At 42.8% G+C, this 137,975-nt stretch overlaps 18 protein-coding genes and 3 long non-coding RNA genes across 30 annotated transcripts; 11 read left to right on the plus strand and 10 right to left on the minus strand.

Annotated features, from left to right (window-relative positions):
* Window positions 1–25,952: 25,952 nt before the first annotated feature.
* LOC4347603 (uncharacterized) lies at window positions 25,953–28,598 on the plus strand. Of its 2 annotated transcripts, none has more exons than XR_010735106.1 (3): window positions 25,953–26,405; window positions 26,534–26,770; window positions 27,933–28,598. It is a non-coding gene; the product is annotated as an uncharacterized lncRNA (long non-coding RNA). The 2 variants fall into 2 exon arrangements; XR_010735107.1 differs by lacking the exon at window positions 27,933–28,598 and adding an exon at window positions 26,903–27,232.
* Window positions 28,599–33,698: 5,100 nt separating this feature from the next.
* On the minus strand, window positions 33,699–35,845 carry LOC4347604 (uncharacterized). Of its 2 annotated transcripts, none has more exons than NM_001422848.1 (3): window positions 35,645–35,845; window positions 34,364–34,571; window positions 33,699–34,279 (listed from the first exon to the last, which is right to left on the minus strand). In NM_001422848.1, exons 2-3 carry the CDS (start codon window positions 34,536–34,538, stop codon window positions 34,059–34,061), a joined length of 396 nt encoding a protein of 131 aa, NP_001409777.1. In that variant the 5' UTR covers window positions 34,539–34,571; window positions 35,645–35,845; the 3' UTR covers window positions 33,699–34,058. The 2 variants fall into 2 exon arrangements, with proteins under 2 accessions (NP_001409777.1, NP_001409778.1); NM_001422849.1 differs by having other exon boundaries at window positions 34,364–34,579.
* Window positions 35,846–37,022: 1,177 nt separating this feature from the next.
* Window positions 37,023–41,363, plus strand: LOC4347605 (probable 1-acylglycerol-3-phosphate O-acyltransferase). Of its 2 annotated transcripts, none has more exons than XM_066303890.1 (9): window positions 37,023–37,327; window positions 38,302–38,538; window positions 39,204–39,250; window positions 39,551–39,669; window positions 39,747–39,907; window positions 39,998–40,107; window positions 40,190–40,289; window positions 40,779–40,906; window positions 40,998–41,363. In XM_066303890.1, the coding sequence occupies exons 1-9, from the start codon at window positions 37,110–37,112 to the stop codon at window positions 41,120–41,122; spliced, it is 1,245 nt and encodes a 414-aa protein (XP_066159987.1). In that variant the 5' UTR covers window positions 37,023–37,109; the 3' UTR covers window positions 41,123–41,363. The 2 variants fall into 2 exon arrangements, with proteins under 2 accessions (XP_066159987.1, NP_001409776.1); NM_001422847.1 differs by having other exon boundaries at window positions 37,041–37,327; window positions 40,779–40,902; window positions 40,994–41,363.
* A 557-nt stretch (window positions 41,364–41,920) lies between these two features.
* LOC4347606 (pentatricopeptide repeat-containing protein At2g36980, mitochondrial) lies at window positions 41,921–44,095 on the plus strand. The gene has a single exon (XM_015755555.3). The coding sequence runs from the start codon at window positions 42,013–42,015 to the stop codon at window positions 44,047–44,049; it is 2,037 nt and encodes a 678-aa protein (XP_015611041.2). The 5' UTR covers window positions 41,921–42,012; the 3' UTR covers window positions 44,050–44,095.
* A 2,462-nt stretch (window positions 44,096–46,557) lies between these two features.
* LOC9270412 (uncharacterized) lies at window positions 46,558–50,441 on the plus strand. Of its 2 annotated transcripts, none has more exons than XM_015755856.3 (5): window positions 46,558–47,301; window positions 47,549–47,928; window positions 48,265–48,397; window positions 48,477–48,561; window positions 50,018–50,441. In XM_015755856.3, the coding sequence occupies exons 1-5, from the start codon at window positions 46,732–46,734 to the stop codon at window positions 50,176–50,178; spliced, it is 1,329 nt and encodes a 442-aa protein (XP_015611342.1). In that variant the 5' UTR covers window positions 46,558–46,731; the 3' UTR covers window positions 50,179–50,441. The 2 variants fall into 2 exon arrangements, with proteins under 2 accessions (XP_015611342.1, XP_015611341.1); XM_015755855.3 differs by having other exon boundaries at window positions 46,560–47,301; window positions 47,537–47,928.
* A 565-nt stretch (window positions 50,442–51,006) lies between these two features.
* Window positions 51,007–56,716, minus strand: LOC4347608 (homeobox-leucine zipper protein HOX10-like). Of its 5 annotated transcripts, none has more exons than XM_066304067.1 (7): window positions 56,321–56,716; window positions 55,361–55,439; window positions 54,905–54,973; window positions 53,519–54,515; window positions 53,209–53,271; window positions 52,216–52,284; window positions 51,007–51,514 (listed from the first exon to the last, which is right to left on the minus strand). In XM_066304067.1, exons 4-7 carry the CDS (start codon window positions 53,722–53,724, stop codon window positions 51,292–51,294), a joined length of 561 nt encoding a protein of 186 aa, XP_066160164.1. In that variant the 5' UTR covers window positions 53,725–54,515; window positions 54,905–54,973; window positions 55,361–55,439; window positions 56,321–56,716; the 3' UTR covers window positions 51,007–51,291. The 5 variants fall into 5 exon arrangements, with proteins under 5 accessions (XP_066160164.1, XP_015612299.1, XP_015612296.1 ...); XM_015756813.3 differs by lacking the exon at window positions 56,321–56,716 and having other exon boundaries at window positions 53,519–53,652; window positions 53,842–54,515; window positions 55,361–55,588; XM_015756810.3 differs by lacking the exon at window positions 56,321–56,716 and having other exon boundaries at window positions 53,519–53,752; window positions 53,842–54,515; window positions 55,361–55,588.
* LOC136351767 (uncharacterized) lies at window positions 55,960–57,591 on the plus strand. The gene is made up of 2 exons (XR_010734906.1): window positions 55,960–56,110; window positions 56,280–57,591. It is a non-coding gene; the product is annotated as an uncharacterized lncRNA (long non-coding RNA).
* LOC4347609 (probable sodium/metabolite cotransporter BASS5, chloroplastic) lies at window positions 57,309–60,636 on the minus strand. Of its 2 annotated transcripts, none has more exons than XM_066303891.1 (8): window positions 60,427–60,636; window positions 59,997–60,100; window positions 59,741–59,871; window positions 59,066–59,259; window positions 58,722–58,974; window positions 58,309–58,562; window positions 58,144–58,226; window positions 57,309–57,778 (listed from the first exon to the last, which is right to left on the minus strand). In XM_066303891.1, the coding sequence occupies exons 4-8, from the start codon at window positions 59,229–59,231 to the stop codon at window positions 57,713–57,715; spliced, it is 822 nt and encodes a 273-aa protein (XP_066159988.1). In that variant the 5' UTR covers window positions 59,232–59,259; window positions 59,741–59,871; window positions 59,997–60,100; window positions 60,427–60,636; the 3' UTR covers window positions 57,309–57,712. The 2 variants fall into 2 exon arrangements, with proteins under 2 accessions (XP_066159988.1, NP_001409779.1); NM_001422850.1 differs by having other exon boundaries at window positions 57,312–57,778; window positions 60,431–60,631.
* Window positions 60,637–62,913: 2,277 nt separating this feature from the next.
* Window positions 62,914–67,310, plus strand: LOC4347610 (DEAD-box ATP-dependent RNA helicase 7-like). The gene is made up of 14 exons (NM_001422851.1): window positions 62,914–63,464; window positions 63,942–64,076; window positions 64,158–64,298; window positions 64,390–64,501; window positions 64,703–64,773; window positions 64,870–65,024; window positions 65,103–65,214; window positions 65,551–65,652; window positions 65,735–65,795; window positions 65,870–66,041; window positions 66,131–66,227; window positions 66,311–66,405; window positions 66,500–66,633; window positions 66,827–67,310. Exons 1-14 carry the CDS (start codon window positions 62,976–62,978, stop codon window positions 67,039–67,041), a joined length of 2,091 nt encoding a protein of 696 aa, NP_001409780.1. The 5' UTR covers window positions 62,914–62,975; the 3' UTR covers window positions 67,042–67,310.
* A 1,972-nt stretch (window positions 67,311–69,282) lies between these two features.
* LOC4347611 (putative alpha-L-fucosidase 1) lies at window positions 69,283–71,049 on the minus strand. Its single transcript, XM_015755411.3, has 3 exons — window positions 70,451–71,049; window positions 70,123–70,362; window positions 69,283–70,042 (listed from the first exon to the last, which is right to left on the minus strand). Exons 1-3 carry the CDS (start codon window positions 71,005–71,007, stop codon window positions 69,355–69,357), a joined length of 1,485 nt encoding a protein of 494 aa, XP_015610897.1. The 5' UTR covers window positions 71,008–71,049; the 3' UTR covers window positions 69,283–69,354.
* Window positions 71,050–77,390: 6,341 nt separating this feature from the next.
* LOC9271565 (3-ketoacyl-CoA synthase 4) lies at window positions 77,391–79,210 on the plus strand. The gene has a single exon (XM_015756005.3). The coding sequence runs from the start codon at window positions 77,575–77,577 to the stop codon at window positions 79,036–79,038; it is 1,464 nt and encodes a 487-aa protein (XP_015611491.1). The 5' UTR covers window positions 77,391–77,574; the 3' UTR covers window positions 79,039–79,210.
* A 4,620-nt stretch (window positions 79,211–83,830) lies between these two features.
* Window positions 83,831–85,605, minus strand: LOC107276766 (transcription factor PCF2). Its single transcript, XM_015757148.3, has one exon. The coding sequence runs from the start codon at window positions 85,218–85,220 to the stop codon at window positions 84,075–84,077; it is 1,146 nt and encodes a 381-aa protein (XP_015612634.1). The 5' UTR covers window positions 85,221–85,605; the 3' UTR covers window positions 83,831–84,074.
* Window positions 85,606–87,443: 1,838 nt separating this feature from the next.
* Window positions 87,444–91,218, plus strand: LOC4347614 (hydroxymethylglutaryl-CoA synthase). The gene is made up of 12 exons (XM_015757147.2): window positions 87,444–87,802; window positions 88,204–88,310; window positions 88,524–88,656; window positions 88,782–88,925; window positions 89,034–89,192; window positions 89,329–89,402; window positions 89,526–89,601; window positions 89,719–89,774; window positions 89,965–90,052; window positions 90,127–90,267; window positions 90,356–90,505; window positions 90,784–91,218. Exons 1-12 carry the CDS (start codon window positions 87,734–87,736, stop codon window positions 91,015–91,017), a joined length of 1,431 nt encoding a protein of 476 aa, XP_015612633.1. The 5' UTR covers window positions 87,444–87,733; the 3' UTR covers window positions 91,018–91,218.
* A 677-nt stretch (window positions 91,219–91,895) lies between these two features.
* On the minus strand, window positions 91,896–95,330 carry LOC4347615 (ATPase ASNA1 homolog). Its single transcript, NM_001425678.1, has 7 exons — window positions 94,906–95,330; window positions 93,976–94,097; window positions 93,708–93,858; window positions 93,498–93,608; window positions 92,796–92,934; window positions 92,398–92,513; window positions 91,896–92,309 (listed from the first exon to the last, which is right to left on the minus strand). Exons 1-7 carry the CDS (start codon window positions 95,173–95,175, stop codon window positions 92,133–92,135), a joined length of 1,086 nt encoding a protein of 361 aa, NP_001412607.1. The 5' UTR covers window positions 95,176–95,330; the 3' UTR covers window positions 91,896–92,132.
* Window positions 95,331–96,602: 1,272 nt separating this feature from the next.
* Window positions 96,603–108,565, minus strand: LOC107275888 (SPX domain-containing membrane protein Os09g0521800). Its single transcript, XM_066303991.1, has 8 exons — window positions 108,555–108,565; window positions 106,927–107,440; window positions 106,716–106,823; window positions 106,298–106,409; window positions 105,784–106,132; window positions 104,988–105,295; window positions 104,265–104,637; window positions 96,603–97,333 (listed from the first exon to the last, which is right to left on the minus strand). Exons 1-8 carry the CDS (start codon window positions 108,563–108,565, stop codon window positions 96,955–96,957), a joined length of 2,154 nt encoding a protein of 717 aa, XP_066160088.1. The 3' UTR covers window positions 96,603–96,954.
* LOC112936474 (uncharacterized) lies at window positions 97,748–104,136 on the plus strand. Its single transcript, XR_003238750.2, has 2 exons — window positions 97,748–99,700; window positions 103,616–104,136. It is a non-coding gene; the product is annotated as an uncharacterized lncRNA (long non-coding RNA).
* A 1,480-nt stretch (window positions 108,566–110,045) lies between the features above and the next one.
* Window positions 110,046–114,267, plus strand: LOC4347617 (flap endonuclease GEN-like 1). Its single transcript, NM_001422856.1, has 8 exons — window positions 110,046–110,368; window positions 110,692–110,883; window positions 111,264–111,434; window positions 111,535–111,716; window positions 111,809–112,055; window positions 112,396–112,528; window positions 112,690–113,219; window positions 113,560–114,267. Exons 1-8 carry the CDS (start codon window positions 110,165–110,167, stop codon window positions 113,788–113,790), a joined length of 1,890 nt encoding a protein of 629 aa, NP_001409785.1. The 5' UTR covers window positions 110,046–110,164; the 3' UTR covers window positions 113,791–114,267.
* Window positions 114,268–115,350: 1,083 nt separating this feature from the next.
* On the minus strand, window positions 115,351–116,334 carry LOC4347618 (dehydration-responsive element-binding protein 1B-like). Its single transcript, NM_001422855.1, has one exon. It carries the CDS (start codon window positions 116,285–116,287, stop codon window positions 115,631–115,633), a length of 657 nt encoding a protein of 218 aa, NP_001409784.1. The 5' UTR covers window positions 116,288–116,334; the 3' UTR covers window positions 115,351–115,630.
* Window positions 116,335–119,438: 3,104 nt separating this feature from the next.
* On the minus strand, window positions 119,439–120,509 carry LOC4347619 (dehydration-responsive element-binding protein 1H). Its single transcript, NM_001422858.1, has one exon. It carries the CDS (start codon window positions 120,443–120,445, stop codon window positions 119,585–119,587), a length of 861 nt encoding a protein of 286 aa, NP_001409787.1. The 5' UTR covers window positions 120,446–120,509; the 3' UTR covers window positions 119,439–119,584.
* A 2,766-nt stretch (window positions 120,510–123,275) lies between these two features.
* LOC4347620 (dehydration-responsive element-binding protein 1A-like) lies at window positions 123,276–124,459 on the minus strand. The gene has a single exon (NM_001422859.1). The coding sequence runs from the start codon at window positions 124,378–124,380 to the stop codon at window positions 123,664–123,666; it is 717 nt and encodes a 238-aa protein (NP_001409788.1). The 5' UTR covers window positions 124,381–124,459; the 3' UTR covers window positions 123,276–123,663.
* An 8,699-nt stretch (window positions 124,460–133,158) lies between these two features.
* Window positions 133,159–133,839, plus strand: LOC136351724 (ethylene-responsive transcription factor ERN1-like). The gene has a single exon (XM_066303992.1). The coding sequence runs from the start codon at window positions 133,159–133,161 to the stop codon at window positions 133,837–133,839; it is 681 nt and encodes a 226-aa protein (XP_066160089.1).
* Window positions 133,840–137,975: the final 4,136 nt, after the last annotated feature.

The following is a 137,975-nucleotide window of genomic DNA, read 5'->3' on the forward strand; positions in this document are numbered from 1 at the left end:
TCTGTGTAGTAGTGGAGAAATAGTTTCCAACCACACCTAACAAACACAGCCTGCGTAAAGATGCAAATGAACAAGTTCACACATAACAAATGAACATGATCACGCATAAAAGTTTCCACCCCTACGTCTTATCTAATTAAGGCATCAATATGTGTTTAACGCAGTCATTGTTTTGCCTATGTTAATTATAAACCGTAATGATTTATTAAAAATATATTTTGGAAATACGTGTTCTTAAGTAATTTAAAGGTAAACGTTAAAAAATAGACTAAAAATGCCTAAAATGAATTTAAAATTTGTGTTATAATATTTAAATTTTAGCTGTGTCACTACTAGAAAAAACATTTTTGCAGGCTGACAAAACTAATTTTCGCAGGCGGGAGAGAGGTCCGCCTGCACCATAACAACTGCGAAAATCATCCATCTTCGCAGTTGGGGCAACGGCCCGCCTGCGAAAATAGAAGAAACGAACAAAAAAAAAAAACGCCGGCCCGCACCAGAAGCCGCCGCCGCCGACCTCCCCTCTCCCTCCTCCGGCCAGATCTGGGAGGGAGGGGGGAAGGGGAGCCGCCGCCGCCGCCTAGCACGCGCCGTCGCCGCTCCACGCCGCCGGCCTCCTCCCTCCCTCCTCCGGTCAGATCTGGGAGGGAGCGGGGGAGGGGAGCCGCCGCCGCCGCCCGGCCCGCGCCATCGTTGCCGCTGCCCGGTCCGCGCCGCCGCCGCCGGCCTCCCCCCTCCCTCCTCCGGCCAGTTCTGGGAGGGAGGGGGGAGGGGAGCCGCCGCCGCCGCCTAGCCCGCGCCGTCGCCGCTCCACGCCGTCGGCGCCGCCGCCTCGCCTCCCTCCTCCGTCGCCCTCCTCGGCTGCGCTGCCTCGCCTCCTCGCCGCTGCCGCCCTTCGCCGCCACCGCCCGCCACCGCCGCCGGGAGCCGCCGCCGGGGAGAGTAGAAGTGAGGGGAGGGGAGAGGAGGAGAGGGGAGGGGAGGGGCCGGTGGTGAGGGGAGGACTGAGGACTTAGAAAAAATTGCCGCCCGCGTGTATTTATATTAAGTCTATTTTCGTAGACGGACATCAAATTTTATCCCGATTTATATTTTCGTAGGCGGTTATTTGGCTCTAAGTGTCATGTCCGCCTGCGAAAATGAGACTCCTACGTCGAGAAAAATACTTTTTCTAATAGTGCGTCCTGCGCGGCTTATAAACACGGGTCAGTCGCACGTACGAATTAATGTACGATATGATATGTCCTGCGCGGCTTATAAACACGGGTCAGTCGCACGTACGAATTAATGTACGATATGATATTGAGAATTGAGATATTAATTGCTGGATGGCTGCTGTTGTTGGTCCGAATCAGATGGAACAGATGTGCATAGTGTTGTTGTTCTAGACTTCTAGAACGTACTTACTCCGTAAAAAAAAAAGTTTGAATTTTATCTTAAAAAAATCAACTTAAAATCAACTTCCACCACTCTACATACTAACGAGAAGTTTTATCTCTCGTTTTATCCTTAAATACCATTTACTTACCTATCATTATTTTTTTAATGAGAGGTATTTTGGTCATTTTTACTCTTGACTAGTTTTTGCTTGGGTTTCTAAGGATGAACATTTTGTAGAATAGAGGGAGTAGACTAGCTAGGGGTGTGTTTAGTTATTTGAGTGTAAAGTTTTTGAAGTATATGGACACACATATGAAGTATTAAGCGTAAACTAATAACAAAACAAATTATAGATTCTACCTGTAAACTGCGAGACGAATTTATTAAGCCTAATTAATCCGTCATTAGAAAATGTTTACTGTAGCATCACATTGTCAAATTATGACGTAATTAGGCTCAAAAGATTCGTCTCGTAATTTAGATGCAAACCGTCTTGCATATGCCAAAACTTTTGATGTGACGTTTTTAGCCAAAAATTTTTAGATCTAAACAAGGCCTACCTAACTAACTGATATTCTACCTCTGTCGTTCCATTTTGTGTGGCTTGGTTGGTTTAATAAACCAAAGAAAAAAAATAAAATTTTAAATTTCAAACTTAATTTTAAAGTTAATTTTAATACACTTTCAACATATATTTTTTATATTTGTTTTTCAATCGCTAAGAATTTATATCTACAAAATTTTTACTTATAAATTTAGTTTTTTTCTAGAAAATTGGGTAACTGAGAGGCTGGTCGATGTATTCTGCAGCCACCACCCACATACACGTACGTATGCGTGCGTAGTTCGGCTTTAATTACTGACTTAATTAACGAAATATCGTCCTTGTCATGTCATCCTACTGTATCGTATTACCTCCATCTCAAAATAATCAAAATAATTAAGTGTAGCAGTGGATATACGTATCTAACGTGATCGTACGTCTTATTTGAAAAATTTATAAATAAAAAATAAAAAAATTAGTCACACATAAAATACTATTCATATTTTATCATCTAATAACAACAAAAATACTAATCATAAAAAATTTTCAAATAAGACTAACGGTTAAAACTTAACACATAAACATATCAAAAATATATTTATTTCAGGACGGAGAGAGTACGTGAGGATCTACAACAATCAGCACTATATAACTACAGCAATTAGCCAGTCCCATATGGTTTTCTTTTTTGGCACCATATTATTTTTCTATTTTAGTAAATTTATGCACCTAAAGTTTGTACACCTAAAGTTTAAACATCTAAAGTTTAGAGACCCAAAGTTTATAAATCAAAAGTTTATATATCCGATTTAAATTTGAATTTGAATTCAAATATCTTTTATATATAGTATTTCTATACATCTAAAGTTTATACACCTAAAGTTTATGGACCCAAAGTTTATAAGTCAAATTTGAATTATATCCGATTCAAATTTGAATTTGAATTCAAATATTTTTATATATAGTATCTCTATACATCTAAAGTTTATACACCTAAAATTTACAGATCCAAAGTTTATAAGTCAAAATTTTACATAGCCGATTCAAATTCGAATTTGAATTCAAATATTAGTTTATAGACCTAAAGTTTATAAATCAAAAGTTCACATACCCGTTTTAAATTTGAATTTGAATTCAAATTTTTTATATAGTATTTCTATACATGAATTTTTTTCAACTTTGTGTTTTTTACTTTTTAAAAATTTATGGTGTAGTTGGAAGAGAAGAAGGAGAATATGAAGGAAGAAAGTAGTGTATAGGAGGATGTGGGTGATTTCTCCAGGCGATCACCCGTCCATTAAACGCCCCCTGTACTGTACTACAACCCAAGGTTACGTTCAGAACTATGAGTTCGATCCTATCCTACTAGCTACTCCGATCGCTTATTTTTTCATTAGCATTCTTTCCTAACTGTTAGTAAATGGTACGTACTGCCTCTGTCCTAATTTAGAGGGCGCCAAAAAATTTTCACCAATACCAAGGTCTCGCATGCAAATTACTTTCTTTCTAAACTACCCCTAATTAAACGGGATGCGAATGGTTAGTTACGGCTGCGTGCATGTACAAGTTATCTTATTCAAATATACATTTTTATTTAATATTTTACATTTATATATATATATGTATGGAAATGATTTGTAAAAATATACCTCTCCCGTATGATGGGAACGCGGGAGTGTTACAAACACGCGACATAAGTCGGATGCGCGAAATAGGGTCGATCGCGCTGCCCTGTCACGCGGGAGCGTGGTGGAGAACGCGGTCCCGCGGAACCATGGCGCAGCACCGGCTGCCAAGCATTGAACGATCCAGCCGCGTGCGGTCCCGCGTTACCGAAGAGGTATATTTTAAAAAATTATTCCCATGCATGTATATAAATGCAAAATATTAAAAAAAATATATTCTCAATTTTTTTTCAAGTTAATCCTCCTGGTCCCATGCATGCGAAGGGGTACTTTCGAAAGAACATTAGCAGAAAAACAACCACACACTTCAAAATAGGACATCACAAAAAAAAAAAAAACCACGCCCTCTAAACTGGGACGGATCGGGAGTATGACCTTTAAAAAAATAAGTGAAATACATTACCGGTCCTTAAACTTGTGTGGTTGTATCACTTATGTCTGTGAATTTAAAAATTACACGTTTGGGTCTGTGAACTTGGTTTAATGTACCATCCCGGTCTAAATGTCCTTTGACCGTGTTTGACTGCCAACGTGGCATGCCACGTAAGCAACACATTTGCTCTTAGCGCCCTCCACATCACAACATGTCGTATATATCTCCTTGTAGCTATATAGTGACACCAGAATCCCAAAAAAAAGATACTCAAATCGTTCTTCCCTCTCATTTTTCTCCTTGCATGTATAGAAAATATCCTAAGAACATGTGTAATATTTGATCAGCAGCTGGTAGCAATAACATCCAATGCAAAAGCCTACTTGCAAACCAACCATTCTCGCGTGCTCCTCTGATCCTCACATGTAAATTACTCCCTTCGTTTCAGGTTATAAGATGTTTTAACTTTGGTCAAAATCAATCTGCTTTAAGTTTGACTAAATTTATAGACAAACATAGTAATATTGACATTACCAAATTAGTTTTATTAACTTAATAATTAAATATATTTTTATAATAAATTTATCTTGGATAAAAAATATTACTATTTTTTTAAAAACTTGGTCAAATTTGAAGCAGTTTGATTTTGATCAAAGTTAAAAACATCTTATAACCTAAAACAGAGGGAGTAAATCATAAATCCCAGTGGCTGCCTCTATTTTGAACATGGATTAGCCACTGTAATATAATATCCACGATCAGCATCAAACCCTTATCTTGTAGTAACACCGCTTTGTACTCAAGGCCAAAATATGGAGTTATCTCAGCACGCTTTTTTTTAAAAAAAATTATCATTACAAATCATGTACTACTTATAGGAATTCCTTTCTTACTTCCTTTTCCAAAATTTGAATTCGAACATTTTTTTCAGACTCTACTACCGGTAACCCTTATTATAATCCCACGGTAAGTGTGGTTTGGGAAACCCATGTCATGATGCCAATGGCCATGTTGTTAACTTATTATTTGTATATATTGGCTTTTACATGTCACTAAATTAGAGTGATATTGGAATCGATCCATGGGGATCTATTGTTTCAAAATGGGGCGGGTTTGAACCCAAAACAAAATCAATTTGAAAATAAGAAAAAAAAACCGCGGTTTAAAATTGAGCGTTCGATGTCTAGATCAAATATTACACATTATAAAAAGACAGACAGGAGTGGCAAAATGTATACACAGACGTCTAAATAAACCTCTATTTAAAATTTGTATTGGCATGCAGATATAGATTGGAGGCTTTTATGGGTAGTCTAATATTTAGTTCAAATTTTATATTCTTAATGCCCACACACACACACATATATACAAGTGTACAACAAATTTAGCGTAATATTGTGCTTCCATGATTTCCATATCATCAGTCCACTTTACTCCTAATTCTGATCGAGACTAGACATTGGCTTCTGAATTTTTTTTATTAATCAAGATGAAATTAGGCACATTTCTTTGGCAAACGAAATGCACGGTGACACGTGAGGAGCTGGCTAATGGTTGTTGGCAGATAGCCGGCCTGCTTACTTAATTAATTAATTTCCATATATCAGGTATATACAATTCTAGGCTCAATTAACTTATTCTATTCTTATTTAGGCATGTATACGCGGTCTTAAAAATAAACAAATAACTACTTTCTCTAGTCATAAGTATTTCAAGTTTAAAACATGATTCGGTAAAACTTTTAAAATTTTGAATATGAATAACTTCTCAAATTAAATGCTTAGTTACAGAAACATATGCATAGATTTGCCTTAAAAATATTATCATGATATTGTATTTTTTAATAGAAAATTAATGACCAAAGTTTTAAAAATATTAATTGTCTGCTTTTTGGCCTATCATTCGTAACCAAAATTTGATTTTGAAACTTAATTGTAGAGTTGATTCCTTTTTCTTCATGTAGTCTATTTTCGCCTTGTCTTTTAAACTGGTACTAATAACACATGTACATATAAAAATTTTATCCACAAATTATTTTTTTGCATTGTTTATTTTTCTACAGCTTATGTCATAGCTCAACTGATCAAAGCACATAGTAGTTCAATCAAGGTATACGAGCGAGAAAACATAAAAAATGCATGTGCTTGGACAAAGAAATGGATTCTAATTAATCCCTTGATGGGATGTCCCATCGTGTATTTTTTTTCTTCCAAATTTTGATCAAATAGTTGTAAAAAGTTTTTTTTTACAAAAAAGTACAATGCAGAGTACAATTATATATATCACTCCAAAAAAAAGTTCCAATTCGAGCTACACATTTAGAAAAAAATACAAATTCGTGTACGGATAATATTGTTAGTACTATTCATACGCGGAATGTACAGAGTTGAGTTTGGATCTAAGATTTTGTAAAGTAGTGTACATATTTTGTATGAATGTTGTCAATTTCTTTTGAGAATTTTTATAACTGTTTGGATAGTGCAAACGAGGGGACATCCTCTCACGTCTTGGATAATAAGAACTGAAGCTGTCATGAACAGTAGAATGAAAGTACAGGAATAAAGCTATAGCAAGTGATTACTAGTTGATTAGAAAGATCGATGCTGGCCACGGCCCTTTGTACAGCATGGTGGGTCGTTCAACCCAAAGAGCCTAATAGCCAAGGATATAGGGCACAAAAAACTGATAGATAGGTATAATACATGCAGAAAATGACATGTTCTATTCCGCGATAAATGAACTCTAAATGCACATCAATATGATATTTGTAGCTCGATCGATTGAGAAAGAACAGAGTAAAAGCTATAGATTGATAGGGTGCCCTTTACTACGGTTCTGTTACGCACTAATAAAAAATGTGGAGAATCTTAATAACATACGAAAGAACAATAACTTAATTAAGTTTCGTTAAGGGTATACTACAACTTGCAAGTCAATTGACAGGTTAATTAAGCGCCATTCAGTAAATGAAAATGCTTTTTTTCTTGGCTTGTGATGCATTTGCCATGGGTTTACTGTGGCATATCGAGTTCATGTACTTCCCTTGGTGGAATTGGGCTCATTTTGATGCAAGGTATATATGTGTTAATTATTCGTTGTCAGCAGGGAAACGGCTAGACCAGGGAATTAATTACTGATCGATGTCCCATGTATTATACTAAGTGATCATCATGTATAAACACCATACTCGTATATATATGAACACTAGCTAATTTGTAGTGGAAATCATAGAACGTCCATGGTGTCTGTGACACCGGTGCACCAGACTGAAATATATCGCCTCACTGAAGAAAAAGAACTCCCAAATACAATTTCTGTTATAAAGTATGAGCATCTTATTGCTTGTAGATCGAATATTCATCTACTTCTAACATGTGCGTACTCAACCCTTGAGCGGCCCCATGCATGCTCTAGGATGATTAACTTTTTGAACCATGAATATGCATATGGTTCTGCGCGCCAAAATTATTTGAATGAATTTGAATAAACTTTGACCAAATTCAAAAATTTAGAAAAACGAAAATTTCAGGTAAAATATGTGCTTGCTAGTGGGAAGGGGGGGGATTACCAAAATTTCAGAAATTGAATAAACTTTGACTGAATTTAAAAAAAAAAAGGAAAAAAATGAGTAAGATATGTGTTTGTCGGTGGGGGGAGAAATTACCGAAATTTCGTTCCGAAATTACAATCACTGTTACCCTCTCTGCCCTGGTTTGACATGACCTCAATGCCTCATTGACTCTGAAGCTTTTAATCATTAGCAAGTTGGGCATCGTTAAGGCCCCATTTGGTATAGCTCCAGCTCCCAACTTCAACTTATCTAGAGCCGGAGTTGTGCTAAACAGTCCATATTCTCCGTTTTTGGGAGTGGAGTTAGTAGAGCTACTCCTAAAAAATAAACTACAGGGGTGGAGCTGGGTTTTTGCTGCTCCACAGCTCCACTCCAACCTAAAAGACCCACTACCCTTTAATTTTTTAACATATTTACACAAAAATGCCACTGAACTACCCTAAATTCACCTCTCACCCCTCTCCCCCTCTCGTAATCTTCACCTCTCCCATGGCTGGCGCACAGGCGATGCGTGGGGGGACGGCGCGCACGGTGGCGGTGGGCGGCAGACAGTGCGCAGCCAACGGCGGGCGACGGCGCGCGCGGCCGGCGGCGCACGAGCAGTCTAGGGTTTGGGGATTTTTTTTTCAATTTCAAATCTGGAGTTGAATGCTAGCCAAACACTTTTCAGCTTGTCCCCAACTCCCACTGGAGGCAGCTTCCACTGGAGTGGGAGTTTGGAGCTAGAAGTTAGAGTTTGGAGCCTTATCAAATGGAGCATAAGTCTAGAACACAGACGAGAAGAGATGTTTGGTTGGACGTCTTAAGTTGTCGAGTACGTCAAATGTTAGACATGCCACACTTTTGTGGTCAGTGAAAATTGGGGCTTTGCGTAGGCGGATTTCACAACCCCGGTGGACCCACTCATAAAATGAATTTTCAATTGTTGTTTATTTCTTTAGCCACAAGAAAATAACCCAATATATGAACTTTTCAGTTTCATATTTTGTATGCATTTATACACAGTCACAAGTCACATGATTTTACGCGTGACGCTATTTAGGATATTCAAATTAAGGAGCTCTCACTCTGCACGTAATCTCCTTATCATCTCACCTACAAAATACTTCATAAGTGTGGGCTGAAGGCTTTTTTTTTTACTTCCCTACTCAAAACTTTTAACATTTGTACTCTAAAATCTAAATGGTATCAAATGGAAGAGCCATCAAATATCTTGTAGACCATATATATTGAGCTCTGCACAAATCTTGTAGTGCATTTCTCCATCCGATCTCATTTAAAAATGCGAAAACTTTTTTTTTAAAAAAAGGTAGATCTGAGTGTTTGTAATCAAACTTTGAGCACCTAAACTATCTGAAAAGGAAAATCATTTTTTCCTTCTCTGTTCACATGTAAAAGGAAAAAAAAATCTAACATTACGTAAGATATGATTAGCATTTTGCTAACCACGTCTTTGCGGCAAGCTACTACACACAAGGCGAGGGTGGGCCAAGCTAGGTTTCAAACTCAAGCAAGTGTCCTCTTGCAAGAACACCAAAGTCATGAATCGAGTGTTCGTTAATTTCAAGAGGACCCCATGGTGAGCGAAACATGTAGGAGTACTATAACAAGCGATGCGTTCTTTGTGACCACTAACCAGGGCGATGAAACAATTGACCACATCCTCGTCGGCTATCCCGAATCCCGCCAACTTTGGTGGTTCATCCTCAAGGTCATTAGAAGACCAGACATGCTCCTGACTGTGCAGGGATCATTCGTCACTTGGTGGTGCCACAATATATAGAAAGAAGATCAACAAAAAGAACCGCGCATGGGGTTCGATACGATCGTCACCCTCACCGCTTGAAGCATTTGGAAGGAACGGAACCACCGAGTCCTCAACAACGAGACTAGATCCTAGGCCGAGGTGGCAAGGGGATTCGGATCAGTAGTAGTTCATGTCATTGGATGCAAATCGGATGGTCCAGATTACATGCTGTACTGCACACTGTACTGTAGCAAAAATAATATAGCCATTACTACTGTAGTGTTCGATCTGAACCGTTGATCGTAAAAATGGATGGCCAAAATTGTGTGCAGTTTTATCTTGCAGTTACAAGTGCAACTGCACCCGATCTCAATTCGTGGCAAGGCTGGAAGGGGAGGAGGCGACCCTTTAGCAGGAGGCCGGGTTACTCCGCTAGTTCTTGGCTCAATCATAGGTCGCACTATCAGTAGTGCGAGATATATATCTAGCTATTGTCTTCTCTTGTTTGTTTTTTTTTTCTTTTCCTTCGTTTCCTTATTTGGCTCGCCTGTAATTGTCTTGAGGATTTTTCCCTTTCTCAATACAACGATACGCGAGCCTTATGCATATTCTCGAAAAATAGCAATCGAGCGTCATCCTAGGACCACCAACAAGATCGGCCGACTAGATCTTGTGCACCAGAGACAGCAGAGTACAGCCATTTTAGCAGCAATCACATATGGTTCATCTCGTTCTTCTACTACTACTACTTGTGGCGTTGCGTTATGGCTAGCTTCAGTACCCAAAAACTTGACAACTTGACTAAAAAGCAGGAGACAGAGATCTAGTATGCACCCCATCGGTTATAACGTTCAAAGTTTACCTAGTATACAGCTAGTTCTCTTCAATTTATTCCTCCTCAACTAATCAGTAATCACAATATTATATGACTCATTTAATTTATCCAGTATCACTAGGGGTGCAAGTGAGTTTACCCGCGGAACCCGCTTATAGGCAAAAATAGTGCGTAACCCGCCGGTTTGACTAGCGGATTAACTATGAATTTGACTTATAAATGGGTTTATAGATCGATCCACTTGTATATTTAGATGCGGCAAGCCGGACCACGACGTGAAAACTTATAAATTATTATTTATTTAAACTCGCGGGTCGGCCCGCTTGCACCCCTAAGTATCACTAGAGCAGTTCTGGCCTTTGTCCCTTTGAATCATAGGAATGGAAAAACGGAGGAATAGAAAAAATATAGGATTCTGACAGGAATGTAAGTGTAAAACATAGGATTGCAAAACACAGGAAAAACGTAGAAATGATCGTTTGATTGGACCATAGGAAAAACACAGAAATTTGAGGAGAGATAAAGACTCAAAAGATTTTTTTTCCATGAGGTTCTACCTCTTGTTAAAATTCCTCCAAAACTTGTATGGGAAGAGGCATTCTATAGGAATTTCATAGGATTTCATAGGGTTCATTCATTTGATTCAAAGGACTTTGTAGAAAAAATTCCTATAGAAATGAAATTCTCTAAAATTTCTATGAATTTCCTTTGAATCAAAGAGGCCTTGACAAGGCATTTTCATCGAGGAGTACTGAAATCCCGTCACTTGCACTACAAATAGAACCGGCTCGCCCTGTGGGTTCATGAGCACCATGTTTATCAATTTTAATTTTACGATGAATCTTTTTGTCACCATATGGTAGCCCAACTGCTTACGAACAAATCCCTAGTATTCGTGACGAGTCCGATTGTTGCCATGAACATATATTATAATTAAGATCTCCGGTCATCGTTAGGATCGGCCGAGGGCGAAGTTTACGATGAGTTTTTGACGAATTTGTCATAGATCAATGACGGTTCTTTCTTCGTCAGATGGAATCCATCAAGGAAGCTATGTAAGGAAGCTATGTTGCTATTTTCTTATCTAAAACCAATCACGACCATTTTTCATTTAATTTCACATTCTCTACATTAATCCTCGTGAAAAACTCTATAAATAAATACTTATATATTTAAAGACCAAGACTAGTTGGTCTTGTGCACCAGAGACAACATTATTCATCCACCTTAGCAGCAACCACATACTGTGGCGTCATTGCTATCTAGTTTTAGATTTTCACTCAAATTACGAGCTTGATTTAACAGCATGAGACAATGCACTCTCTTCTTCTTAAAATATAACTACTTTGTAGCGTTTAAAGGTTGTTCAAAATTAAATATGTAGCTATTTCTCCACCTATTTTCATTAAATTTTTCCACATCTACTTTCTTATCTCAACCAATCACACAATTATCTCTAACTTAATTATTTCACATCTTTAATTTTCTCAATATCCTCGTGACTGTTTTATATTTTAAGACCAAGACTAGACCTCGTGTACAAGAGACAACATAATACTGCTATTTTAGCAGAAACCACACATATGGTCTACAACTATACTACTTGTGACGTTACAGCTAATTTCAGATTTTCGTTCACATATACGACCAACTTGACTTGAATAATTTATATAGGACGAACTATGGGTCTCACATAATTTTCTGTTCCTTTGAAGTAGTAATTAAGTTTCAGCATCTAGTTATAACTAAATGGACCATGAATAGCGTGGACTTGACTTGAATAATTTGGCGTCTGCGAAATTAAACCGTCTCGATCGATCAGGTCGAAAAAAAATTGCAGAGCCGTCGGCATCGATCGGAGATCGGTCCATATATATGTATCTGCAGGAGGCAACACCATCGCCTCACAGGCTCACACACGACCATGTATGAGATGCACCAGTGGTTACAGAGGTGTGGTTTTTAACTCTGAGATCCCGAGATCCCGTGTTTAATATATCCTTAACACTTACACGCTCATAATTTTTTCTTTAAAGACATTTGGAGGTATAGAGGGAGTCTCTTCCTCCAAATCTCTTCTTTTACACGTACGTTGGGTATATCCCAAGGAGATCAGCTAGCATGGATTTTTTAAAAATTATTTTTGAAACGTTTTTGATTTTAGAAATAAACCCTCATAAAACCTATTTTCAATTCTGACGTGACGATATTGTGTGCCATAAGGAATGTTTTTCACGCCGTAAGGCATAGTATCATTATCCCTCAACACTAGTTGGGCCCTTTTGGATCGCAGAATTAAAATTACGATTTTGCTATATCTCACTCGAAAGATTTTTTCTTATCTCTCACTCGATTTTCTTACTCAAATTTACAATGTATTTTCTTGTAAGTTACAGTGTAATTTATGAAACTTACACTGTAACTTTTGTAAGTTACACTGTAATTTTTAAATCTTCACATGTAAATTTTAAATTTTGTATTTGATTTGGTCTTTTTCTTGAGGATATGGTAATTTAATATTCATTATGGTGTTTCTTAATTGCTTTTTTCTTTTTATTATATCTATCGGATTTTAATACAAAGATTAAAAATCTGTGTGATACGATTATAAAAATCTTTCGAAAGATGTATAGGTACTCCCTTTGCCTAGCGATTTTGCTATATCTCACTCGAAAGATTTTTTCTTATCTCTCACTCGATTTTCTTACTCAAATTTACAGTGTATTTTCTTGTAAGTTACAGTGTAATTTATGAAACTTACACTGTAACTTTTGTAAGTTACACTGTAATTTTTGAATCTTCACATGTAAATTTTAAATTTTATATTTGATTTGGTCTTTTTCTTGAGGACATGGTAATTTAATGTTCATTATGGTGTTTCTTAATTGCTTTTTTCTTTTTATTATATCTATCGGATTTTAATACAAAGATTAAAAATCTGTGTGATACGATTATAAAAATCTTTCGAAAGAAAGACGAATAGATAAAAACAAAGGATTATGACATGAATGTATGTGTAAAATAGATAATTGTAAAATATAGGAAAAACACAGGAATAATCTATGATTGAACCATAGGAAAAAGTAGGAATCGAACGAAAGAGATAGATTGAAAAGAATTTTTCCAATAGGTTGGTTGGACATCTTGCTAACTTTTCTCCAAACTCTTTATATGATTATCCATTACATAGGAATTTTAATGCATAGGATACAATTCAATTATTTGTTTCAAAGGCTCTCTCGTAGGATTTTTTTTCATAGGATTAAAATCCTTCAAAATTTCTACATTTTTCCTACAAATCAAAGGAACCCTTAGATATTAGCAGCCAAAGATCTAGCTAGTTGAATGGGAGAGGATCAATTGGATCGTTAAAGATTGCCTGCTGATTTTGGAGCTATAATTTAATTTTATAAATCACTGTCATTCGCGTTAATGGGTTCAGTACCTTCGGGGGATCGAATGATCCAAACTTCTCTTGGGAGGTAGTTGAGTTGGTTCTTGGAATAAATCCGTGTAAGATTGAAGAAGTGTTTCAATTTGAGGACTTACTAGGTCTTGACTACCTATTTCAAAGGAATCACACCATTGCAGCATTAAAACTACCTCCTCTGCCTCCAAATCTCACGTCCCGCTGGGAGATGGGACCTCCACGGCCTCTCGGCTGTTGTGTACCGCCACCTCTCGCCACTTTCGTCATCGATTTCCAATTGCTTGGAAATTCTCAGCTATATGGGAGACTTTGATGGTGAGCAAAAGGAATTGATCAAGAAATTGGTAAACTTTCGCATGATCGGTGGTAAAAGAACGAGAGTTCGTACTATTGCTTATAAAACTTTTCACCGCCTAGCTCGAACTGAACGCGATGTAATCAAATTTATGGTTGACGTCGTAGATAATATAAAGCCAATATGCGAAGTGGTCAAAGTAGGAGTCGTAGGTACTATTTATGATGTTTCTGGGATTGTAGCCAGGGATCGTCAACACATAACTGCCCAAGATATTATCTTACCGCCTTCCATAGAAATCGTTGATATGACACAACCTATAGCTAACTTGACATAACCCACGGATTTCCATATTGAGTTACGGATGGAGAGAGCTCACGGATATCACACGGAAGTCAGAAAGACACTCACGATGGAAGTTATCCTATAGATGTTGTATCCATGCATGTTCGAAATGTGAATTATAGTTTTTTTTTCTTGTAAGAATGGAGGTTTAATCATAGCCACCTGTTTTTGGAGTGTGTTAGCATCTAGGTTTTTTCGGAGAAGGAACCCTGGTATAATCATTGGGTTGATTAGCATTGGATGAAGTTTTAGCCACCTGTGAGGAAGAGGGTGGCTCGGGCCGCAGGAACTTATGCTAAAATAATTAAGGAGCCAGCCCCACAATGTCTTGTGCGGCTACCATCGGGTGTTGAAAAACTCATAGATTCCCGATGCCGAGCTACTATTGGTATAGTTTCCAATCCCAACCATGGTGCACGTAAGCTTAGAAAAGCAGGACAAAGCCGGTGGTCAGGCAGACGCCCCATTGTTCGTGGTGTTGCAATGAATCTAGTCCTACAACCTATATATTATCGAGGAGCGCTATACCCGTAGACGTACTGCAGACGTTATTGTACGTACGGCCGGCGGCCGGGGTATATATATCGTACTGTTGGCCGGAGTCAGCAACAACGACGACGAGATGATCAGTGTCATAAAAATCGACGACAAGGCGCGCATAGTACTACGACCCACATGATGGGACGGATAGACAAACACCATGCGGACGCCCGCGACTAGATATTACTGGTAGCATAATATTTCGGTAGAGGAGTACATCGTTTATATACAAACCTGCCGAGATCTGCGGCTCCTGGAGATTTTTGAGCTGGCGTGGCCACCTGCGCGTGCCGACGCGTCAGCGAGGTGCTGGATGGCGGGTGGTTTTCGTGAGCTCTCGCACGCCCGTGTCGTCATTGGTGATTTTGCAAAAACACCCTTCATTTACTTGATAATTATAGATCCCTGGTCCTTAGTTCTAACGTTGTGCGTTCTTACTTAGAGGATCTCTTAAGAAAACAATATTCTATATGAAGAAGCGAAAAAACGGAAAATTGAACCGCGCTCTGAAAACTAGAAGTTTAGTGGTGTTTTTGCAAAACAAAAACAACCCTCACCCCTTTCCCCAAACCCTAGCCGCCACCATTCCTCTGCCTCCTCTCCTCTCGCTCCGCTCTCTCTCCTGCCCAAGCGACGGCCGCCGCCGCCGCCGCGTGCCGTCCCCTCATCCTCTTCTTCCCGCAGTTGGCGACCTCCCCCGTGCACTCCCTACTGCGAGCTGTTGCTGTCGCCGCGCCGTCGTCCTGCCATCGCCATCCTCTCGCTCCCGCGCCGCATCCGCCATCGAGGAGGCCGGGACTGTCGGATCCGGTGACTCCGGCCTCCTCGCCGGCAGATCCGGCCGCCCTGAAGCGAGGGGAAGCCAGGAGCCGCCTTCTACTCTTCTACCTCTATGCCCGGCACTGCCCCTCTCTCCCTCTCCCTCTCCCTCTCCCTCTCCATCCTGTTCATTTCCGGATCAGCGGATGCCTGCGATTAGGCGGCCACGGACGTGCGTGTGGGACGTCGAGGAGACGGGGAATCACTGGATCCAGGAGGTCGGTGAACCGATTTGGAGAGGGAGCTGCATGATCTGTGGCATTGGTGTCCCGTTCCGGACAGCGGCTGACGGAGCGTGGGGCTCCTCACCGGGAGACCGCGCGGGCCCCCCTTTGCCGGTTCGGCCGGGGACGCTGGGTGAGGTTCTAAGCCCTTGATCTGTGGAATGGTTCGCGAGAGAGCAAATGCGCAAGACACGGGCGATGTAGACAGGTTCGGGCCGCTGAGAAGCGTAATACCCTACTCCTGTGTTCTGGTGGATCTGTGTATGAAGGAGTTACAAAGAGCTGGAGAGCAAGAGAGTTCAAACTCTAGAGACCCTCTCCCTCCTCCTTTCTCCAGTCTACGAGCTCAGGTCCCCTCCTTTCTTTCCGTTCTTTTTTTCCGTCCACTCTACGAGCTCAGGTCTCCTCCAGTCCCCTCTTTTCTCCAGTCTTTTTTTTCAGTCCCCTCTCTTGGTAGGCATGGTCCTCCTTTTATATCTCAAGGGGATACCACATACACCATTTCTACCTACCCTTCTTTTGGGTGGGGACCCATCCTACTTTGACCAAAACTTGGCTCGTACCTTCGCCTGACACCGGGATAACCCTGTCCTCCCTCATTAATGGGCGGAGATTTGCAATGGCTGCTGTCCGAATGACCCTCCGATGGGATGGGTCATACCAACCTCCACTCCGCCGGAAGCAGGTGCAACGTGGAAGCGCGGTTGTTTGCTGATGACGTGACCGGCGTCAGACCAGTCACAAACCGGTCATTCTTGTCTACCACGTGTCAGTTTAGCATGCCACACGTCAGCCCTTCTTCATAAAATGACTTCCTTGTAATGGTTGCGATGAAGCCTGGTATGAATATAGCCGGGACCGACGTGCTAACTCCAGGAGTTCCCACGCCGGCTCCGTCTAGGGACGAGTGCCTAGAGGCTCTCATCATTCCGACGGGACGGGGCGAGGCGTGCGAAAGGCCGCCTGTTGCCACCTAACCCGCGATCTGACCGGTCTGTGACCAGTCACACACTGTGACCTGTCACGGACCGAACGAGTGTGCCGCGCTGCATTAAATGCGGCGTGGGGCGCTCGTCCAACCCGCAATAAACGCGGTTAGCTGAGCGCCGCTGTGCTCACCTAACCCACACACGTGGCGCCAAACCCTCAGGGGGTCGGGGCGCCCCAGCCCTCGGGGACGAAACGGGAGCGGCCCGACCCCTCGGGGAGATAGAGGGAGGGGCGGCCTCATCACCCTCGGGCCCGACCCCCCCGAGGGGGTCAGGCCACGTGGGTGACCGCGGCTGCCCCAAACCTCTAGTCAAGATATCCCCGGTCCCATGTCACCGACAGCGGCGGTCTCCAGTACGGCGGGTGCTGCTGGATCTGCCGCATGGAGGGCTCCTCGTCAGCTCCATCCTACCTCTTCTTCTGCCTTTTTGGAAGGAGGTGAGGAGAGGAAAGTTTCCTCTGGAATTTCATACTGCATGTTATATCTTTGCCAAGTTGGTGGTCTTAGTGTGATACTGTGATTAATTTGGACCGATGAAGATATGTGTATTGAATTTTTCTTTGCAAGTTTAAATCAGTGTAACACTATGAATGTGAGCGTGTGAATGCAGCTTGTAGTGAAGCTTTGTTGAGCTTACGCAAAGCAGTGAAGGGCATCGGTGCGGGGTTCCTAGAGGATGCTGCCACCTCCATCCCCTTGCGTCACGGCCGTGCTGCCCTGCTGGTCCTCTGGCACAGCATCTAAGGTCATCTGCCACCACAACCAGGTTGCATCTCCACCGAATGTGGCCCCACTTTGATGGCGGCGAGCTTTGCTTTGGTAGTGTTGCTGTCAATTTGGTTGTGCATTTCTTTAAGGGGTTCATCTACGATCCATTGTAGCATGCTGATGACTTTAAATTACAAATTAGTTAATGCATAAGATTCTTTGTTTCCAAGTACAAGAAATTGATATATCTTTTGTTGAAGTACGAGTATGCTGATTTGTTCCAGCAAAATATAGCAATGTACAATATTTTTTGTGGATAATTTGATAATGCTCCATCCAAACGTAGTCATGCATCTTCATCAAAATAGATTGTGGCTTTGCATTTTTAGTTTGTTCATTACTAATTATGCCCCTTGAAGGTAGTGACTTCTATAAAATTAATTTATAACGAGCATGTTTGTAACTTGACATTAGATGACCTTTTACATGCAGAATCTGAGACTAAACTTATACACTAATCACACTAATCACTACTGCTGCTGCTATATATTACTGTTGTACCAAAAATATACAATTGCATTTGATAAAGGTTATACAGGTCTGGATCAGAACTGTATATTACTGTTGCACCAAAAATAAATTAATGAACTGTAATTTTCTCTGTATTATTTTTGGATGTGATTACTAAAGCTCGCTATGTGTCTGCTCTTTTTGCACTATAGAAAATCAATTTATCTCAATTTGTTGCACAATCCATCTATAGCTTCAATTCTATTCTAAGCTATCTAATCTTCCCAACGCCAATCAGCTGCTGCATTACAATGGATTACATTATTGCTTTGCGAATAATATTAGAAGAACCAAAGAAAACATGATGGATCGTTGTTTGTTGCCTACCTTGAGTTCACCGTTTAAATTATATTTGACATGTTCTTTACGGAAGTGAAAATTTAGTTGATTATTTGTTTACCAAATAGGCATATATTAGTTCTATAATTTGGTTGTTTGTGAACAAGAATTCTGTTGCAAGTTATAGCTGAAGATTGGTAACTCTATAAAAAAAATAATTATCATGACATAATAGACATTAACTCTGAACATATTAAATTATCATGACATCCCCACGATGTGCAACAGAATTTAACTTGATATAAAAAATATATGATGTTACATTGTTTTCTAATCTGCATTCAGTAATGCCTATGATATTTTACAAATGTAACTGACTTGTCCTTCAGATGCTTCTCATGTTCTACATTGGATGCATCCAGTTTTTATTGCAGCTCACTTTGAATCTTCTACCTAATGCTTCTAATATTTATGCCCTTTTTTATTTAATATGTGATGATTAGGTAATGCTTAGACTAGCATATAAAAGATTGGCTTGATTAGGGTTCTAAAATTGAAGTTTTCTTTGAAACGACTAATGTTATTATTTGCTCTTACCATAGAAGTGGTTTTTCAGGACTCTTGATAATATAACTATTGGTTTGGGATGATAAAGCTTCAGTTTAGGACGATGAGCGCTGCCCTGTAGGTTAAAATCCCATTTTAACTAAGTTATGTATTATTTGACTAGCTTGCACTTTCACCGTCTTCCTTTAAACATACTGATAGTATCTGCTCATAAAATTATTGTGCTTGCTATGATTTAGGTATTAAAATCACATACCTTTTATAATCTATGTAAAAGATGTACAACCAGAAACCAATAGGTTAACTTGACATATTGACCTTTACAATCCTACAATACCGTCCATTCCAACTTTCTTTGTTGAATAAATATGCTGTTGTGTGCATTATTTGGTTCACATACCTGATTATTAGAAAATTACTGAAAACAGTTTGGATTGTTTACCTGTTTGTTTTTTTAGTATGGATAAATCATTACTTTGCTTTTGCTTGGTACCTTTTTGTGCCACTTCCATTTGCACATCAACAAAAGGGCCCCTGTGTGAATTCGGTGAAGGCATCCAAACCATATTAGTAGAATTTAGCCATGTGTAATATAGTTTTATAGTCCTATACTCCTATGTGCTCATCTAGGAGAACTGTTTCAATGCTACCACTATAAAACTACTATGTACTGTCTATCCTGCCATCGAACATGTGGCACATTTTGCTATTTAGGACTGTCCACAATCTGCATATATGTTGTGATTAGCTTTTAGCCTCTATGACAACTATCAATATAAATGCTCACGTCACAGAACTTCATTTTTTGCACTACACTAAACCTAAATCTCACACCATGTCGTTAGCTTATACTTGACCTTCACAGACCTTGCAAATAGCATTTGTTTCAGTTACCTACCAAAACCAACAGATGTAATCAATGATTTCCCTCTCCTGGCACCACTGGTGCAGCGCGTTCACCTCTAGTACATATTCAACTTTCCAAAAAAAAAAGATGTATCCATAACCTCTTCCAAATGCAACTTATAATTAATATAATTATAGTATAATTGTATTGCGATTATAGATTTCTGATGTATATGTAACTTTTGCATATAACCTGTGTTGGCTAGCAGTGCTCGCACTTGCCCACCGAGATCGGCGGTTTGAATCTCAACTATCGATCGTGATATAGTAACACCGTTTCGGTCGGTAGATGGTAAAAAAAAAAATCTACTAGCTAGGGACCTAGCTGGATAAAATCATTCTCGTCTTAGGCATATCGATCGATCAACACAAGCCAATTAATTAATCCCTAAATGTACATTTTAGCACCTGTGGATTGATATCAATTTGATGTGTTTGGTTTCCATGGAATGATCGATGGATCACACACGTCCTCAAGCGGAGCGCACATCACAGCCACAGATCGATACCCATATGTATACTTCCTCCGTTTCATAATGTAAGTCATTGTAGGATTGCCTATATTCATATAAATGTTAATTAATATAGACATATCGTAGGCAATGCTATAATGACTTATTTCCTCCGTTTTATAATGTAAGTCTTTCTAGCATTGTCTATATCATATAGATGTTAATGAATCTAAATATATTTGTGTGTCTAGATTTATTAACATCTATATAAATATGAGTAATACTAGAAAATCTTACATTATGAAACGGAGGAAGTACATTATAAAACGGAGAGAGTACGTACAGCTACGCCGGTGGTCGTCGTCGAGACATCGACGCCTTAATAATTAGCAATGCGTACGTAATAAGGATGTAGCCTGATATATACTCCATATTCACTAGTTGGCTACTTGCCAAGTTGTAAATCACGTATTCCCTCTGTTTCTAAATATTTCACACCATTGACTTTTTAAAATATGGTTGATCGTTCGTCTTATTCAAAAAAATTAAATAATTATTATTTTTTTCTATCATTTGATTTATTGTTAAATATACTTATATGTATACATATAGTTTTACATATTTCACAAAAGTTTTTGAATAAGATGAACGATCAACGGTATCAAATATTTAGAAATGGAGGAAGTATATATAGTTATGTTATTCTCCTAATCACATATTTAGAAATAGAGGGAGTATATAGCGAAAACGTGCCCATCTCGATCACAAACGATGCATGTGCCCATCTCGATCGGTCCATATATATGTACATCTACAGGACGTACCGTCGCTTCACACACGGCCGTGTATACGAGGAGATCAGCTAGCATATGCATGGGTTTTTAAAATTATTTTTGAACCGTTTTAATTTATAAAAATGAACTCTCTTAAAACCTATTTCCAATTCTGATGTGACAACTGACAACAATGTCTACCACACGAAATGATTTTCAGGCCGTAAGGCGTAGCACCATTGTCCCTCAACACTAGTTGGGTCGTCCTAATTTGAATTGCATGAACGAGAAAAACTAATGAATAGGATAAAAAGGAGGGGGATTTTTTAAGAGGATTTTAAGTGTAAAACAGAGGTTTGTAAAATATAGGAAAACACAGGAATAATCTTTTGGTTAAACCACACGAAAAAGTAGAAATCGGATGAGAGATAGATTCAAAAGAATTTTTTCAAGATATTGGACCTCTTGCTAACTTTTCTCCAAAATCTTTATAGGATCGATTATCAATTATTTGTTTCAATGGCTCTCATCGAATTATTTTTCCACTGAATTAAAATCCTTCGAAATTCCTATAGTTTTCAAACAATTCAAAAAGGCCCTTACATATTGGCAACCAAGGATCTAGCTACTTGAATGGGAGTGGATCAATATTGGATCGATAAAGATTGTCTGCTGATTTTGGAGCTATAATTTTATAATTCACAATCATTTGCCATACAGTAAATTAACTATACCCACAGACGTCGTTGTACGGCCGGCGGCCAGGGTCTCGATGCCGTACTACTGGAGCCAGCAACGACGACGATGACGGGATGATCGTGGTGTCATGAAAATCGACGGAATATATAGTACTACGACAGAACAGATAGACAAACGGTACGTGTCACCACGCGGGAGAGAGAAGACATGTTAACAGATCACTGTCAATATGGTACAATTTTGATAATCTTGATATATATACTCCCTCGATCCGTCCCTTGAACGGCGTTGATTTTTTTAAAATATTTGGCTGTTCGTTTTATTCAAAAAATTTAAGTAATTATTAATTTGAGTATTTATCTATCATTTGATTCATTATTAAATATACTTTTATGTGTACATATAGTTTTACATATTTCACAAGAGTTTTTGAATAAGACGAATATGTTTAAAAAAGTTAACGGCGTCAAATATTTAGAGACGGAGGGAGTATATAAGCGCAAGTGAACAAACACGCGACAATAATCAATAGCAACTGCTTCAGCCGCTCACTAGGGCATCGCCGTCAAGGCAATGACCGGCGAGGCATAGTGTCTCCCAGTGTACAGAGCCAAGATGGCCGGCAAACCGCATGTTCGGTTAGCAAACAAATGAAGGAGCTTGCAACCACACAGACCTCATCTATCGACTGTACTGTCCTAGCTCCCTATCGCCAGGATATATCGATATAATCGACGGATTTTTCATACAAGATATCATAAGATCGCATATCAATAATCCCCTCTAATTCAGTTTGTAGCAGAGGCAAAAGTAGGAAAAAAGAAAAAATAATAAATAAACGTAGCCTAAATACCTGGTTACCTATGTGATACTCTTGAAAACACAAAAATGATACCTTTTATTATTAAGAATAGTTTAAATTATTATATTTTAAGACGAAACGACTAACGGGTAAGTGTCGCTGAAAGCCTAGACATGCATGCCATCGACAAAAAGAGATACTATGCGAAGCTAATCACGTATTGGATGAGAACATGCGGACACAGTAACAATTAATGAAAGATCGCCCGATAGTTAGGTACTTCAATTTTCACAGTAACCATCATTTTTTTTTCATGCTCCAATTTTGAAGAATCAAGTACTATATGCTCTTTTCAAGGCTAAGGTGTACTATGTACTGTACTAACAAACTGTTTTCACGGACCACAATAATTAAGAGCAGTTGTCTGATTTCTACCGACAAAACTAACTGCATTATTCATCTCCTATAACTTTATTGGCTGTTTTGTTTCCTTGCACCAATCACAAGCTGTTACGTTATCATTTTGACAAACACTGGATGTAAAAGGGGAAAGTCAATATTAATCTTTCCTCAAAAGAAGCGTCCCCTCACTGCTGGAAAACCCATCTCCGCTCCCGGTTCATAACCCCCTTAATCTCGGGTACATAACCGGGACCGAAAATTCAAGACTAAAAATATCCATCTTTAGTCCCGATTGAAATAATCGGGACTAAAGATCCATTCCCGGTTGGTGTTGATGGTAGCACCACGTGGCACGAGCTATCATCTTTAGTCTTTTTTTTTCGTTGTTTTTTTTTGTTGTTTGCATATTGATTTCTTACCAAACTCCACAATAGAGTCATCAACATTCACATAAACATCACAAAATCATCCACAGTCATAAAAATCATCCACATTCATAGTCACATTCACATCACAAATTTACAAATTCAAAACATCACAAATCAACAAATTCATAGATAAATCAACCAAATCTAACACTTAAATCAACCGGGACCCCATCTTCTCGCGCCACCTCCCTCCACCGCCGCGTCGTCGTGGGGCTGCCGCCACCGCCGCTCGCTCGCTCCCTCTGCTGTTGCGAGAAAAAGTGAAGGAGAGGATAAGAGAGGAAAGAGAGTGGAGAGAGGAGGAAAGGGAGGAGGGAGTGTTTGCTATCGAGGAAGAGAGAGAATAAGTGCGATGAATTATATACGAAGTGTTGAATTTTAGTCCTGGTTGATAATACCAACCGGGACTAAAAATAGTAATAGGACATACGCTTTTTGAACCGGGACTAAAAATGATCTTAACACCGATTGGGATTAAAGATCATAAAAGTGGCGTTGGCTTTATAACCAGGAAAAAAAATGTTTAGTCCCAGTTCTAATGTTGTTTTTGGCCAATCCAGTAAAGATGGTTTTTAGTGTCTCGATCACTTTGCGTTTCTGTGCCCTGGATGGATTAATTAATATAATTGATTAATCTCAGCTATAGCTGCTTCATAGAGTGAGATAGACGTCGTACTGTACGTCTGAACCGGGCCAAAAACGGCATCCAGTAGTTCTGATCGCCTTCATACTCTGCAGTGGAAAGTACTTGCATATTGTCATTTTTAGATGGAGCCATCAGCTATACATGCATTCATGGCCTCTTGCTAATTATGCTACTTTGGACTAGATAGCGATCGATCGATGTTACTACTCCAGTCACCAGACTCCAGAGGTCGTACATGCGGCCAATAATTAATGTAGCTAACAAATACTGTACTAAGCAAATATAGGACCAGAGAGTGAGAGGTTTGAAATTCAAGTGTGTGACCAAGGAGACGCGCCAAATTAATTAGCTCCGATCGAGTGACTACTGACTACCCCATCATAAGCAAAATTTTGTATTTTAAGTTTTTCTCTGTTTACTTTAAAATCGCTAAAACTATGTATATAAAAGTTCTACATATAAATTATTTCCTAATCATTAATAAGCCTCTTCGTTAATTCCGACATGATCCCATGATGATCTACACTAGTAGAGAGAAGGTTTTTCCGGATGGCCGAAAGGCATTTTCGCGTACAGTTGGGTGGCCCATCTATCTAAAAGATCACCATTTTTCACGTACGTGCACGAATCAATATTTGCGTGCGGTTTGTGAACTGGTCTTCGGGAGATCGGTTTTTTCAGACGTGATCACTTATGGTCTGTCTGAAATCTAGTGGTTTGTTTGTTTAGAAAAATCATTTATTTAGTATTGTGAATTGGAACATATATATAGATAAGCATATCGATCGTCATCCTAGGACCACCAATTAATAGGATCAACCGCGACTAGATCTTTGTGCACCAGAGACAGTAGAGTACAGCCATTTTAGTTACAACCGCATATGTTCTTCTGCTACCATACCTACGGGCCTTGCGTTTTGGCTAGCAGATTTTGCACTCATATACTATATTTTATAGGTACATTAATACTAAGAAAAGCTAATAAATCTCTCATATTATATTTACTCTAGCAACAAACTCGATGCATGCACCATCTCCACTATTTCTTAGCCAATAACAAATTAAGATATTGCATGTGGGTTATAAATACTTGTGTGATGCATGCATCAATGTCCATTTACTCCAATGCACAAATAGCGAATAAACTTAATGAATGAACACAAATATGTAGATCATTTAGAAATAACCTAAAAAAATTATATGTAAATTAATTTAGAATGGAGGGAGTATATATACGACAAACCTGTGTTATGGCGATATATTGGTTAACCTCAGGAGACACATGTAGTACTCCATCCATATTAAAATATACTAGCTATTTTTATTGATTACATATTGTCTCAAAACATATATGGCAACATCTGACATATACCCCTTCTCTCAACCAATCACAATCATATATATATCTCATTTAATTTCTTCACCTATTTTCTCATCTCAACCAATTACACCTATTATTTCAATTACGCCAACAGAATACATCCATTTTAACTACCACTAGTTGTGGCGTTATGCTAGTTCCAGATTTTCGTTACGAAGAACTTAATTACTTATAACAGGAGCTGTTAAACTTAAAGTTATCAAGTACAAGTACTATGTATATCGGAGTAATTAAAAGTGAGGGCGATCTGCTCTCCCCACTGCGCTCCGCCCGTTTTTGGCACGGCGTGTTCGTTTCCGCGGCTATCCACGTCATCCGAATCTGGTCCTAGCAATTTTGCAAAAAAGTACTCGCTTAACATGATAATATTTATGAGGTCCCTCAATGTAAGTTTACTGTCTTATGTATTCTTACGTAAAGGCCCTCTGTGTCTTAGTATATTCTACGTGAAGGAGACGATATTCCGAATATAGGGACTGCGCTTTGAAAGAAGGAAAATAAGGGGGTTTTCTGCGAAAGGAGAAAATCTCTATCCCCCTCCTTTCCCCGAAACCCTAGCCAACACTGTTCCCCCAACCCTCTCTTCCTCTCTCGCTCTCTCCCCTGCCCTTGCGACGGCGCCGCCCTGTGTTCTCCTCGCCGCCAACGGCCTCACCGCCGCCGCCGCCGCCTTTGTTCCCTTCCCTGCTTCTCCTTGCCGACGACGGCCTCCCCCTCCCCAATCTGGTGCTAGCTAGGGATGGGATCGAGGAGGGAGGCGGCAGGGAACGTAGCAGCGAGAGGCGTCAGTGGGCCGCGAGGCTTGCGCCGCGAGCCCCCATAGCCGGGGGAGAGAAGGGCGCTAGGAAGGGGAGCAGGCGGCAGGGAGAGCGAGGGAGGAGGAAGGGTGGCGTGGGAGCAGTCCTTTCAAGGCACTCAAGACAGCGCCAGCTATGTCCGGTGACGGTGTGCTCTGTCTCGACGGCCGGGGCTCGAGGTCGGTGGCGAGGCAGTCCGATGGATTTGCATCTCAGGTAAACAATGCCACTTCCCCTGCTCTCTTTGTTTTCTCCTGTTTCTTACAGGGTTTGTGGAGAGTAGTCGATCTAGAAGAAATCTTATCCCGCCGTTGCATCTTGTGCTGACAAATGGATCATGACAGGGGTCAGGATGGATGGATTTATTGCAGAACGGATCCATCAATATATTTGCCGTCACCTTCATGCATTCCTCTGTGATTAGGAATGGAGATCTGAGAGTTGATACTATTTGTTGCGTACTAAGCTCTATATGGGGAAATTTTGCAAATTTTTTGGTGCAGAAAACATGAGCAGAAGGAGATATTGGATGACTGACGAACTCACTTCGTTGCCGAAGTAACATTATTTGATCTCTTCAGGTTCTCTCCCCTCTATCATTCTACCATTTATTCTTTGCTATTTTGTTAGGCTATCTAGCAGTAAAAATTTGTGCCCTTTTATAATTTCCTCAAAATGCTGGAAACTCCTATTCTGATTCTCTGCTGTTTCAGTGGCAATAATAGATCTGGGTTTGGCAAAGTTCCATTTTCTACTATTTGTTGGTGAAAAAATGAGGCTACCATTCTCCTCCTGCAAAATAAATCAGGGTAGCGATGCAGTCTATATATAAATAAGTGTATGCTTCCCATATTCCAATCCTTGTGACCTAGATAATGCCAAACAAATTCATCGTCATTTTCTCATGCAATATATTGCCATCACCTCCGTGCAGCATGTCGATTTCTATACAAAGGCATGACACGAGACATTATTTAGTGGCCTCTGTAAATTCAAATGATGTTAATTTCTGAGTTCAGTAAAACATGTAGCAGTTCATCTCTTATGCTGAAGAAAGATACCAGTTTTACTATGTCAGCTGTTGGTTTGTTTAGGTGGGTTTGCACGCGGTGTACTCAATCCTGAATGTTTAGGTTACTGATGAGATGCCATGTATATTGGTAATTTTGTGTCACAATTTCAGATTTCAGAACCGTGTCAGTACAAAAATCAGCTAAAAATGGTGAGTACCATATTAGTGAAACAATTCACTGTCAGTTCTTTGTGTTAAGCAAATCAAATACCGTTATTGCCAGAATGCAAATTACAACAGTTCTAGCTTCCATCTCAAAATATGGGTGCTTGCAGAGTTGTTTCATTGGTTTACCCTTAGTACTATTATCTTGGTGCTCATATCTTCTATGCAACAAAAAATTGTTCTAAACTCTATGTAATTGTAGATGTGATATATAATCATTTTCATGTATTTTTTTAAAATTACGTAGTTTCTTAATTTATCAAATGATAGGGCTCCACGAAGCACAAAAAAGGTAAATACTGAAAGATAAGTTCTGTGCACTTTGAGTTTTATTTTCTTTCTTGGAACTCAGGACTTCTGATGATGATAGATTGATAGCTCTATTTTATTCATTCATGCATATTTGCTTCATATTGTTCTTGATTCAGTAGCTAGGCTGGTTGAGAGGGATAATTGATAAATTGTATTTCCTATCTTCTGAGATTTCTTCTAACCGTGCATGTCAGCTAAAACTATGGCATAAAATCCATATTGCAAGTATGGAGCTGGTGAGGTGCTTGACTGATGGGGAGACATTGTGAGGTGCTCGGCGCTGTCGGCAAGCCTTTGCTGGTCATTAGGCCAACAAGGTGTATTGCAGTGGCAGAGCAAGCCAGCCTGAAAATTGCCTCCAGATTTGCTGCAGCGGCAGAGCAAGCCTGAAAATTGCCTCCAAATTTGCTCTTTACATGGTGATAAAATTAGGCTATAATGGTTGTATTTTTTAGGTTGAACTGCAAACATATCATTGTTGGTATGACTGCATGGATAATTTTGTTAACGGATGTGCTATGGTTCACACGTGCAGATGTCTGTGGCCCTTCTTCCTCGGACATTATTTTTATTATCATCATCTAGGTTAGGATAGAGGGCTTTTAAAAGAAAATACTCTCTTATTTGGTACGCAAAATCCTACAGATCTGAATGCTCTTTTATTTCATATGTAGTGCTTCCTGAATCGTTTGTATAATTGTATTTCCATAGAGCTAGACCCTTTCGTCTCAATTATTTGTTTCTTTTCATGTATGAACATTCTTTTTTTCGATTGCCAAACCAGGTTGTTTGCCTGATAAATGATAATGTAACAATGGTAACAGTAAGTTAAAAAAAAGGATGATGATCAGTTTGATGCATTGCTATGTATTATCCAGAAAATCGGAAGCTATTGATCGCATTGGAGGGCAACATGCCCTATATAAGATATTTGGACTGTGTTATTTTGACATAGGCATTGTTAGCATATAGCAAGACTGTTAGATTTTCTGTGTACATACTGTCATATTTTGTCTATACTTGTGTTGTTTGTACTACTCTATTAGTCAGCTACTCTACAATAGTGCAATTAATGTGACAGTTCAATTTTTGGTTGGGATAAATTTTAAAGACAATGAAGTAGGACATCCATATCTACTCAAGTAGCATGTTTGGTTAGTTCTTACTATTTCAATATATGTATCGCTTTTGATTTTTTTAGTGTTAATGAGGTTCTTGCTTGACAGGTATTTTTCCTTGAAAAATTTTTAGTGTTAATGAGGTTCTTGCTTGACTGGTATTTTTCCTTGAAAATTATCCTGGTCGATCAATTGAACGGTTTGTTGCCAAACCTAGAAACGATTTAGTTCATCACAAATGGTTTCAGATACGGTAAGTGACAAAAGGGTTCCACTTACCTGGCATTTTTCTTTGAAGAATATCTTAGCTGATCAATTGACCCTTACTGCTACCTAATCCAGAAATAATTTAGTTTAATAGAGATGTTTTAGGAAAGTCTATTCGGTTAATGCCTTTGTGGTGATCAATTGACCTTTTGAGCTTTGTTATAGACAATGAACAGGTGCCCTCTATAATGCCATTAGTGTGCCGTGAAACGTGCCAAATATATGTCCCCCTTTCTTTTGCTGACAACCCTTGAAACACTACCAGAAACATGTTGGTTCCTATAACGTTTGATCTTGCTTTACATGCTTTCACGTTTACTCATATAAGTTCCAATTTTACATTGTCCAAAACAAACGGTAGGGCGCCGCGAAGCGGGGTACCCCTAATGGGCGATCGATCGCCGTGGGGATGGGGTAGCGATCAGATTCGCTCCCCACCTCCCCCCTCTCTTCCTTCACCTGGTTTTCTTTTTTGGCATCGCATTACTTTCCTATTTTAGTAAATTTATGCACCTAAAGTTTATACACCTTAAGTTTACACATCTAAAGTTTAGAGACTAAAAGGTTATAAGTCAAAAGTTTATATATCCGATTCAAATTTGAATTTGAATTCAAATATTTTTTATATATAGTATTTCTATACATCTAAAGTTTATAGATCTAAAGTTTATAGACCTAAAGTTTATATATCCGATTTCAATTTTGAATTTGAATTATATCTGATTCAAATTTGAATTTGAATTCAAATATTCGATTCAAATTTGAATTTGAATTCAAATATTTTTCATATATAGTATTTCTATACATCTAAAGTTTATACACCTAAAGTTTATAGACCTAAAGTTTATATATCCGATTTAAAATTTGAATTTAAATTATATCTTATTTAAATTTGAATTTGAATTCAAATATCCGATTCAAATTTGAATTTGAATATATATGTAGGACGAGCTATGGGCCTCACATTCTCCGTTCCTTGATCCGAAGTAACGTACGTTTTAACCCCTAGTTAACTTGGGGACCATGAATGAATAGTGTGGACTTGACTTGAATAATTTGGCGTATGCGAGACCGTCTCGATCACAGACGATCAGGTAGATCGAAAAAGTTGGAGAGCCGTCGGAATCGATCCATCGGTTGATCATATCGGTCCTTACCAAAAAGATATCAAAACTTTTAATATAAATTTACTACTTTTGGTTACGAGACATCAAATTTACGCTAAAAAAATCAGTACAAAACTTACCAGAAGCTCTAAAATCCCTACTATTATAAAAATTGAAGATGTTTTTATCGGTACTTTGATAAGTCATCCGTGTATGAATCGGTTTTTAAGTTCGATCGTTTTTATAAATACATATCCGTATTTGAGATGGTTTTTAAGTTCGTTCATTTTTGTAAATATAGAAAGAGTTGTATAAGAATTCCCTTTATAAAAAGCTCGCATGCTAACTTAAAACGATCGGACTTGTAATTGCAACTCATGATTTTCTAAAAATTAAAAAATATATATATATCCAAGTGAATTCCCACAGTGAATTTTATCTTAACTAGACCGTATAACAACAATAAAATTAGGGGGCTGCTATATAATGGAATCCCGTTTTCGAACGGGATGATCCCGAGTAGGTATCAGGTGTGATACCTATCAGGTATCAGACGATTCTACACAACAGGATGATCCCGAGTAGGTATCAGCTGTGATACCTATCAGGTATCAGACGATTCTACACACGTTTCAGGTGATACTTGCAAGTATCATGTGATACTTATCAGGTATCATGCGATTTCTATCACGTATCGCGTGATACTCGCGAGGTATCATGTGAAACCTGTCAGGTATCAGACGATTTCAACCACGTATCGCGTGATACTCACGAAGTATCATGCGATACCTGTTATGTATCAGACGATTTCTACCACGTATCGCGTGATACTCACAAGGTATCATGTGATACTTGTCAGGTATCAGACGATTTCTACCATGTATCGCGTGATACTTGTGAGGTATCAGGTGATTCCTACTAGATATAGCTGAGCATCCTGTTGGGGGAGGAGCATCCCGACACACGCGGTCGGTCCCCTGCAGCCGTCCCTTGTAGACGAGGATGGCGACGGCGGCGGCGGGGGACGGGCGCGGCGGCGGCGGGGGGCAATGACGGCGGCGGTGGGGGATAGGCGCGGTGGCAGCGGGGGGACAACAACGGCGGCGGTGGGGGATAGGCGCGGCGGCGGACGGGCGCGGTTGCGGCGGCGGCGGAGGCGACAGGGGACGAAGCGGCAGCAGCGGGGGTGGCGACGGCGGCGAGTGAGCAGGCCTGGTGCGTGTATGGATAAGAATCGCGTTGTGGAGGAGGAGCTATCCCATCCCCTAGTATTTCCGTAAAATTAAAATAGCCTTCACCCGTTACAATGCATCGTGCACGGGCATTTTTCCTAGTAACTCATATAGATGTATCTGAAGGAGACAACACCGTGGTCGCTTCACACACGGCTGTGTATATGCATGTTCCGATGAGCTAGGAGATCGATCGATCGGCTAGCTGGTAGCTCTAGCTAGCTAGCAATCGTCGTCTCGTCATGGCGTACGACCAACCTTGCGTCTCGATCGATCGCCGTCGCCGTCGCCGTACGTACGTCACTGTTGCAACGGGTGGACACGGTTGGTCTGCAGCCCTTCCGGCCGCGGCCAACCGGTGGTCCGGGGCCGTGCACACCGATCGATCGACGACGTCGTTGGACGGCTCGGCGGCGGACTCTCGGTCGACCTCGTGCTGCTAGCTGGAGTACTGGAGCCGGCGACGACGACGACGCAATTAGTGAACGGTCATGAAAACCGGCGGCCGCACGGCATGTAGGACGACTCCGACGTCGGCGGCGGCGGCCGCCGGCGGATGGGGCTAAGCGCGCGAGCACCACAAACGATGTCGTTCTTGACCAGTGTTTACTACTACTTTGGTGCGCACGCATAAATATACCTATTCGGACAAAGTAAACGTAGCTTAATTGGTTAGCTTTCTTATGATGTAATGTGTGTGCTTATCTTGAAGATCCATGCAAGATCCATGCAATGAAGCCTATCCACTCAAGTTTCCTGAGGTGGAACATACTCGCATCCCATTTAGCGGCTCGGGTTGAAGTCTATGTAACGAAGCCTATCCACTCAAGCTTGTTGAGGTGGAACATATAAGCTCGCATTTAGCGTTAATTATTCTTTCAGTAACTGATGACGTACCCGTTAATGGTGGATCCCTCCGTTGGACAGGGGTGAGTCGACCAACCCAACTAAAAGCTCCATGCTACCATACACCCTAGACCTACCTAATCCTTCTAGGTCTAGCCCATTGCTTGAGCCAGTCGACAGGGCTTCTCTGTCAAGCCATTGATCGGCGAGGCGTAGTGTCTTCCTGCATAGGAAGCCTAGCTAAACTGCCGCATTCAACTTGCAATCCATAGACCTCGTCACCACCGGTCGTACTACAAGTCTACAACTCCCTAGCTATCGCTATGATCGTCATGATGGCCAGGTTAACGTTGTTCATACAAGATGTTAACACATTTATTAATAATTCTCCATTATTTGGTTATATGTCAACAATTGAGGTCGAAAATGTAAACCGTTTTGTTTATTAAAAAAGATCAACAATTAATCATCCATGCCTCAGGAGAAAAGACAGTACTTTGAGGCGTGGTATCTTCCAGCATAAGAGCCTAGCAAACCCTGAAAATGCACGGCTGCATCTCTGAATATGAAACCATGGAAAGCTTACAAAAAAAACAAGCATTCGAGTTAACAAGTGGCTGAGAGCACAAGCTTTGATATATTACTAATCCGCGATTTTTCTATCCTTTGCGTGGAATATACGGATTTTCTAAAGGCCTCCACGTAAAATATCATCTCACAGAGTCACAGGTACTGTTCACGTGGGACTTAGATCGAATTCCGCAAAAACCAGAGGGCACAGCGCCGTTGGTCGCCTGAGGCGCCGGCCTTGAAGAGTAAATGAGCACAAGCCATTGTAGAAGCTTATCATTGTGGCCGAGATTAGTTCCAAACTTTTTCTTTAAACTTTAAACTTTTCCATCACATCAAATTTTTTCTACACATACAAACTTTTAACTTTTCCGTCACATCGTTCCAATTTCAACCAAATTTTTAATTTTGGCGTAAACTAAACACTCCCTGTGTTGACAAGTGGCTGAGAGATTAGCTTGACGCAATTGACGATAACAGATACAGGACGCAGCTATTCAAGTTTTGAAATAAAGCACAAAAAAAGCACAGGCAAACACAGTGACCATGAAAGATCGCCTAACAGTTGGGTGCTTCGTTTTTTTGCATGCTCCAACCAAGCAAGCATCCACGATATGATGAATCAAGTACCATATGCTCCTTTCAAGGCTAATGTACACTGACAAATTTTCTTCAGAGACCACAGTGATTAATAGCAGTAGTCTGGTTTCTTCCTAGATACTCCCTCTATTGTGTTTCACAATGTAAGTCATTCTAGCATTTCCCACATTCATATCGATGTTAATGAATCTAGATAGATTACATTGTGAAACGGGGGAAGTAACTTAATTGGCTATTTCCATATTTCCTTTTTCTCGCATCAATCACCAGCAGTTACATTATCCTTTTGGCAAACATTGGATTTGGGGCAAACTGGAGATACACTGCCAGCTCATTCTCCTTATTTTTACTAGTAACAGCTTAGGATTAAGAACAAACTGAAGAAACACTGCAGTATTGTCAGAAAACGTAGCAGAAACAAAGGATTGCGACAACACAAGGTCATTGACTGAGCCCAAAGCCCTCGACTAAGAAGAAATACAGGGATTCATCCATCAGTTGGGGTGGGGTTTGAAGGGCTAGGCATAGCGAGTAGCTATGAACAGTGCAGGATTTACAGTAGTACAGACTATTTGTTTGTTCTAGACTTTGCCCTCCCAGAGGCACTCAAGGGAGGGACCATTGTTATTGTGATTGCCTGCATGAGTATTGTTCAGTAAGAGATCCCTGAGATGAGGTGGTGGGTGAAGACCCATGGCAGAAGCACGTTCCCAACGCTGAAGACGAGTAACGCCAATGCAAGGGCCAAACTTCATGTCCATATCAAACAGTCGCAACTGCTCCTCTTGCTCACTGAAATCATCTGCATGGACCATCATGATGAAAAAAAAAACTTGGGATCTCTAAAAACTTGGTTATTCTGAATTATGAATACCACAGTAAGTACCTTTAAGATCTAGGTTACCATGAGAAATTAGTGCTGATGTCTGAGCAGTGTCTGAGGCCCCAACAGAGGCCCCTCCAGTGTAATGCTGTGTTTTCTTCTTGGAAGATGACGATGCTTTGGTGGGACCTCCTTTCTTCTTCTGCCGGTAAAAGTCCTTCATGCCACCAGAAGCCATATCTGTCTATTCTTCAGTTCTACCAATGTTTTCCTGGAAGTCTTTCCAAGAGAAATTTCAACTTTGACTTATGGATTTGGTTTACATACTTTCAAATATGTTCAAAACAATAGCATAAATGAACTATAGTAAGTATACAATACAAAACATGGGAACATCAGAAGTGAGAAACCTATAGGTTCATACTCCAATTCATGACCACTCAACTGCAGTTCTTAACAAAAGGAAACCCCAATCAACACTCCTCATAAACTCAAGGACAAAGCAGCAAAAACATGGTAAGCAACACATATTGCAAGATCCAGCAACACAAGAATCAATCTGTGCAGCCCATTTATATGCAAGTATGAGACTCTGTTCTCATGGGCTTTCAGCTTAAAAAGCTGCACCGATCTGTTGATCGATCTTTGATCCAAACAAAAAAAATGCCAAAAGGCTGCAATACATCTACCCAGCCATTTTCCCCGTGAAAAAAACAACTGCAAGGCTCATTGCAAATAGTCAGCTTACCCACAATCAGACAAGCAGATGTCAACTGATCAAACCATCATACATTATTGGAACATAATAATAACAACAAAATAGGAATCCGCCTGATGGAAATATGCAATGCACACAACACTGTAGACGTGGGAGCTCCCCGCAAGCGCGCATTGTCAATACTCAATAGTAAACAAACCAAGCAGAAAATTGGAACCCAACTATGTCCACAGAATGAATTCAATCCCAAATTGGTTTGTAGAACCTCACTGCCCGCCGAGTCAACCATTGTGAACATCACTACAGAAACTACTGTGCCAGAACAAATTGGCTCGCTGTTTCAGTGATCGAGACTACACCATCCTTGCAGACCAGTATGAAACATGTTCCACATTGAAATTCAGAGCAGACTAACAGCAATGGACCAAGACTCGACCATGGGCCGTGTCCATGATCCCAATCACGCCAGTACACAAGACAGATGTATCCATCGGATCGGATTAGCACGCGAAGATGCAGCAGCGAACATTTCCACTTAGGTATACTAAGCACCCCCAACATTCCAGGCCATAGCAGCCGCAAGAACAGAAATGGGGATTAGTGATTACAGTTGGTTACTCGTATACCTTCGTGCCGCTCCGCGTCTCGCTGGCTGCCGCTGCGGGGAGACGCGAACTCACCGGCACTCTCCCCGGCGTCCGGCCGGCCGGCCGCTCGCGCCCTCGGTGGCGCTGCTCGTGAGCCGCCGCCTCGCGCGCCCGGCGGTGTCGCTCGCCGGCTAGGGTTTGGGAGCTTTCGGGATAGGAATGGGAATGGAATGGAACCTTCTCTGCCCTTTTGAGTTGGGTCCTTACTTGAGCTTCCGTACTAATCAGGCCTCTTATGGATGGGGCTAAAATTCTGGCCCACATGGGTGGATGGGCCGTCACTTTTCGTCTAATCCAAACTAGGCCCACTAGGCTGGCCCATCTGCACTATTGGGCCGGAAGTGATACGGGATAGCACTTAACAAGAAAGGAAAAGGTATACTGAATATCCCTCAGTTTATCCTCCCTGGTGCCTAGACTGCCCGCATCTCCAACGTTGTCGACCATGTTGGCTGGTCAAAGGCAGCGCCTAGATCAAGCGGTTGCCGTCAAATCGTCTCATCTTCCTCAGGGTTCACAATTCCGATGAAAATCGGTCAAATTCCACAAAATTTAGATGTTTCGACACGGCTCGGAATTAAGTTTCCATTGGAATTTTGAAGGTTAAACAGTAGATTTGGTTGAAATTCACTCAAAATTTATCGAAAACCGATCAAAATTTATCGAAAACCGTGATACCGATGGGGCTCGAAATTTAGTAGTCAACCAAAATTGTAAACTGGAATTGTAATCCCTGAACTTCCTCCGCGCCATCGCTGAAGAGGCGGAGGGGTTGGGATCGAGGTAATTGGGGCTCCGGCAAGGATTTGGCAGCAACGAGACCGTGACTCGATTTTACGCTCGTTTTACTTACAAATTAAAAAGGATATACTATATCTCGTTTTTGTGCAGTTTAAAGGCACGAATAGAACTCGACCTATATTAGTTAAAAAGGGACCAAAACTGAACGTTTTTCGTAACAGAAACAGATTGGTACGACTACGACGCCCTGTACCGAATTGCTGCTTGTCTGTATGGGCCGTGCACGCGGCCTGCTGGGCCAAACCACCGCCACGTTGCCATCGCTGATTCGCCGAGCCGAGACGAGGCGACCACGCCTTCGCCGCAGTCTCGCAGAAGCCGCGCCGCTCTGGTCAGGTCAGGTGAGTTGTGAGGTCAAAAGCCTCCTCGGCCGCCGCGTCGTGGCGTTGCTTGCGCCCCAACCATCTCTCGCTCTCGCGCGCACGCAAACGCAAGCCATTACGTAACCACGGCTCGGCTCGGCTCGGCTCGGCTCGGCTCGCCGGCTCGGAGCCGCGTGCTTTTTTTTTTCCTTTTTTTTTTCCCATAAAAACTCGCCCGCGGCTGGCTCGATTCCGCCGCCGGCAAAGCCACCAAGAACTCCGCCGAGAAGAAGAGGCGACGAGAGTGACAGGCCGAGGAGGGAGGGGGATTCGAGGATCGCATGCGCCGTGCCGCCGCCGCCGCCGTGACGGTGACGACGACGACGAGGATGGCGGCGGAGGGGATGTCCACGGCCGCCGCGGCAGCGGAGGCGACGGCGACGGCGGCGCCCGCGGCGGGGTCGAGGTGGGGGAGGGCGTGGCCGTCCGCGCTGCGCTGGATCCCGACCTCCACCGACCGCATCATCGCCGCCGAGAAGCGGCTCCTCTCCATAGTCAAGTATCGCTCTCCCTTCGCCCCCAATTTTGGTTCCCCTTTCCTCCGATTAATTCAATTTCATGGACTGTCGACAAGTCCGTGCCCGCTCGTAAAGCCGAGATGCTGACCACCAGGACAGCGAATTGCTTAATCGTGGTGTTACTTTGGGATTGGGATTGGGTTTTGGGTAGGCACTGGATTTGTAATGAGATGTTCGCATTGCAGTCTAGCTCAAAGGAGGGGTATTGGGACTGTACAACGGCTGTTCACCCCCCACCCCCCCCCCCCCCCTCTCGATATGAGTTTTACTGCACACTGGTCGAGCTGTGTGGCAGCTCTGCCTGTTTGTGTCATAATTAAATTAAGCACGTATTGTTAGCTACTGTTTCATTCTCGAGCTGTTTATCTGAATTGTACTACTTGTTAAGCGTAAGTTGTGATGGGAAACAGAATGTTTATTACTTCGCCGCATCACAAAAGGGTGGAGTTTGTTTAGTGGATTTAGATGTATTGAAGAGACTGTTTTAGCTGGTGGCAATCTGCTCCCTCTTTGAGCTCACACACAGTAGCAGTGTAGCACAATGTTAAAGATTTTTCTTTTTCGTACCAATGAACAAATTCACAGGAAAACAAGCGGGTCGTCATATTTGATATACATTGATCTTTCTACATTCTGTAATATTTAAGAATCCATTTTTGTTCTCAACTACACGGGAGTGCCAATATATTTTTCTGTTTCTGCTCATGTAAGGAGGCATTTATAAACTTGTGACATCCACTCCTGAACAACCTAATGGTCTAATGGTTTGTGTTAGTTACAAGATACAACCTCCTAAGGTTGTATTAATTGTTGGTGTGGTGTTTCTTCCTGGTTTTATGCTCTCAGCTATATTGTTAACAAATATACTTCAGTTCTTTCTTCATTTTGCTCTAGATATATCTGAGGCTCTTTGCAATTTTCTAATTGGTGGTGCACTTTTTATATCTCTTTACAGAACTGGCTATGTCCAAGAACAAGTTAACATTGGCTCCTCTCCACCCGGATCAAAAGTTAGATGGTTTAGATCATCAAGTGATGAGCCAAGATTCATCAATACTGTAACATTTGATAGCGAAGAAAATGCTCCCACCCTTGTCATGGTCCATGGGTATGGTGCTTCACAGGGTTTCTTCTTTCGAAACTTTGATGCCCTTGCAAGCCGTTTCAGGGTGATTGCCATTGATCAGCTTGGGTAAGTTTTGAGGGAAATAAAGGGACTCTTTGTCTTGTATTCCTCTATATTGTCACTCAGTATCTCGATTACTTTGCTCATTGTTTCTCAATTATCAAAATAGTCCTATGAACAGCTTGTTGAACTAAAAGGATACATAGATTTTTTTTGTGCACAAAGTATTTGTGTACCTATACTGACATTAGAGAAAGGAAAAGTGGTGCACGCATTGATCTAAGGGTTCAGTTATATATATATATATATATATATATATATATATATATATATATATATATATATATATATAGATATATATATATATGTCCGAAACATTTCATCACAAGTTGTGGTATTGTTATACGGGAATCGGTTGCCTCTATTTTCTCATCTTCGTTTCATCTATTTTGTGAGAGCTAAATGCAGTACTTCATTCACAGGAAAAATCCTTATTCCTCATCTCCAAGTTAGTAAAAATTAGTGTGATGATACCTAGAAGTGCTTGTCTGATGTATATTGTTGCAAAAAATGTTGTACTCATGTTCAATAATGCTCTATACTGCTTTTCTTAGTTATTTCACATTGTGTGATGTTGCATAAAATTGATTTTTTTTGCTTCCTTTGCTTTTCTTAGTTATTTCACATTGTGTGATGCTGCATAAAATTGAATTTTTTTGCTTCCTTTGCAGTTGGGGTGGATCAAGTAGACCTGACTTCACTTGTAAAAGTACTGAAGGTTAGATTCAGATAATCTATTTGTTGTGCATCTTTGAACAATTTTGTCAGAACACTCTTATGTTTCTGATAACCCTTTGTGGCCATTTGCTTTCATTTCCATTTGGTGAGCATGGCATGGGCCCTAGTTTATGGTGAAAAATATTAGGGCACCATTTTCTGTAAAACTGTAGTTGGCTTTGTAACAAGTACTAAAACAAAACCACATGCATGTTCAGTAATTCTGTTCGGCACATGCTTATATTAAACAGTGAAGTAACCTGTTCCCTTTTTCCTTTCTGTTGGTTCATTTTGTGAGCAGAAACTGAGGCATGGTTCATAGATTCCTTTGAGGAATGGCGCAAAGCAAAGAATCTCAGTAATTTTATATTGCTCGGTCACTCTTTTGGAGGATATGTTGCGGCAAAGTACGCTTTACAGGTATGTTCATAAAAAAATACAGAATTAGCTTCTTCATTGGTGCTCATGATAGTACTGAAACTGAAATCCTATTTCAGCATCCTGAGCACGTCCAACACTTGATCTTGGTCGGCCCTGCTGGCTTTTCATCAGAAACAGAGCATAGCTCTGAGTGGTTAACCAAGTTCCGAGCTACATGGAAAGGCATGCTAGTGAATCATCTATGGGAGTCCAATTTTACTCCTCAAAGAATAGTGAGGTAAAGCAACTTCTTGCACTTCATTACTCATATTTCCAAGTTACTCTGTAATTTTATCCTGATATATACTGTATTTGCTTTGCTGAACAGAGGATTGGGTCCTTGGGGACCAGGCTTAGTTCAGAGATATACCAGTGCCAGATTTGGCTCACATTCAACAGGTGAATTACTAACAGAACAGGAATCCACATTACTGACAGGTAATTTTGTTACGCCAATCTAGTACATTCAATGTGTCAAATTACCCATGCAACAGAACCTTACCGTTGCTTTGTTTTGAAGATTACATTTACCATACTTTGGCTGCCAAAGCTAGTGGAGAGTTGTGCTTAAAACATATATTTTCCTTTGGGGCATTCGTGAGGAAACCTCTTCTGCAAAGGTCAGTTTTCTTCGTATTAACTAAATGTAGGAGTTATGAGCACCCTGGTGATCTTGAGAGCATATGCACAATAGTTAGTTGTGTTCACACACTAATTGTGTGATGACCTCCTTGATACTTATTGACACAGTAGTTCAGATAACATTTTTTTTGATTTTATTCTGAGATTTTGGTCCTCCTTCCTTTAAGGGTAATCTACAATTCTACAGTTCATACTTTCTCCATGTAGTGACCTCCTTTGTTGATACTTTATTACCTTGAACATACAAGCATGGCTTCGCAAAAAGAAAAGGGAACATCACATTCTCGCATCTGTTCAGTTAGCTTCTTTTTCCCCCCTTTTTATGCCAGGATATACGATTATTTTTTTTGACGCAACGGATATACGATTATTAGCTGACTCATTTTCCTTTTGTGATTTTTCATGGTGCTCTTGTTTTTAGTCATACCATGCTTCTCACTGTCTCACTGCCCTAAAACTTGTAACAGTGCATCCGATTGGAAAGTGCCAACTACTTTCATATATGGCCAACAAGATTGGATGAATTACCAAGGTGCACAGCAAGCACGGAAAGAAATGAAAGTCCCCTGTGAGATCATCAGAGTTCCACAGGCAAGTTTTTTTTTTCACTGACAATACATATATAACAGAGCTTATACAATAACATTGCTGACATTTGTGAACTCGATGGTTTATTATGCAGGGAGGACATTTTGTGTTCATAGATAATCCTTCGGGGTTCCACTCCGCGGTCTTCCACGCATGCCGCAAGTTTCTATCTGGAGATGGAGAGGAAGGCCTCTCTCTTCCTGAAGGCCTAACATCGGCCTGAGATGGCGTCTCGTACGACAATCTCATCATAGCAACCCAGCACGATTGATGGAAAATACTGTGACCGTTGTCGCCGTCTTGTTTGTGTTTACACGAGTTGCGTCAACATGTATCATGTAGATATATATACACATGTGTACAATTGTACAAGTAGTGAGAAACACACGCATTGCTATGAAATACGAAAGTCAATTTCCATGTTACATTAGTGCAAATTATATATACGAAGGTCGATTTGTGCTTGCTGTTGTGATGGAATGCTTCAATGATTTATGTATCATTACTATGCATTGATCTGCTGTGCTTGTTTTATGTCAAATCATTGAACATAAATTATCTATTTTCCGGTCATAAATATTTGAGATTTAGCACAACATTTGGTCAAACTTGAATGGTTAATTTATAAACAGAAAAAAAAACTTCTCAAATGCTAGTTTACAAACAGAAAAATAAACACTTTAAGCATGAAATTGTCTTGAAAAGTACTCTCATAATATCATAAGCTTAGTAAATTTTAGAAACTTGTTCTAATATTAAGTTGGAATTTTAAAAATTTAACTAAATGTTATTCCAAACCTCATTACTCAATAGTGGAGAGAGTACCATGTAGTAATACTCCTCTCTTTTTAAAATAAACAAACCAAAAGTACTACGAATTTAGATAAAGTACTATAAATTTAGATGAGCAATAATACTAGGATATGTCATAGTAAAGAGAGTACCATGTAGTATAGTCCTCTCGTCTTAAAATAAACAAAAGCAAGACTACTATGAATTAAGATAAGCAACAGTATTAGGAAATGCCATGTCACATATTATTTTCATTTATATTTTGGAACAGTGGGAGTAAAGCTTGATTGATTTATGTAAGTACGACTTGTTTGTAAAAGCATGGGTGGCTCGCCGAAGTCCTCGCCGCCGGCGAAGTCCGCAATTGATGGCAATTTGAGGGGAAAATCCACGGACCTGCACCCAGCAGCACACACTTGGATCGTCTTAGCCATCAGTGCACCGGTGTCTCTCACACTCGCGCTTACTTCGATGAGCGCCGCCGCCGCAGCAAGGGATGGGGGCCTCGCCGCGGCCACCTCCCGGATCGCCTCCCACGGCCGGGCCGGCGACGCCGCCGCGGCGCGGGCCGTGTTCGACGCGATGCCCCGCCGCGACGCCGTCGCGTGGAACGCCATGCTCACCGCCTACGCACGCGCCGCGCGGCCGCGGGCCGCGCTCGCGCTCTTCGCCCGCATGCGCGCGCCGGACGCGTTCTCGCTCACCGCCGCGCTCGCCGCGGCCGCCGCGCTCCGGTCGCCGGCCGCCGGCGCGCAGCTCCACGGCCGCCTCCTCCGCCTCGGACTGCGCGCCCCGCTCCCCGTCGGCAACGCGCTCGTCTCCATGTATGCCAAGTGCGCCCGCGCCGCCGACGCCGCTCGCGCCTTCCGGGAGATGCCGGAGCGCAATGCGCTGTCCTGGTGCTCGCTCCTGCATGCCTTTGTGGTCTCAGGCCACATGGAGCTTGCCCACGAGTTGTTCGACGAAATGCCCAGCAAAAGCAATGTCGCATGGAACACGCTGCTCATGGGGCATTCTCGCAGCGGCAATGCCAAACAATGCCTTGCTCTGTTCAACCAGATGTGGATGTCAGGACTGACTTGCGATGATGCGACGCTCTGCATTCTTGTTGATGCTTGTGCGGAGCTGCCCGACCCGTCTACTGGCTTTGCAATCCACAAGGTTGTAGTGCAAAGTGGCTGGAATGGCATCCCCGAGGTCAATAACTCACTCATTTCCTTCTACACTAAGTTCAGCTTGCTAGATTGTGCTGTGCAGATCTTCGAGTCCATGAAGACTCGAACCACTGCTTCGTGGAATTCACTGATTGATGCGCACGCAAGGTTTGGCTACATTGAGCAAGCTGCTTTACTCTTTGAAAGTGCACCCGAGACCAACATCATCTCATGGACTGCAATGATCGGAGGTTTTGCGAGGAACAGTTTAACAAGTGAGGCCCTTGCGCACTTTGTGAAGATGTTGACGCAGGAGTATATCCAACCTGATGACTTCACATTTGGGGCTGTGCTTCATGCTTGCGCATCTGCGCCATGTCTGGCCAGTGGAAGGATGGTTCACAGTTGTGCATTCCAAGGTGGATTTGCATCCTACTTGTATGTGGCCAACAACTTGGTGGACATGTATGCCAAGTGTGGAGACGTCGAGGGTGCAAACAATGTATTTGATGCCATCCATCAGAAGGACTTGGTCTCATGGAACACCATGCTGTTCGGATTCGCTATAAACGGGTTGCCAAAGGAAGCATTGGAAGTGTATGAAATCATGACATACCACAATGTTTCCCCAGATGAGGTTACATTCACCGGCTTGCTCACTGCTTGCAGCCATTCTGGTCTTCTGGAGCAAGGGAGAGCCTTCTTTGAGTCAATGATGTCTGTCCATGGAGTTCAACCAAAACCAGAGCATCTATCTTGTGTCCTTGACATGTATGCAAGATCAGGTAACATTGCAAAGGCCATTGAGATGATGGAGCAATACCCAGAAATTGTCAAGTCTCCTGGCAGCGGCCTATCTGAGGCTTTGCTTAGCTTCTGTTCATCAGAGAACCTGGATTTCTGGGTTGGAAGGAAGGTAGGAGACGATGTGGTGGCGAGGGCGCCTGCGAGAGACACGGGCTATGTCATGCTCTCCAACTTGCTCTGTGCGAGTGGGCGATGGGATGAGGCTGAGAGGGTGAGGAGAGCCATGGCTGAGCAAGGTATCAAGAAGTCTCCTGGTTGTAGTTGGATCGAAGTGAAAGGAAAAGTTAAGGTATTTGTATCAAGTGAGCAAGCAATTGATCTAACAGATACTGTGTATGGTTTAATTTACTTATTGGATTATGAAATGAGAAATAGCATGCTGCTGTGTGATGTCTAATCTTGTCTCCTTCCATCCATTTATATAGCGTTTATTTATTAATTTATTTATTTGCTATTGGAAACCTTTGCAAATCATTTTTAGGACATAAGAGAATTCCCATTATGCAGATGAATTTAAGTAACTAATTAAGTACGAAATCTGGAAAAAAAAATTGAGCTCTAACAGCAGACTCACCCTCTACCTGCGGCGAACACAGGACAAATTTTTGGTGAGTGCTAATAGAATGAAGGTGGCAAACATAACATAAGAAGACTAAATATAATACGTGTAAATATATATGAGTATCTATTTGTAAAAAAGAGGAAAAACTAATCATCTTTCAATTATCTATCAATTTTCTTCTATGTAGCAATTTTTTTTCTCTAAGCTGAAAAATATATGGAAGGGTTTGGCCAACTTGAGGGGGGTACTCAGGCCCACCCTACTTGGCTGGCCTTCCCCTCCCTCTTTCCCCCTTTGTTGGGATCGCCTCTGCTTGCGTGTAAGCATTTATAAATTCTTTCGATAGCCTCTTGGAAGAGAAGAGCAGACAAAGGACATCCTGTTGGTTTTATTGAGTACGCGCATTTCCTTTTGTGCGTCGCCCATGCCTCACAAGCAAAACAGGATCCTCTGATATGTAGAGATGTCTATTCGAGAAAAAAGAAGAAGATATATAGAGATGTCAACGGAGAATTCGACCATACATCCCCATCCCCGTTCCTGCCAGCTTTAATGGTGGGAACATTTTTTCCTTCTTTGCTCTCCCAGTGGGGAATTAATCCCCCACAAAGCCCCGTCCCTACTTAAAACAATATCTACATCTCAAATCATATATGTGATGCAATGGGAAGTACTTGGCCAATGATTTGAGCAAAATCTACTCAAAAGGAAGTACTTAGCTAATCGAACAATCACTCAAGTGTAAAAGCGGCTTGGGGATTCACATTTTTAGGCCGGGCTCATGAAGGTTAAGGACTTTTGCAACTAGGATCTATGGTAGCTGCAAACGGAGAACAATGAGATTTTGGGAGGATTACTGGGTGGGTGACAACTCCTTTGATAAGTTGTATCCCTCGCTCTATTTACTTACAAGAAACAAGCATGTGAGAGTAAGCGATGTATTCCTCTAAATGTGTCCTTCAGAAGGGCTTTGGTGGGGGATAACTTGAATGCGTGGTACAAGTTGGTATCCAAGGTGGCCTTGTTTAACTTATCTAATAGTCTAATATTTTTAGATGGGAAGCCAATGGAAAGGGAGTCTTTCTCGGTGAGTTCTATGTACAAAGGCTCTTATGTACCGAAATATGGTACCAAGGAAATCGATAATCTAGAAGCTCAGAATTCCACTTAGGATTAAGATTTTTCTTTGGTATATCAAAGAAGGAGTACTCTTAACAAAGAACAATTTGGTCAAAAGGAGATGGAAAGGAAGTACTAAGTGTTGCTTCTATAGCTCTAAAGAATCAATTCAACATCTCTTTTTTGATTGTCATGCTACACAATCGGTTTGGAATGTTCTTTTCATGGTTCTGGGAATACAAGTGCCTACTTCTATTGCTAATCTTCTAGGTAGTTGGTCAAGGGACTTAGTACCTAAGCTTAGGGCCGCTTAGGGATCAACTTTTCGTGGGAGTTGCGGCTATGTGTTGAGCACTTTGGCTTGCTAGGAATAATGTAGTCTTTAATGGCCACTCTAATCTTGCAGGTTTTTTTCAGGAGTATGCATTGGGTTTGCCAGTGGTCTTTGCTTCTTAAAGAGGGTGATGAGGAAGCTATGAAGATTGGGTGCCAAAAATTGGAAGTTACAGTTATGGAATTCTTCTCAAAATCTAGGTGGAATTGGAGAGGAAGATTGAATTTTTAGTCTAGTTAAAAACTTTTGTTGAGAGACTTGTTCTGGATGTCTTTGTCATCCATTTAATTTGCCTCCTATGATGGCATTTGCTTTGAACTTGTTTGTAAGCCTAAGTGCTTGATTATGTAATGTTATGGTTGTGTACATCCTTCGGATGTAGAGGCTAGATTTTATTTAATCAATTATCTAAAAAATATATGTGATGCAAGACATATCATCCACACCTTTTATATCATTATATTAGCATATATCCACCAATTTAGATGACAAGAATACAACATTATTGTCATTCATCCACTAATCATGGGCCAGTTGGACCTTCGTGCGTACATAATTTGCATTGAACTTGGACCCCCTATGCCAACTAATCGAGTCTCCGAGGGGATTGGGACAGCCAAAACCAATGGAGAATTGTTTCCCCCATTTGGTTGCCCCCAGGGAACAAGTTGCAACCATCCTCATCCCCTAATGAAAGAACTCCCTGAGGGGAAACTGTGGCCCATTGACATCTTTGTTGTGAGTCAAGAGGAGAATGTGGCTCATATGCCAATGATAGCAACTAAAAAGGATCAACATACCACACAAACAAATGCTTCCTCTTTTGGCTCAATGCCTCCTTTGCCCGCATTCTCACTTTCTCACCCAAAGCCTCCTTTTCTCGCATTCCCACCCAAATTCTTCTTTACTCACATTCATACCCAAATTCTCCTTTGCTCGCATTCCCACCTAACGGGCAGTAACTCGTCACTGCTGACATCCGCCTCCTTGCGCTAGTTATAGGCCTTCTTCGAACCCTAGCCGCCGCCTCCTCCTCCTCCTCTCCTAGTCCTTGCACCCCTAACATGGAGGATGATCCTACACGCCGCCTCTCGTTGTTAGGCGGAAGCAGCGGCGAGCACCAGCCTCCCATGGTGTCGCCATGCATCTCCGCCCTTGTAGATCTAGCCTCCCACCGCCGCTCTCTCCCTTCCTCGGTCCTCTTGCCCCCGTTCCATCCTATGCCTATTTGTTTCTGCTCTTCAAGGGGCCCGGGCTTCTTCCACTATCACATGCCCCCGACACTGACTCCCACGGTAGGAGGAGTCGGCGACGGGTCCCATCACATTTACCCGTTCTCCGATTTCCCTTTCTTTTCCATGGACTCCATCGCTCTACCCACAAACGCCCATTTGGCTGGGTCAACGGTAATACCACTCACCTCATCTTTGATAGGATTCAATGAAGGGCTGCCCGGCCAGCCACCGCTTTGGGAAGGGTATAGGCGGTTGCAAAGTGACCTCAATGTAGGGTTTCCACAGCCAAACCTGCAAATGCTACCTTTAGCACCGGTTAAGCTGGAGCCCGTGACCGAGGAGCATCAATCAAGGGGCAAAAGTGTCATCATCGCCGACAACCTCGTCGACTCGAACATGGTACAGTATTTTAATGATACCTATCTTTTTTCCCGTAACTTTTTTTATTTATTATCGCTATCACTGCTTCCCCTCCAGTAGATATGATATCATTGATGGTATTCGTGAGCTTGTTTATGGTTCTTTACTTTACAAGAACAAAATTTTCTCTAGTGCCATTATTTCTACTCCTATAGCTATTAACTTGCAGTTATATTCAAGTTTGAAAGCTGCATTTGTTGATGAATCATTATAGACTTTTTACCAGGGCTCAAACATGCTGCTCGGCTCCTCCAGCAATGCCAACCAAGATCAGATTCACCAGCTAGGCAGCCAAGATCGCATCCTACAAGAACATCGCCGTATCGAGACCACCGAGAACGAAGCTAACGACAGCATGTGTGGCAGCAGCAGCATGCCCCACCGTCGCCGCAACTCGTCAGTGGGCAGCAGCCGCATGACGAGGAACCTCGATCCCGGAGCCGGCAGCTCGTCGTCGCACGGTGGAAATGGACCCGTTGTTGGTGACACTGCTGCTGCTGCTGCCAACCTCGGCGATGGGGAGTTCAGTGAGGCTGACAAGAAGACGATCATGGCGAGTGAGTACCTCTCGCAGCTCGTGTTGAGTGATCCGAAGAAGGTCAAGAGGTGAGAACTTCTTTCGAATCTAAAAGAGTTCATGTGGAGGGATTGAGGCTCCCATCGGATGGCCTAATCAGCCAAAGAAAAAGCTAAATTTTAAATTTTCAAACTTAATTTTAAGATTGATTTTGAGATATTTTCAACGTAGATTCTTTTACAACATTGGCTTTTAAATCACCAAGAACACATTTATAAAAGTTTCACCTACAAATTCATTTTTATTTCATAATAAGCCGTTTTGGCTTATTAGGAAATAAGCCAAACGATGGGACCTGATGGTGTCTGTTGTGTGTTCTATAATTAGTTACTGAAATTGCACATATTGCTGAATAAATTTTTCAGGGTTCTATGCAATAGGAGATCTGCTGCGAGGTCCAAGGAGCGCAGGTTGAACTATAAGCTTGAGCTTGAAAGTAAGGTGCTGGTGTTGAAGATAGAGATTGAGAAGTTGTCTGAAAAATTGGCGACGGCTCAGGTTTGTTTTTTTAAGATTGTGGTCATTCTGATTTGGAGTTTTGATCATTTTAAATTACTGATGTAGTATTGTTTTGCAGAGGACATTTAATGAGCTTTTAGCTCAAAACAATGAGCTGAAAATCAAGATACAAGAAACGGGTAGGGAACGCCAGATGAAAGAAGGTAAGCTCCCTTCCCTTGTTTAATAACATTTATTTGTTCATTTTCCTCAAATGGTGATTGAAATATATGGTAGCTTGCAATGGAAACATGATGCAGATGTCATATATGTTGGATACCAAATGCCCAATGCAAGATTGCCAAATAGGCATATGTATGCTTGCATCATTTTTAAGGAAGTATGTAGCTTGCGTGAATAGCTAGGTTACTGCACTCTTTTATATCACAAAACATGGTGATCATACTTGATGCCTTGATGGTATACTTCTTTTGTAGCTACTGGGTTCAAACACTAGATGCATACTCTTGCTTTGTATTTTCACATTGTTCCTGCTTTGTTGGTCTGTCTATTTAGGCCCTGTTTAGTTCAGGGGTGAAAAGTTTTTGCGTGTCACATCGGATATACGGACACACATTTGAATTATTAAATGTAGTCTAATAACAAAACAAATTACATATTCCACCTACAAACTGCGAGACGAATTTATTAAGCCTAATTAATCTGTCATTAGTAAATGTTTACTGTAGCACCACATTGTCAAATCATGGTGCAATTAGGCTTAAAAGATTCGTCTCGCAATTTACATGCAATCTGTGTAATTAGTTTTTTTATATTTAATACTCTATGCATGTATCCAAACATTCGATGTGACATGGTGAAAATTTTTTTGTTTGGGACTAAACAGGCCCTTATTTTAACTCTCTATTCATTAACTCGGTGAAAGAATCTCCCATTGATTTGCAGCTTGTTGTCAAAATGTGCTTGTCTCCTTTTAGTTTTCAATGATTGCATTCCCAGATAGTTGTCTCACTTATGTGCACCATATATGGCTTGAGTCATGCTTAGTTTGGATAGCGGTCTAGTCTTAGTCTTAGGATTAATTTGCTCATAATTTTTCCTTTAATACTCCCTTTGTCCCAAATTATAAGGCCTATATTTTTTTACACGGTATTCAACAACATACTTTGACCATTATTTTATTATGTTCTATGTTCTCAACAAATATGAAATTAGCATCACATAAAAGTACTTCAAAATATGAATCTAGTGATATAACATGCATAATACTTAATATAGATATAATTACTATGATTATTAGTCAAAAGCTACCAAGTTTGATTTTCCTTAAAAGGGGACGCCCTATAATTTGGGACGGAGGGAGCATATAATTACCTCTCTTTAGTTTTGGGGTATGTGTGCTTGGTTATGTGTGCATCTTAGTTATATAGAGATTGAGAATGTTTTCAGTGCAATTGTATCTCCTTGGTGTAATTGATTAAGTTCGATGAAGCCATTGTCTAAAAATGTTTTATATTTCATTCACAAGGACCAAACTTGCATTGCTGGAACTTTTTCTTTGGCTTGTTCTGTCACTAGTTTACCTTGTAGAACTATTTTATTAGAAAAAAAAATCAGTCACTAGTTTAACATTGGTTTGCCTGTTTATTTTGTATCCAGCTATATTCAAATCAATAGGTTATGAGTCACTTCAAGTTGTTGTTGATGGTGAGTTCGTCATGCCAAATGGTACACACGAAGAAACGGTCGCTCGGTTGATCGAACTGCTGGAGCCAGAAACACAGGCTGGACCATCACAAATCCAGGGATATCAGCCATAACAAAGTTTGAAGCTTTAGGGTGATTTCTGATGAGAGGAAACTTTTGAAAGGGGAATGTCAAACTATACTGCAGATTCAAACATGAATTCGCTTAGACAGCCGAACCAATAGATAATTCATCTATTACTGAGTGTTGTGCTACAGTTATTTTGCTAAAAGTTTGGGTGAACTGACACCCATGTGGGCTTCTGTAATATCAAATTTGCCTGCATCTGTACCGATGTTTTAATTAGAATCATCAGTTCATTTTGGGGATTTTATTAGTGTGTTTAATTTCTAGTTTTGACCAAAGCTGTGGCTAGGCTTCAACTTCTGTGCTAGTACATTTTTTTTTTTGCTTTAGTTCGAAAGTCTGGTATATGCTGCAGGTACAAGGTAGACTTTGGTTTTGCATTTTCCCTGTTTTCTACTGTCAGCTGGTACGCCTGTAGCCACAAGATGATTGTACTTTTCTGTTGATCAAAATTGCTTCGGGCTGTGTTTGCAATTCCATGTTCTCAGTCTCTTTCTCTCGTTTTTCGCACACACGCTTTTTAAACTACTAAATGGTGTGATTTTTTAAAAAAAATTTATATACGAAAGTTGCTTAAGAAAATCAAATTAATCCATTTTTTAAAAAAATAGCTAATACTTAATTAATCACGTGCTAATGGATGGACTGCTTCGTTTTCCGTACGGGAGGAATTTGTTCTCATCCCTTGATTCGTTTCTCTCTTCCTCCAAAAGAGTTACTCCTCCCTTCTAAAGTATAAGCTTTTCTGGCTATGCATCTAGTCGGACTATGCGTCGGAACAGAAATGCTTAGATTTTGGAACGGAGGAGTGGATGTTAGCCAAACAAAATCTAGTTAACTCTCACAAACTTCCAATGTACAAGCATTATGCCACAAGAACACACAGAAGAGCTCCAAAAACCTAGTGGCTGTCTGGCTGATCATAACTGGCCTGACACGAAGAAACCAAAGCTGATAGCACCGGTAGCTAATATATAGCTAGAACCAGCCAGCCAACCATGATCACCAAGAGACCAAGAAAGCTACGGTTTTATAGGCAAACCAGCACAAAAACACCGCACAAGCTGTAGTAGCTAGCAAGGAGGCGGCGAGTGCTCAGTTCAGCAGCTGGAGGCGGCGGCCGCCGTCGTCGCCGGCGACGATGTGTTGCGCAGGTCGGCGCGCAGCGCGAGGTTCTCCCGGTGGAGCGCGCTGGCCTTCTCCCTCAGCCTCTCGTTCTCCTCCAGGATGCACCTGTTCTCCAGGTAGAGCTTCAGGTTCACCATCTCCATCTCCATTCCATCAGATCTCCTCATGGTCTCTCTCCTCCTCCTCAGCCTTAGCCTGTGTATTTATGTTCAACCAAGGGATGGAGGTTTAGCAATAGATTGTGTTCTAGTTGATACATTTTTTTTAGTATAAGTTAGACGCGCACTTGCGAAAGGGCATGTAGCCTAGTGGTTGCAGTGATCTGAGTAGCACCCTAAAGTCTAAGTTCAAATCTCCATAGGAGCGAATTTCGGATTGGTTATTTGAGGGGCTAAGCTTCCAATATAAAAAGGTTGCATACATCCTGTTGGGTGTAGAGGCCGGGTAAAAAAATACCCTCCTCTAAAAAAAAGTAAGTTAGACACGCACACCCACACATGCTTCGACTATAGTTTGTTTGCTATTAAGATTTTTTTTCCATTTCCGTTGAGTCTATAATAATGTATTGCGATACATAGGTTGAAAGTATCTTCCATTATCTTTAAAAAGAATTTAAGAGAAGCATATGCGATGGCAACATGCATTTTTTTTTAAAACAAAAAGAGTTAGAATCCGGCCTCTACATCCAAAACAGATGTAGACTGTCATGAAGTATACAAGAGTACTTAGACCCGAACTTCTTACGATAAGGCTTCAGCAAAGAAATAAAAAGGAAACACTGCAACACGCATATAAGTAAGCACAGGTGCAGATGCATAAACAAGTTCATGAATCCATCAGTCCTCAGACTACAAAAATCTCACCAAATTAAACAAAGTTGGGATAGATGCTATTACCTCTTCCTCCTGAGAGCCATGGGGGCATGAGCCGGCTGCTTTCTCTGCTGCTGCTGTTGATTGTCCTGCCTGAATACAACCAAAGACAGATAGATCTTATTCTTGCTGTTCCAGGAGCCAGAACACATGCTAGCTGCTGGATATAGATACAGTGTTTGTTCCTAGATTCCAGTCATCTGTGGAGCTCAAGGAGTTTGGAATGATCCCAGCAATTGCAGATAACACGATATATATAACATGGCTTCAGCCATGGTGATAGATGGCTTTTAGGTTTTTGTTTGGTGGTGCATGCACACATTGACATGACAGCATGTGAAGGAGGCAACCTCTCCATCATGGTGCATGGACTATGGATGCCCAATGGATCTTCCAAGAATTAATCATTTACTACCATATTTCACCAAAAGGAAGGGTGAAGAATTTAAGTATGAATTCTTGAGTTTTGGATATTAATGAAATTCATTTCTTGAGAAGTTGGACCTTTGTTTGACAAGAGATTGGATAGCAGAAGACAACAAAAGAAGAGAATCGTTTCAGACTTCCAAAGAACAGTTGAATTTCCATGATATTTTTGTTGTGGTAATATATTTTTAATCAAAAGTTGATGAAAAAGAATCACATCCTAGAGCTCCTAGCTGAAGGGAAAATGGCTGAACTGCTACTATTATAGTATTATTGATTCCTGGGCAGAGTGTCTGCACCCATGATGAAGCTTTAGAGTTTTCTTGGTACTCGATGCATGGTACACAAGTCAAAATGCTTTCAAGCATTTCATTCTTTTTGCTTCAATGTTTCTTCACTAAAATGATACCTCGACACCTTTTCTTCTCCTCTCTCTAGAGAGAGAAAATATGCCATAATAGAGACAATATATGCCATCTTTCTTCAGCATTGTTGCTGGATTTCTGCACTGTTTCAGCACAACAGGTGTGCCTATCAGCCTAATAGGAATTCCATTCTCTGTGAAGAGGAAGCCTGAGAGTGATCACTCACCGCTGTTTCTGCCAACTTGAGAGGCCAAGATTCCATGAGAGAGGCCATTCTCTGAAAGCCATTCTTCCATGAGAGAGCAGGGACACCAAGTATCCATTCATCGCCATCACAAAAACCATCATGGAAAGGAGAGAATCTTTTGAGAGAAAAACTAGGAGCAAAGAAGACACTTTGGGCCACTGCCTCCCAGCTTTGGCCAAAAGTTGCACTCATTGCTCACACACACACACAGCAGCAAGCAGCTAGACACACAAAATGGCACAAATTATCTGCACCTCAAGATGATCAGCTACACTTGTGTTGTGCTTACCTTGGAGCTAGCGAGCTGCACCGTCCGATGCTGTCCAGGAGGGTCCCGATGCGCGACACGTCTCGCTCCCTGAGTCCACTCATGCGATCCATATCTAGGCAGAGTGGAGGTTTCATTCCGATGCTTGAACCTTCCTGCACATTGGCAATGCACCATTGGTCATTGCTGCTGCAAATTTGGTCATTGACACCGGCTGGCCAGTCCATGATTCATGAACCTGGCTCACCATCACCACTGCAAGTGTTGCCAATGAGCATGTGAATCACATACGATAGTAGCTAGAGGTTATCATGATTCATGAACACACACACGAACACACATACCTCATCCAGCAATAGCAGTGAGTGTGTGATATTGGTTCAGGGTTAGCATTATGAAGCCACATGCCAAGAGCATCTCGAGGTGAAGGACAGGTGCTTTGGCACCTTTTGGAGCAGGTTTGGTTAAATGATCATGAGCAGAAGAAGCTTGCACAACAATTGTTCAAAACAGTTGAAGATGAGATGAGGCATAGGCTATAGCAGGTGAGGTAAATTTTCTTCTTATCTGAGTAAATACACTCATTGTCTAGAAAAAAATCTGAGTCAATACACAAATTTCAGGGTGGTTTTAGCTGGCATTTGTAGAATTGATACATACAAAAAAAATGGCTCTTTCGGTCTGATAAAAAATCATCTTTCTGAAGTAGCTGCAAGCCGTCAGCAGCTTTTATCTTCTGCCTTCATAGCATCTACCGTTTGCCATTTCATGTCAGGTGTACCTGCCATTCTCAAGAAGCTTCCACCTAATAGATAGATGTTGCAACTCTAAGTAATCCGTTTTCAGAAGTATGGTATATTTTACCACAATAAGTTACTAGTACATTAGTGTATGCATGCTACAGGTCCCTCTATGAACTTTTTGAGCTTTCCTGGGATGCTTTGAAGATGCGAAATGCAGCTATGCACATTGTAATGTTACCAATCACTGTTAGAACACCTTGGAGCGCTACAAGCACCTGCAGATAGTTTTCAAAAAAAAAAAAGAACCACGAAGAGAATTAACTTGAGTAGAAAAAAAATATCGAAAACACTAGTTGAATTATACTATTGTATGTTTTTACAATAAGAGAGTATCTCGATAATACTAAAAAAAATCGCATGCATAGACTTGCACAAAAAGAACTGTGGAGAACAGTTCCACTGTCTAATCATCTGTGTTTCATGTGCATTGATTTAAAGGCAAATAGACACTAGACCAATTGAAATGTCAGGATAGGCCAAGTAATGAAGTGATATTTGACAAGTGTGAACAGTTGCAAAACACTGGGAAGGAAATGATGATAATGTTGATGAACGGAAAAAAAATAGGAAGCATTAGTGTTTCAACTGTAGGGATATATTTTACCTCAAGAGACTCCGAATTATAGAAGAAATGCCACGTGCAAGCGCACATCGCTCCACCAAGAAGTGGAACCTATTATACAAAGAAAAAAAATGCAAATCTGAGTAGTCAACAATCATAAAGTAAGCTGTTGAAAAAATCAGTCGAAAACTTGTGAACAACTGCAACTACCATCAGCAAAGACCTTACTATATAGTAGTAGTAGTAGTATAGATAATAGAAGCCACACATAAGTAAAGAGGGGGTACTTACAGATTAGATTCACTGAAAACAACACAAGATTTCTTGTGATGAAAACATAACATAAATAAATATGAGACATTCTCCTCCCACTCTCTGAATCTTACTACTAATACACAGGAGTACATGAAGCTACTAGGTTGTACAAAAATTAACATTAGCCAACACAAATTTTATCAGCAAATGCATCATCATTTAATCCAAATTTATTACACTCACCATTCCTCAAGAGAGGTCTTTCCAACCCTTGAGCCCCGTCCTCTACCCGTAGCTCCAAACCAGCGTCATGGCCGTCACCCTGCAAAATCCAGACAGAACAGGCGATACTGATAGTAGTAGTATGATGCACAGATACGCGATACTGGTACGGTGATACGGATACGTCGATACTTTGATACGGGAATTTTCAAAAACATCAATGCGCCGATACGGCGAGTGTATATATATTTCATAAAATGAAAAATATAGAAACACTTTAACAAGGGTGAAATAATCCTTACACTGTTCATTGCATGCTTAGCATTTTTAATACCTTTGCTGGTTGATAAGCTCAATCGTGGGACCCACCTGGCCAACTCAATTAAATCGCTACCTTTCTAATCAGAAAGACACAAGGTCACAAGCAAATGCTGTAGTCCCGGCCGGCTGCTTCTCTCCCAGTCCTCATCAACTAGCTCCTCCTCCCGGCGTTTCCTCCTAGGCCAGCGCCTCTGTGGCTTCTCCTCTCCCCTCCCCCGAGCCCTAGTCAGACGGCCGGGCGACGATGAAGCATGAAGCCGTCGTCGTCTCGATCTGATGGAGACGGCCATGGCTGACGGATGGATGCTCCCCCCATCCGTGGTTGCTGCTAGCCTGCTACTACCCACTCCATGGTGTATTCGTAACTGGTGAGGAGCCAGGACTGAGGAGGTCCTTGTCTCCTCGATACGTATCAAACCAAAGTATCTAATCCGTATCCATGGAGTATCGGTAATTATTTTGATTTATTTTCGCTCTTAAATAATCGATACTTCGTCGATACCGTATCGATGACGTATCCCGCATATCGCCGTATCCGATACGTATCCCATACGGGAACGGCTGTCGAGAGCCGTATCTGTGCATCATACTCTGATACTACTCCCCTCATCTTTTGCAGCCACGGAAGCAAGAGGTAGTTAGGTAGGGTAGTAGCAGTACCACTCGGCGACGCTGGAGACGTGGACGGCCCAGGTGGGCAGCGAGAGCGCGTTCGCCGGCTGGGCGGCGGCCAGCGCGGCGAGCACTGGCGGGGAGGCCGCGGCTACTCGTCGGGGCCGCGGCGGCGGCGGTGGCGCAGGCGACCGCGGCGATGAGGCGGAGATGCGCCATTGGTGGGATGGGGAGCTTGGCGTTCTCACACAACATCACACACAACACAAATAAGTGAGACTCGAGGATTTTGTACGGAGCAGCTGTACACCGTACACGTGTACATCTGTATCCATACGACCATACCGTAGGTGTACTTGATTTTTTTTAAAACAAGATAAATTTAATTACTCCTTCCATTTCAAAATCGCTTGAGGCTGCGTTGAAAGGATAAATTTGAAAAAAAAAATCTTGTTTTCCGTGCGCACTTTTTCCAAATGTGTTTTATTTAAAAAATATATGTAAGAAAGTTATTTTAAAAAATCATACTAGCTCATTTTTTTAAGTTTAAAATAATTAATTGTTAATTAATCATACATTAATAGCTCACCTTATTTTGCATATCATCTCAATCCTTTCTTCCCTTTCTCTCAAACACATCCTTAACTTTGTCCAAGGCAAACATTTCTAACTCTGATCATTAATTTTTAGTTTTTTAAATAATTTAACAACATATGTACTATTTACATTCTGAAAACATCTCATGGTAAATCTAAGAACATAAACTTTATAGTGTAAAATTGTATAAATTCTTAGAAATTGATAGTTAAAGTTTTTTTTTAAGAAATGATAGTCAAAGTTAGTAATGTTTGATTTAGGATAAAGCTAAGCCGATAAGTAATTTGAAATGGTGTGATTAAGAAGAAACTACTACCTCCGTCCCAAAATATAACCACTTTTGGCTACGAATCTAGATAAACAAACAGTTGTCTAGATTCGTAACTAAAAATACTTACATTTTGGGACGGAGGGAGTAGGTTGAAACTGGGATAGAAAATTAAGGAAATTCAAAGACCTGTTGTTTCCTACTTCTTCCTCCACTTTTTCTCCTTATACTGAATAAATGTTACAGAGATCCTTTCACATAAATGCTTATAATCCTAGCTGCACTTGGACAACTTTATAATCCTAGCTGCACTTGGACAACTTGAGGTCTTGGTTAAGTTCAGAACAGGAACAAGAAAAGAGTACCACGGCGAAAGAAAGCGAGAAGGATTCAGAGCAATGGTGTACATGGTTTATTGGCACTGGAAGAGTTTGTATCTTAGCCATCAAACATCTGCCGTCCTCACCTCCAATTTTGTGATTGGCTGTTCTTCATGGTGATTTTAGAAGAGCGTACATCACTGTTAATACTGAACACTGCTCTGTAGCTGACTGACTTTAATAGTTCAATATGAGCTATTCTTTTGTTCTCTTGGACCACACCATAACAAGAGCAAACCCCATTAGGGACATCAGCACAACCTGCAGAGAAAAGTAGAAATCAGTTTAGCAATTTTTCAGGTGTAAGATACAGGATTTGAAGTTGTGCTCAAATCGATTTCTAGATACATAAGAACTGAAATCTGAAATATTAATTGTGTCAAAACACATTTGCGAAACACATCTTTTGCATGAAACAGTTCTGAGATTTTGGGACAACTATATATAAAAACTCATATCTGTTCCCTAGATGGAAATCACGTAGGTCGCATAAAACTCATATCTGTTCCCTAGATGGAAATCACGTAGGTCGCATCAGACAAGATAAACCAGTACAAGACTAAGAATTAATGGTTGACTCCTGAGATAAAAGCAAATAAGCAACAGGTGAGGAAAAGTAGACATACTGATATAGCCGGGGGCACTCCCACTAGTGGGTCTGGGAAGAACCTGTTTGCTAAAGCAAGAGCAAGAAGGCTACTTTGCATTCCTGTATGACATATATGTGATAGTGAGACAACAGAAGAAATTGCAAATAGCATATCCTAATCCAACAAGAAACTGTATATTACCTGTCTCAAAAGATACTGTTCTTTGTAGTGCCTTTACATCTGCTGACTCGCGAAACCAAGTACCAGCAAGATGATATCCAGCTATAAAAGATGATGTATGGAATGCAAAAAGGAGAAGCACTGTGGCTAGTCCAAATGGGGACAAAACAGCCTTAATATTTATGGCCAATGGTGAACCAACACATAAAGCAGTCACAAATACCGATAGTGGAGGGAGAAATGGCTGAATAGCTGAACAGAGCCGCGGAAGATATCTTCATATCATCAAGAAACAAGAAGTTAAACACATTAATAAATACTCTTAAATGAATGCATACTAATAAGGTTGCAAATATCAAAAACATATAGTATGCGTATAAGTAACTGTAAGATGTAGAACAGGGTGACATATACTTTCAGACCAAAATAAATACCTATTCAGAAGCAATCCGGCAGCAATTGGAGCAACCACTATTTGAACAATACTGGACATCATCCCTTTCACATCCACCGGTAATTTCTTGCCAATAAGAAAGTAGGATAAAGTTGGGGTGACAAAAACGGCAGTAGCTGTTGACAATGATGTCATAACAATGCTGAGGGGGGCCATATGTGGATCTGTCAGAAACGTTGCATAGTTTGATAGTTGTGCTCCACTCACACATGAAACCAACATGATACCAGCACCTGAAAAAAGACCAATTCAGAGTTCTCTATATAACCATCAATATTTCTCATGTAAGCATAATAAATACTAGGATAAATTCAACTCCCCTACCTAAAGCAGTAGGAAGATTGAAAATTGTAACTGCAAGAGTGCCAAAAAGGAATCCTAAGAAAGGCTTGATAATAAATTGTCCAACATAGCCAGCAGCTATAGCATCTGGTCTTTGTATAGCCTCAATGAAATCCTTAACACTTGAGTTTACACCCACTGCAAACATCAAGAATCCCAATGCTGGTGCATAATATCTGCCCAGTCAATGACACAGTGAGAATGTAATAATAAAGTCAAATGTGAACAAATTAACAATCAAATAAGAATAGCATTGCGAGTGCATATATAAAGTATCAGTAGCAGAAATGACATGATACAGCAATCACAGCTACATCCCTTCTCTGTTATACTCACTCTCGTATAAATCAACAATGGCCTTTATCAACATACATGAATGATCAGCAATTAAGCATACTATGTTTCAAGGGTGTTTTTTGTCACCCAAAGATCAACTGGATATAATTCAGTAGTACTACACATATACTTCGATATCTGAATCTACCTAACTGGTCATCATGTAACTAGTCAGCGATTAGTGAATAGAGCTTCATTTCACTGAAAGTACAGCCCAGAAATATCAGCGCAACTAGCTGATGAGAAAGTAACACACAAACACCTGTTATTCAGGTCAAGAACTGAATTAAGTTCAACTTAAAACACACAAGCAAGACTGACCTAGTTGTGAACCATGTAAAAGAAGGTGGGTACACCAGAGCAAGAATTGTGCTCCCCAGCACTACGTGGGGAATAATGGTGTTGGCACTCTTCAGAATCTTCAGCAAATCGACTTTGCTCTCCTCCACTATCTGTAAAAGGTTACTCCAAGCCATTAATCAAGCACCAAGTGAATACCCAAATAGTAGCAAATAGTAGTAAACTGATACAAAAGCTCACTAACTAGAGCATTGAAAAAACAGCATCAGGATGGCACCTGCGGCGAAGCTAACACATCGTCATCTCCAATGCGATCTTTCTCAAACGAACCACTCGCACTCGCCCAGACACGTCCACTCGCAGCCACTACAGATCCCTTCTCTGCTTGCTTCAATTAATAAAGAACATGAGAACCACTACGATTGTGCTATCTTTTGAGCACAAAACATTAAACTTCTAACCAAAGCAGTAAGCTTTTGATGGAAAGACAGACATCATACCGAATTTATAAAAGGAAAAGAAATAAATTCAAAACTTTACATTTTTTATGCCACCAACCAAAGGTGAATCAAAGATATGAACAAGAGTTTCTTAAGACTATTAGCCCCCCCCCCCCCCCCCCAACGACCTCCAACTCCAATCCTCCTTAATCGCCAACCCACACAGCTATAAAAAGGGGATATTTCAGATCGGATCAAGCAGAGCACCTACGCCGTGAAAACGGCGGCGAGACCGCCTGGGGAGGAGCCAGACGGGGCAGTCGCCGGCCGGTGGGCAGATGGTGGACGCCGGCGATGTGGGGCCGCACCAGGACGGCGGCGTTGGGGGCCATTCGAGCGCCGGCGACCGCGAGGGTGGGTGGGTTTTGGTTTCAGAGTTTCAGAGCTGATGACGCAACGCAGCGAAAGAGACGATTCAGATTTCAGTGAGAAGTTGGGAGTTTCGACAAGGAACGAACAATCAGTCGATTAGCACCTTCTGATTTGGAATTATTCGGCTAGTTTATCATCCTCCGGCCTGATTGTTCATTCTTTATTTTCAAAGCAATCCCTACCTGTCCAAAAAAATTGCTTCTTCCGTTTCCGTTTCATATTATAAGTTATTTTATTTTTTTTCTTAGTCAAACTTATCTTATTTAAGTTTGATCAAGTTTGTAAAAAATCATATTAGTATTTTCAATACAAAACAAACAAATAGTCAAAATATATTTAATGTTAAATTTAATTAAACTAGTTTGTGGCTTCATCTTTTTCTTATACTTATGATTATCATTCAAATTTTAAATTTTTAACTTTAAATTTGGAGTTTATTTTGAGGTTTTTTCATCTTAGTTTAGTTTTTAGCCTTTTGTTTTAGATCGTTTAAAACACGTATATAAAAGTTTTATTAACAAATTATTTTTCATTTACAAATAACAATAGGGATGTTTGTATTGTGAATGTTGCTAACTTTTTCTATAAATTTGGCCAATTATTATAAAAATATTTGACTAAGGAAAACATCAAACAACTTATAATATTAAAAAAAAGAATATCATGAAAAAAAATAACAGCACTATAAAACTATCATGAAAAAAAAAACATCATTCGTTTGACAACTCCTACGCATAGACTTTAAGGATGATGACAACAGGAAGTAAGCACCGGCCTATTTTTATGCTTACATAGATCTGGGCAGTTTTGTTAGCTTGGGAAAACATAATAAAGGACTCAAGCTGCAAATCCACTGAACCCCAAGGTCGAATCCAAATGCAGTTATAAGGCCCCTTTGAATCGCAGGATTGAGAAAACGTAGGAATAGGAAAAACGTAGGATTTTGATAGGAATGTAAGTGTAAAACAGAGGATAACAAAACGCAGGAAAAACACAGGAATGACCGTTTGATTGAACCACAGGAAAAACACAAGAATTGGATGAGAGAGATAGACTCAAAGGAAAGTTAGCAAGAGGTTGAAGCTCTTGCTAAATTTCCTCCAAAATCTCTATAGGATTGTCCATTCCATAGGAATTTCAAAGGATTGGATAGGATTCAATCCTTTGTTTCAAAAGGCTTCATAGGAAATTTTCCTATAGGATTGAAATCCTCTAAAATTCCTATGTTTTTCCCCAAAATCAAAGGGGCCCATAGCGATTCAAGTGCAATCCATGTGTGCCAAAAACATGATCCATGTGGTATGTGTTGGGAAGCATCAAATCCTCAATGTTGGAGTTCAAGTGCTCCATCCGTTTCAAAGTTAAACAACTTTTAGAGTCTGTAAAATTTATCCCACATATAACACTTTATTATCTATAAAAGATGATGTATATCATTAAACTGCACATACTATCCCTATTGTTTTTTAACTTTATTACGCTTATGCCTTATTACTGTTCGAGCTTATGTCACATCTATTCCAAGGATGTTTTTCTGCCCTACTTCTTCTTCACTGTGTCAATGGCTAAAACTTGATATATTTTATGACGAAGGGAGTGTTATATTTGTTTGGGGTTAGGACCTGAAGTATAGAAGTTTTAAATCATTTTGATCTTCTTTGTGTTGAGTCTGTTCCCTTCCTTCCTTCCAACGTTAACTACACTTTTGTTTCAAATATCTTCTCCTTTTGGCTTATTTTTTTTACACAAACGGTGCTAAAGTGAAATAATTTTTTTCATTTTCCGTTTAAATTGGAGGACACCAAAAATCAACCGAAGAGAATTTAAACTCTTGTATAGTTTGTGTCAGGTGTGGATTCATCGTCCCGTGATCCCATCAGACAGACGCGCAATGAAATTTGAATGTTTTTCAACGAACCAGAAGCAAATTTTTATAGCAAAAAATTATTATAATATAATAATATTTGTTCAGACTCCTATGTATTTGTGTCAAATAAATATGAAAAAAAAAAGAGAAAAAAAAACTCTCCTACTCCAGATGGGCCTGGGCTTCTCACTTGCTTCGAGCAGCAAAGGCCCATTCGCGCTTCCGACGAAGGCCCATTCGCCAAAACTCGGACACGCCCACGCTTTACACGGCGGACCAAACGTCCCCGCCACGCAAGCGCCCATCCACCCGTCCATCCCCGAAAATATCTAGCGCATCGACCGCCACGTGGACAAGCTCACGATCACGTGCCGCTCACGCGCCAAAGCTAGGGTTTACCTCCCGCCGCCGCCATTGCTACATATACCTCGCAACCCCCCTCCCCTTCTCCCCCTCTTCCCCCCCGGCTGCGTCTCCTCCTCCTCCGCCGCCGCCGCCGCCGCCTCCTTCTCCGACGATGCCTTCCCTCCCCGTCGCCGCCGCCGAGCCGATGGCCGTCGACGAGTCGGCCTCCAAGAAGTCGAAGCGCAAGCTGAAGGCGGCGGAGGTGGAGGTGGAGGCCTCGTCGAGGAAGAAGGAGAAGAAGGAGAAGAAGCGGAAGGCGAAGGAGCCGTCGCCATCGTCCTCCTCCTCATCCGAGGAGGAGGAGAGGAGCAGCACGAGCTCCGACGAGCCGGCGCCCGCCGCGAAGAAGGCGAAGAAGGAGAAGACGAAGGAGAAGGTGGTGGTGGAGGAGGAGGAGGAGGACGACGACGAAGGGGAGCTCACCGCCAGCGGCGACGAGGATCCCGCCGACCCCAACGCGCTCGCCAACTTCAGGATCTCGGAGTCGCTCAGGGAGAAGCTCAAGTCCAAGGGGATCAAGGCGCTGTTCCCCATCCAGGCCACCACCTTCGATCTCGTCCTCGACGGCCACGACCTGGTCGGCCGCGCGCGCACTGGACAGGTGAGTGTTCCCTCTCGATTTTTCGCAGCAGCAGATCATTTGATATGAAACGTAAGTAGTAGTATGTTCAAATTACCATGTGCTTTTCACACTTAGTGTAGCATGTTTAGTGGATGATTACAGAGGCCGTGTTCCAGTAGGAATCTCGTGTAATTCATTGAACTTATCGAATTTAGTATATGGATATTGTAAACATGGTTTTAACTAATTTAGCTGTTTGCACAATCTCAGAATGGTGTTAACAAGAAATTCGAAGATTTTTGCTGTTTATGTGTCAACGTAGGTTTCTATGAAATGACTGGGAGGGGAAGTTTGTATCTGTAGTGAATTTCCCTTTTACTAAGGGTGGTTACTTCCATTATCATCAACAAGTTCCTTGTTCCTGAGTAATGGCAATGAGGAATGATATTGCATAATTTTGTCTTGTTTCTCTGAATTGTTTGTAGCCTACTTATAGATAATGTTAATTTGTTATAGGGAAAAACATTGGCTTTTGTTCTACCGATACTTGAGTCATTAGTTAATGGGACACACAAGGCATCCAGAAGGACTGATTATGGCAGGCCTCCAACTGTTTTGGTTCTGTTGCCTACCAGAGAGCTAGCCAAGCAGGTACGTTTGTACCACTCCATCAGGTTCTCGAGGAAAAAAAATTCCTTTTTATCTGTTCTGACCCTTGTACATGAATTTCAGGTGCACACAGACTTTGCATTTTATGGTGCAACATTTGGGCTATCTGCATGCTGCGTATATGGGGGTTCTGATTATCGTTCTCAAGAAATGGCAATCAGAAAGGGGGTTGACATTGTTGTTGGAACTCCTGGTCGTGTGAAGGTAGTTACTATTGCTTTGCTGATACTTCTTGACTTGGCCCATAGTCTGTTAGGTTCTATTCTCATGTTTGCTGCATGGTTTTCTTGCACAGGACTTTGTTGAAAAGGGAACCCTCAATTTTAGGTCTTTGAAATTCCGTGTCCTTGATGAGGCTGATGAGATGCTTAATATGGGCTTCGTTGATGATGTTGAGCTTATTCTTGGTATGCCCACGTATATTCTAGTTGCTCTTTGGTTTGTGTGTCTCATGTAATCATGCCATTGTTGAGTTGGTCCAATTGTTCTCTTTATTGGTGTTATTTATCTGGATTTTGACATGAAATGTTCAACGGTTGACAAGTTTACCTTCAGTATTTTATCTATTTGATGCAAAATCTAATGTAACCCTTTATTATTATGAACAGGCAAAGTTGAAGATGTTACAAAAGTACAGACACTTCTCTTCAGCGCTACTATACCAGAGTGGGTGAAGAAGGTGCGGACATCTTTAAAATCCATTTCTCTTTCTGATTTTCTTTAATATTATTGTGTGGCTGATAATATATCGGTATGGATGCTGTGATGGTTATAGCTCTCCTTGAGATTTCTCAAATCTGGAAAGAAAACGGTTGATCTTGTTGGAGATGAGAAATTGAAAGCTAGTGCATCTGTTAGGCATCTTGCTCTTCCTTGTAACCGTGCTGCAAGGGCTCAAGTTATTCCAGACATCATCCGATGCTATAGCCGGTGTGTACACCCACCAAATTGTCCTTGTGAGAATAACTTTTTAGTCATTTCTTACTTACCCTTTATATTTGTCTTCAGTGGAGGCCGGACCATTATCTTTACCGAGACAAAAGAATCTGCATCAGACCTCTCTGGTTTGATTGCTGGATCACGTGCCTTGCATGGTGATGTTGCTCAAGCTCAGCGTGAAGTAAGTAATCTTTAATTGTTCAGTGCACTATACTTTGGAATGATGTGTAATCATTTATGCTATTCAAAATTCTACTAGTCTAGTAGCGTGACTAGATTTATTTTTCTATAAAGAAAAATGGTCTGCTCATGTGCCAGTTGTCTTTACTGACATGCACCATGTACCAATTTATATAATCTTGGAATGCTATTATCCTTATGACATGATTGTAATTGCCAATCCTAAACTAGTTTAGATGTTATTTGTGAATAATTACTTTGTATTTTCTTTGGCTATTTGTAATGTTTAGAAGGTTATCGAAAACATGTATATAAATCACTGAATAAATTTTTGTAGGTTATTCTTGCTGGGTTCAGGAGTGGCAAGTTTTTAGTTTTGGTTGCTACAAACGTGGCTGCACGAGGGCTGGACATTAATGATGTGCAGCTTATCATTCAGGTACGACATGTTCTGCTGTTGATTAATTTTTCTAGGGACTAGGCCTTTGCCAATGTCATTGATAAATATTTCAAACTTCCAGTGTGAACCTCCACGTGATGTTGAAGCCTACATACACCGGTCAGGTCGGACTGGGAGAGCAGGTAGGAGTAATTCGGTTACTATATTTTTTCTGCTTATGATGGTTACCTTCTAAGCAATGTGTTTTGATTTTCAGGCAATACTGGTGTTGCTGTCATGCTTTTTGAACCCAGATATAAGTTCAATGTGAACAGAATAGAAAGGGAGTCTGGGGTCAAATTTGAACATATCTCTGCACCACAGCCAACTGATGTGGCACAATCTGCTGGTACTGAAGCAGCAGAAGCCATTTCCAGTGTTTCAGACAGGTAATAAGTTTGAATTTAAAATTTTAGGATAAGCATACTTTGTGTTATATTGATCTGTGCCATTGAGCTTTTGATTGGATTCCATGCAGTGTCATTCCTGTTTTTCGGGAGCAAGCTGAGCAACTATTGAACTCTTCCGGGATGTCTGCAGTTGATCTACTAGCCAAAGCACTTGCGAAGGCAGTTGTAAGTTGCTTCTCCTGTTATGTAATTAATACTGTAGCAAGTACTAGTATAGCTGCGATACTTAACAGAGATGCATTTCTTAGGGCTACACGGACATAAAGAAGAGATCCTTGCTGTCTTCTATGGACAACCACACTACATTACTTCTTCAAACTGGTCGATCGGTGTATGCAGCAGGGTGAGTGGATCAATTAACTTCGCTCCAGTATTCTTTTGAGTGATGAGTTGTCTCTTCTCTTCAACTGATTGGGAAACTTTTTATCTTCTTGTAGATTTGTTCTTTCTACTTTGAAAAGGTTTATGCCAGAAGAGAGACTTGCAGATGTAAAGGGTATAACCATCACTGCTGATGGGACAGGTGCTGTATTTGATGTTCCTTCAGCAGAGGTTGAAGACTATATTCAAGGTATACCTCTCTCTCTCTCTGATACATGGTTTCAATAGTTCATACAGTACAACTTGTATAAATTCACTATTGTGCTTAACAGCTCAATATATGTAAAATTATCCATGCTTTCCACTCTGTCTGGGATTCATATTCTTATGCTATTAGCTCAATTGTATTTGGTACTCAAAACATATGTCGTGGTGTTCCACAGGTGCACAGAACGCTGCCATGGTGACTGTCGAGGAAGTGAAACAATTGCCACCCTTGCAAGAGAGGGAACAGTCTGGTGGCAGCCGAGGTGGAGGAAGGTTTGGAAACAGGAGATTTTCTGGTGGTGGTGGTGGCCGGGGTGGAGGCGGCAGAGGGTTCGGTGGAGGCAGAGGCAGGGGAGGTGGCGGCGGCAACAGGTTTAACAAGAGGTACTAGCTGTTGCTGGAGCACTCTCATTTTTGACCTATAGGTTGAGCCAAGGCACAGGGAATCGCCAAAATTTTGACTGCGCCATGTATCGGTTTTTTGTTTATTTGTTAGTGTTTGTGTGTTCGAGATTATGATGATCAATTTTGCCATCGCAATAGTGTACAATATTGATCTGATACTTGCTACATAGTAACTGTTAAGAATGAAGCTATATACTTGTTTCCCCATCGGCTATTACCGAAGCTTTTGAATGAATGCAAAATATGTCGTCTGTGAACAACAATTCCTGTTGTTCGGAGGAGGATTTTGTTTGGTTCATCTCGCTCAAAAAGTTTTATTCAGTAAACTTGCAAGTTTAAATTTGACCTGTAAAAATATGTACAACAATTAACAAATTTGAATGTGAATACTGCACTGTCATATAACCTAGTACCGGATCTAGATTCGTTGTAATATGAAAATGACACATCCGGTACTAGGTTGCTATATTATAGGACGAAGGTTGCTATATTATAGGACGAAGGGAGTATTGATCTGCAATGTCAAATCTTTTTTTATTTTTCTTCTATTTCAATATGTCGAATTTTACATGCAAGTTTTAGAATAATGTCTTGTATTGATCTACCTTACCATTTTTTCAAAAAAAAATGATTAGATGATAGGCAAAATTAAATAAGGTTCTGTCCTTCCCTTTCTTTTCCAACTCACTTTCTTCTTATTTTTCCGCGCGCATGCTTTTTAAACTGATAAACGATACTTTTTTTGAAAGTTAAGAAAAATTACTGTAAAAATCATATTAATTTATTTTTAAGTTAATTTATACTAAAAATTAATTAATAACGTGTTGATGGGTAATACCATTTTTCGTGCGTGGAGTTGGAGTTCTCCTAGCTCAGCCTAAGAGGTTTATTAAAAACTGATTTTAATTAGACCACATGTATAGATGAGATAATATCCCCTCAAAACAAATAGGCTTCCCATGTGCTTCACTGATTCATTCTGTCTCCTTCCTCTCGCTGATGTTCTAGCCTCCATTTTCTTCAATTTTTCTCGTATTTCTAACATACATAAACACTTGCTGTGACCTGTGAGCCTTGTGACTATTATTAATCGGCGTGGGCTAAACGAGTCGATAACAACAAAAAGGTCTCCATCATACCCAACAAAAACCATTACTACAGGTGTAGTTCCCGTCACGAAAGATCAATCCATCCATCCGTCCAAATGAATGCATCCCGCTTTATCATAGGAAATAGCTATACATACAACCAACTTGTACGATATTTATCCGACTAGCGCCGAATTGCTACGTGTCTAAGCTCACATGGAGAGATGCCGTGAGTACTGATTAGTGGTCGGATGCGGGTTGTATGGCTTCTAGTCGTATGTATAGCAGGACTATTTATCATATTCAATCGCCGGTGAGCTACATACGATGTGTCTCCCTGTTGAGAGTACTGTAGGTGGTCCGATGCAGGTTGTACAGCTCTAGTCGTATGTATAGTAGAACTATTTATTATATTCATATCGTCGGTGAGCCACATGTAGTGTGATCTCCCTACGGATAGTACTGTTTGGTGGTCGGATACAGGTTGTACAGCTCTATTCATATGTATAGTAGGACTATTTATCATATTTAATCGCCGGTGTCACACAGTGACGAAGCTATATTATCTTGGGGGGGGAGGGTGCACATGAACCTCCTAAATTCCTAACTTCTCACTTAAAAACACTAGAATGTACAATGTTGTACTGAAGATTTCTATATTCTCAATGGTAGTGCACCCCCCTTATTTTAATGCTAGCTTCGCCCCTCAGTCACATGGTGTGATCTCCCAACAGAGAGTACTGCCTGTTGTTCGAATATGGTTGTACGGTTCTAGTAGTTGTATGTATAGCTATGTATAGCAGATACGAGTTATACGGTTCTAATCGTATGTATAGTAGGACTATTTATCATATTTATAGCATCAGTGAGTCACATGTAGTGTGATCCCGCTGCTTAGAGTACTGATCGGTGGTCGGATCGTATGTATAGCGGGACTATTTATTATATTTATATCATCGGTAAGTTACATGTAGTGTGATCTCTCTACTTAGAGTGTAGCAATTGGTGGTCGGATGTGGCTTGTACGGCTCTAGTCTTACGTATGGCAGTACTATTCATCACCGGCGCCCAATGAAGGCGCGCCGCCGCTAGGTTGTTGTACGACCAACGACGTCGACCGACCACGTAACACCACTATCTCAAACCAATTATTGCTCATGATGATATTATATCTCACCAAATTATTCCATATTACTACTGTTTTTGTGACGTCACATCGTGCCCCCGCCGGCGGCGAAGGGGTCGAGGTGGAGCCCCACCGCCGACAGCAGCGGCGGGCCTCGCCGCGACGCCAGCCACACCCTCACCGTCCGCCCCGCCACGGGGGCGCCCAGCCTGTGCAGCCGCTTGTGCCCCACCGTCGTGCCGCTCGCCACCGCCGCGCCGCCGCCGTCCACGTACACCTCGTGCCGCTCCACCCGCTGCCCCATCGCCACGTGCTCCTGGATCCTCACCACGTTGAACTTCCTCGCCGCCGCCGACGCCGGCCGCCGCAGCTCGATCCAGTACCCGCCGCCGTCCTCCGCCTCCGCCGCGGCCGGTGCCCAGTACGTGTCGTCGCGGCCGTCGAGCACGTTGGCCGCCGCGAACCTGCCGCCGCGCTCGCTGCTCGCCCTCGCCGCGCTGCCCGCGGCGAGGTCGGTGCCGAAGATGGCCGTCACGGCGGTGCGGAACTCGCGCAGCCTGGCGATGTCGGCGGCGTCGACGAGGCCCGTGGTGTTCGGCGGCGCGTTCAGCAGCAGCACGCAGTTGCGGCCCACCGAGTTGTAGTATACCTCGAGCAGCTCCGGCAGCGGCTTCGCCGTCTCGTTCTTGTGCCAGAACCACCCCGGCCGGATCGACACGTCGCACTCCGGCGGCACCCAGTCCTTCCCCCTCGGGTCGCCGGTGTTCAGGTACCTGGGTGGGTGATGTCAGCAATGGCGGGACGACGGTGGCCACCGAACTAATTAACGCGTGTTTAGTGTAGTGTTACCTACTTCTCGATGCCGGCCTCGCCGATGGTGATCTTGGAGCGGTTGATGGTGGACCAGCAGGTGGATCCGGCGGAGCCATTCTCGTCGCCGACCCACCGGAGGTCGGGGCCGTCGTCGGAGAAGATGTTGATGGAGCTCTGCAGCTGCCGCACCGTCTGGAACCACTCCTGGAAATGGTACGTCATGTTCGTCGCGTTCTTCCCCTTGGCGCCGTCGAACCATATCTCCGACACGCTCCCGTACCTGACAACCAAACACATCAAGCTCGATCGACGTCAGCAATGGCGGCGGCGGCGGCGACGTGTGTGAGTGTGTCAAGCGTGTCACTGACCCAGTGAGGAGCTCGTGGAGCTGGGCGAGGTAGTACTCGTTGTAGGCGACCTCGCGGCCGTACCGCTTGTCGTGGCGATCCCACGGCGAGAGGTAGATCCCGATGTCGAGGCCGCGGGCGCGCGCGGCGTCGGCGAACTCCCGCACGACGTCGCCGCGGCCGCCGCGCCACGGGCTGGCGCGGACGGAGTGCGCCGTGTGCGCGGACGGCCAGAGGCAGAACCCGTCGTGGTGCTTGGCGACGAGGACGACGAGCGACGCGCCCGCCGCGGCCGCCGCGTCCATCCACTGCGACGCGTCCAGCGCCGCCGGGCGGAACGCCGCCGGCGGCTCCCGCCCCGTGCCCCACTCGGAGTCCGTGAACGTGTTCATCCCGAAGTGGAAGAACATGATCACCTCCCGCCGCTGCCACCTCAGCTGCGCCGCCGTCGGCACCGGCAGCACCGGCAGCGGCGGCGTCGCCGTCGCCTCCGCCAACGACGACGATGTGGCCGCCACAACGGCGGCGATCAGCGCGGCGGCGAGAGCGCAAAGCGGCGACGCGCACCGACCCATCATCTCTTCTCCCGTTTTGTGTTGCAAATTAAGCGATGCGAGCGATATATATGAAGGTGTATCGATCGGCACACGATTCTGGAGGAGAGATACACGCGACGCACGAGTGTGTCCGTTTCCTCGTGGCATCATGTGACGCAGAAGGGGCGTGTAAAACGGGGAAACTATTTTGAATCCTCAAGCTAGGGATGTTTTCTACTATAGTTTATTTAAAAACCATTTAAACGGTTATAGACTTATACAACCAGAATAACTTCTGCGTACGACTCGTACATCAGACTCCTGTACGATCATGACTAGCTGTGAGAAACCTAAACCCACATAGAAGTAATATGAGCAACATGACGATTAGTCTAATGAGGTGAGACGTACGCTAGTCATATGCATCGGTCGTACGTATAGCACTTATCTTTACAACGTATCTATACAACTCCACAAAATCTTATATCCAAACTCAACTCACATGTCGAGATATAGAAAAAAACAAATTCAGCGTATGAATAGTAGCTACTATTAACATTTGAATTTACTTATTTTTTGTTTCTCGATGTGTAGGTCGAACTTGAACTTGATTTTTGGTGTACTAATAGATAATATCACTATATTCTACATTGTTAATCCTTTTTCAATTTTTTTTTACAAATATTAGTATCGAATTTGAAAGAAAATGTACAGGAGGGGATATCCTCTCGAGGGATTAGAATCTACTCCCGTGTAAAATGGGATGGTTTATTTCTTTTTTTTTTGTTTGTGATTGGCTAAATCACATTTGACAGAAAATTGGGTCTCAAATCTTGTATATTTCTACTCTTAGGATCTATTTCACAATTCAGGTTGTGGCTTCTCCTCCCCCAGCTCCAGTTACCTCGATGAATTCCGATGATTGGTAATGGTCCAACGAATTGGGGCTTAGGGCTTAAGGGTGTAGTCCCGGGAAGAGGGAGGAAGTTCCTCGGGCTTAGAGAAATGGTCATAGGAGGTGGCCTGGGTGGCAGAACGGGCGGGTGGCAAGATGGCGGTGGCATCGAAGCCGCAAGGTCATTAGTGGGTGGTGGTCCGATGTTGACAATGGGAAGGAATAAAGCAAGTGTTTAGAAGTTGGGAGAGACGGTGGCTTCTCCAACAGCGAGGAGCCATCAGAAACGAGGAAGCTACAATAGGACGGGAGCATCCTCGTAGTCACCGACTTGAAGAGGAGAGAGATGTGAGAGATGTGAGAAATAGGGGAATGTTCGGTGGGTCTCACCCGTGGCAGCGGCACAGATGAAGAGGGATGAAGAAGACGTTAGAGTTTAGACGTGTTGCATGAATCTTAAAAAAGATGATGGAACGGTTCAGAAATCGTATGTTATTTAAGAGATTTTTCTATCAAATGATAGGTAAGTAGGTTTTATTGAATGAATAAAGAAATATCCAGAATGAGCCTGTTATCTTTGTATAGACCATGAAAAACACGTTGGATTCAGGATTCGAACCCAGATGAGCTGAACGAACACCCTCGCATCACGCCACCTGAGTTGTGCTCAGTTCTCAAGTAGGTATTTTTGTTATGAACCCTGCTATATATGTACGACTTCTCCATCCGACCGATGTACGACCGAAACGGCAGAGCAACACAATACATGATGGCGTGATGCTTCGTGCGACGTATAGCATGTTGCTAACGCCACGTACGCCGTAGTCGTCCAAAAAATCGGATGCTGAGGTCGTTTGTGTAGCATTTTCGTTTTGTTATTCTCGATTCCGTGGTTTTGGAGTTTTGTCATCCCAGTGTCGGGATGATACTAGTAAGAAAGAAGACAAACAGTTAATTGGTTGCTGTGGATGGCTCTGGCCTCTGGGCCTCTGGCAATGGAATATGGAATGACATGGCGTGGCATCCATCGAGCCAAAGATGCAACATGCTCCTGCGTCCGTACGCGAGGGAGCAGGATTAGGGAGGCAGAGCTAGGATAGCAGCGTGACAGGATGCAATGCTGGCATTGGGATGTTAGCTGTTGGCGTTGCGAGGACGAGAGGGTGTACCATGCATCGCATTTGTATGCTGCGTCGCTTTAGTTAGGCAGTCGACTCGATCCATCACCCGATCGGTCACCAGCTAGCGATCGTTGTTTCTCACCGTTTGTCGCGGTGCATTGCAGCGGCTACGGTGGACGATACTTTTGGCTCCATCTCTAAGGCCTAGCGTTTCGATCTGGCCCTGTCTGCGCCTCGTAGAGTGGTACACTGGTACTACCTCTATGGCATAATATGCTACTCCATCCGTTTTGTATTATAAGTCGTTTGATTTTTTTTCTTGTTAAATTTAATTAAGTTTATAGTAAAATTTAGCAACATATAAAATATTAAATTAGTTTCATTAAATCTAACATTGAATATATTTTGATAATATGATTATTTTGTGTTGAAAATACTACTATAGTTTTTTATAAACTTAGTTAAACTCGTCCAAATTTAAATAGGAAAACGGAAGGAGTATAATATAAGATATTTTGTTCATATAACTATATGACAAAGTCTTTTTATATTATCGGATAAAAAATAGTATGTACTTGTAGATACATATTTTTTTTATTATGAACTATTATTATTGTCGGACAAGTATTATGTACTTGGAAGTACATAATATAAGAGATTGCCTTATTATCGGACGACTATTCCTATAAATCAGCGAAAAAACTATATATTTTTATTCTTTTTGTCAAGCGAAGCGGTGTAGAGAGGACGAGGATAAGATGGTGTTACCGGGGTACTGTAATGCACGAACAACAAACGATCTAGGCCATCTAAAAAGTGACTTAGGGTGATATTATGTTTTCTCTCAAATGTGATATATGTACCGGAATGCTAGGAGACGGGATACCGTCCCCCAACGGGATACTCCTCCTCCACAGATGCGATTCTCATCCATACGACGCGGCTGAAGGCATCAACGCGTGCCCGTCCCCCGCCGCCGCCATCGCCGCCGCGCCCGCCCCCACGCTGCCGTCGCCGTCCCTCACCGCCGCCGCCGCGCCCGTCCCTCACCGCCGCCGCCGTCGCCGCCGCGCCCGCCGCCGCCGTCGCCACCGCGCCCGCCCCCACCGCTGCCGTCGCCGTCCCTCGCCGCCGCCGCTGCGCCCGTCCACCGCCGCCGTCGCCACCGTCGCCGTCGTCGTCGCCATCTACAAGGGACGACTGCAGGTGGCCAGCCGCGCGTCGGGATGCTCCTCTCCCCAACGGGATGTCCAGTTATATCTAGTAGGAATCACCTGATACCTGGTAGGTATCATCCGATACCTAGTAAGTATCACGTGATACATAGTAGAAATCGTCGATATCTGACATGATACCTCGCGAGTATCACACGATACGTGGTAGAAATCGTCTGATATCTGATAGGTATCACATGATACCTCGCGAGTATCACGCGATACGTGGTAGAAATCGTATGATACTTGATAAGTATCACATGATACTTTGCAAGTATTACCTGAAACGTATGTAGAATAATCTGATACCTGATAGGTATCACACCTGATATCTATTTGGGATCATCCCGTTCGAAAACGGGATTCCGTTATATAGCAGCCCCCTATACGTAAGGCAATCTCTAAACTTAAATATTCCGTGTTGCACACATACTTAAACAGTTAAACAACCCCTTAATTTTAAAGCTTTAGTGGCGTTTGGATTGCGTGTGGTACAAACCGATCGATGTCTACGGGGCAGCCGCCGGTATGAGCAAAATGGAAGTCGTTTCTACAGAGTTTTCAGAAATCGGTGAACTGACATCAGTTCATTAATCTTGAACTAGCTGCTGCCCATGGCCTTTAATTTAATTACCCCACAAGTTAAGCTATGGCGCGTTATCGGAAATGCGTAATCTTTGCATGCCAGCCTGTACAAAACAGACTTTGAGCTGCATATATAATTTTTGTCACTTTGACAAGGTGAAGTTAGCCCGACAAATTAAGAAACAGTGGCACACTTCCTGACGAGTTGTGCAGGTAGTATTAGCAAACTGTTTTGGAATTTCATCATATTATGAGTTGTACAGCAACAAGATAATTTTACATCATATGGCAAATCAACTGCTCAGTATCATAAAATAGCATTCCGTAGAAATGTTCATCGTCAATGGTAATTGTAGCACTAATCATCATTTGTTAATGGTAAAACATAGAATTTGACCGAATGATTAAATGTCATGTTAAAGAACCAGCAACGTACAGTCTTATATTTTAAAATGAAGTGTATATGTGGTTAACTGTTCAGCATTTCTTATTCCTTTGGAGGGAGGGTAGAGTGTTTGTCTTTGGGAAGTATCTTTGTTCCATTGCAGGTGTGATGCATCATGCAGTTTGTTTATTTTATAGTATCGATCGTTACCCTGAAATGAGCACTTTGATATTCAGGACTCTGGAACACTGCTTTATCTTGCTGCTATTCAGGATCGTTCCATTTTATCTTGCTGCTATAAAATGGAAGATACAAATCCTATGAACATTTCTTTTTTTTTAGAGAAGAGAATCAATAGATATCTCATGAATCTCTGGCAGATTTTGGGTTAATGCCATTGGAGCTGAATCTCCCGACAGCAAGTAACCCTGCTCTGCTGAATCTGATAATTTGGGCAAGTCAATCAGTATGACCAGTAACACCACGTAGGCCCTAAACTTTCGGTGTCATGAAACCAATTTTCCCTAAAAATTTTCACCCTGTCACATCGAACATTTGAACACCTACATAAAGTATTAAATATAAGCTAAAAATAACTAATTGTAAAATTACGACTAATTTACGAGACAAATCTTTTAAGCTTAATTGCTCTGTGATTTGACAATGTGGTGCTACAGTAAACATTTGCTAATGACGGATTAATTAGGATTAATAAATTCGTCTCGTGGTTTACTGGCGGATTATATAATTAGTTTTTTTATTAATGCCCAAACACCTCATACGACATAATATATAATACTCGATGTGACACGCCAAAACTTTAAACCCTAAACACCCCCATACTGTATGTGATATGTCTCTCTGTTTTGCCGCAGATATCCCAGGTGGACTTCTTTTTGGCCCAACTATACTTCAGCTCTCACAGAGTTCAGGTGCAGAGGTTGGAATTTCTTAGACAAGTTCATTTTAGATCCCTCAATTTGTCGCCGAGTCTAAAATTCATCCCGAAACCACAACACCAAATATGATACATCCTCAACTCTCAAAACCAGCGCAAATAACGTCCTAAAACGGTTTGGACAGTAGTTTCGGCTGCCGTAAAGTCTACGTGACATTGACGTGCTACTTAAAGTCAGTAAAAACCAGGACCCACATATCAATGAGTACCCGGCTAAAAAATTTATAATGGGTCCCACCTTATTTTTCCTTTCCTTTTCTTCTCCTTTTCCTTTTATTATCTCCTTTCTTGCTTCTTCTCCTTCCATCCTGACATATGGTGGCCTACTCGACATGGGCCACGGTACGAATGCTTATCTGGCGGAATCAGTGGGCCACATGGGCCAGGTTGACTTCTTTCTGGCCCAAGAACGCCCCGGTATAGATGGCCAACTGGGCTGCCCGGCACAGTTCTTTCTGACTACTTGGGCCGTGCCGGGCTGGCCCGAAGGCACGATAACCTATTTGCTTCTCTATAGAAAAAGTCTACGGCTCCCATCGGATGGCCTAATCAGCCAAAGAAAAAGCCAAAATTTGAATTTTCAAGCTTAATTTTAAGATTGATTTTGAGATATTTTCAATGTAGTTTCTTTTTCAACATTGGCTTTTAAGTCACCAAGAACGCATTTATAAAAGTTTTACCTACAAATTCATTTTTATTTCCTAATAAGCCGTTTTGGTTTATTAGGAAATAAGCCAAACGATGGGACCTACTTTTCGTCCCTTAATTCTGTGGCTATGTTCAAATGGCTAGAAAATAAGTCTATTTTATATTCCTTTTTTCTTTGGGCTTTACCTTACACGGTTATTAAAGTCTATTTTATATCCCTATATTTTTTATATTTTATCGGGCTGTGCTGGGCCGGCCCACAGTGTTGAGGGTGCAGCCCAGACACGCCCAAACACAGCCTGCCTGTCGGGCCAGGCCGGCATGGGTACGACCCCAATCGGACCATGCCGTGCTTGGGCCGGACCAAAATGACGTGCCTTAGGCCGGGCCGCCAGCCTTGGGCCAATTGGCCATCTATACGCCCCGGATCTGAGAGAGTTGAGGTACATAGTTTTTTCTCAACTGTTTCAGTTCAGATGCAACGCTGCCTCACGTACCAAAAAACTACCAGCTCCCCTGCAATGTACTACCTACGTTTCTGCTGTAAATTTGTTGGTTACTGACTTACTGCGTACACTGCACTATCAGTAGTACTTCTACAGAGATCGTCCTGATCTACACAAGCTGTACACTCTATTAAACCAAATCTTTATCCCCCATACACACACTGTCACACTGTCTCTGCATTACTCACAGTCACCAGGCAGCTCATTATACCAAGCATCAAATCCAGTATAAAACCTCCTCTTGCACACACGGCCACTGCGACGCAGTGACACACACACTTGGGGCGCGCGGACGATATGGCCATGGACATGGCGCACCGTGACCACCTCCTCGCCGCGGCGCACGGCGCGCTCGCCGCCGCCACCCTCGTGGCGTGCGTGCTCGCCGAGGCCGCCGTCCTCGCGCTGCGGCGCGGCGATGGCGCCGCCGGGATGCTCTGCTACTACCTCGTGCCGGTCTCCGCGATGCTCCTCCTCTACCGCTCCCGGCGGCGCGCGGCGGCGGCGCGCGTCGGGCTCGTCGACTTCGCGTGCCTGAGGCCGCCGCCGCGGCTGCGCATCCCGGTGGCCGGGCTGCTCGAGCACTTCAAGCTCATCGGCTGCTTCGACGACGGCAGCGTGGAGTTCATGACCAAGGTGATCGAGGCGAGCGGCATGGGCAACGAGACCTACTTCCCGCCGTCGCTGCACCACATCCCGCCGGCGGCGACGCACGGCGAGGCCATCCGCGAGGCGCACATGCTCTTCTTCCCGGCGCTCGACGACCTCTTCGCCAAGACCGGCGTGCCGCCGTCGTCCGTCGGCGCCGTCGTCGTCAACTGCAGCGGGTTCTGCGCCGCGCCGTCGCTGTCCGCCATCATCGCCAACCGCTACGGCATGCCCAGCGACGTCAGGACCTGCAACCTCTCCGGCATGGGCTGCGCCGCGGGCGCCATCGGCGTCGACGTCGCCGCGGGCCTCCTCCGCGCGCACGCCGCCATGTCCTACGCCGTCGTCGTCAGCGCCGAGATCGTCACCGTCGGCTGGTACAGCGGCAAGGACAAGAGCAAGCTCCTCCTCAACTGCTACTTCCGCACCGGCTGCTCCGCCGCGCTCGTCACCACCAAACGCGGCGGCGGCGGCGTCAAGTACCGGCTCGTCAGCGTGACGCGCACCAACCAGACGGCCAACGACCGAAGCTACCGCTCGGGGTACCGCGACGAGGACGACGAGGGCATCACCGGCTTCACCCTCGGCCACGGCGTCGGGCGCATGGTGAGCGAGCTCCTCCGCGCGCACCTCCTCACCCTCAGCCTGTCCATCCTGCCATGGCGCGAGAAGCTCCGCTACGTCGCCGCGCTGCTCCGCCACCGCCGCCACGACAAGAAGGCCGGCTCCGGCGGCGGCATCCCGATGCCGGACTTCAGGGCGGCGGCGGAGCACTTCTGCCTGCCGTCGTCGGGGAGGCCGATGATCTGGAGGCTGGGGCAGGGGCTGGGGCTGGGCGAGGGGGAGATGGAGGCGGCGCTGATGGCGTTCCACCGGTTCGGGAACCAGTCGGCGGCGTCGCTGTGGTACCAGCTGGCGTACATGGAGGCGAAGGGGAGGGTCCGGCGAGGCGACACGGTGTGGCAGCTCGCCGTCGGCAGCGGCCTCAAGGCGAACAGTTTGGTGTGGGAGCGCGTCGCCGACGACGACCACTTCGCCACGGAGCGCCACGGGAGGACCACGCTGGGCCCATGGGCCGACTGCATCCACAAGTACCCCGTCACTGAAGGGTAGCACGCATGCATACACATGGAAGATTAGAAATTAAGTTATGGTTTGTTCTAATAATAAGCCACGAGTAAGATTTCATGTGTAATCTCGTGTGTGGTTTCTTATATAATTTAGTGTTTGAATATTTCCACCACTTTACTGGAAATAAAGGCTATATATATATACTTTACCTTAATTATGTGAAGTATAGTATTATTGCATTTTTTAGATGCACTTGCTAGTGCAGTGGCAATGGGTGTGTGGTTTCCATGTGCGATTTCCAGCTTGCTCACAATTTCCCACTAACGCATGATTAATAAAGTATTAGCCTGAAAACAACTTGAAAAATAGATTAATATGGTTTTTTAAAGCAACTTTTCTATAGATTTTTTTAAAAAAATACACAATTTAACAGTTTCAAAAGCGTGTGCGGAAAAAGAGGGAAGTGATCGAGTTGGGAAAGAATGGGAAGAACACAGCCTACGTCAAAACTCAAAACTCCGACAAAGAATCCGTGGTTTAGATTTTGGAGTGGAAGGAGGGAAGGGGGGGTGTTCTTTATCCATGGACGATGGTCAGACCTACAGTAGACAGCTATTCGAGGACGGACTATGAGATGGCAACAGCACCATTGGAGCTATGGGGTTGGAAGCTAGCAATGGGTAAGGTTGATGGTGGAGGCAACAATGGCATGGGAAAAATGGATAGCGGGGGGCACATTTACCGTTGCGCGACTTGGAAAAGAGGAGAGGTGGGAGGTAGGGAGGGGAGGAGGCAAATCTAACGCCGACGAGATAAGGAAACAAGGGATGTAATGGTGCTATTGTACGAGGCGAGCGGCGGTGGATGAAACGAAGGAGGAACCGATACGGAGGATACGATATTTGAGTTAATTAAAGGATAGTGGTGGAGAGACAAATAGATGGAGGAGATGAACACAAATCTTGAAGCAATCCTAATGGTTAATGGTTAAGTAGAAACTAGACTGTCCCACAAGAAAAAGTATATGTATTATCTCCATTTCTTTTTTTCGATTACATAGAAGATGCATGCGCACACTTTATAATGTACACCATCACATCTCTATCTCATAAGTGCACCTTCTAACACACGTTTGAGAGTTATTATGGGCAAACATAAAACCATAGTAGTCAAGGGATGACAACTATTTGAAACCAGAACAAGTATTACGCATGAATTTCACTCAAAATTATGAGGGAAAAAGAAAACGGTCCAACTGAAAACATTCTCCACTTGTACAGATAAGCCCGATTTAGTGGTCGAACATGCATGATATATCCAAGACACAATCTTATCTGCCTGACGATGCACGATTGCCCGGACCATGTGCATGCACGTCCCACAAACGTTGTTGATCTAAGGATCGGAGTACTCAAGAATGTTGTCACATGGAAGCACATAGATCCTGTAACATTACTGTGGCGGCAGTGGCCTGGATCTGCACTGCTGCACTGCCGATCGAGAGAGTTAGGTTTGCAGAATTAAGTGTGCCCTGTCTGTCCATGGCTTCCGCGGCAGCGGACAGTAAATGAGGCGGTACACGCTCTGCCCAATCGATCTCTCGTCTCTGGCTCTGCTACGTCAGTACTCCATCCCTTCCAAAATATAAAAAAATTTAATTAGATTTTAGTACCGAGAATATGCGCAAACAGTTTCACCGTGTCTAGGCTGTGTTTAGTTCAGCGCAAAGTTTGAATTTTGATTGAAATTGGAAATGATGTGACTGAAAAGTTGTGTGTGTATGACAGGTTGATGTGATGGAAAAGGACTGAAGTTTGGATGCAAACTTCTGATCTAAACACAGCCCTAGTTGCAAAAAAAATTTCAAACTTCCAACTTTTCCATCACATCCAAACTTTCCTACACACAAACTTTCAACTTTTCCATCACATCGCTCCAATTTTAACCAGACTTTTAATTTAATTGTGAACTAAACACACCCTTTGTTGAGATTTATAGTAGTAGAATGTGTCCGTCCAATTAAAATCTCTTATATTTTGAGAGGAAGAGAGAGTACATATATATATATATATATATATATATATATATATATATATATATATATATATATATATATATATATATATACACTGTTGGACTCGGTGTAAATGGCGGCATTGATGGAGAGACAATGCACATGGTAAAGTTATGGCTCATGAGTCATGACTGACCGAGTGCTGCAGCGTTATATTACTACCACAGTGAGGTACTGCAGCTGATTTTCGTATAGAAAAACATATCAAAGAAAAATAAAATCGAAAATATTCCAAGATAACTATGAAAACATCAATTGAAAGAGAGATTGAGAGTTATCGAGAATCCTAATTCTTGCCATTTAGAATGGATCCAATTCCATTAAATCTGACTCAGCGATCATTTCTCTTTAACACAGAATGACCAATGATAATAAGGGCTCCAGAGGAGGAGTGTAACAAAGTAAAATGACTCAATGCTAATCTATTGGATGCAATAATTACGTTACAATTTTCATGGTTTGTTTGTTCGTGTGCATATGTGGTTGCAGACTTGTATATACGGGTATGTATATGTTTGGTTGCTCACATCGAGTATCTATCTATCTAGGCAGGTCATGTATGTCTCGTCGGAAGATTAAGTATTTGTTCGTGTAGTTTTTTATGTACAAATACACAATATTCCGAATGTGCTGAAGATAATGCTAAAATTGTAGAGGGGCATACGATCCAATGACTCGAAACTATACGTAGTGAAGTGTTCTGGCTACACAAGAATAATACGTCCGTGACTGACGCCGAGAATATATGTGTCCAGTCTAAGATTTTCATCACTACGGTGGGTTACCGCTACTCATTGATATCGGCGGTACCGGTTGGTTACCAATCACAGATCGAATAAACACTACCAATTATTATAAATTTTTGTTTTTACCATACATATTTTGTCGATAAACCCAGTTACCACGATAACCGAGCGGTTGATGCTGATGGTAGTGCACACGGTTCGTCTCGTGGAGTGTCGGAAAAATCATCATACTCAATCACCAACGTAATTAATTCATCCTCCACGGTAGTTCTCCGACCCAAATCCCGAAAGCCGCACATGCTTGATGCAGTTTGTTCAATGAAGTCACAGCTCATGAGTCATGATACATCTGTATGTACTGATCTCAGCTAGATGATGAGTTCGAGAATGAAAGTTGTGCGCCCAACTGCTCGTACTGTTCGAGAATGTCGTCCTATTTTGTACTTTTCGGTGGAGCCATGATCCATTGGTGCCAAACTGCCGATCTACTCGGGCAGGCTATGGCCCACCTCCTGATCGGACGGTCAGCAAGGCCTCTAATCTGACTCCAAAATGCTCGGCGGTTTACCCGCTTATTTACACTATAAGAATTGTTTGGTACAGATTTAGCTCCACTTATAATAGGAGCAGGCTAAGTGAATCGCTATCACAAAATAAACAAGAGATGTTGAGCTGATTTTAGGATGTTCTACAACTCCACTTCAAACCTAACTCTTGAAGCTAAATTTAGAAGTTAAAGCTCTAACAAATAGGCACTAAGTGAGTTCACGGATCGACCCGCTTGCACCCTTAAAAATATCTGGTCGATTCCATCGGATAGTCAATCATGACACAAACACCCTCGTTTTAGCAAACCACAACCAACAAGGCTGTGAACACAGGAAAAGTTAACTATTTGTCACTAGAAGAGGTGGTCACCGGGAACGCAAACATCTCTTAACTTTGTGCCATTTTCGCCTATATGACGTGACACATAGGCACTCTGGTATGGAACACGGACATGCAATATCCTTATATTGGCATGCCAATGTGTCAAGCCACGTGAACAAAAATATCAGGAGATTAAAAAATTTATCTCTCCTATGATGGCAAACAAGTCACAATACAACAAATAGAAAGTGGCCACTTGCAAAAGATGCAAATAACTAAATTTTCCACGGGCCTCTTCCTATCTATATCTAGAACTTCGAACATAGGCATGCTCCATTATCGACCAAACATTTACAGAACTTTTATGTATAATAGACTAAAAGTTTTCGAAAATATTTTGTAAATAGCATGTATTATATGGAGCATATATGAATACATGTCCTAGTCAAACTCCACAAAACCGCAAAAATAAAATTGTAGTACTAAGCAATGTACGATCACTGAAGCAATCCTTTGTTGGATTTTCAACCCTCCTTTAGGTTTTCTACTATCTTCAAGAGTTAGAAGATGTATACCTCTTGATTAGCACCATGAGTAATACCTATCCCTCACAACGAGAAGGCTAACACACTCGAATGCCTCTACGTTCCCTTTTACTTTACGTGGACATTGTTGCTTTCCTTTTCTAGCCCATGCATGAAATATTTTTTAAGTAGAAACTCTTATTCACACTCTTTTCTATGAAATTGTGAGATTTTCAAATCGCGTGTTTGTAGACATGCTCAATTCCGATTTGGCTCCAACTTTCAGTTTAGAAACTCTCTATATTAAAACATTTGAACACGCGTAGACTAAAAGGTGGGTTGGCTAGGATGAAAAGTCATAGACCAATTTCAAAACCCGATTTGTGCGTGCGGCGGTGGAAGAGGGCAGGACACACGTGGACCGCTGTACGTGGGGACACACGTAGGCTGATTTTTGCATGCCTGCTTCCCGCGCAAACGCTCGCCCATTAGACCCACCCCCTCATAACATGTTGGAGGGTAGAAAAACCCTAGTTTTACTAACAATGCTCCTACCGAAAATCAGAAAACCAATACCGTTAACTGAAAAAGAAAATTCTGCAGTATGCATTGGCACGGCCTTTGAAGTCCAACGAATTCAGTACTTCATACTAGTTCTCTTGACACTCTTGTATATCTCTACAAGTTTAACCACCAATCCAAAATCACCACCGAGCAAACCACATTGTACCACCAAACATATGAGAGTTTTGCAGAAGGAGAAGGTAAATAATACTAGTACGGAGGAGTATTTCCGGTTACTGTCGGCGCTGTGCAAACTGTGCAGCATCGCGTCGCCGTCGACGTCGCGCTGCCACGCTGCCACTACTCCTCATCGGAGCTGGAATCCGTCATCCCCTCGTACTCGTCGTCCTCGCCGCCGCCGCCGCCGCCGGTGGAGGCCGCATGGTCGGCGGCGCTCGCCTCGTGGACACCGGGATTCTGCCCCACGTTGTAGCTGGAGGCGCCGGCGAAGTTGGCGTGGTCAGGGTTGGGTTGGAACGCCCAGTACTGAATTGGCTGGTTCACGGCGCCTGCGCCGCCGGGCGGGACCATCCACACGGTCGCCGGTGACATCGCCTGCTTGCCGCCGTCGCTGGTTGCCGGCATGGCGATGAACGGGATGGCGCCGCCTCCGGTGGCTGTGGGTGGTGTTGCGGATGAGGCGGGGGCGAGGCCGCTGGATATTGAGATCGAGCCGCCGCCGTTGGCTTGGAGGAGGGGGTCGGCGACGATGGGGTAGTAGACCGCGGGGGGAGGAGCCGCGGCCAGCGCCTCCACCGGGCCGCCGGCCGCCGCGCGCGTCGGCTGGAGCTTGCGGCGCCGCTTCGGGGCGGGCTCGTCGCCGCGGGCTGCGGCGGAGGGCGACTCGGTGGGGATGCGGAGGACGCCGTCGACGGTGGTGGCGATCGCGGGCACGGTGCCCGTCCCCGTGGCGGCGACGATGGCGGGCTCCGACTGCTGCATGAGCCAGCGGATGGTCTCGCCGTCGGACTTGTGCCCTAGCTCGCGGGTGAGCTGCGCGATCCTCGCCGCGCAGTTGACCGGCATGCGGATGCGGCGCCCGCGGCCCTCCACCTTGACGTGGCGGTCGCGGTTCCGCGGCGGGGGCTTCGCCACCGCTAGCCCACGCAGGAACTCCACCGCCACGGGCTCCGGCTTCGGCACGAGGGCCATCCCCGCGGCGAACGCCGACCCATCCGCCGCCATCCCCGCCTCCTCGCGCTTGTCCACCTCCTCCTCCTCCCCCTCCCCCTCCCCCTTCTCCTGCAGCCGCGACACCACGGGAGACCGAATCGGCGCGTATCCGGCGAACGCGGCGTCGCGGGGCCCCTCCTCCTCCTGCAACGCCACGGGGGATTGGATAGGGGGGTAACCTAAGCCGGCGAACGCCGCGGCATTGGTGCCGGGCGCCACGCGCTCCCCGGCGGCCGCCGTCTCCGCGCCCTTGCCCTGCAGCTGGGACGCCATGGGGGGGATCGATCGGGTTACGCTTCGCTCGGGCTCCTCTCCTGATTCTTCGCGTGGCGGCGGCGGCGGCGGCGGCGAGGGGGGGACCTAGTTCGTCGGTCTATGAGAGGTCATCTCTATGAAGGGTGGGCCCCGTGGGGTAGGGTTAATAGGGGGGCCACCGCCGAAGCAGGACGGTGGGGCCTTCGACGAATTTCGGCCCACTAAAAAAAAACTCGAGATGTGGCGGGCGATGTCCTTTTCTCTCCGAGATTGAGGGAGGCCTCTTCCACGGCCTGACCATGAGAGGGCCCTGTAAGGCTGTAATGGCCGTGTCTCATGCCTAAGGCCTGGCATTGGTACATTTTGAGGTGCAAATGTGCAAATGGTTTTTTTTTTCAACATGTGAATTTCCATGATTTTTTTTTTGAAAGTTCACAGGGAGAAGAGAGGATCCCTACCTAAATTTTCATTGCAAAATTATAAGATCCCACTTGATAACACACTTCACTGTGATTATTGGATTATGTTGCGGAAGGTGTGAGAGACTGGGGAATTGCATGTAACTCAGAGAGCTATATCCCATAAGACAATTGGCAACAGGTGCTTCAACTTGTTGGATTTGTGTCAAATGGTTGTTGAGTGCTTCTATGTTCTTCATCAAACCAACTAGCTCTAGTCATCCGGTTGCCACTCTTGCCAACGTCCATTCAAAGCCGGTTAAGAGGAGGGGAGTTAGGCATAACTCTTGGGATGGGTCGTCAAAAGAGAATGAGTAAATTCAAACGAGGGGATCTAATGTCTCTCTAACTCCACTTATAACTACCAAGTAATCTATTTACATTAGCACTCATCATACAGAAAGGATTCAACTTTAAGGTTGTTGTCCATTCAGGAGGGGGCTACCAGAAAAGAATAAGGAGGTCCGAGGGATGGGTCAAGGGTCAAAGTGTAACCCAGTATTTGGAAGACATGACCAAAGCAATGGAGAGGCAAACAAAGGAGAAACACTTTCTGAGGGGTACGCATATTCTCTCAATCACACAACGGAAACAATATCCAAGAAGAAATGAGAGGAGGTGCACGAAGAGAGTTCCCTAAGCTACATTACCATGCTAACAAAAAAGCAAGATGAAGCAAGGAAAGAAGTTGCATTAGGGTAGTAGCAAACAAAGGGGAAGGCAAAGGACTAAGCCTATGGCGCATATCTTGTGGGAGGCTAGGAAGATCCAGCCATCACTTATCATGGATAGCTTGATTATTTTGAAAAACCATCAAATATAAAAATTGCATTGCTACAACCTAATGCTTTCTAATATGGTCCCACATTATTCCTTTGCAAGGAATAAAGTGGTTCCTATTATAACTATTCTTTTGTAGAGATAAATATTACATGATGTTCCCAAAATGGCATTACCTAGCGATTGTGGGAACTCCACCTGAATCAAGCAAGATGTTTTGTAATACGGTATGAGATGAATCCACCTAAATTGTTGAATGAGAACACAACCTTCTAAAATTTGATTGTTTTCCAAAATAATCAAGCTATACTGCTAATTTGAGAAGATATCTACAAACACTTGGTAATTACTTCTACTATGTCATCCTTATCATAATTATATGCAATTTTCGTGTTATAACTATCCTGCTCTCGATCGGTTCAGCTGGCTACGGCTGCGGACCAGCAGCTCATAGCTCATCAGCTCCGCTGCCGCTAGCCACAGCTGATCGAATCCAAGCAAAACCCCAGATAAAGCAAGAAACGTGCACTAGTACTCCATCTGTCTCAAAATAAGTGTTGTTTATATTTAACGTTTGATCGTTCGTCTTATTTAAATTTTTTTTATGATTAGTTTTTTTATTGTTATTAGATGATAAAACATGAATAATACTTTATGTGTGACTATTTTTTATTTTTTTATATTTTTTTAAAATAAGACGGACGGTTAAATGTTGGACATAGATACCTACGTCTGTACTTATTTTGCACTTATTTTTATTTTGAGAAAGAGGTAGTATTATATCGGTAACAAAGACAAGAAAACAATTCCTCTTACGACACGAAGGTTGGTCAAGCAAGAGTCGTCCGATCCGATCTGAGCCCCCCCCCATCCCCAGCTGGCGCGCCTTACCCGCGCTTGTCGTGTCGTGTCGTGTCCTCACGTGCCGTGCCGCCCGGAATCTCCCCCTCCTCCTCTCGCGGCGAATCCAACAACAAAGTTGCGCGTTGCCGCCGCTCATCTCATCGATCAGCTGCAAAAAGCGCTACTACTAGTGCACACGGGCGACAAGCCACACACGCAAAAATCGTTCCCGACTCGTGGCGACGCAAGGCCGGCGACCCGTACGTGTGGCGCCCACGACGAGACGAGAGAGAGAGAGAGAGAGAGAGAGAGAGAGACAGCTCGTGTGGTCTCGTCTCATCTGGAGCTGAGCCGAGTAGCCGACGCCTCCATCTCCATCTCTCCTCTCTGCTCTAGCGTGGGCGGAGAACACGAGGCGTGGCCGCGTCGTCGTCGGAGGAGGGAGCAGAGATGGACGGCCGCAAGGATGTCGGGATCCTCGCCATGGATATCTACTTCCCGCCCACCTGCGTCCTCCAGGTCACTCCCTCGATCTCCCTCTCTGCTTTCTTCCTTCTCCTGATCTCGGCATTTTTTTTTTGGGGTGGGGGGGGGGGGGTTTACGTTTCGTTCTTGTGCTCTGGGTTAATCACGGAATCGTACTGGGAGGTCTCGCTAGATGCGTTCGGCGCCCCGCCTGGATGCGCTGGGTTTTGGGTTTTGGCGCTGGTTGTGGGCGACGCCAATGGTGGTGAGGTGCGCGAAAGCTGAATCTCTTGCGGATTGCGCTGCGGCGTTGCAATGTTGGTGCCACCACCTGTGTGTGTGGGGGTGGGGATCAAATCGACAGTGAGAAATATATATGCTGCCCATTCAGGATGGATGGATGGATGGATGGATGGATGTTTGAATTTTCTCATGGGCGGGTGGATTGGATGCAGGAATCGCTCGAGGCTCATGACGGCGCCAGCAAAGGGAAGTACACCATTGGTCTCGGCCAAGATTGCATGGCCTTCTGCAGTGAGGTGGAGGATGTCATCTCGATGAGGTAATTCAACGGTTTGACTGCTAATCTGTTGTTACTAATGTTTACATATGTGATCAGGAACACTCTTCTACAATGCCCCATTTTTTGTGTTGTAAGGGAGATGTGTACAATTGTGTAGCTTTCAGTGGTCAACTCTACGACACGCAATTTCTTCTCTCAAATAAATACAGTACAGATCTTTTGTCTGAATGCTGAACAAAACGTGCCTTGCAGCATGACAGTTGTCACATCCCTGCTGAAAAAATACAAGGTCGATCCAAAGCTGATTGGTCGATTGGAGGTTGGCAGTGAGACAGTCATAGACAAGAGCAAATCCATCAAGACTTGGCTGATGCAGATTTTCGAGGTCTGTTAATCAAATTGCTATCAATTTCCTCCTAAATTGACAGGCCGTCTGGTTCACTTTTGACCTCACGAGCCTTTCTTTACTGAGTTGTTAGTTTTTTGCTAATCTCTGTTCATAAAATGCAGGAATGCGGTAATACTGACATTGAAGGAGTTGATTCCAGTAACGCGTGTTATGGTGGGACAGCAGCGCTGTTGAATTGTGTGAACTGGGTTGAGAGTAACTCCTGGGATGGACGCTATGGCCTTGTTGTTTGCACGGACAGCGCGGTCTGTCACCCATCATTTTCCTTGAGCTTGAGCTACCTAAGTTGATCCTTTCTGTCTCAATTGGAACACTGAGCTCACTGACTACCATCTTGTTATTGAATTGTTCAGGTTTATGCGGAAGGCCCAGCTCGTCCGACAGGTGGTGCTGCTGCTATTGCAATGCTCATTGGTCCTAATGCTCCTATTGCATTCGAGAGCAAATACAAAGCTTCTCACATGGCTCACGTCTATGATTTCTATAAGCCTGATCTTGCAAGTGAATATCCGGTTAGTTTTTGTTCCTCTGTACTATTCCTATTATCTGGAGAGTTTTTTTTTCTTGCGATGCTATGTACCTGCTGTCCTCTCAAAGTGTCACACTTTATAGCACCATATTATGTTAATAACAGCAGATGCATTGTAGGTCGTTGATGGAAAACTATCCCAAACATGCTACTTGATGGCGCTAGACTCATGCTACAGACAGTTTTGTAAGAAGTGAGCAGCTAAAACTTTGTTACTTTCTCCCTTAAAAAATGTTACTTTCTCTTTTGCATTTGAACTTTTCTGATTTTTCGGTGGATCAATAATTTTCTACTGCTATTATACTTCCTAAACTAGGTATGAAAAGCTGGCGGGGAAACAATTCTCAATTTCTGATGCAGATTACTTTGTTTTCCATTCTCCATACAACAAGGTGTGAATATGAATATGAAGATTTTCAAAACTTAAATTGCTAGGGAACTTCAGTATTTTTGTTGTTTCTGATTTTGTGACCTGGTGAACTTTGTTTAACTCCCTTGTTTCTTCACAGCTTGTGCAGAAGAGTTTTGCTCGGCTTTACTATAATGATTTCACGCGCGACTGCAGGTTTGTAATATCTTCTCTTCCATTTCCCCCTTTCGAGAAAAGCTGAGCTTAGCTCTCAGATTTGTCTCTCTAACATGGACAGTATTTAGAATTCAATCCCGGAGGGTTTTTCGATTTGTGGATGCAAGTTAGTCTCATTTATTTTCCATGGTGAAATTTCCAAACTAATTTATTTTTAACTGGATACTAGCTCTGTTGACAATGATGCTAAAGAGAAGCTCCAGCCTTTCTCAAATTTGACTGGCGAGGAGAGCTACCAAAGTCGTGACTTGGAAAAGGTCATTATCATCATATTGTAATGTTGTTATGCGATTAATTCATGATCTGATAAAATATTTTGCCAAATTTTTAGGCTTCACAACAAGTAGCAAAGCCCTTGTATGACATCAAAGTTCAACCATCAACTTTGCTTCCAAAACAAATTGGTAACATGTACACAGCATCTCTTTATGCTGCGTTGGCGTCTGTACTCTATAACAAGCATGCTAGTCTGGTAAACCCTATATCTTTAGTTCCCTCTTATATAGTCTTTCACCTGTGTCATTCTTCAATCTGATAGTTAATTACTGTTGATGTTACAGGATGACCAACGAATTGTTATGTTCTCGTACGGCAGTGGCTTGACATCCACTATGTTTTCGTTGAAACTTAACAATGGCCAGGACCCCTTCAGTTTATCAAACATTGCTTCAGTGCTTAATGCCACGGAGAAGCTTGAGTCAAGACATATGGTGAGCTTTGTCATCCCCTCCATCCAGTACCCCGTCTTCTTTCATCAATCTGTTACTGCCTCAAATTGTCACCTTCCAAGAAATTCTTCTGTTCATAACGCTACAATCTGTAGGATGTTTGCTGTATCACCTAAACTTTTCAGTTGAAGAGCCTTATTAGATCAGTTCTTCCATCTGATGGAGTGCAATCCTACATACTCATTCACTCATTCTGGGCTTATGCTCATATATTATTAATGCTGCATTATAACCTATGTTCTCCAACCTCTTGTGATCAGACCTTGCCCGAGAAATTTGTGGAGACGCTGAAGCTGATGGAGCACCGATACGGCGCAAAAGATTTCGAGACGTGCAAAGACACGAGCTTGTTGCCTCCTGGGACGTTCTACCTCACCAGGGTTGACTCCATGTACCGAAGATTCTATGAGAGGAAGGCCGACGAGGAGATCGCTGCAGCCAAAGCCAAGTACAGTAATGGACATGCCACCAATGGCTATGCCAATGGCCACTAGTGGCACGCATGGCATGATGGCTGCTGCTGATATTGATTTCTGGTTTGATAAGTTCATGATTAGGTGTTTCCAGCCTAGTGTAGTAGTTTCTCAAATAAGTGTTCTCCACACCTGTTATCCATATCTCCTCTAATTTTTTTGTATTGAATCAGACAGACTAGTGAGACATTTCTGTAGTATCAATCATTCTTGTTTCTTCTAGCTTGTGTTTCTGCTGTCACTTGAAGTTATTACTATGGACTAGTTTAGCAATCTTGAGCCAATAGTAGTCTTATAAGTGCAGCAAACAGACTTGAGACCTGTTTAGGAGAGCTCGAAATTCTGAGAAGCACACGATGACTACTGATGAGCAGGGCTGTGTTTGAAGCTTCTAGCTCCTAGTTTATATTTTTTATCCTATAACTATAGATTCTGAATTGTTTGTTTGGGAGAGCTGGAGATTATAAAAAAAGCTGCGACTGTTAGAGACTTCCCCAAATAGAGCCATAGATTCCCTCGCGGGGACAAGCGCCGCCCTGATGAACACTAATAGCGCTCTATGATAACGTAAGATTCAGGTCACTTGGCAAGGCCTACTAAACTAATACAGTTGTTTGTAGGCTTCAATTAGAGAACAGAAATACTACCTCCGTCCCATATTACTTGTCTTTTTGAGTTTTTATTTATTAATGTTTGATCATTCTTCTTATTCAAAAAATTTTAGAATTATTATTTATTTTGTTTGTCATTTGCTTTATTATCAAAAGTACTTTACATATGACTTATCTTTTTTTATATTTGCACTAATTTTTCAAATAAAACGAATGGTCAAACGTTGCAAATAAAAAGTCAAAAACGTCACCTATTATAAGACGGAGGGAGTAACTAGCAGTATCAGGGGAACAGACTCTTCAAACCGATCATTGAATAAATAAGGGCAAAATCCCACATTTGTCTCACTCTAGAAGTACACTTTCTGCCAATAGCTATAACAAGGTTAAAAATCCCATTTGGAGAAAAATAAAATTTTATAAAATCGACTGCAGTATGTAGCGAGACAAAAAGGAGATGTTTCTCTCTAGTTCCGCTTTTTTCACGATTTTGGCATTCCCATGCACTTGACATGTGAAAAAAGATTATGCTACCTGCTTCCCTTTCCTTAGTCTATCTAGTTCTGACTCGGCCTCTTGCAGTGCTGATTTTAGTAGTGATACTCTCTGTTCCACCTCCTCCACTGTACCTCTTTTCAGAGCAGCCTTGTATGGTGTAAGGAAATGCCGTGAAAAGTTCTGCAGAGCCTGGACGCCGCATACCTGAAGAATTACAGATTCCAGATATCTTTAACAACCAGTGGACAGCACAAAATTGAGATTCGAAAAGGTAAACTGGTGGATTCCTTACCTCTTCTGGAAGCAAGGGCAACTTGGTTATGTTGAAGTCATCATATAACATATGGAACTGATCAATATATTTTTGTTGCATTTTTATCCGTGCCTTTAGAAGTTTAGACTCAACGGCTGCAAGGAATAAGTAATGGTTATATTGAAATGTATATTAAGAACTTAGATGCATTCAAAATGAAAACAATTGAAAGGTCTTTGCAATGAATCATTATGGAGGGTCCCTGTCTTGTGCATTTAAAGGTTTCATTTGTACTTCAGAGCTCGGTATTTCAGCCGAAGTTAACGAGGACAAGCAAATATAAGCCCGTGAAATTCAAGGTCAATCTATTATGTCTACATTTGCAAGGAAACCTCAAGGCAGTAAAACTGAAAGAAAAAAATAGTTCTGGTACTAACCTTCCTCATCAAAGAGAACTTGATTGATAATAATATTATGTGCATCAATCTCGAACTTTGCCAACTCTTGCACCAATCTCTCCGTTTCATACAATGAAAGAAATTCAGGAATACAAACACATACGAAAGTTGTCAAGTCCTGGGGAGAAAGGGGAAGCAAGAGTAATGAGAAGTCAATTTTATAAAATTAGGTGCTTTCATTAATGTAGAGTAGTAGTACTACAAAAAAGAAGGGTTAAAAATGATATCAGTCTTACGCTAGTCCAGTTGTATTCTCATGTATATAAGTTGGACGACAGGTCTGACTGTTGATTGCCCATCTAGCAACTAACGTACTGGCACTAAATATTTTTGAGACAGCACAAACCAACATTTCCAGGGTACTTTCTCTGGTTGCAGTAGATCTGTACTGTAAAGTTGCTGTACAAACTAAAGGTTATTGGTTCTCAGCGTACTGTGAGTACAGTTCTACCTTCTCCAACAAATTTGACCAAATCTAAACAACATCAGTACATCATTATACACTCCCAATGTTAAATAATGATTTCCTATAGGCTCTAGCTTAATAACACTTGAAACTCATGAGTTGTTCAAGATGTCAATATCATGAGTTGGCTGACCACCCATAATAAACAGGCTAAGAGTCTGTCTTGATAGTTAATAAAAAAATTCTGATTCTCTGCAGGTTTTGGTTAGACTTACTGGATCTTTAAATTGCCTGTTCACTTGCTCAATCACATCCTTCATGCCTTCAAGTCTCCCTAGCATTGCATCCTCATTCAGTTCATCACCAAGACCAAACAATCGAGTTGCCTGTCAAAGTATATATTAACAAAATTATCAACCAACAATCAGTATAGTTTCAAATAACTAAAGCAACACGCATAGTATCTTGAAATATATAAGGAACACCTGATTCAACAGTCCACCAAATTTATTTTTCAAGGCCATCATTTTCTCTAGACCTTTCTCTAGTGTTGCAGGGAACTGGAGCAATCGTAAAGTATGACCTGTTGGAGCAGTATCAAAAACTACAACAGAGTAATCCATTGTTTGGACCAGTCTGCAGTAAGGAAAACGGATCAGCCTCAAGAGTTGTTTCACATCGAGGAGTGCATTGAGTAAGAAACTTCTGTGCAATGAGAAGAATGCTGAACACCAGAATGAAGGGAAGACTTACTTCAGCATTTCAGCAAAACTCATAGCTTCATCAACTCCTGGAATTGCATTTGTCAGTTCTGAAAGGAATCCTTCCATTCCTTCATTAGCGAAGTCATCATTTTCGACCTTTGGATCAATTTCCTGCAAGTTAAGTATTGACAATGAAGTGGTTGAGACAATCCTAAATTTAGAGTAACAATTCAAAGTGGTACAATAACAAAGACAGAAAAGGGGGGGGGGGGGGCAGTTTAAAGATATGGGCACCAACAGTCTGCAAAAGAAAATCATGACACTGTACTGGAACCTGTTTTATCTTGTTTATCACGAATTAGAAAACACAATTAAGTATCTTTTCTGAAAAGTTCTTAACGAAAATTTATTTTACATGGACTAAAAGTAAGGTCAATTGAATAAACCATCACAAAATCACTAAACAACATCCACTTGTTTGATAAGTATCACTTTCAATTACAACAAGTGGAACATAGGAAGAGATAATTGCGAGATAATGGGTGATTGTTTTTGCACAAACCAGACGCCTTATTCTCTATCTATTACACATGAGCCAAACATCTGCAAGCCCGGTACCTTCAATTAGCATCCCCGAAGAGGCATAATACTAGAGGAAATAAATAGGTATTAAGCACAAGAAACACCTCCATTCGGAAAGGTTCAAAAGCATACAACCCCACATCACAAAACAAAGTCTACATAACACACGTAGCAGCGCGCGCGCACACACAGAAACGAGCCCCAATTATGGAAATAGTTAGTGTGAATCGCCTATGCTTCGTTACAAAACCAAGTAATTTTCTACTTGCTCAATCTCCTCTCCTCCTTCAGACCTCCATCATAGCACACACCACAATTCCCTCAAATTCGTGGAAACTACAGGTCTATCGACGAATTCGGGGGGGAGGGGAGGGGGAGGGATTGGGCGTGATATTACCATGGCGTAGAGGTTGTTGAAGCCGCGGACGAGGGTGGGGAACTTGGTGAAGCGCTGCTGGAAGGCGTCGCTGAGGTTGTGGGCGGGGTCGGTGGAGATGACGAGGACGGACTGGCGGGCGGAGGCGAGGAGGATGGAGAGGATGGAGCTGCACGTCGTCTTCCCCACCCCGCCCTTCCCCCCGACGAACACCCACTTGAGGCTCTCCTGCTCCAGGAGGTTCCGCACCGTCGGGTCCGGCATCGCGCCGTCGCCGCCGCCGTCCGCCATCGCTCTCCCCGATCCCGCGCGGTGGCTGGCGGTGGTGGCGAGGGGGGAGGGGAGGGGAGGGGAGATCTGGGGGAGAGAGACGACGACGCCGGTGGTGGTGCGGGTGGGGGCTACGTGCAAGAATTCCTTCCCTTCTCAGCTTCTCTCCTCTCCACGTTTTTTCACCTTTGTCCCTCCTGCTCGTTTCTACTTTCACCTGTGTACTTTTTACCATTTATGCCCTGTGTTTGTTCGCGAAATGAAAATTTTTTAAGTGTCACATCGAATATTTGACCGAACGTCGAAAGGGGTTCTTGGACACGAATGAAAAAACTAATTTCATAACTCGTCTGGAAACCGCGAGACGAATCTTTTGAGCCTAATTAAACCGTCATTAGCATATGTGGGTTACTGTAGTACTTATGACTAATCATGCAATTAGTTTTTGTTTTTATCTATATTTAATGCTCTATGCATATGTCCAAAGATTTAATGTGACGTTTTTAGGAAAAAAAAATTAGAAACTAAACCAGGCCTTAGAACCAAATGAAATTACAGCCTACTACTACGAGGGGTAGTACTATATTACAATTTTTCTACGATATTGTATTTGCAGGTTTGAACAGACAAAATCAAAAAAAAATGTATTTGCAAACTACGTATGTATATATTAGAAACCTTAAAATTACTGTTGAATCTAGAAGTAGGCGTATAACAAGAGTAAAATTTTAATTTCCGATGTGGATAAATCTTATATGTCCATTTTTAGGATCTTTTGATTTGTTGGGGAAAAATAAAAATTTTGAAGGATTTTAATCCTATGGAAACAAATCCTATGAGGGCTTTAAAATAAAGGAATGAATCTTTTCGTAAAGAAGAATGATTGAATCTTATCGTATCCTTAAAAAATTCTATGGAATGAGTAATCATATAGACATTTTGAATGAAAGTTAGCAAGACATTTTGAATGAAAGTTAGCAAGAGGTCTAATCTCTTGAAAATTTTCCTTTGATTATATCTCTCTCATCTAATTTATGTGGTCCAATCAAACGGTCATCCATGTGTTGTGTAATTCTCTATTTTACATTTACGTCATGTGTTTTTTCTATTCCTCATTTTTTTTTCATTCTTACGATTGAAAAGGGGCCTTAGATCTAATACAGTTTCCAGGTTCACACCACATATATGTTTTGAACTATATTTTTTTTTTCCGACAAAACCACATTAGGCAAAGAGAGGGGAAAAAGTATAAATCGACAAATTTCCGCTTGATAAACCAGCCAATTTTTTAAAAGAACAAATTTAAAACCTTTTTTTTATAAAGATTGTTCAAATTTCACCGAGTGTCATCCATATCGACGAGCGAACACAATTGAATCCTCATGTTACAGTAAACATCCATGTTACACACACACACACGAAGGATTGGTTGGCTCTTAGTCTTAGCCAAATTTAACCATGTGCAGTAATTGGTATTGTAAAAAATATATATATCTACTTTAACAGATTCAGCGATTGTATCTCTCTAGTCATAGTGGGAGCTTCCAAATGTCTAAATAATACAATATATATAAATATATCGATTCTATTTTTAATAAAAAAATTATCGTCAAATTATTTGGTTTAGTTGAATTTGATATACTCAATGGGTAAACTTTTATTTTTCGAAGCAATATATCCAAACAAGCATCGATCGGCAGTTCGGCACAGTGGCAAAGAACCAAAAGTGCCCAAAAAGACGATCGCCGCCGCCGCCGCCGTCGCCGTCGCCGTAGGAGTTGAAGTTCTACGGCGTGGATGCTAGTAGAAGAGCGAGTTGTAGGTGGAGAGCGTGGCGGCGATGGAGGCGACGCAGACGAGCAGCGCCGGCAGCAGCGTGGCGTTGAGCAGCCTCCCTTCCCCGGCGAGCAGCCCCGCCGCCGTGATGGTGCCGTCCGCCACCACCCTCGCCACCGTCCCCGCCTCCGTCGACAGCAGCCCGCCGTTGTACGTCCCCCTCGACAGCCGCGCCGACATCACCCGCGACAGCAGCGACAGGTTCACCCCTTCCACCACCTCCGCCGACACGAACGTCAGCACCGCCGAGCACACGTATTGCGCCGCCGTGTACTCCACCGTCAGCTTGAAGCTCAGCATCACCCCGGCGAGCAGCGCCATCTCCGACGCCACCAGTATCTGCCTGCAAATCCAACATAAGAATACACTGAAAAAAAAAAATCTGAAAACTATCTAGCTAGGTTGTCGAGTTGTGATTCAAATGGGACGGGGGAGGATGGCGTTAGGTTTAGACTCTCTCTCTCTGGCACTTCGGAAGGCGATTCTGAGGTCGACCTCGGGAAGGTCGTCAATGGCGGATTCGGCCCTGACGAGCGCGGGAAGACGAGGGAGGGGGATGCCCCCCCGACTTTTGACTTCGAGTCCCTCACGGGAATCTCGTTCGTGGGTCGTTTTAGGCCCGGGAAGCGGGTCGCTGGGCCTCGCGAGGCAGGATTGGGTTCGCGGGAGCTAGATCTCTGTAGCAGATAGGGGCCTGCAGCTGAGTTCATCGCGGAGGAAGAAGGTCTTAGCCCATCCCAGCGTTGGATTTGGAGGCAGAAGGGTTCGTCTCCATCCTCGAAGCTAGGGTTTAAGGCGAGGAGGGGTGAGGTGACGAGATTGGAGGCGAAGGCTAGGAGAGGCTTGCGATTTTCCTCTGGATTCACAGATTCCCGAACTTTTGCGGAAGTGGTGAGAGAAGGTATGGATCGTAGACCGCAAGGGGGGTGGCAGCCGGTGAAGCGGCGATTTGGGGAAGAGGGGAGGGGATTTCGTGACCTCACCGAAGGGGAGTTGAGGGAGAGATTGCAGAGGGAAAGGGCGAGAGAAGGGGAGAGAGAGGGAAGCAGGGAGCGAGGTGGTGAACAGCGCGGACCTCGGTGTTTTGGATCACCGGTGGGACGCCGGGAGGGGGGCAGGGGAGCTGGTCGCGGCGACGAGAACTGGCAAGGAGGTCGTCCAGATGTGGCGCGGCAGGGCGGCGGTGGAGATGGTGGCTGGCATGGGGGAAGAGGGGATGGGGGCAGACTTGGAGGAGGAAGAGCAGAAGTTATCAAATGCTTCAAGTGTGCTCAAGAGGGACACCTTCAAATCGACTGCCCGAACCCTCCAATCTGCTATACATGTAAGAAATCTGGTCATATTGCTGCAGAATGTTCAAATTTCCATCGCAAGGGGATTCATCTGTGCGGATATGGGATTGCTGGCCAGTGCTTTAATAGCATGACGATTGAGACTGATGGGGGAGAAGATGATCAGATTCCTATCAGGGGGATATTGACTGTAATTAGTGGAGAAGGTTCTGTGGATCAGATAGAATGGAAGCTGAAGTACAAATTGTTTAAGGGAGTTGTGGGACTGGAAGGTGACTGCAATCAGTGAGAAAACTTTCCTGATATCTTTCCCTTCAAAGGAGGCTAGGAGAGAGCTGACAAAATTTGATGGTTTTGATTTAAGTTCCTCTATCAAAGCTAAGGTGGAGGAGACCAACAGGACAGAGGAATCTTTTGCTGAGCTAAGAGAAGTTTGGGTCAAAGCTTATAGGGTGCCTAGAATTGCTAGAAAGGAGGAGTTGAAAGATCTATCATATTTGGTTGGGGAGCCAATTGAGGTTGATGAGACAAGTTTGAGAGGTTTGGGACCGGTTAGGGTCAAGGTGGCAGTATGTTCACCGGAGGAAATTCAGGGAAGCACCTCTGTGTTCATAAACAGGGTGGGATATAGAATCAGATGGGAGACTGAAGAAGGAAACATGGAGCAACTGAATCCTTCTCCAAAGAAGAAAAAAGAGGAAAAACAAAAGGATGTTGACAAGGATAAAGGTGATGACAAGGGTCCCTCCAAAAAAAAGGGAGAGTCATCGAAGGATGGAGAAGCAAAAGGGAGCAGAGGGCCTTAACCTCATTCAGCTCCACCAAAACTGCCAGGGTCAAAACAACAGCAGTTGCTGGCCCTGACAATGAACCAAGTTTCAGAGAAGAATGGGGATTATAAGAATCCTGAGACAATACTAAAATCTGGAAGAGATGCAGGCAAGGAGATGGTAGTATGGGAGTCACAAATGGAGCAAAAGGTAAACACAAAAGGAGTGCCAGCTGATCAGTCTCTAGATATGCTCACTCAGATGGATGTGGAAAAAATTGACAGTCTGTCTCAGAATCTGAATGACTCCTATGAGGCTGAAGATGAAGTGGACTATGACTACTCTGATTTAGAGGTGCAGGAGGGGATGATCTCAACTCAGAAACTGGAAGCTTACTTTGAAGAAGAAGGCAAAGAGAAAGATAAGCCAAACAGGGGAGAAATCTGCTTGGGGAAGAGGATAACATGAGCATGGAGATAGAAATCAATCAAGAGGGAGATAAGGAAAATGAGCAACCCATGCATGAAGCTAAGAAGAGAAGAAAAGAGGTGGTACAGGCTATCAGGCAGAGTGACAGGATCAAAAATAAGGATATCTCGGTGGCGACCAAGGCTGAAATCAGAACTTCAAAGAAGAATTTGGATGGAGGTAATGCTAATCCCTTTGCTGTCTTTTCATCTATAGATAGAAGTCAACTTAGAAAAATTGCTGAATTAAGTAGTATAATGTTAGGTAACAATGATAGTGAGATAGATAGGAATTTGGATATCATCTGTGCTAGGGAGGAGGCCCAAGCAGCCATATTCCAGGCAATGAAAAAAGTGGAGGCAGAGGCAGAGGAAGCAAAAAAGAAAGGAGAAGGGGAGATTGATAGTAATTTGAGAGGGGAAGAAATTAATTCAACTGAGGAGGAATCAGAAGGGGATGAGGTTCTGATGCATGAGAACATTGAGGGGAGTATACAGACAAGGGGAAAGAAAAAGGGGAGAAAACAGTGCTCAAGTCAGAAGAAGGGGAAGGGGAGAAGAAAAACAAAGTTCAAATGAAAGTTCTATTTTGGAATATAAGGGGAATAAGGGCTAAGGGGAGGAGCAAACAATTGATGGATATGGTGGCAGAACAGCACATTGACCTGGTATGTTTGCAAGAAACAATGAAGGAGGGTTTCACTGATAAGGAGTTAATTGCTTTGTGTGAAAATTGCTTCACTTGGCACTATTCAGCAGCTAGGGGGAGGTCTGGGGGGATGCTGATTGGTTTGAAAGAAGATCAGCTGGAAGTGTTGAGTGTAGAGATAGGGGAGTTTTTCATGAGTTTGGTGGTGATTCAGAGGAAGGATCAGTTTACCTGGGAAGTTATAAATGTTTATGGACCTGCAAAACAAAGTAAGAGGAGAATCTTTTTGGAGGAATTGAACCAGAAATTAGATAAAGGAGTTTTACCTGTTTTGATTGGAGGGGATTTCAATCTTTACAGGTTCAGCAATGAAAAGTCAAGGGGGAAAGTGGATATCCATAGGATGGAGGATTTCAACAAATTTGTGGCTGATCATGAGCTGATTGAGTTACATAGGCTAGGACAGAAGTTCACCTGGACAAATAAACAGATCTGTCCCATAAGAGTTTGTAAATAAGGAGTGGGAGTTGAAATATCCATTGACCATTGTGACGTCTTTGCTAAGAGTGGGTTCAGATCATTGCCCAATTATGTTGGATACTAAAAAGGAGGAGAGAAGGGTAGCAAGGCAGTTTAAATTTGAAATGAGTTGGTTTCTGGTACCACATTTTAAAGAAATGATCTGTAAAAGATGGCCTAAGAGATTCCAGCTGAAGGCAATTGATTTTTGGCATTATGCAGCTCCTGATTTAAGGAGAATGTTAAGGGGGTGGAAAGCAAATTTAGGGAAAGAATCAAAAGAGAAAAGGCTTCTTTTGGAACAAAGATTGATTGATATCGATAGTAAAGCAGATGAGAGTGATTTGTTTGAGCAGGAATGGGAAGAGAGGTATAAAATTGAGGAGGAACTAGAGAATATATATGCACAAGAGGAGATCATGTGGCAGAGAAGAAGTGGGGAGACTTGGCTGATAAAAGGAGACTCGAACACTGGATATTATCATGGGATAGCTAATGAGAGAAGGAGGAAATGTTACATTTTTTCTCTTCAAAAGGGAGATCAGATTATTTCACAGTTCAAAGATATACAGAATCATGTATATGAGTACTACAAATCCTTATTTGGTAAAGAGACCCTAATAGGAGTTAGTTTGGCTGACAATGCATGGAGGGAGAAGTTACGCTTGTCTGAAGAGGATAGAGAGAAGCTAACTAGAGATTTCAGTATGGAAGAATTAGAGAGGGTGATTAAGGACATAAAATCTAATACAGCCCCTGGTCCTGATGGTTTCCCCATAGGTTTCTTTAAAAATATGTGGTCTATGCTGAAAGGATTGATCAAAGAATTGTTAGATGATATGTGCAAAGGGGAGTTGGATTTGGGGAGGTTAAATTATGGGGTGATCTCATTACTACCCAAAATTAAAGAGGCTAACGCAATCAGACAGTGTAGGCCGATTTGCTTACTCAATGTCATTCTGAAAATTCTAACTAAGGCTGTGACTATGAGGGCTACAGAAATTGCTGGGAAAGTGATTAGCAGGACTCAAACTGCTTTTATCCCAGGAAGGTCAATCTTGGAGGGGGTGGTAGTGTTGCATGAGGTTCTGCATGAGCTGAAGAGCAAAGGAGAGAGGGGCATTATCTTCAAAATTGATTTCGAAAAAGCATATGATAGAGTCCAATGGCCCTTTCTAGTGGAGGTCATGAGAAAGAACTTTGGAGAAAAATTTATTGGGTGGATAAGAAATGCTGTGGAAGGTGGTAGAGTGGCAATCAACATAAATGGAGAACAAGGGGAATTCTTCAGAACATATAGAGGATTAAGACAGGGGGACCCTTTGTCACCCATCTTATTTAACCTAGTGGGTGATGCTTTGGATCTGATCCTGGAGTCAGCAAAAAAAGCAGGGGTGCTAGAAGGTCTGACTCCAAATCTGATTGAAGGAGGTATCACTCATCTACAGTATGCGGATGACACGATTCTGTTTGTGAAGCCAAGTAGACAAAACATTGCGACTCTGAAGTTCCTTATGTTCTGCTTTGAAGAGATGTCAGGAATGAAAATAAATTATCAAAAAAGCGAAGTCTTTGGTGTAGGTCTAGAAGATGGGGAATTATAGCACTTTGCTGATATGCTGAACTGTCAACAAGGAGAAATGCCAATTGTCTACTTGGGACTGCCTATAAGCACTAAGAAGGTTAGAAAGAGGGAGTTATTCTTTATAGGCCAAAAAATGGAGAAAAGATTAGGGACCTGGCTGGGAGGATATGTCTCTTATGGTGGAAAGGAGATTCTTATAAACTCTTGCATGTCCTCTATCCCTTTATATGCTATGGGTTTCTATAAATTGCTTGAAGGGGTTCACAAGAAGATGGATTCAGTGAGGGGGAGATTCTACTGGCAGGGAGTACAGAAGAAAAGGAAGAAATACCATATGATGAGTTGGAGTGCTATGAGCAGGCCTAAGGATTATGGGGGTTTAGGTTTTCTAGAAACAAGGAAAATGAATATAAGTTTATTAGTAAAGTGGATCTTTAAATTGGAAAAGGAACCACATGATCTATGCACAGAGTTGTTACATAAGAAATACTTGAAGGGGGAAAGTTTCTTTAAGGGACAAAAGGGAAATGTATCCCAATTCTGGAGTGGTCTTCAAGATGTTGCAAAAATTTGTCAGTTATACACAAAGAGAGTGGTGAAAGATGGGAGGAGAACAAGCTTTTGGGATAATGTTTGGCTTCTGCAAGTTCCTTTAAGGGTGCAATTTGAGGACTTGTATAAGATTAATGAGCAACAGGGGTGCAGTGTAAGGGATATTTGGCAGGGAGGGGAATGGGGCCTGACTTTTAGAAGAAATTTGGACAAGGAGTCCTAGGATAATTGGGTTTATCTAAAAAAGTTACTGAATGTAGTAGTGATTGAGGATGGCTGGGATGAACTAAAATGGGCTCTGGATGAGAAAAAAGGCTACTCTTCAAAATCTCTGTACAGAGCACTAAGTTTTGGAGGGGTCATTGACTCCAGAGCCCAAGGGCTATGGAAAGCAAAAATTCCCCTCAAAATCAAACATTTTCTGTTTATGTCTTTGAAATGAAGGATCCCATGTGCTGCTCAGCTGAAAAAGAGGAAGTGGAAAGGGGAGATTAATTGTAAAATGTGTGATCTGGTGGAGGATACTGAGCATATTATGTTCAGATGTTTTTTAGCTAGATTCCTATGGTGTGCAGTTAGGGAGGTGGCAGGCTGGGAGACGTCTCCATTGTCCTTTTCAGATTTTTTTCTTCTTAGTAAAGAGGGGGGGGGGGGGGGGAAAGTGGTTTTTGGTGGATTATTTTAGTGCATGCTGTTGGTCTTTATGGTTGACAAGAAATAATTTTGTGTTTGAAGGGATTGTAATCAAATCACCTATGCACTTGTTATATAATGTGTTGATGTTTCTGCAGAAATGGAGTTTGCTACAAAGTGAAGAGATGAAGGGCATCCTGAAAACTTGGATAGAAGAGATGAGTTGGAAAATGAAGCTTTGGAGACCTGAAGTTCATCTGCCAGAAGATATCTGATAATTTTCTAAGAAATGCCTTAGTACTGTGTCACTGTTCCCCAAACGTTTTGTCATTTCCTTTTAGGAACTCTATCAGGGGTTTTGCATGGAGCCTGTTCCAGCTTGCAAAACTTTTTTTTTCTCTTGCTTGCAGTACTTTTGTCTTGGGCTTTCTCCAAAAAGCCGGATCGTTATCTAATATAATGATCTTTCCTCTAAAAAAAAGTTGTGATTCAAATTCATTTACACTCATACAAAGACCCACTTCGGACGGAGCGAAGCGGAGGCCCATTGTGTTGTGCACGGTATGGATCGTTATTCTTTTAGGTTTCACCTTTATATGTACTTCCTGTGAGCCGTCGTTCGGCGTTGTAACCTCATCTTGATATAGTGAAGATATTTGCTGGCTGGTGCTCATGGTTTTTTCTCTGCTGTCTTGGGAGGATTTTTCACATTAAATCTCATGTCTTCTATAATTAATCTATATATTATTTTTTATCGTTTATTTGTCCATCGTTCCCTAAAATAGGTGAGTTTCTTGATCACCGTACCTGTCCTCGAACATGTTGCTGATGTAGGTGCCGACGATGGCGTTGACGGGGAGGACGCTGAGGCCGAGGACGGCGAGGAACACGGACACCGTGCCGATGTCCCAGCCGAAGTAGTAGCCGGTGACCACGCTCGATTCGGCGAGGAGGATCTCCATGGCGTACTTGAGCATGAAGTAGATCAGCAGCTGGACCTTCACCGATGGAGTCAGCAGCGTGTAGGCTGAGGCGACTGACGAAGCTGGCCTCAGTGTGGTCGTCGATGATGACAGTGTCTCGTTATGCTCCTCGTCGCCATTGTCATCTTCTTCGTCTTGCTCCGATGGCAGGAGATGCTCGGTGAAACCCTGCTCCATCTTTTCTTGCTCCATGTATCCTGCATTAGATAGAAAAGAATAATTTTGTGGTTAAAAAGGAAGAAATATTGGCTGAAAAAAAATCTTAGTCCATCAGGTCATAAATATTTGACGTTTAATACAAGTTTTGATTAAACTTTTAAAATTTTGACCATCAACTTTCTATTAAAATAATATTAAAAAACTAATAAGTTTATAATATTATGATAGTATTTTTCAAACAAATCTACACATACAATCTACTTTTTAAAAAAAAAACAATTACGAAATTATCAATGACCATAGGTTAAAAGGTTTGATCAAATCTTATTCTAAACGACAATATATATCAATATGACCGAGGGAAGTAATATGGTTTGCTTACTTGTACTAGTGCTACTTGAAGAACCCTCATAGAAATCTTTGACATCAGGGCCAAGATCCGGTTCTTGAAATAAAATCCACAGCCAGATCAAGTACACAAGCCAACCAAACGCCATGATCCATCCAGGCAAGGTGATCTGGTTGATGGTGAGACCATACAGGCTGAAATTTGTCTGAAGAAGACCAGCAAGGGCAGGGCCACAGGCCATTCCTAGAGCACTAGCGCTGACAAACGCTGCAGAAGCCTGCATCCGGATTCTTGGAGGAACACAGTCGCTGATGTACCTCCGATTCACAGCTCTCGCCGATCCCATACTGCAAACAAGTAATAATACAGTATTCTGATCAGTAGCTACGGAATACTGTAAAAAAAAGCTTTTGGTTGTTGGTTCATTTTCAGGATTCTGTAGCTATTGATTCTCAGAATTTGTGTAAGAATCTGAACTGTTTAAAAAGGTTGGAGATTATAGTCAGAATACTCTGTATTGTTACTTGTTTGCAGCACGGGATCAGTAGCTACAGAATCATGAAAATGAACTAACAACCAAAATCTTTCTCACATTCTCATCAGCTGCTTCCAGGATTCGCAATTCCAATCGGTTTCCGAAAAACCACTAGGGTCTTGCTTAAAACCGATCAGTTTTAGCTGGTACTAGTTAGTTTAATAGGTTTCCGGTAAACCGATATGCACCGTTTTTTACAGCAAACATGGTAACGTTAACCCTGACTGCTTCTCATAATCTTCAGCTATCTAAACGACTATAATTAACCTGACGAGAAAGACAATGGTTGCAGATCCTTACCCACAGAGAACACGTCCAAGGAGGAGGATCGTCAGGGAGCCAAGATCAAACGCCATGGCATACATCACATTGCCCAGGAGCAGCACCACGCTGCTGAACAGCAGCGGCCTGAAGTAGGACCGGTTGGACCAGGCGCTGAAGTACACCGACGAGAACACCTGCGCCACGGCCATGGAGCCGATGACGGCGCCGCACGCCGTCGCAGCGGCGCCGAGGCTGGTGGCGTAGCCGTCGGCCGTGGGGACGACGATGTAGGTGTTCACCATGTAGAGGAACGTGTTGGCGAGGTTCAGCACGAGGGACATGAGATGGTACTCGTCTTCTCCGACGTGTTGTTCGTCCTCCGTACCTGCAACAGAGAGGCGAAGCCAAGCCAAAAATATAGCACGGTGAATTAACCATGGATCGAAACAATGTTAATTGCTAGAGGATTTGGGAATTTTATCGGGGTTGGCTGGCTGGCCCTGATGAACAGGGTTAGCTCCGCCATTGATTGGACTACGTATATACGTACCTGCAGTGCTGTCTGCTTGAGCTATGAGCGCGTGCTGTCCTAGGAACCGCAGGAAGTTCGTCGAGTTCGTCAGCTTGTCCGCCGTCGCCGTTATCAGATCGATTATTGGATCCTTTTTCAGAAGTTCGGATATCACAAGATCAATAATGGTAGTTAAGAGCTATACATAAACACTATGAAAGTGTAGCACTACACCTCCGTCCTCGAATAACTATGAATGTTGACTACTGCCATATCACTTTGACTACAAATTATATTATGATGAATGAAAGTTGTAGTACCATCATATTTTCAAGTATTTATATATTTTTTTCTGAAAAGAAGATGAGCGGTTAAAGTTTTAAACTTGAATAGTGTAACTGTCAGTTATTTAAAAACAGATGAAGTAATTTGTACTGGAAAGAGGACAAGATTGAACCTTTGGAATGGCAAGAGGATGCTGATCGTAGATATTCAGATAGCTTCCCTGACGCTCCTCAAGATCACTCAGATTGCGAGACAATGCCCCAACAACGGCTCCAATTCCCTACTTATTCACAATTCATTGAATTCAGTACCTGTTCAACAACTTATCTTTATGGCAGTGAAAACATCATGACTGAATTTTTCCGTGAAACTTAGTATCTTACCACATGTCTGAAAACCTGTTGTAGCTGAGAATACGGGTGGTTTGATCTGCTTCTGACGTAATAATCTGTAAATTTGTACCCCAACCTTTCATCGAACTTCTTCAGTATCTTTCGAACCGCATTTGCATTAAGTTCGACAAACTTCAGAAGAGTTACAAGATCCAGGCCAACTGATCTGTAATCTTCTCTTAGTTCAGTGATCTCCTGGAGAAGTGGAATGTCTTGAAGCCTTGCCCTTCTTTTCCCCAAATCTTCAAGCCTTGCTGCAATTAGCCCTTGCTGTTCTATCATGAACAGCACAATCTTTTCAATCTGAAAAATACATATAAAAAACATTAGATTACCCTGAATGAATAGTTTAAGCTGAATAAAACCGCAAGTGCTAAAGTTCACCTCATCATCAAGCAACTTTGAGAAGTCCTTAAGAACACGTCGACGATATTGTGTTCCTTCTTTTGTCTGCTCCGTGTATTCGTTTACTCTTCCCTTCAACATCTTGTAGTTAAAGTAGTACCTACATCAATCAGGAAAATAAGGCTGAAATGACCAAATTTATCAGAAAAAAGGACATGGCAGTTCAGGTGTGAATGTCAATTGTAGAATTTGGGGCCTGTTCAGATTGTAGCCAAAATAAATCTTACCAAGTTTTGTCAATGATAAAATTTTAGCAAGATGGCAATATTGCTAAAATTTTGGCAGGATTTCTTATGTATTGACTAAATTTGGCAACAAACTAAACATAGACATTTTTTAGCAACTTTGCTAAAAAATGGTATGGTTGAAAATGGCATCAAATTAGTGAATAGGCCCTTGGTTGCAGGATTGAAACAAATTATATTTTATTTTCTTTTTTAAACGAAGGCAAAATCTCTATGCTTCATTTCATGGATAAAGAAGAGATGAAGAAAACGGCCATACTCCTCCCATCCTGGAATTTGATCTTTTGTTAGTTTATTGGAGAAGTTCACCATTTTTCTTCCCTGCTTGTGTTTGGCCTGAAAGAAAACATTCAAAACATTTTACTGTTACAAATCAACCGATCAAACATCAGATTATCTACAAAATGAGGCAAAATAAGATCTCACAGAAACAAGCAGATGGAACAGCCACAATCCAGCAAACTTGGGAAATGGATGCAACAAATCATTTAATTCCTGGTTTTATGTGGTAGCATCTGGCTACCTGAAGACTTATATATAGCTTTGCTTTGGGATAAGACTTTAGCAGGGTGGATGAACTAATTAATTATCATGATATACCAAAATTGTTGGCTGAAACACGGTTGTGCTTTTTTTTTTTAACAGTTAGACATCAGATAATAATATATCATTCTTCAGCCCTCATATTTATCTGAATTTTCTATTGATTGACCCTAATCACATAGAAAATGTAAATCTCTAGTCTGACTTTTGTCCTATTATTATATGATTGAGGCATGTTAGATACTGCTACATATAACTGTTTATATTATTATTATTATTATTATTATTATTATTATTATTATTATTATTATTATTATTATTATTATTATTATTATTATTATTATTTATGAATCTGGAATTAATTTTGTATATTTAAGGGATCATATACTTGTCTTTGTAGGAATGCCTGCTTTAAGATTGGGAAACCTGTAGTGCATTACTCTTGAAATTCCTAGTATCTGTTTATGTGGTAGCAGAAGGAAACAAGAAAAGCTCATTCAAAAAAAAAAAAAGAAGAGAAAACCTATGTTTATTTTGATTTTTTTTCTTTTACTAAAATAGATAATTGAAAGAGTAAAACAACAGCTCATCACCACACATCTGTAATTTATGTGTAGTTCATAGCACTAAATAGTAGATTAGGGTGGAAACAACAAAAGTCAGCTGCTTCCTCTTGATGCGTATGCACAGAGTGACACAGACAATTAAGAACAAGCCTAACACTCTTGTCTTGAACGAAGATTAATTATAGTTTTAAATTAGAACAAGAATCATGGAAGTCATGCATGCAAAGAAATTCAGGATACTTGAGCATTATCAAGTTTGAAACGAACTGGTATTGTAGAGTGCGTGCCCAGCTGCCATAACCTGGCAAAACACAGTTGTATAGTTTGATACCAGCTTCACACGCATCCTGAAATCTGAACAATTCAGATTCTTGAATTCGCCCCTCTTTCAGAAGTCCAAACATGAATGGACCCAATGGAATATTTGCAGACAGAAAATAATTTATGAATAAAACTTTTATATATGTGTTCTTAACGATACAACAGTAAAGGCTAAAAAATAAACTTTGATGAAAAAAACCCAAAATCAACTCTAAATTTAAGGACGAAAATTCAAATTTTGACTGATAAGTATAAACATAAGTAGAAAGATAAGGCCCAAAGCAGCGTTCACAATTCTGACGAAAATCAGTCGAATTCTGTGAAATTTCGACGTTTCGACATGGCTCGGAATTAAGTTTCAATTGAAATTTCGAAGGTTAAACAATAGATTTGGTCGAAATTCAGTCGAAATTTATGGAAAACCGTGATAACGATGGGGCTCAAAATTTAGTGGTCAACCAGTAATGTTAACCCTAGCCCAAAGCCTATTAGGTACTTCTTCCCTAATTAGAGTCCAAAAGCTGATAAGGCACAAAACGACTTATTAGAAAATTTAAAAATATGTTTTAGATAATATTTTTATATTTGTGTCCGTAGTCATTTAAAAACCAATACCGTAAAATAAACTACAATAAGTAAGTCCTAAAAAATATTTTTAAAAAATTAAAATTTGAAAGTTGCTTAACTGAAAAGCGAACAATAGAGACCCAAAAGATACCCAGACTGTTTGCAATCCCAAAGCACATCTTAAATACTACCAACAGATCAGCAGATAGCCTATTCCAATCCGTTCAAGAAAAATAAAAGAAAAAAAACTTTCCTTTTCTATAGGACAAAAAAAAAACCTTCTCTTGTCACTCCTGATCGCGAACAGAGGCTACGCTTTGCTGATAGCCTGATCTCTTCTGTAACGGTAAAAAAATAATTCCAATTCTCCCATATAAAAAAGGCAAAGGAGAGAGGGAAAAGGAAAAAAAAAAAGGAAAAAACACTAGACATAATAAGCGAGTAAATTATATCGGAGAGGCCCACCTGCAGCGACCCAACCCGACCCAACCCAACTCGCGCGAGCCCTGCGGTTTCGCCGGCGAAACGAGGCCGACCTAAACCCTCCGCCGCCGCCGCCGCCGTCGCCGGGGAAGAAGAGAGATGGGGGTGGGGGGAAGCTTCTGGGACCTGCTCAAGCCGTACGCGCGGCACGAGGGCGCGGGGTACCTCCGCGGCCGCCGCGTCGCCGTCGACCTCTCCTTCTGGGTCGTCTCCCACAGCGCCGCCATCCGGGCGCGCTCGCCGCACGCGCGCCTCCCCCATCTCCGCACCCTCTTCTTCCGCACCCTCTCCCTCTTCTCCAAGGTGAGCCACCCCCTCCCCTCTCCCCAGGGTTTCCTTCCTTCCCCTCCGCCCCGCGACATGTATGTAGCTTCACTTCCGTTTCTTGATCTCCCCCAAGGTTTCTTGTTCTTAGTACATTTCTAGCGTTTTATGTGATTATGAACAATCTGCATTGCGGAAATGTACGTTCTGTGCTGTTTTCAAGACTGAATCTTGGATGTGCAACCGCCGTTGGGGTCTATGCTTGGGGGCATGGGGGCTAATGCTGTTCAATGTGTTTTGATTCCTCGATTTGGGCCCGGAATTTTGATTCACGTGATGGATTATCTCTGGAACTGTTGCAGATGGGTGCTTTTCCTGTGTTCGTGGTGGACGGCCAGCCGTCGCCGCTCAAGTCGCAGGTGAGGGCCGCGCGATTCTTCAGAGGATCTGGAATGGACCTCGCTGCGCTGCCGAGCACGGAGGCGGAGGCCAGTGCGGATGCGCTGGTTCAACCGAGGAATGCCAAGTTCACGCGATACGTGGAGGATTGCGTGGTGAGTGTCCGTGCCATGGCTGTGCTTGTGATCCTTCCTTGTCAGTTTAGGATGTGTAATTTGGTCGTACAAGACAGTTCGAAGTACGATGTAATAAATTGCCGCTTAAATACCATAGGCATGATTCAACACGGTGTTTATAAGCCTCTGAAGTAATATGTTCGAAATTACTCTTATCTAAATAAAAAGGCGGGAATTTGTCAAGGCGCGAAGCGGGTCGGTAGAAAAGAAAACTTTCCATAGTAGCGTCTCCCAAGTTTTGCTTAGATTACTGATGAGCGGGTACACGTGTTTATGTGTTTTGGGGATCTTGCTGTCGCCTGGGGTTTCTATGGTAGTAAAGGTCATATTTAATGATGCCCCTTATCTTATAATTTTAGGAACTGCTTGAATATCTTGGAATGCCTGTGCTGCGGGCAAAAGGTGAAGGTGAAGCTCTTTGTGCTCAGTTGAATAATCAAGGCCATGTAGATGCTTGCATCACTTCAGACAGTGACGCTTTCCTCTTTGGGGCTAAGACTGTCATAAAGGTTCTCCGATCGAATTGTAAGGTAAGCAGTTTATCATAAATATGTAACTGGATTGAATTGTTTGCTTCATTTTCTCTGTATTCTGTAATATGGTATCACGATGTTCACCATTTTTTTTCAGGAACCTTTTGAGTGCTACAACATGGCAGACATTGAGTCTGGTCTTGGACTAAAGAGGAAACAAATGGTAGCAATGGCACTTCTTGTTGGCAGTGACCATGACTTGCATGGTGTGCCTGGTTTTGGTCCTGAGACTGCACTTCGGTTTGTGCAGTTATTTGATGAAGATAATGTTCTAGCTAAGTATGTTTAATGATTTCATTATTAGTCCTCCTAGTTTATTTTTAGTGCAAAATGTTGAATTTCTCTGGCTAATTGTCTCTATACTTCTCCAGATTATATGAAATTGGTAAAGGGGTCTATCCATTTATAGGAGTTAGTGCGCCCAATATTGATGATCTCCCATCACCCTCCACAAAGAGTCTACCGCGTGCGCGATCACCGCACTGCTCACATTGTGGTCACCCTGGCAACAAGAAAAATCATATCAAGGATGGGTGCAACTTTTGCTTGGTTGATTCATTAGAGAATTGTGTGGAGAAGCCAGCTGGATTCATATGTGAATGTCCTAGTTGTGACAAGGTAGTGCTGTTTGTTCCAGAGTATATTGTAATTATGTATTCAACTGTCAGTTTCTATATATTTATTTCAGCCTGCATTCCAAATATTAGTGCGCTTAATATACAATCTGCAATTTGTACGAGAAACTGCTGTTTACATATGACAAATTTATTTGATAACTGCCTTTTGTAACAATTATCATATTCTCAGCAATAATCATACCCTGTTTGTCAATGTTTCTGATGTCATCTTTTAAACCACATAATGAGGCTTTATGTTGTGTATATTCTTGTATACTTCAGTGTTTCATGGAGCATAATTCTCAACATATTAATAATATCTTTTTTGAGATGAATATTAGGCACGTGATCTGAAGGTGCAGAGAAGAAATGAAAACTGGCAAATCAAGGTCTGTAAAAGGATAGCTGCTGAGACTAACTTTCCAAATGAGGAGATCATTAACTTGTACTTGAATGATGACAATTTGGATAATGGTATTCTTTTTCCCAATAACACTTCTTTCAATATTTCTTACTGACGCCGTTATTTTAGAATGGGGACTGCTTTGGCCATCTATATCTTGTCTCATTTTACTCTACAATACTGTATTTGCTTGCATTGGTATCTGGTATTTACCTCTATGTTCAATTTGCAGAAAATGGTGTTCCATTGCTTACATGGAATAAACCTGATATGGAGATTTTGGTTGACTTCTTATCTTTCAAGCAGAACTGGGAGCCAGCGTATATTCGTCAGCGGATGCTTCCTATGCTATCAACCATATATTTACGCGAAATGGCTTCATCTCAATCTAAATCATTTCTTCTTTATGATCAATATAAATTTCATTCAATCCAACGGATTAAGATAAGATATGGTCACCCATATTACTTGGTCAAGTGGAAGAGAGTCACTCGTAGTATGATATCCAATGATCCACCTAGCAAGCAGACAGAATTGGAGGGGAAGAATGATAAGGTGGAGGTATTGGATGGAGATGATGAGGTAGTAGATGAAGAGGAGGAGGAGCCTACAATGATTTCCGAAACTACTGAACTGCTAGATGAGCCAGATGTTCCACAAGTACTGGATGATGATAAAGATTGCTTTTTATTAACTGATGAAGACATTGAGCTAGTGAATGCTGCATTTCCTGATGAAGCACAAAGATTTCAGGAAGAACAGGTATGCATTGGTTGCTTTCTTCAGATAATTTAAAATATGCATGATACTTCCAGGACACATCAGTCAGTTACTGAAATAGAAAGATGAATCATGAATCATAAAGATAATTGCACTGTGTTCAATGGCCCTGTTTTAAAAATGCTAGGTTCACTTTGTTGGTGCTTTTGTCAGTTACTGCTGAGGCTTGAATTGTCATGTTTCTTTCTAATGTGGTATCATATAGTTCAATCAAGTTAAATTGCTTATAGTATATGATTTATATATGACATATCAGCATCTATTTGTTTAAAAGAAAACTTTTGCTGACTGCGGTTGACACAAATGCAACGAATTCATGCAGAGGCTGAAAGAAGCAAAGTCAATAGCACGGAAATCCAAGCTCAACGTGGCAGGTTTCGAAACACCAAAAGGTCCAAGGCCTAGTGGAGTTCAGCTTAGCATCAAGGAGTTCTACCGCTCCAAGAAAGGGCTGAGTGGCGACTCAGGGAAGGACGGCTCAAGAAAATCCTCCGATGTGGACCTCAGCAAGAACTTGCCCAAGTCTGTCCGACGACGCCTCCTCTTCGACTGACTGACAATTGGTCTCCCTTCTGTCTTCCCAGTAGTCCTGCTGCTACTGTTGTACATGTTCCAGTAACATTTCTTTCGGCCAATGGATGTACATTGCGTGGCCCGGTTTTTGTACAGGGAACATGCATGTCTTGTAGCTGATGAGAAACAGTGTTTTGGGGGTTGAATCTTGTATCTGCTGCAACCATGTATATTTCATGCCATATCGCATCACTGCTTGCGTAGCATGGAAGAATTGGACCTGAAATGAGCTGTACCAGCTACAGTGCTTCCTTTGGACCAACAGTGTCAGCTCTACACAAGGGTCAATTCTGTCTACGGCGATGAAAAGTGAAGAGTTCATCACCAAAAAGGTGAAAAATGTGGACAGTTTTTTGCAACGAAGATTTATGCCCTTCCTCACAAGGAGTTGACCTTGAACGTATATACAATCTTATACTTGTGTGTGTACTTAATATCTGATACTGTTGGACCCAGTATTTTCAGAGTTCTGACCTGCCCTGATGTCAACCTGAAAAGAGTACTCCGTAGAGTACTACAAACATCGCCTTTTCAGCAAGAGGGGAGTAGGTGATGAGGAATGATTGATCCTGATTTCTTGAACCATGGGAATGGATCAGAAATTCAGAATCAGACCATGATAATGATTCAGCCAACTTATCATCAGTTCAGACTTGCAGTGGATCAACTGGCGAAGTTCAAGTTGAGAGAGTTGCTTTCTCCTGCCACAACACAAGTAGCAGCGGCTCGCAAGTTGCACGTGTATGCAACTGTGTGTCACGTTGAACGAGTCGTTTTTTTTTTTCTAAATCATGTTGGTCTAGTGGATGAAATCGAGTGTGAAAGGAGAAGAGAGTCTGTCAGTGAGAGAGACGGAGATGTTTTTTTCCTTTTTCTTCTTCTTCTTCTTCTTTTGCAGCGTTGGGCGCGATGCAACTTGACTTGCGAAGCCGCGACAGTGCGAGCTTCCTCACTGCAGCTAGAAGAAAGTGGAGAACGTCGCTACACGCATCGACTTTTCGTCTCTGGATTTTGATGGTTCCGTTTGGTCCCAGGGTGTTTGGTGTTCAGTTTTTTTTTTCTCTTTCTGGAGTCTGCTTCAGGTTAATTTATCCTCTGTTGTGCTCTTTGTTCAGAGACGATCGTTAATAAAATTGGGACAGAGCAATGGTGCAAAGATTTTACACCTAGATTACTGACACCATAGTGGTGAAATGGAATTTGCTGAAACTTGTTAAGAGTGTCTCTGCATTAGTGTGAACTGATTTAGTCTTCTAGTTTAGCTTACAGGTAAAATTGCAGTTGGTTCAGGAGGACTTTTGCCCCGTTTGAGACAGTTGAAATTGACGGAATTATGGATAATCTATTTTTATAGCTATTTAAAGATGTAAACGAATGAATCAACTACTATTCTTTTCGTTTTAAAATACAAGCTTGTCAGAAAATCCTTATATTTTAATTAGGGGGAGTACGAGGTTGAAAATTTGTTTTAGAAAAGTATATTCCAAGATAACTTCACATAGAAAATTTTCGTACGAATCATTAGCTCAAGAAGCGTGCAAACGTAAATCCAAAATCCATAAAATCAGAGAAGAACTTGACCAAAATAGCTCTTTGGAGAGGAGAAGTAAATTTACAGGAATTCATTGACTGCACATTCAAAATCAGATGGAATCACAAAAGGAGGGAGAAATCTGGCACATTCCAAAATTACAAAAATTGCCATTCATCCTCAGTCTCATTGCCTACTCTGTTCTAAATTCACCAATACTCTGTTCTCTTTTTTCCCCCAATTTCTGGAGAATCAAAATTTGTCCACACTTTTCAGTGCGAGATTTTGATTAGTAGCTCCAGAGCGGCATGTCGGAGCCGGCGAGCTCGCCGTCCTCCCACCACGCTCCGGCGGCCGGCGGCTCGACGAGCAGCCCCTGCGCCAAGCTCGCGTAGTACGACCCGGCGTCCATCCCGCCGAACCTGAACCCGTCGTCGAGCTCGAACGCCCCCGCGTCGAACACCTCCGCCGCCGCCACCGGCAACACGTCCTTGTTGTCTTCTTCTTCGTCGCCATCGTTGGCGAAGGTCTCCGCCGGAGACGACGGCGCGGCCGACTGGCGCTGGAACGCCTCGACGGCCACGGCGACGGCGTCCCTGACCCCCCTCGCGCCGGCGAGCGCGGCGGACGCGGGGACGGGCGGCATCCGCCACGCGGAGTCGGCGAAGTTGAGGCAGGCGGCCCTGCCGCGGAGCGCCAGCGCGGCGGCGTCGTGCGCGCGCGCCGCCGCCTCGGCGGTGGCGAACGTGCCGAGCCACAGCCTGGAGCCGCGCGCCCCGGGCACCCGCACCTCGCACACCCACCTCCCCGCCGCGCCCGGCCGCCCCCCGCGCCGCCGCACGCCGCGGTACACCGGGTGCCTCGTCTCCCTGAACTTGGTCCTTCCCGCCGGCCTCTTCGGCGGCTCCGACCACACCGTCCTGTACGCCGCCTCCTCCACCTCCATGGATGACTCTCTCTGGTTCACTTCGCCGGCGAGCTTGAGCTGAGCTGAGGTTGGAGACTTGGAGTTGGAGATGGAGAATATTTATAGGTAAGTGGTGGTCGTTACTCGGTGCGAGGCGCACGCGGGGATAGCTGGAAATGGAAAGGGAACAGCGTGCGGGTGCGGTGGTGGGCCCGCGTGGCAGCTCACACTCTCGCTGTCTTCAGTCTCACTGCCCGCTGCTGCTGCTGCTACTCCAGCTTGCAGGCAGCTTCACGGCGTTTTCTGTGGTTTCTGTTGGGTTTTTGGGGCTGTTTCTGCAGGGTTTTGGGGGGATTTGGCAACGGTTTTGGTCTCTCGGTTGACAGGGCTCTCTAACTTGACGAGGGAAAACATTCTAGATGGGGTTCATGGGGGTAGTGCCGTGGTAAGGTGAGGTGTATGGTTTGGCTTTACTTCTCTCGAAAGAATACTTGCTCCAAGGTGAGACTGCACGAGTGTTACTCCGATCAACTTCATTTCACACTCTCAGTTTTAGTCAAAGATGCCATGAGTGTCGTAGTAGGAGATACTCTAAGGCTGCGTTCGCCACCGTTAGATTGGGAGATAGTTTATTCCGTTTTCCGCGCGCACGCTTCCCAAACTATTAAACGGTGTGTTTTTTTATAAAAAATTTCTATAGGAAAGTTGCTTTAAAAAATCATATTAGTCAATTTTTGAAATTTAAAATAGTTAATACTTAATTAATCATGCGCTAATGGCTTACCTCGTTTTACGTATCTTTCCAATCTTCTCTATCTCCCCTTTATCAAACTCAGCCTAAGTTTGCCTTCGCGGTTTTACTCCTCCTAGAAGAATACTTTTTATACTAATATGTCTCAAATAGAACTAGTGATACTCCGGTCAACTTCGCTTTACAAGACGTAGGACATGTTTAGTTTAGTACATTACCAAATATTGGTTGTGATAAATAAAATATATGGCACCGTCAATTCTTCGATAGAATAATGTTGTATTTGATTTAATACCAATTAGAAGCCAAAACTTTGATTAGAATTTAGAAATTTCTAAATTAGATATTGGCAATGCTGATAATCTGGCTTCAAACCAAAATTACCATGTCTATTATTCAAGCTATCAAACAGGGACGGATCCAGCATAAGGGCAGCGGGGTCTCGAGTCCTCACTACTGGCGTGAAGACTATAAGAGCCCCATAAAGACCCCACTAATTTTTTTTACCATACGTAGATGGGAGGGGGGACTGTAACTCTATCTAGTCCTATTTCTTTCTGGATCTGCCACTGCTATCAAAATATTAGGGTCTGTTTAGTTCACGAAAAGAAAATTTTTGGGTGTCGCGCATCGGATATTTGACCGGATGTCGGAAGGGGTTTTTGGTAACGAATAAAAAACTAATTTCATAACTCGCTTTGAAAACCGCAAGATGAATCTTTTGAGCCTAATTAATCCGTCATTAACAAATGTGAGTTACTGTAGCACTTATGGCTAATCATAGACTAATTAGGCTCAAAAGATTCATCTCGTGATCTCCCCCCTAACTTTGTAATTAGTTTTTAGTTTTTTAATTTATCTATATTTAATACTCTATATATGTGTCTAAAGATTTGATTTGATGTTTTTAGAAAATGTTTTTTGGAACAAAACAGGGCCTTGGTATCGTATGTTTTGGTTTCAATCCAAAACAGACCGTACGCCACTCGAAATGATTCTCTCATACCCCCAAGATGTGTAACGACTGTTTGTACCGCCACTTATTAACTTTTATGATAGTTGTTGTTAAAAATAGTTTCTTGCATAATCGAATGTTCCGTTAATCGTTAAAAATTTCGCCTTTGCAACAACCAACGATAAATTGGATATAAAAAAATAGAGAAACATACTCTCCCTATCCCCAAAACAAACAAACCTAATAAAGAATCTAACACATCCTTCAAGCCAAATTCATATTACTAAAATATATAACATAATAATCAAGTAGTCAAAGTTATATTTTCCTCGTTTAGAAAGTAATAAGTAGGTTCCTTTTGTTACTAGAAGGACAACTTTGATACTGAAGTCGAATTAGCACGAGTAATTTGTTGGACTTGTAACAAGATAGTAGTACAGGGCAGCACACCGTACCACTACCACACCGAACACCGGTGACCGGTCCATCACACGCACCATCAGTCAATTACCAGTTCACCACTACCCAGTGAAGCGATAGCTCATCCCATCTCATCTCGCCTAGAAGGATTACGATAGCTGGAAGAAGTGAGAAGATTCAAAGATCCCGTGCCTTTTTGAGCCAGCAGGCAGCAGGGCCCCATGACCACCACACCACCGTGACCGAGACCGAGTCGGAAGGACGGCCACATCTTCTGGATTTACTCGTCATTCGGAGAGAGTTGGACTGGACCAGCTAGTGCTTGCGTGAAAGTTACCCTGCCCGATTCTTCTTCTAGTTGGCCGCCACAAACCAACGACTGAACGAACGATGCCCTGTTTCCTCGGCATCTTTTCACATACCGTTTACGGCTGTGTTCGGCACCCCTTTTTATAACCCATCTCTCTCGTTTTCCGCACGTACATTTTTTAAACTACTAAACGGTGTATTTTTTTTAAAATAAAGTTTATATACAAAAATTGTTTAAAAAATCAAATTAATCCTTTTTTTCTAAAAAAATAGCTATTACTTAATTAATCATGCGCTAATGAACCGCTCCGTTTTTCGTGCGTTCTGTTCCGATTCCCAACCATGAATGGCGAACACAGCCTACATCCACTGACCACTGTTCTCTAGCATTGCCATGACATTTTCCCCTACTATACATTTTTCCTAGGTTAGGATAGCCATGTATTCTCCTTTTCTCTGATGAAAAGATATTTTATATGTTTTGAAGAAATTGCCACGTGATTGATATCCACGGCCAAGAGATCAGATCAGTATCCAATTACTTGTATATTGTTATCTGTCGAGGTGTGATTTGTAATTCGTAGCCGTTTGATCCGGAAAATATGTAGTAAGATTTTGGAGGGCTGGTAACCTTGTTTTGGGTTGAAATGCGAGCCTAGCGAGATGTCGAATTTTGTAAATATCGCTAAATTCGACACGGAATTTGGGGGAGCTTCGAAATTTGAGCGAAATTGGGAACACTGGTAAAGACTATAAACAACAAGGGTCATGTGGCCATATCGTTAGTGAAAACTGAGCTCTGAAAGTGTTTAACTAATCAACAATTCAACATGCTACCAAAAGTACCAATTCGTTACAGAGTCAAAAACAGAGTACAGTAAACTGGAGACAGTGTCAGAGCTCAGTAGCTCCAGAGCGCGATGTCAGCGCCTTCGTCGCCGTTGTCCCAGAGTGCGGTCGCCGCCGGCGGCGGCTCCATGAGAAGCCCCTCGGCCAGGCTCGCGTAGTACGTGTCGTAGTCCATTTCGCCGAAGAAGTCGAGCTCGAACATGTCCAGCGCCGCCCCCGCCGCCGTGTCAGCCGTTCCGTCGATCGATGAAGGTCCGGGCGTCTCCGACGAGCCGGCATTGTTGGCCAGCGGCGGCGGCGCGGACACGCCGGAGGTGGCCTCGTCCATGGCCTCCGCGACGGAGGCGCCGTTCGTGGTCTTGTTGCGCTGGAGGAAGCCCGCGACGGCCTCGGTGGCCGCGCGGCGGACGCCGGCCAGGTCGGACGGCGCGGCGGGCGGGACGGCGAGCAGCCACGCGGAGTCCTGGAAGTTGAGGCACGCCGCGCCGCCTCCGCCGGCGCCGCCGCGGAGCGCGATCATGGCGGCGTCGTGCGCGCGCGCCGCGGCCTCGGCGGTGACGTACGTGCCGAGCCACAGGCGCGCGCCGCGCTTCCCCGGGACGCGCACCTCGCACACCCACCGCCCCGCCCCGCCGCGGCGCCGCACGCCGCGGTACACCGGGTGCCGCGTCTCCCTGAACTTGGTGCGCCCCGCGGGCCGCTTCTTGTACTGCTGCCGCCCCGACGAGGACGACGACGACTCCGCCCCCGACGACGACGAGCTGGAGTTCACCTCGTGGCCGGCCATGTCCATTGCTGCTCGTGAGCGATCGAGAGATGGAGGAGCTTGTCCGAGCGAGTGAGAACGCGTCGCGCTTGCAGAGTGAGAGTGCTCGAGCTCGGCGGCGCGAGGAGTATATATATAGGTATGCATTTGGGCGGCGAGGGTTGGGACGCGGGGAAGCCATGGGAGAGGAGAACAGCTGGTGACAACAATATTTGGGGGTTAAACTATGGTTTCCTTGGGCATGGGCGTGTGGGGCTTTCAGTGTTGGGGAAAAGGGGACGCTGCTGCTGCTGCTTTGGTGCTAAGCTTGGTGACGTAGTAGGGGTGATGGTTAGGGGCCCACCTGCTCGGCTCTTGGAGACATGTACAGCGATATTTTCTGTTTGCAACCACGAAAAGAATCAAAATTCTTGTTAAATTTGTAGTATGACCATGCTCGGAGGAGCCAGAGATATTGATAAACGAACCTGTGAGCAGGGTTTACCTTTTCGAATTCGAGGTAAACACAGACCTGACCAAAAACCAGTAAAAACGATGAATTTCAGTTAGCACCGTATGAAAATCGGCTAATACCGACCGGTTTTCATAAACCGAGACCTAGCGGTTTCATGAAAATCGATCGGTTTTGGCAAAATTCTGTTTTTAGATTATCAAATTCTGTTAAAATCGAACATGGTTATCATTGGTTTTATTTTTTACTTTTTAGAAGTTTCGAACCTTTAAAAATTAGACCGTGTAGTTTTTAGAGTTTATTGACTTGTTGAGTTTTATTTTTTATAATTTTTATAAGTCCCGTCGAACACTGCCACTGTACTCCTCTACGGCCCATCCGCCGCCTAATCTTTATTGTCATTGCTATTCTAAAAATCGAACATAACTATCGTTGGAATTCATTTTTTATTTTCTAGAAGTCCCGCCAACCGTTGGTGACTCTACAACTGTACTCCTATACACCCCACCCGCTGCTTTTTCTTTTTATTGTCATTGAGATTTTAAAAATCGAATATGATTATCAATGATGTTTATTTCTTTTTTACTTTCTAGAAGTCCCAGTAACTGCATTACCAGTTTGCTTCATGGCCTGCTATAACAAAATGGAGAAAATGCCACTCGCTTATTTTATTTTGTTTTTGTCAGAGTTTAGTGATGTGGGCGTTTAAGTTTAGATTGAGGGATACACATATAATGAAAATAAATAAATTATATGTAACAAAATTTCTAGATTGGGTTTCTAAGTATTCCCCTCGTTTCATGTAGCTTCGCGCCGTCCTCTTCCTAAATTTTATAGCAGTTTTATTTGATAATTCAGATGAAAAATATCCAAATTGCTCAGGGGAGTTTCCATTTACAGCAGTCTATATTTGAAATCATGCGGCATAAAACTTAACCGTAGGAGTAGTCTCTATAAGCTTCATCGTTTGTTTTGCAGCTTCTAAACCGTTGCAAAAATTAATTTTAAAACTGCTAATTTTAGGGTTACATCGTGGACTTATATAACTAGAGACATATATTAAAGATTTATTCACACGCTATTTTCTTATTGCTTATAAGCCACTATGTAGATAAAACAATTCGCCGGTTTCATCCCAGCCAAAAGCTACTACTTCGGCATGAAGGACCTCATCTTTTCGCTTATATTTATACTTATCAGACAAAATTTTAATTTCCAATTTTAAATTTAAAGCTGATTTTAAAGTTTTTTCATCGAAGCTTATTTTTCAGACTTTATTTTTAGATCAATAAAAACACATATATAAAAAGTTTTATTTATAAATTATTTTTTGTTTGTAAATATGTTATTTCGCTTGTTCCACGAATAAGCGAAACGATGGGGCCGTTCCACTGCCACTCCACACCCTTTCCACATGAGCTGACACAGTCGCCCAACAGTTCCAACTTCCAAACAAACGGGACACAGTACTACTATACCCCTAAACTAAAATACCACACATGCTCCAAACCCTGAAAAGAAAGATTTCCCCATACCAGGTGCGCCACAACCCCCGGAAAAGAGAAAACCAGCGACAGCCGTTCCGTTAGCCGTATCCAGCGCCGCAGTTGCGCCCGCCCGATTCCACCCCCCTTCCTTTCCCCCCCAAATCCCCAATCCCCCGGGACCCGCATCCGCAACCAGTTTCCGCATGCCGTCGCGCTCCCGCACCGCACGCGACAGCGACGCGGCCACACACCACCACGAGAAGAATATCCCCCATCCGTAGCCTCACGCCACAGCAGCAGCGGCGCGTGCGTGTTGGCGCCCACCTGCGGCCGGTTTCTGCCTGCTTGGCCCTTCGGGGTTTCAGGGAGGCGAACACCGCGAATACTTGCGATATTTTCTGCGGCAACGAGGGCAGCTTCCTTCGCCTTCGATCTGGGAGAGCGATGTTTTTTTTTTTCCTTTGTTGCGCTGCAAACGGGTGGCTACAGCTAAGCTAAGCCGCTAGTTGCTTCCTGCTTGCTCACCGTGCTCTGTACCGTAGTAAATAAATCGATGTGTTCGTGACGTATTGAGATGTGTCATTTTCTGTTTCCTCGACAAGTTGCAAAAATTGGTGTGGGATTGTGGCCCTGGTGCTCCGGTGTGAGTTCACCCCCTAAATTTTTGGAGAGCTCAGGTAACAAAGGGGGGCAGTTTGGATAGTGCCAAGAGTCAAAAGGTAAATAAATAGCTTTGCGAACTTGTGGGAATACAAGTGAATGACCCACTGGGACATGTTGAGGGCTTTTTTATTTGATTGAATTTTGCCAGGACCGTTGAAAGGTGAAGCCTGTACAAAGTTTACGGAGTTAAGGCAGGCACCGCAGGTCAAACCAAATACAAGTAGCAAGAAATCATTGGCAAAGCAAGTTATCTAGAGCTGGGGCTTTTGACTTTGACCCGGTTCATTTTTTGTGTTTGACCTGTAATGTACAGTACAGGGATTGCATTGCGGGAGCATTCACCAAAAGGTGTGGCCAAAACCAGAACAAATCTTTTCAAGTGAAATTGCTTGAGAGAGATCCACGGTCAATTGCACTCGAATGCATAGGTTACCCAGTACGAACATCATTGACAAAACCAGGTTTTTTTTCACTGTCGTTAACACTGTAACCTAAGTACTGTACCATCCAATCTCTCGTCACTGTAGTTCTCGTGCAGAAACAATACTGTCAAGAAACTGTTTCTACACGAGGACGGCTCGCAGATGCTAAAAAAAAATCTACAGTACTATTTTGGGAAGTCAATGACTCAAATGAAGATGCTCTGTGTTTTGCAACTTGTTCCATCACATTACCGAAAGTAGTGTCCGTACAGTACCAAAATTTTGGCATCGGAAGCCAGAAAAGAGAGAAAAAAGAGGCAAAATTGTACAGTTGATTGAGCTCTAGTAGCTCCAGAGTGGGACGTCGGCGAGGATGGCGTCACCGTCGTCGCCGAGCGCCGCCGATGGTGGCTCCATGAGCATCCCCTGCGCCAAGCTCGCGTAGTACAGGTCCCAGCCCATGTCACTCAGGACGTCCAGTTCGAACGCCAGGTCGCTGGCCGGGGAGGAGGACTCGTCGCCGTCGGTGGCGGCGGACTCCTCGTCGTCGTCGGTGCGTGGGGTGGACGGCGTCGTCGAGGACGACGACGTGGCGGACAGCGCGTCGTCGGCGAGGCGGCGCCGGAAGAAGTCCTCGACGGCCTCGGCGACGGCGTGGCGGACGTCGGCGAGGGTGCGGTAGGAGCGCGGCACGGCGAGGAGCCACGCGGAGTCGGCGAAGTTGAGGCAGCATGCTCCCCCGCCGCCGCCGCCGCCGGCGTTGATGGCGAGCATGGCGGCGTCGTGCGCGCGCGCCGCGCCCTCGGCGGTGTCGAACGTGCCGAGCCAGAGCCTGCAGCCGCGCCGCCCGGGCACCCGCACCTCGCACACCCACCTCCCGGCATTGCCCCTCCGCCGCACGCCGCGGAACACCGGGTGCCTCGTCTCCCTGAACTTGGTCCGCCCCGCCGGCCTCTTCGGCGGCGCCGTCCACACCGTCTGGTGCTGCCGCTCCGCCGACGCCGAGCTGCACGGCGACCCCGACGACTCGCCGCTCATCTCCTGCTTGATCCCGCACATCTTCGGATTTGTGTGTGTGTTTCTGCTTGCTCCTGATTCCTGAACTGTATTTGCTCTGCTCGAGTGTGGTAATGGCGATGGGAGAAGAGCGGTTTTGGGGCCTCGTATTTATAGGTGGTGGCGCGCAGCGGCGAGTGAGAGGACACAGGCTGGATTTGGGGGGATGAATCTGGCTAAGAAACAGTGGGACTTCGAGAGTGACCGGGTGATTTCTTTATTGGACTCTCTTTTTTTTTTTGGTTTAATTGGGTTGGATTTGGACCAGTCTAGCTTGTCTTTTTGCTTCCTCTAATCGCAACTGTGTTGTGTTGTGTTGCCTCTTTTGCTTTGCCTTCTTGGTTAATTAAAGAAAGAGGCGGCCTTTGCCAATTTGGATGCTTTGGTTCAGTGAGGCACAAGGGAACTTTAGCTTGTGTTTTTGGGGGGATTTATGGTGGTCGGTTGCATTAAGATAATCTTACTCCCGGGGCTTCATACCAATCCAGTGGATCGCGAGATTGATTTGTGTTGAGTATATAAATTGGAATGCTTCATCAGTTAAGCTTAGTGATCTATGGCACGTGGGAGCATGGGTGTCCGTGGATCTCCATAATTCGGCTCGTCATTTGTGACGTTTTTGCTGGGCAAGCTGACGTCGACTCACGGTTTTGGTTATGATTCTGCAGATGTTTTGTGATGCCTTTGCCACGCTGGTCTACCGGATATAGAAACTTGACTCTTGTCATTTTTCGCCTGGAAGTCAGGATTCGAGCTTGTTTAGTTTGATACCTCATCAAAAAATTGTAAGTACTATAACTTAAAACCTAGGTAAATTTTGACAACCAATTCTTTAGCGGAGTAAAATAATATCTGGTTTAATACCAAATAAGAAGCTAAAACCTTAATTATAATCTAGAAAGTACCAAGTTAAACACGGGGAATGCCAATGTTTGGCTTTCGAACCAAAACCAGCATATATACTATTCAAGCTACTAAATTATTGGTATGACACATTTTTGACACATGGTTTCATTTCTAGCGGCCCAAACACAAAACATGATTTAAAATCTGGAGTACTACTACGTATAGTATCTCACTAGAAATGCTACAAGTTTAAACATCCTAATTCGGTATCCCGGTCAAAGTTTAAAGGAAATTCAAACCTCAATTCAAATTCTCAATAAAACCTCTCCAAATTTCAGCGGTTCTCTTCTCACCAGTAATCGAGCGACGAGAGCACGATCGTCGTGGAGACCATCCGGAAGTGGTATTCGGTGACCATCCGGTTTTAGAAAACGTGGGCGACGTTTTCACGCACCTAGCACTAGCAGCATCAATCACCTCATCATCAAACCAGCCATTCAAACACAAGCAAAGCAACGGTGAAACAACCAGCTTCCCGTTCCACAGGAACCCCCATCCCCACCCAGCGACAACGACGGGAGTGATGAGAGGAGCCGCGAGACCCAAAAACCGCGGGCCAAACCCCAAACCAACCCCCGGTATCGCGAAAAGCGGCCGCCGCAGCATCAGGGAAGCTGCATACCATGCACCTCACCACAACACCGCGTGCTCCGCGAATGCGTCGCACCTCGCCTCGCCCACTTGTGCGCCGCAGCCTTTGCTCCCGGACAAAACGCTACTTTTTGCAATCAATTCCCCCACATAACTTGCGGCTCGCCCAACTTGTGGGAGAGCAACGCGCAGATGCTTCCCCCCCCGCACGTCGCGTCACGGCGAAAAGTCGCGCGGGTTTTAACGCCCAAAAGGCGATCTTTTCCTCGTTAAACGAACGGCCGCTCGCACGGTCGCGGTCGGCCTAGTGGGGATGGTGGTGGGATGGCGACGCTCGCTGGCGGTGACGTCCAGGTCTTATCCGTTCACGGCGCCGGGCACACGCTTTTTTTGGGGGGTTGGGGTTATCTGCTGGCTGTCAAGTGGCTCTCACCTTGCGATTCCGACTTTGTAAACTAGTAATTGTGCGGATTGATGCTGGTTAGGAGTAATTTGTTGGGTGGAGGTCATGTCCAGCTGCTGCTTCACGCTGCAGCTTAGCTGGCTTTGGCTTTGGCCCCCGGGGAGTCTGGAGGAGCACTCAGCATGTAAAACATGTTTCTGTTTCAGTTTTTGTTTTACTTATGAGCAGGATACAACTTATGCTTATCTTGTGGGAGCTAGCTGGATAAGAAGTGGGGAGGTATAAAGGGGGAGGTATTGTGTCATCTCTACTAGTATATCATGGTAGTATTATATTGGGTTTGGAAGATAAGATTGCTGATGGTTTCCCTTGGAGGAATAAATTAACTTTCGATCAGGGTTGGGCAATCTTTTGTTTAATCGATCGGTGATGGCTTTTCGGCGGTAATCTTGTTCCACTCCGACGGCTCTTTGTTTACGCAATAACCTAGTATTCACAAAGTGGCTAATACAAGCTGTTGGCTACTGTACTGTGTATTAAAGAAGTGGCACTTGTGCTGACCGAGTGTTGATTTAGTTGCATACTCAAGCAAACATTGGGAGCTTATATTGTCACTTGAAAACAAACATTTTAGGGCTTTTCTGGAACGGATTGAGAGCTTATATTAGCACTTACGGAACAAAACACTAGAATTCCGTTCGAGTGAAAACTAGATGATTGCAAAAGCACAAAAAATAAATTCTGTATAGATTCGTAGGAAAATCACAAAATTTTAAGGAGATAGAGACCTGGTGTCAAATTCTGATAAGTATGGACCTCACGTCAAATTTCCTTAAATGGCTCCTTGAAACGTGGAATAGGAAAAAAAAGATAAGCAGAAAAACATATAACTTTAACAGTAATAGTAGTGTACAACACAGAAATGTAACACATGATTAAAAAACATGATTAAAAACATACGAATGGTCGTTTGATTAAACCAAACCGTAGGAAAAACACAGAAATAGAAGAAATAGAATGAGAAAGAAATACTTAAAAGAAAATTTTCTAAAAAAGTTAAAGTTCTTACTAAAATTCCAATGTATCATTATATTCTACCCTTCGTTCCAAAAGGGGGTGAGATGGTGTATATTGGTGAACGATCTCCGTGGGTCCTCCTTACACGGCGCCTCCGGGTTACTTCAGTTTGTCACTTGTTCACTTCGTCTCGTCTCTTAATCATCAAAACGTGCAGATTTCCATCATAGTCCGGAGCCTATCAAAGGAAAAAAACAATAACCGGTTAAGCTGTGATCCGAGATGTTACAGCTAATTCCGATGGAGCCCGACAGCCCGTTGCTTAACAGCTTAAGCCTTGATGTCACTGTCGCAAATCACACGGCGAGTATCGATTAAAGAAAGGAAACGACGGCGATCGAGTATATATTCGCATCGACCGCCCTTGCACTCGCACTCGCAGCAAAACCAGCAGAGAGCATTCCAGGAAAGCGATGTCCACTCTGAACTGCATCCTCTCCTCACAGAAAATGGCATCGGAAAATCACCTGGTTACACGCTCGCACGATGGCTTTGCACCACGGCTAAGATAGCACTACCAGGGTTAAATCTTTCGATTTAGCCGATTTGATCGGATCTCACCGAAATTGCGAAATTTCCAAAATTTTAAATAAAATTTAATTGAGTTTAAACAAATATTACCAAAATTCATGAAAAAAGTTAAAAAAATTAGAAATTTTGGCCAAAATAATATCGTATCGGAGGGATCCGAAATGACCGAAATTTCGTTCCGGAATTTTGAACCCTGAGCACTACTAGTACTCCCTCCGTCCCAAACTAGTAATATTTTTCAATTTAAAATTTATCTTAAAATAGTTTATTTAGAATACTATTTGTCTCATTAGTTATATCCCATTTAAAATTCTCTTTGTTGTAAACTTAACCACTATTTCACTTTCAACCATATATTATTCAGTCAGGTTATTATAATATTTTTTTTTCTCAGATTTTAATCTATGTTAAACTATTTAGAATAACAAGTGTTGTAGGTCGGAGGGTGTAGTGAGCAAAGAGCTCAGAAGTTTATCTGAAATTCGTTCTGATCAACGCAGAAATTCTTGTCATGTGTGATTGCCTTCCGTGTACCTAAGATCTGTTGTCAGCGGAAAAAGTACACCGAAGGTCCCTCAACTTGTCATCGGGATAAAAAACATCCTCGAACAGCAAAACCAGATATGCGGGGTCCCTTAACTATACAAAACCGGTCACAACAGATCCCTCTGCGGTTTTGATCCTGGTTTTATCCTACGTGGCTGCTGAGTCAGCGTGGGACCCACGTGGGCCCCACATGTCAGCCTGTCCAGGTCAGCCTCATCTTTATTTTTCTCTCCCTTCCTCTTCTCTCTCTCTTCTTCTCTCTAGGGCAATGGGCAGGACGGCGGCGCTGGCCGACGGGTGGGAAGGAAGGCGGCGGCGGCAGCAGGGGGAGCAAGGCGGCGGCGGCGGGCGGCTCTCCATGCTCGCCGACGAGGAGGAGCGGCGGGCGACCGCGGCGGCGGAGCTGGAGCTACACGCGCAGCCGGTGGAGGCGGCGAGCTCGTCGGCTTGGCGGTGGCGGCGAGGCGAGGTAGCCCGCTAGACCCAGCGTCATGGCAGTGCCGCCGCCGCCGACGGCAGTCCTCCTGGACAACGTCCTCGCCGCCTCGCAGACGGAGATCTGGATCAAGACCGGGATGCCGACGAGCACCCTCACCAAGCACCTGCGAGGCCTGCCGCTCCTGCTCGCCCGCCACCATCCTCGTCGCGTCGTTTCCCCAACCGCCACGCCGCTTCGCCATCGTCGCCGTCTTCGCCGTGCCGCTCATCTCCTTCTACTTCATCTCCACCAGCGAGTAGATCTCCACGCCGGTGAGGTTGGAGGCGCGCGGCGTCATGGCGTTGGACGCGCCGTATGCCCGGGACATGCCGGAGCACGCTGCGCCGCCACCCGTGGTGGAGGTTGACGCGGAGCAGCGGATGACGGCGTGGACTCGGCCGTCGCGCCCTATCTTGGCGTCCGCCTGCAGCGCCTCCCTCCCATTGAGCGAGACGACGTCGGAGTCGACGCGGAACATGGCGATGCTGGTGTCGACGTCCGGCGGGAACTGCTCGGAGATGATGGTCATCACCTGCCCGCTCCGCCGACCCACCTGCTCCTGCATGGCTGCCGCCGCCGCCGTCGCCGCCGCCGCATCGCCGGTCGCCGGCCACCGCCTCCAATCCTCCTCCTCTCCCGTCTCGCCCCGTCAACTTCCTCCCCAACACGCCGGTCAGCCTGCCCAGGAGAAAACCGAGAGAAGAGGAAGGGATAGATGATGTGGCACTCTGGCATGTGGGGCCCACGTGGGTCCTACGCTGACTCGGCCGCCACGTCAAACAAAACCAGGGTCAAAACTACCGAGGGACCTAAAGCGAATGATTTTGATAGTTAAGGGATGCCCGGTATCTGGTTTTGTGATTAGGGGACGATTTTGTATCTCGATGACAAGTTGAGGGACCTTGGGTGTACTTTTTCCGTTGTCAGCGGAAGCTTTATAAGCAGGCAGCTGGGCTGAACAGCACGAACTTAATTTGGAGACCAAAGTAATTTCAGCCCATCTGCTTAGGGTGTGTTTAGATTAGGGGTGTAAAGTTTTGGTGTGTCACATCGGATATTATGTAAGGTGTCGCATAGGGTGTTTGGGTACTAATAAAAAAACTAATTACATAATCCGTCAGTAAACCGCAAGATAAATTTTTTAAGCCTAATTAATTCGTCATTAGCAAATGTTTATTATAACACCACATTGTCAAATCATGGAGTAATTGGGCTTAAAAGATTCGTCCCGCAAATTAGTCGCAATCTGTGCAATTAATTATTTTTTAGTCTATATATTAATACTCTATGCAGATGTTCATACGTTTGATGTGACAGGGTGAAAAAATATGGGATGGGATGTAAACACCTCCTAGCTATTTGCTAAGAGCAAGTTTAATAGTATAGCCCATTACTAGCTTCAATTCAACTATAACCAATTTTATAGACAATTTATACAATAGTTGCTTACTACTATTAATATATGGTCACACCTGTCATACACATTGCGTCTTGGAATCCGCAATGCAACTGGCTACAGATCTATAGCCCGCTGCTCTTCTCTCTTATCTTTTATCTCATTAAAATATGTTTACAACTGGCTAATAGTCTACTATTATACATTAACCAATTAAGCGACCATAAACACAGAAGTCAACGAACAACCTACTACTCTCTCCATTCCATAATATAAGGCACAACCACTTTTTTTATTTAGATGTTCCATAACATAATATAAGATATGCATGCATGTAGCCAATTAACTATGATCTATTCTCTATTAAATTATTATTTTTTAAATCCTCCACTCTCATGTTCTCTAATTCTATTGGATACATGCATTATATTTATTAGGATGATCCAAACTACAAGATGATAATAATTATTTCTTGGTTTTTGGGTTAGGGGTGGTTATGCCTTATATTTTGGAATGGAGGGAGTATAATTTTTCCCATCAAAACAACAACGGAAGGCCAAAACTATACTCCCTCCGTCCAAAAAAAAAGCAAACACTGGGTTTTCGTGTCCAATTTTGACTGTCCGTCTTATATGAATTTTTTTATAATTTGTATTTTCATTATTGTTAGATGATAAAACATGATTAATATTTTATGCGTGACTTGTCTTTTTATTTTTTTTATAATTTTTTTAAATAAGACGGACGGTCAAAAGTTAGGCACGAAAACTAGGGTTTGTCTTTTTTGGGACGGAGGGAGTTATAAAATTGACTCCATTTGAGATCAGCTCTGACGTAAGAGTGTTCAAACAGGTAGTCAACAAATTGTAAATCCGGGGTTGCCTTTGCCTCCTGTTTCAGTTGAACAGGCAGGAGGAGTTTCTGGCTCTCTAAAGTGGGCGTGACGAATTGTTGACGCCTTGACATTCAGGGAAAACGCACGCCTTTGACCAACCAGATAATTCATTCATTTATTTGGAGTTCAACAACCATTAAAATACAGGGGTTGACATTGCTCCTGGCACTTCTAAAAAGTCAATATTTTCTCGGGTCAAAACCTACATGCCCCCTTCTTCCATGAATGCAGATGTCAACGGTCACTGAAATGGATGATACAGTGTATTCGTCAGAGCTGACGAGAACGCCATGACGTCAGAGTACCTTCTTGGACCGTTTCTTGAAACCAAATGTGTTCACGTTGTCAACACTGACGAAACGCGTTGAAGGCTATCCTGAACTGTTCTCCATCGGCCCAATTGGCTGACTTTGCAGATCCTGGGCTTCCAATTTACGATCTAACTGGGCCAGCCCATCAAGCAAAACCCAATTAGTCTGTGATTCAGCAGAGCAAACAGCACAAATAATTCAGAGAGCTGAAGCTGAAAATTCAGAGGTCTCCATCATCTGCATCTGAAGCTAGCCCATTTGCAATCCCATCTTAAGTTCACATTTCAGTGTTTGCAACTTAGCAGATACAGCCAAACATGTAGCAACTTGTAATATAATTTACTTCATGCGATGATATACACTGATGGATAGAAATACCTGTATTGCATGATTACTCGTTTGTCTCATCTTTTTGGCTCGATCTTCCAGCTAGTCTAGCATGGAGCCAGATATACATTTCATTATGCATAATTCACTCGTCTGCATTCGTCGGCAGCAGCCATGATCGCGACCTCGAACAAGGCACCAAAAAACATCTTTCTCGCCATGGAATGTTTAGTGCTAATCAAGGCTTACGGGAGATTATACTACTCTGCATTTCCTGCAATACGCAGTATACGGCCAGTGCTGGTAACGAGTATATATTCTCCATGATCTCATCGTAATTGGTATGGATTATTTTTTTCTTCCCCATTTCGAAATTGATGTCGACGACCGTATTTGTTATCTCGATTATTCTTTTGTGAATTTTTGTGGTACCATTTAGCATTTGCCGCACACTTGGCAGCGCGACGTCGAGCGACAGATGGCAACAAACACGTAGGAATTCAGAGGATGACGAGCCTGCAATTGATGGATCATCATAAGGCTAATCTGACGCAAAAACGACCAAGTTTTTTCTTTTTCAAGTCCTCATGGAGCATCTAGCACGGCAAGATGACAAGATCTGACTTCACAAGCACAGTGAGGTTGGTGCTAAAACAAAAACTGAAGAACACGAGTGTGCAATCATATGGATAGGGAGAAAATGATTTGAGCAGATTAATCCAAATCGATGGCCAATAATTGCAAGAGGTTAGCTGACCAAGAATTGTAGCATGTCCATGTCACTCCAATCCGACCAGGAGCTAGTAGCTTCGAACAAGGCGTCATGCAGAAAACAACTAGAGAAAAGACAGAGGGATCAGAGAAGATTTAGCAAGTACTAGATGCCTTCCAACTCTTTTGGTGTAGCTGTTAGAGGAGTTACAATAGCACGCTATAAACTAGCTATAAATACATATCGAGAAGATAAAAGAAGAGAAATAAGAGGAGCGGCCTACAGATCTGTAGTCAGCTGCAGCACGAACTCGAAGACATAATGTGTGTATGACAAGTGCGACTATCTATTAATAGTGTAATATATGTTTATAGGTAACTATTGTATGAATTGACTATTATATTGACTATAGATGATTTTGAAGTCAGCAGTTGGCTTACATGTTCTTCTCTCCAAGTGTATATATACTCATGAAATTTGGAAAAGATAGTAGCTCGTATCAACTCAGGAGTCAGGACAGCGCTTGATCTAGCTAAGTGTTCGAGCTAATTCCAAGTGACACGTGCTATATATATATATATATCCAGTTCAGGATTAGAAGCGAGCTCATGGCGGCACAGGAGAGCGGCAGGATGGCCACGGCCACCGGTGGCGTCGTCGCGGCGAAGGCGCGCCGCGGTCGCCGCTTCGTGGGTGTTCGACAGCGGCCGTCGGGGCGGTGGGTCGCCGAGATCAAGGACTCGGCGCAGCGGGTGCGCCTGTGGCTCGGCACGTTCGACACGGCCGAGGAGGCGGCGCGCGCCTACGACGAGGCCGCCCGCGTGCTGCGCGGGGAGCACGCGCGCACCAACTTCGTCGCGCGCGGCGGCGACGCGGCCGCCGCCCCGGCGAGGGCCAGGCTGAGCAGGAACCTGCGGCACGTCATGGCGCGGGCGGCCGCGGGAGGCAGGGCGTCGGCGCCGTGCGCGGCGGCGGGCGTGGGCGCGGGCGGCGAACAGTTCGCGCTCGCCGCGGTGTTCCGGCGCTGCATGCAGCCGGCGGCGGCGACACAGCAGCAGTGCGGCGCCGCCGACACCACCGTGCACGTCAAGAACGCGGTGCAGCCGAGCTTCGTGGTGCCGAGGCGGACGGAAGCGCCGCCGCCGCCGACAACGCCAATGCTTCTAGCCGAGGACGTCTTGGTCGACTTCGACGACGACGGTCTCGGCTCCGCCGGCGTCGAGACGGCGTTCATGGTGTCGTCGTCTCTGATCGTGCCATCCAGCTTCGGCATCGACGACGATTTCTAGCGCAGCAGCAGCAGCAGCAGCAAGGGTAGTAGGCTCGCGCGCGAACAGTGTAGATATGGCGCCAGCAATTTGCAATGTGATGCCTAAGCTTGTTTCGCTCGAGTTCTCGACGTAATAATGTTGTGGCCGTTGGAGATCGTGATGCCTGCACGGTTATTGCACGTCTCAGCTCTGTTACAAACTTACAATCCTGCAGTTTCACAATTCGCAGTTCATCTCTACCCAAGTCCATAACGGAAATACAAAGGGAAGTATGTAAAAATTTTCGATAAATTTTACTATACATTTGTCGACAAATTCCTCCAAAGAAATTAATCTATCAACTTATTTAAGGAATAGAAAAAAAAAACCTTCACGTTCGCTCTGAAATTCTCATATTAATTAGAGAAAAAGAAAAAAACAGAGTCCATATAGAAATACAATTTAAAAGTAGCTAAAATTTGGAATTAAAAATAAGAAATATAGCAAGAGAAGACTAGAGTCCATACTGGTATATAATAGAACTAATGAAAATTCGAAATAAAAAAAGAAAATTAAAAGTAGAAGTTAGAGTTCATATAGAAATCCAATTTAGAAATAACTAAAATTTAATTTTTTTTAAAAGTTCGTTCTCGTGGCCTAGAGATTCTCATATTAATCGAAGAAAAAAAAAACAAAGTCCATATAGTAATACAATTTTAAAATAGATGAAATTTGGAATTAAAAATAAGGAATATAGAAAGAGAAGTCTATAGTCCATACCGATATACAATAGAACTAATAGAAATTTAAAATTAAAAAAAAATAAGAAAACTAAAAGTTGAGGTTAGAGTTCATATAGAAATACAATTTAGAAATAACGAAAATTCGAAATCTTAACTACTTAAGAAATTGGAAAATTTCCGTTCGGCACACTTGATTTTCGTTCGTCAATCGTCCAATTCCCTACCATCTCGCGCGTGCATGCTAACTTGAGACGATCGGACTCCTAACTGTAACTCATGATTTTCTAAAAATCTATTACTATTATAAAAATTGAAGATGTTTCTGTGGTCCTTCATCCGTGTTTGAGTCGGTTATAAAATTGAAGATGTTTCCGCGGTTCGTCATCCGTGTTTGAGTCGATTTTAATTTTATGTTTTGGTTTTAATATCTATCTCTTCTCTACTATTATAAAAATTGAAGAGATGTTTTTGCTGGTATTTTGGTAGGTCATCCGCGTATGAGTCGGTTTTAAGTTCGTTTGCTCGGTTTTTAATTTCGTTCAATTTTGGAAATATATGAGCCATATAAGAAATCTATTTAAAAAACTCGCATGCTAACTTAAAATGATCGGACTCTTAACTGCAACTCATGATTTTCTAAAAATATATATATCCATGCGAATTCCCATAGTGAATTTCATCTTAACTAAACCATATAACAATAATAAGATTAAAATAGACTTCACTCATTGCAACGCACTGACATTTTTTTTAGTAATATTGAAAGATGATTTTAGAGTCCATATAGAAATACAATTAGGAATAATAAAAAAAATTAGAATTAAAAAAATAAGCAATATTAGATGAAGAGTCTAGACTCCATATAGAAACATAATTTATAAATAACGGACATTCAAAATTGAAAAATAAGAAATATTCGATGAGGAGTCTAGAGTTCATATAGGATTATAATTTAGAAATAATTAAAATTTTGAATTTAAAATAAGAAATATATGAACAAAATTTATAAATAATAGAAATTCATAATTAAAAAAAGTTGGAAGAGGAGCCTAGAATCCATAAAGAAATATATTAGAAATAACTAAAATTCGGTAAGTATTAAAAATAATTAATAACTATCACGAATATAAAACACAATATGAATATAACACAATGATAGTTTGGTCAAGTTAGTACAAAATTTAAATTATATTGTTATTTTAAGATAATTTAATAATAAAATAGAAATGTATATTAAGAAATCTGTTTAAAAAAACTTGTATATATATATATATACACACGTGTATACGTGTACGTATACACGTGTATACGTATATACGTATACGTATATACGTATATATAGATATATACGTATACGTATATACGTATATATATACGTATATATACGTATATATACGTATATGTACGTATATACGTATATATACGTATATACGTATATATATATATACGTATACGTATATATATATACGTATATATACGTATATACGTATATACGTATATATACGTATATACGTATATATATACGTATATATATATATACGTATATATATATACATACATATAAATCCAACTCTCTCCGAATGACGAGTAAATCCAGAAGATGTGGCCGTCCTTCCGACTCGGTCTCGGTCACGGTGGTGTGGTGGTCATGGGGCCCTGCTGCCTGCTGGCTCAAAAAGGCACGGGATCTTTGAATCTTCTCACTTCTCACGTCTATATTCACTTCTTTGAATATAAGTATATATATATATATATATATATATATATATATATATATATATATATATATATATATATATATATATATATATATATATATATATATATATATATATATATATATATATATATATATATATATATATATATATATATATATATATATATATATATATATATATATATATATATATATATATATATATATATATATATACTCCTTATACTTCAGACATATAATATTTCAAGAATCTGTTACTGTTCAAAAACACTATTTATTCGGCTGATTACTATTCAGTTTACTGTTTATTCGGCTGATTACTATTCAGTTTACTGTTCAAATTACTGTTCAGTACTGTTCACTTCGAGAGATATTTTAACTTTAGAATCTTTGCAGGGTGGCGAATCCTACTTAGACAGCCTCAGAAGCTTGTTTCAGATGATGTAAAGTCCTACTCGGTACTCACCGTATGCCTCACCTATCTGTCTTTTTAGAAGCAACTTAAAAAGATATTCCAAGTTACACTTGTTCTAGCTAAGAGTTTATCGTCTCCCCAGGCAGTTCCACCCGAAGGGAACACTTCTCTACGGATACCGATTCTCTAGACGCCTATGTAAGATGCAGGCTAAAAACGAGAACAAACCGAAGAGGTTTCTCCTATAGGGTCCTTAGCATAAACACTTGTCTAGAACAAACGTGCAGGAATACTTAAGGAAAATTACTTCATATTAAACAGATAAGCTTACATACGGTTTTCCCTTTCGGGAAACCCGAAGGTAGGTACAAGCAAGCTGTTCTTACCTTACACAGCGTTATAACACAACTCTTTGCTTCAATATACTATGCAAGGTAGGCTAAAGTCACTACTACTAAGAACGGTGGAATGGAGGGTGAGAGCGTGCTTGGAAGCTTTGCTCTGAATGGTGTCTTCGTTTATTCTTCTTCCACGCCCAAATTAGTTATGGCCTCTCTTAGTTGAATTATTTTAGCAGTATTACTGTCTTTTAGTGTTATCAATTGCTCTTTAAATTCGGTGTTTTGTATGTCCTTATTCTCTGGTAATGCCTTAATATCACAATTATTTTTTAGGTTATCTAATTCTACTTCTAGTTTATTTAGTCTATTTTCTAACACCCGTACTCTACTAGATAAAGTCTTTTCATCTGATTCTAATTCTATTTCTTTTCTCCATTTTTGTTTATTTGCTTTTATACATTCAGCACAAGCTTGTTTTAGACATATACTACAAGTCACTCTATTTTCTTGACTTGGGTAATATATGCAAAAAGAACATTTGATATTATAGTCACCCTTTCCTCTAATCCAAACATGTTCACAATTTAATTGATCTATCATTTCAACCTTTAGACCTACTAATTCGTCAATTAAATCTAACTCTTCATCGGATGATTCATATTCTTCGTTGATGGTTTCAACTTCGTCTGTTTCTGTGATAGAATATATTGATTCGTCATCTTTTATTTCATCATCACATACTAATATGTTTTCGTTTACGCTATCTATGATTAGAACCCTCTCTTGTTCTTCATATTTACTAGAATATCTCTTTTGATCTTTATTTGGGCATGTTCTACTTAAATGATCTGGCGAGTTGCATATAAAACATCTGCATGTTTTATCATAGGTTTTCTTTGGATTATATCTTCTTACATTTCTTTTATGTAAGAAGGGTGCTCTATTATCTGATCTTC

Source organism: Oryza sativa, chromosome 9 (genome assembly GCF_034140825.1).
Source record: "Oryza sativa Japonica Group chromosome 9, ASM3414082v1".
Classification (NCBI taxonomy): domain Eukaryota; kingdom Viridiplantae; phylum Streptophyta; class Magnoliopsida; order Poales; family Poaceae; genus Oryza; species Oryza sativa.

Excerpts from the sequence above, each read along its gene's own strand:
- LOC4347615 (NM_001425678.1), bottom strand. The coding sequence starts at position 95,175 with ATGGCGGACGGCGGCGGCGACGGCGCGATGCCGGACCCGACGGTGCGG. Across the intron at positions 93,609-93,707 it reads TTGGTGGACTGTTGAATCAG|GCAACTCGATTGTTTGGTCT; the intron begins GTGTTCCTTATA and ends ATACTTTGACAG. Across the intron at positions 92,310-92,397 it reads TGCCCTTGCTTCCAGAAGAG|GTATGCGGCGTCCAGGCTCT; the intron begins GTAAGGAATCCA and ends GTAATTCTTCAG.
- LOC4347608 (XM_066304067.1), bottom strand. The coding sequence starts at position 53,724 with ATGGACTGGCCAGCCGGTGTCAATGACCAAATTTGCAGCAGCAATGAC. Across the intron at positions 52,285-53,208 it reads TCAAGTTGGCAGAAACAGCG|GCAGGACAATCAACAGCAGC; the intron begins GTGAGTGATCAC and ends GGTTGTATTCAG. Across the intron at positions 51,515-52,215 it reads ATGGCTCTCAGGAGGAAGAG|GCTAAGGCTGAGGAGGAGGA; the intron begins GTAATAGCATCT and ends ATAAATACACAG.
- LOC4347618 (NM_001422855.1), bottom strand. The coding sequence starts at position 116,287 with ATGGAGGTGGAGGAGGCGGCGTACAGGACGGTGTGGTCGGAGCCGCCG.
- LOC4347604 (NM_001422848.1), bottom strand. The coding sequence starts at position 34,538 with ATGGCTTCTGGTGGCATGAAGGACTTTTACCGGCAGAAGAAGAAAGGA. Across the intron at positions 34,280-34,363 it reads TGGTAACCTAGATCTTAAAG|ATGATTTCAGTGAGCAAGAG; the intron begins GTACTTACTGTG and ends TGGTCCATGCAG.
- LOC107275888 (XM_066303991.1), bottom strand. Across the intron at positions 106,410-106,715 it reads ATCCTCTTGCCATTCCAAAG|GATCCAATAATCGATCTGAT; the intron begins GTTCAATCTTGT and ends CTTCTGAAAAAG. Across the intron at positions 106,133-106,297 it reads TCAAGCAGACAGCACTGCAG|GTACGGAGGACGAACAACAC; the intron begins GTACGTATATAC and ends TCTCTGTTGCAG.
- LOC9270412 (XM_015755855.3), top strand. The coding sequence starts at position 46,732 with ATGGAGGATGATCCTACACGCCGCCTCTCGTTGTTAGGCGGAAGCAGC. Across the intron at positions 47,302-47,536 it reads ACCTCGTCGACTCGAACATG|ACTTTTTACCAGGGCTCAAA; the intron begins GTACAGTATTTT and ends GAATCATTATAG. Across the intron at positions 48,562-50,017 it reads GGAACGCCAGATGAAAGAAG|CTATATTCAAATCAATAGGT; the intron begins GTAAGCTCCCTT and ends TTTTGTATCCAG.
- LOC4347617 (NM_001422856.1), top strand. The coding sequence starts at position 110,165 with ATGGGGGTGGGGGGAAGCTTCTGGGACCTGCTCAAGCCGTACGCGCGG. Across the intron at positions 110,369-110,691 it reads CCCTCTCCCTCTTCTCCAAG|ATGGGTGCTTTTCCTGTGTT; the intron begins GTGAGCCACCCC and ends GAACTGTTGCAG. Across the intron at positions 112,529-112,689 it reads TGATGACAATTTGGATAATG|AAAATGGTGTTCCATTGCTT; the intron begins GTATTCTTTTTC and ends TTCAATTTGCAG.
- LOC4347614 (XM_015757147.2), top strand. The coding sequence starts at position 87,734 with ATGGACGGCCGCAAGGATGTCGGGATCCTCGCCATGGATATCTACTTC. Across the intron at positions 89,602-89,718 it reads TCCATTCTCCATACAACAAG|CTTGTGCAGAAGAGTTTTGC; the intron begins GTGTGAATATGA and ends GTTTCTTCACAG. Across the intron at positions 90,053-90,126 it reads AAAGTCGTGACTTGGAAAAG|GCTTCACAACAAGTAGCAAA; the intron begins GTCATTATCATC and ends CCAAATTTTTAG.
- LOC4347619 (NM_001422858.1), bottom strand. The coding sequence starts at position 120,445 with ATGCATACCTATATATATACTCCTCGCGCCGCCGAGCTCGAGCACTCT.
- LOC4347610 (NM_001422851.1), top strand. The coding sequence starts at position 62,976 with ATGCCTTCCCTCCCCGTCGCCGCCGCCGAGCCGATGGCCGTCGACGAG. Across the intron at positions 64,774-64,869 it reads TACCAGAGTGGGTGAAGAAG|CTCTCCTTGAGATTTCTCAA; the intron begins GTGCGGACATCT and ends TGATGGTTATAG. Across the intron at positions 66,042-66,130 it reads ATTTCCAGTGTTTCAGACAG|TGTCATTCCTGTTTTTCGGG; the intron begins GTAATAAGTTTG and ends GATTCCATGCAG.
- LOC107276766 (XM_015757148.3), bottom strand. The coding sequence starts at position 85,220 with ATGGCGTCCCAGCTGCAGGGCAAGGGCGCGGAGACGGCGGCCGCCGGG.
- LOC4347620 (NM_001422859.1), bottom strand. The coding sequence starts at position 124,380 with ATGTGCGGGATCAAGCAGGAGATGAGCGGCGAGTCGTCGGGGTCGCCG.
- LOC136351724 (XM_066303992.1), top strand. The coding sequence starts at position 133,159 with ATGGCGGCACAGGAGAGCGGCAGGATGGCCACGGCCACCGGTGGCGTC.
- LOC4347609 (NM_001422850.1), bottom strand. The coding sequence starts at position 60,551 with ATGGCCCCCAACGCCGCCGTCCTGGTGCGGCCCCACATCGCCGGCGTC. Across the intron at positions 58,563-58,721 it reads GCCGGATTGCTTCTGAATAG|ATATCTTCCGCGGCTCTGTT; the intron begins GTATTTATTTTG and ends GATGATATGAAG. Across the intron at positions 57,779-58,143 it reads GAGTGCCCCCGGCTATATCA|GTTGTGCTGATGTCCCTAAT; the intron begins GTATGTCTACTT and ends TTTTCTCTGCAG.
- LOC4347605 (XM_066303890.1), top strand. The coding sequence starts at position 37,110 with ATGCGCCGTGCCGCCGCCGCCGCCGTGACGGTGACGACGACGACGAGG. Across the intron at positions 38,539-39,203 it reads ATTGCCATTGATCAGCTTGG|TTGGGGTGGATCAAGTAGAC; the intron begins GTAAGTTTTGAG and ends CTTCCTTTGCAG. Across the intron at positions 40,907-40,997 it reads CATCAGAGTTCCACAGGCAA|GACATTTTGTGTTCATAGAT; the intron begins GTTTTTTTTTTC and ends TTATGCAGGGAG.
- LOC4347606 (XM_015755555.3), top strand. The coding sequence starts at position 42,013 with ATGGGTGGCTCGCCGAAGTCCTCGCCGCCGGCGAAGTCCGCAATTGAT.
- LOC4347611 (XM_015755411.3), bottom strand. The coding sequence starts at position 71,007 with ATGATGGGTCGGTGCGCGTCGCCGCTTTGCGCTCTCGCCGCCGCGCTG. Across the intron at positions 70,363-70,450 it reads CTCCACGAGCTCCTCACTGG|GTACGGGAGCGTGTCGGAGA; the intron begins GTCAGTGACACG and ends TTTGGTTGTCAG. Across the intron at positions 70,043-70,122 it reads GGCGAGGCCGGCATCGAGAA|GTACCTGAACACCGGCGACC; the intron begins GTAGGTAACACT and ends TCACCCACCCAG.
- LOC9271565 (XM_015756005.3), top strand. The coding sequence starts at position 77,575 with ATGGCCATGGACATGGCGCACCGTGACCACCTCCTCGCCGCGGCGCAC.